This window comes from Hibiscus syriacus, unplaced genomic scaffold, assembly GCF_006381635.1.
Source record: "Hibiscus syriacus cultivar Baekdansim isolate YM2019G1 unplaced genomic scaffold, ASM638163v2 tig00110461_pilon, whole genome shotgun sequence".
Classification (NCBI taxonomy): Eukaryota; Viridiplantae; Streptophyta; class Magnoliopsida; order Malvales; family Malvaceae; genus Hibiscus; species Hibiscus syriacus.
The window spans coordinates 1-144,179 of record NW_024062746.1 but is presented as its reverse complement, the minus strand read 5'-3'; the positions used below and the strand labels follow the sequence as shown (position 1 = coordinate 144,179).

Here is a 144,179-nt window from a genome sequence, read left to right as displayed (position 1 = left end):
AATTGCGACTTCAATTCCATTTCAAGATGGACCCGACTTTGCAACGAAAGCCTCCAGTTTAACATTACCTTACAACGAGGGAGTAACTTCGACAAATCAGTCTTAACATCAGAGTTCAACTCCACGACAGGGGATGTTCGATATAGACAAAATTTGTGTCTTGTAATCTTTGCTCCATTTTCGTTATACGATAATGAGCAAAGAGGGGCAGCTGAAGACACCAAATTTTGTCCTTTGATATTATATAATATATTTACATTATAATTTATATTATATAATATGCTTTATTACATATGGTGCACACATTTACACATTTATTTGTTTATATTTGTGTCAGGGCCCAAATGCAAAAAAATGAAGCCCAACAATGGCCCAAATCCCACGTGACCCAAGTGACTCAGCTGCCCAACATTCTGTGCAGCTCGAACCAATATGGATTAGGGTTTATATAAACCCTAATCTCTTAATCTCTCAGCGTTATTCGAAGACCAGGGTTTCCAAAAACCCTAGTGCGCCGCCTCCTTTGCTCGAAGTGCCCTCGCGCAGCACGTTTCGCCCCACACAACCATCATTGGAAATCTCTGCTCTCACGTCAACAACCAAAGCAACCAACAAATGTTAGGATTCCAGTTTGAATAGGAGTCTTAAAATAGGGTTTTTTCAATTATAAACAACATGTAATCTCACACACAATGGGGGAATTTTCATATGATTACACTACGATTGATGTACACGAAATACCCAAAAATTTGAGAGAAATACATTCGATAATTACAAACTTTTTTTTTCAAGATACGAGCAGTGTTATTCGAAGCGTTATTTTTATTTTCGAAAGCAAAGTAAAGGTAAAAATCTGACCTTTTCGTCAGTTGATGCTTGCATGTGGGAGTGATCTTTGCTTGTTTGACGTTTTGGTTCGAATGCAACAAAAACTTTTCGAGATTTCTTTTTCAGATCTACTCTTCCCCGGGGATTTTTTGCAAAAGCGGTTTCGATATTTGAAGAGAGGGGAGGAAACTCTTTTAAAAAAATACAAAAAATTTACTATTACCGTCGATGACCGGCGACCGGCACTGATCAACGGCGACGGTGAGGCGGCGTTGCGGTGGTCGAATTCTGGGTTCATCAAGAACCCAGGCGACCGTTCATCCATTGATAAACATATGAGAGGGGGCGTTTTTTAGAGTGAAGAAGAGGAATGAAGTTTTTTTTTTAAAAAAAATTTGCTTATAAACTTGACCCAATAACCCGTTCAGGGTCCGCGTGTCGACCCGACCCAGGGGCCAGATCCGCGCGTTTTCAAACAAAACTAGGTTAATCCCAGTTTTAGTCCTCCGTTATTTCAATTCCATCATTTCACAAAAAAATTCGAGATTTCTTTTTCATATCTACGCTTCCCCGGGGATTTTTTACAAAAGCGGTTTCGATATTTGAAGAGAGGGGAGGAAACTCTTTTAAAAAAATACAAAATTTTTTACTTTTGCCGCAGATGACTGGCGACCGGCGCCGATCAATGGCGACGGCGAGGCAGCGTTGCGGTGGTCGAATTCTGGGTTCATCAAGAACCCAGGCGACCGTTCATCCATTGATGAACATATGAGAGGGAGCATTTTTTAGAGTGAAGAAGAGGATTGAAGTTTTTTTTAAAAAAAATTTGCTTATAAACTTGACCTAATAACTCGTTCAGGGTTTGCGTGTCGACCCAACCCAAGGGCCAGATTCGCGCGTTTTCAAACAAAACTAGGTTAATCCCAGTTTTAGTCCTCCGTTATTTCAATTCCATCATTTCACCCCCAAATTCGCAATATCAACTCTAATTTTCTTCCGAATTTGATTCCAATTTTGACTTTTCTTTTATATTAGTCCTTTTATTTATTTCATTCATTTCCTGTTATTACTCATATTATTATTATTATTATTATTATTATTATATGTTTTATGTATTTTCATTTGATTATTTGATTATTTTATATATATATATATATATTTTAAATATTTTTACTATAAGCGTATTGTTACTATATATATATATATTGTAATTTCCTTTTTCGGTTATTTTTTATCATTATATGTATATATATTATTTTAGTTATTTGCTTTATTAATTTATACATTTACTTTTTTATTAATTTTATATACATATATATTATTCATACTTTGTTATTATTATTTTGTTTATTTGTTTTATTTATATTTTTCCTTCTTTTTCTTTATTTTTCTTTATTATTTTTACTTACTATTTTATCTTTGTTTTCTTTATTTTATCATTTTACTTAATTTATTTTTTAATTTAATTTATTTATTTATTTCTTACTATTTTATCTAACATGACTTTTTGACCTTCTTAAGGGTACATTTTCAATCAATCAAAGGTAAGTTTTGGATTGTTGTTTTACCTTTTAATTTAAACTTTTAACTTTCTTAATTAAAGACAACTGGAAATTACGTAGTACCGAAAGGGCAGCTCAAGGCTGCTAACCCTTCCTTGACTGTAACTGACTCTCGAATCTGACATATCACTAGAAAGACGCAGATCAGGTAAGACGATGTCCAACCCACCCAAATTCATTTTAAAATGATCGGTGGCGACTCTAACCCAATTAATTTAAGTCGAAGTCCAATTCCGAGCTCAATCGAAAGGCGATTCCGACACTTGTCAACGAGAATTCATTGGTATAGATGGGTGTGTCAGCGAGAATTCATTGGTATAGATGGGTGCCTAATACGAACAAGCTGCCCCATAAAGGGCCGAAAAGCGATGGGAGTGACGGAGAGAAGATAAGAAAAAGGAAAGGAAGATGAGGTGAGTAAATGCATAGGGTGGCAGAACCTGAATTCCGGAACTTATATATCCATTTGCACATGCATGCATTGGGCGGCATGTATTCTGCAAAAATCTTTTCAGTTGACTCTTCCTGCCTTAATTTATATAGCTTCATTTCTAAGAAAAGGAAGGGTTTCTTCCACTTGCTGGACACCGTGATCCTTCCTCGAATTCATAACTTTGGATTATTCTTTTAGCATATTTATTTTCTTTCGATTGAGTTAAATTTCCGATGGAGAAATACACCTGGGGATGCAATCACATTTTGAAGAAAGGGGAAAAGTTGACAAAAGCGTATGATAGTTGAGAATGAGTTGGAATCCATGTGCATCCTTAGAAGGGAAGAAGAAACAAGAAAGCTCAACATTAAACACTGATTGTATCGTATTAAATCTGGGAATTTGTATATAATAACAAGGCAGGCTACGTGTTAATTTCCTTCACTTGCATGGAAATTAGTGCAAATGACTTTTGTGACTTTTATTAGAAGGTTCTTTTCCTGCGTACTCTGAATTGTATGATGGCATTTAAAATAAATAGTTGTTAATCGATTTATAAAAATTATCGGTGAAAAAATTATACAAATAAAAAAGTTTTTTTAATAATTTCTATCTAGAGGAAGAAATTTAGTTTTGTAAGGTGTGATTTTAAACACATTTTTATGTAATATATCTTTACCTTACATAGAAAAAAAAAGATGATAGTTCAATTAATAATCTAAAATTAATGCTGCTTTTAATATTAATTTTTATTCTAGTGATATTTTTTTTGAATAAATCTGAGATAAATACAAAGTAGTAAGATTCGTACCCTACATAAATAGTAAAAAAATGGTTGTCCCTTTTTCCCATATATATGGAATAAGGGAGAGGTAAGATAGTAGGCTACCCCCAAAAATCAGGTTGAGAGTAGTTTCCGTAAGAGATCTCCGAATTATGAAATGCCCTCCGTGAGACTCGATCCCACGACCTCAAGATTAAGAACCTTGTGCTCTACCAACTGAGCTGGATAGTCATTTCCTACATAAGTAGTACATATGTGATATTTAATTTTGAGATCTCAAAAAATAAAAGTAAATTCGTTGACCATTATGGTCATTTGGTTTGTGCCAATAACAAACCGTGAAAAATAGTAAAACTGGAAAGCGAGAACCGGTTCAAAGATTTTCACTTAGCCGTCCTCGTGTCATAGTTGGCGGTTTCTAGTGTACCCTATATAAATGGAATTAAACTCAAAGCGTTCCTTCAATTTTCTTCTGTCACTTTGAAAATCCATTTCAATCAGAATAATAATAATAAGAATATTTTTAAACATAATCTGAATTTATTTCATTAGGGATAGAGGTCTGAAACTCTGTTTTCAATCAAAAATAGAGAGGAGAAATTGGGAAAATGGCGACAGTGTCCCCATTGGCGAAATACAAGCTGGTATTCTTAGGCGATCAATCCGCAGGCAAAACCAGCATCATCACACGCTTCATGTACGATAAATTCGATACCACTTACCAGGTAAACTTTTCCATAATTCCTTTTAACATTTGACGTTGATTAATGTAGATTCAATGAACGTTTGAGTTTCGACTATTTCTCCAAGTCCTATATTTTCTTACGTCATTATGAATTTGATTTAGTTTCCGTATGTGGCTTATTGATCTCTCCGTTCAATATTGATTTCGAATCTTAATCATGATCTTGAGTCTTCACATCTTCTTTGCTTGTTTTGTTGATAATGAGCCTTACAAAATGCTTGATTCGTAATGTAGAAAAAAACTGTTCAATTTTCCATAAAATCCTAAAGCAGATCTCTTTTTTTTTCCTTCTTTAAATAATCAGTTTAGATTTCTTTTCTCTAAAATGACAATTTGTAGTTTAATGAACATCAACTTCACTTGTATCATATAGAGTGAAGAATGGAATTGAAGGGATGTTTATACGTGTATTTTCTTAAATAATTGCTATATAAATGCAGGCCACCATTGGAATTGATTTTTTATCAAAAACAATGTATCTTGAAGATCGAACGGTTCGTTTGCAGCTTTGGTAATATAGTTTCTTCCTTTATTACTTCTATATTCAACAATATAGATCTTGGATACCTATGTTCATCGTTTTCTTTGTTAGCCCTGGATCCATTGCTGTTGTATGTTCAATAAACAAGCAATCAAGCATATTTCTAGTGAAATTAAGGTTGATGACTTTTAGAAATCGAAACTAATTCATTCTGATGTGTACTTTATCCTCTTATAATAAACTATCAAAAGCCATCAATGCCGAAGTGTTGTTTTGCAATTGATTATAGCATGACATGCAAATTAATCTAATTTTCTTTGTTTGGATTTTTAACATACTCTTGAAATATTCAATTGTATTGAGTTTTTATCTTCAAATTTCACAGGGATACTGCTGGACAGGAGAGGTTTAGGAGTCTTATTCCAAGTTATATCAGAGATTCTTCTGTTGCAGTAATAGTCTATGATGTAGCCAGTGAGTATGAGTTTACCCGACCCTTTTTCTCCTTTTTGATTTCATCAGATAAAAAACTACCATGGAAAGCTTTTATGGTTTGGATTGAATGTTGTTAAGAGTTGAACTTTTTGTTTGTTTGTTTCGCATCGCATATACTCACATGAATAGATGATTATATTGGTGTATATGTTAACCACAGTTATCTGATTGCAGATAGGCAATCATTTCTTAATACTTCTAAGTGGGTTGAGGAGGTCCGTACGGAACGAGGCAGCGATGTTATTATTGTCCTTGTTGGTAACAAAACTGATCTAGTTGATAAAAGGTTAGTAATGATTTAGAAAATTGACTTTCTATATTGATTATTAATTTAGAAAGTTGGTAAAAGAACATATTTTTGAACTCTTAACTTACATCTCTTTTATTTTTTCCCTTACATTTTATTTTTAAAATAATTGTTTTTTATACATTAGAATGAAAAATAATATTTTATATTTTCTTCTCTTTTTTGCTATAAATTACATTTAAAATTTAATTTTCTTTTCTCCTATTTTCTTTTACTTGCATTTTTAATCAACCAAACACAATATGAATGTTATTTTCATTTATCGACTTTGGTGCTTAAACAGGCAGGTTTCTATAGAGGAAGGAGATAACAAAGCAAAGGATCTTGAAGTTATGTTTATAGAAACCAGTGCAAAAGCAGGATTCAATATCAAGGTAAGAATAGAAAAACAACATTGATTGCTAGACTGATGGTTATATTATAAAGTCAGTAAAACTAATTGAGAGAGAACACTGTTATTTAATTTTAGGATTGTAAACCGGAGTCTTAGTAAAAAAAAATCATATTGCTGTTCATTTATTTAAAAATGTGTGCTGATGTTAATTTATTTAAAAATATTTGTGTTTAGGTTAATTTGTTTAATGTTTATAAATATGTTCATAAATATTAAATGAATTAAGTATCACTTTTAGAAAAAAAAATATCAACCTTAGATAAATATAAACGAACTTGTTCATAAATAAATACAACCAAACACACCGTGTTATAAATCTTTCGTTAAACCTTACGTTTATTTACTGTCCTAATTAGTACTGATGTCCAAACTAATGATACATGTCCTGTTTTAGTTAGAAGTTGATGAACAATTAATCAAAAGTATGAGCGTCCTTGACCAAATATTTAGTCTCACGTAGAAACTCAGGCCGCGTTGATCACCTCGGCTACTCCCAATCAGACATCGACATCTTCCGTATACTCGCACCACTCCATTTTGGATACAAAATGTGTTTGACACGATGTTTTTAGGCAAGATGACTTTGTAGTAATCATATTTATTATTATAAATCTGAAATTGCAGCCTCTGTTCCGCAAGATCGCGGCTGCCTTACCGGGGATGGAAACTCTTTCTTCAACAAAACAAGAAGACATGGTTGATGTGAACTTGAAATCCACCGCCAATTCTTCCCAAACAGAGCAGCTAGGAGGTGGTTGTCCATGTTAAAGACGCATGTGTAGTGAAAAAGAAGCATTCAAGCATTGTTTTCTTTTTCAACCGCCAAATACAAGGTAAACAAAATTTTCCAGATCAAAATCCATTGTTTTGCTCTGCAAATTTAGTCCATTTTTATTAACTATTTCAGAAATCTAGTCTTTGATTTTGATAATAGTGTAGATTTTTTTTATATCTTTTAATTGTTATTTTCATCGTAGTCGGAACTTTTATTTCATAAAACTGTTTTGGATCATAGGAATCTAGTCTTTGATTTTGATCATAGTGTAGATTGTTTTTGATATCTTTTATTAACTATTTTTCCAGCATTTTATTTCTCTCAGAAAATTACTTTCTAGCCTTTTAGGATAGCCAGTTTCTCTGTTATTGAGATTTGATATTTTAGTTCTTTAATGCTCACGCTGATTCTTCAATTAAACTGTTTATATTCCATATGAAGATGAAAGTATTACTCTGAAAAATAACTCGCATTACCCAAATTTCGAATTGATTTTCATCGAACTCAAATTAAATAGCAATTAAGTTTATTTGGTACGAAATTTTATGCATTTAACTTAAAAAATCACAATTATTTGACCTAAAATTATTTCTTTGTTCCATTTAGTTTAAAATTATTTTTGATCATCATAGCATGGAAAAAATACTTTATTTCTAAATTGTACATATATTGAAATAATACCGCAAAAAAGGTAACTTGTTGTAACATTAAAATCAATTAATTGTTTGTTTTCCAAAATTAAAAATTAAAGGAATTGTTATTCAAGTTCAATCAAACCATCCAGGTCCTTTGTTGAACTTATTTTGTTCCTCCAGGGAAGTATCATCTAAAGAAGAATAGAACATTAACAAATAAATTGTAAACATGTTTACTTATTATTCGTTAATCAAAATAAATGATTTTAAATATGCTTTTAATTTCATTCATGAAGGTTTATGCTCGTGAATATACTCATTTTTTGTTTACATGATCGCCTAAAACATCATTAAAATTTACTTCAGATCAGGAGCATAACTCGTTTAATATTCGTGAAGCAGTTCATATACTTGTTTTGATTTCGATTCCCAAACATTGACAGTGATGAAAGATGCTGCATTGCTGAATCACAAGAGCATGAGTTTGAAGGAGATGAACACCAAGGCGCTACGCACGGTTGTACCCATCGATACTTTGTCTAACTCTCAGCGTCAGATAAATCAATATCAATGTCCCCACACTCGACCTGAATCGAAGAAGAAACAATAAGAGAAGAACAAAAAAAAAAGAATCATCCCTCTTATTTCCTATCCGTTTATTGCTCGATAGAGTTGAAAAATGAGAGAAATTATTTTGTTTTTACACATGAGAAGGAGAAATGATTATTCCACTCATTTCCTTTCTCCTCATTTTTCTTTACTACCATGCACATTCAAAACTTTTTCATTTTTCCACTCAAACAAGCAAAGTTGAAAGAGAATTCAAGTCTTTGACGATTGAGCTCGTCAGCCGACTCCTAACGTGTTCAGAATCTTCTAACAGATTAGAAAAGGAAAGAATGATATGAAAAAGAAAAAAAAAACAATAGTCTTGTAGAAAAAATAATAAAAATGTATACTTGCGGAAGTTATTAACATATGGGATAGAGTTAATGATATGTGCAACCTCCAAAGTAGACTAATGGACAAACAACTAACTCAGAATAGCTAAAGAAACTCTAAGATTTCCATGACTTGCACCAAAGCTTTCTATTTTCGCTAGCATTCTTTGTTATTAAATACTATTTAGTTGAAGTAAGCTTTACTACTTATTACTGAAATGTTGTCTTACTAAATGAAAAAAATATATAGTTTGAAAGTAAACTGTTGGTTTGCCAGGAATTGCAGAGCTTACAAGATTGAGAAAAGGAGAACTATTTTTCATGACTCTAAGATTTCCATGACTTGCACCAAAGCTTTCTATTTTCGCTAGCATTCTTTGTTATTAAATACTATTTAGTTGAAGTAAGCTTTACTACTTATTACTGAAATGTTGTCTTACTAAATGAAAAAAATATATAGTTTGAAAGTAAACTGTTGGTTTGCCAGGAATTGCAGAGCTTACAAGATTGAGAAAAGGAGAACTATTTTTCATGACTCTAAGATTTCCATGACTTGCACCAAAGCTTTCTATTTTCGCTAGCATTCTTTGTTATTAAATACTATTTAGTTGAAGTAAGCTTTACTACTTATTACTGAAATGTTGTCTCACTAAATGAAAAAAATATATAGTTTGAAAGTAAACTGTTGGTTTGCCAGGAATTGCAGAGCTTACAAGATTGAGAAAAGGAGAACTATTTTCCTCGAGTCAAATGACGCAGCTCGTTTATATCTCCTCCACCTGTTCATAGGTGCATCATGAACCCTCTCAGTCGATGATTTGTCTGTCAAAATAAAACTCGGTTTAAGTCGTATAACAAATTTCTGCATGGCCTGAGGTATAGCCTATGGAGTTAATAAGAAGCAAACGTGTAATATGCATAACCAAAAGGAATTAGATAGTTCCTAGATGTAATACATACAATACTGATATAGAACAGGTAGCAGATTATTGTGAAATGATTACAAAATTCACATAAAAAATCAAATTTACTGATTAGGAACAATAATTAAATAATTCAAATCTTTAATTGCTTCAATGCCCTTTGATGATCAAGTATCAATCAAGGACCTGTTCACTGGCTAATTGCAGTTCATTTATTCTAGATTTTCGGTTCACTGAAATTATACATGTCAAATGAAGTTCTTTTGTCAACTTAAATCTTCTCGAGGGTGAATGTTTAAGCCTGGAGCAGGAACCACAAGAAGATTAACACGTTTTTCAATACAACACTCATTCAATTTGTTAAAAGTGCAAGCTTAGTTACCAAACCACCACATAAATGTATGCACGAATCATTGTAAACCTTAAGCGCTTTATAACAGTTCGGATACTTGCAGAATATTCTATTTAGAAGAAGCTGCCAGACATGGCTTATTAAAAAGAATGCAGTCATGACTAAATCATGGATATTGTAAATAAATCCATAGCTTTGGGGGGAAATATGGAAAATATTGTTATATATAGGTAATAACATGCGCTTGCAGACATCTCGGTGTAAGTTACGTACAATTAAACCCATTAAAACTCAAAGCTGAGTTAAAACTCACCTACAGTTAAGCTTGCTTGTCTCTGCAATACCTTCTGCAAATGCTGTAATTCATTGAAATCTAACATTAAAGTCAAGAGTGAAGAAGAAACAATGTACCAGAATCTCAAGGAAGGATCAGCAACACTTTGATCATTAAAAAAACAAATTTGGTATGTCCGACACTGTATGTATGATCTACGTTTTACCGAATATGCCTGAATTATATAGAGAGCTGGATCAAACTTACTGTCACTATGCCTTCACTTTTTAAATTTCCAACAGTTTCATCACTGGATTTAAGTATGCCAGGAGTCTCTTTTTCGATGTTTACATCCAGAATGCAAGATGAACATCCATCTTCACCATCCACTTTCAAATCGATGCAGTTCTGGCAACTCAGCGGTGCGTCCAAACACATCTGGTTTTTCAATGAAAAAGGAACTTCTAGGAGGCTGAAAAAAGATAACTGTGGTGTACAATTTGGACTCCTGTTTCCTTCGTCAGGCAACAGAGAAATGCTATAGACATCCTGGCCCTGCATGAGGAATGGAAAATATATAGGCACATAGAAAAAATGTTGAGAAAAAACGGCTCAAGTGGTTTCCAAATTCTCATTTTAAAGTAATTTATTCATAGGAAAGATCATAAAAATTTGAACCAACTTTTAAACAAAGATAACTGGGATAACAAATATTGGTTAGAAAGCATAGAATCTAGACTACAAAAATAACAGCCAAAAGGGAAATTGTGAGACAAGAAAAAACCATTCAAACTTAAGCACAAAATCATAGGATACAACAGGAACTGAAGCACTTAAAACCTGGTCCATCATGAGTTCATCTCAATGGATTGGCATTTGTGTACTTCTTTATCCGATTTACTAAGAAAATACCCTTCTATTTCTATATTAATTATCAAAAGGTTAGATAGCGAAAACAGGTTTTAAGCTTGCTTTGGGAGATATAAATGTGCAACTAACATTTCTATCATGCTGGTGGGTTAGAGCAATTCTAGTACTATTAGATTACAACCTGAATTTGCATTAACAGCATTGCAAGCTGCTATAAGGAAGATACATGATTAAAGGAACTTACGTGTGAAGTGTTTAAGCTGCATTTTTCTCTTACTGGAAATGAAGTCTCCTCTATTAGAATAGGCAATACATCTGAAATTTCAAATAAAAGGAACTTATTAAACATGCTATTCAAAGTAAGGGCATTGATTAAACTTATGTTTCTTGAAGGACATTGATTAAACTTATGTTTCTTGGACTTGGGTGCTTGGATAAAGGTATGCCTCCTGCATGGGTATGTTCAACTTTTAAAAGCTTTTTCTTGTATTTAGAAGATCCTCGGAGGGCTCTATCCCCGTATCCATGTCCGGATATACATCGGACAAAAGTGTTTAATACAAATTTCTTCAAAAAAAAATGAAGAACTGGAGCAACATAAAACAATAATCTATCTAAGACGGATATCCTTACCAAAAGAACAATGTTGGTTTGTCCCATCAAATCCCGGCTTAATCAACTCAAAGCATGAAATGTCAACCGGCAAATCGGTGCTTCCATTCACCATCCCAGATAGGAATGGTTTTTCCTGCAATTAATCACGAGTTAAAACAAAGTATTGCAAAATAAACTTTGAAAGAGAACACGGATTATAGAACAAAGAAGGAACCATTTTCTTTTTCTCCTTTTTTCAGGTTCCGTTACTTACTAGTCACTAAAAGCAAAATTGAGAGTGAAGTCAAACGTGAGAGATATTATCTAGAAAAAAAATTCGAAGTCAACGCTGATTTTCTATCTACTTACAGATTCATATGGCTGACATTTTCAATTAAATCTAATGGAAAGGAAAATCAATTTTATTAATTTGTAGAAATAAAGAATTTATATTAAAAGATTTTTTTAATATTTTTGTGTGTGAAGAGAAGAAATCCACATAAAGAGAACCAGAAATAGGAAGTAAGCAATCCATACAAGAAAACAGAACTGAATGTATTCCTTACTCTACATTTTTTCAGCTACCTGACAGGAATTTTTTTATTTTTAGAAAAAAAATTGAAATAGCAACGGCATGTAGAGTTGATCATAAAAACCATGAAATTTCAGCTAATCATATTCTATAAAATGAAATGCAAATCCCTTATATTCCGAAGACAATTTGAAGTGTAAAATACAAAGTCCTTCGTTCCCCCCCCCCCTCACATTTTCTCAAGCGGCGAATCTAGTAAACACTCGTTGAAAAAAAGGAACTTGCTTGACACTAAATCCAAAATTAGAAGCTTTATTTCCAAAATCAGCTCGAATTTCATCACAGAAACAGAAAAGAATAAAATGCTACAAATTCAAAAGAAATGGAATTAAAAAAACCTCACCTCTTCGGTCGATTCAGCTGCCATTGCAGCAGCAGAAGATGAAAAGCAAAGAGGAGAGAAAATTAGTGTTGAGCAAATTTCAGAACATTTCAAAAAACACGTTTGATTTAAATTATAAGTTGCTCTGTATTCACAAAACTATAATTTTCACATGAAACTTTTAAAAGCGAAGAAAAAATATGAACGTTAAAAGTCTACATCGTATGAGAAGGGAGGCATAGATGCGCATTTGCCAGATAAAAGGCTTGTGATTACGACTTCGACGACAAATTCCCTCCCTACCTCTTTCCTTCTTATTTTGACGTAAATGCCCTTCTCTGTCCCCTGAACCTTTATATAAAAATAAAAAAAATTAGGAGACAGAAGGATGGGGTTGCACGTGACAGGGCAGGGAAGTGATGAAAATGAAAAATTGTATAACAAGTTGCAACAAAGAGACAAGCTTTAGGTGAAAAACAAAGAAAGGATGGCTGGATATTTGTCTACTCCGATTGGTGTTAAGCTCTGCACGTGAAGCTATAGAAGCCGAAGAAGACATGCAGGTTCGCTGTTATTTGATGCCACAGAGACAAAAGCTAATCATAAAGTGATTCACGGATCACATTTTACCAAATCAAACCACGGCCTGCTACCTTTCTTCAAATATTTCTTAGTTTGCTATGGTGGGAGACAAATTCAATTCTTTACCTAACCTATACTGCATTTTATTATTTAAAGAATTAAAATATAGCTTGCATTTTATTATTTTAAGGTGGGAGGCAAATTGTGCATGCATTTTTTTCTTTATATTATCCTATTTTTTCCTATCAATTATTTGAGCTCGCCTTTCTGATTTCATCATTATTTTTTCTTTCAATTATCATAATTTCTTAAAATTTTAATTTTATAAATAATAATAATTTTATGTTAATTTATAAGTATTATAATAATAGTAGTACCGATTAAACTCTTACTCTAACGCTAAAATTAAAATAAACAATGGAGCGGTGGGTTACTCTCGAAGTTGACATAGAATCGCATTTAATGACATGAAGCAAACATACTAAATCAACTGAGTTGAGAATTAACTTAAAATTATATTTTTATCAATCATTAATTAATATTGTATGATTGTTTATTTGTGTTTTTCTTCCAATTTCTTATAATTTTACCTCGATTAATCATGACGAATCTACATCGTATATTTAGTATTGATAAGTGAATCTCCTTGTAATAATTTTTTACATATACAATCTAAAACTCGAAACATGTTTAAACTAACGGTTGTTTATCTTTTAACTTTTAATTTAATATCTTTAATTTAATACTTTACATTTATTTAATTATAGTAGTTTAAGTTTTAATTATATTACTAGATCATTAATCATCACTAATTGGATGAAAAAATTATTTAATGTTTACATCATTTTGTATGATAGTAAAAAATAATAATTTTTATTCTAAATGATCATATTCCTTATCAAAATTAAGGGTTTTCTCAATTTTTAATTATTGTTATTCTCCGACATCTTTTAAGATCACCATAAATATTGATGGACCTATTTAATTGTTCTCTACCACTTTTCATTTTAAATTTTTTCAAAATCTCTTTATAACTAAAAAAAAATCCACCAGTTTTAGAAATTTACGAACTTTCTCGAATCTAAGGGGTTTGGAGTGTTTGTCCAAAAATTCTATCGATGAGAAATATTCTTTTGAGAAAATGAACACTATACCTCAAAATTAGCGTCATCAGATGATTGTAAAAAGATATTAGAATATTAGAACGTTGAACCTACAAATGAATTTTTATTACTTTTTTGAGTTTCATAAAAAATCAATTTGAAGAGAATAAAGAGGATTAAAATTTAAACATTTTATTATTGATTTTATTGTAAATGATGACGGATGATAAGCAATTGCTGACTGACAATAACAGTTAAAATAATTGACGATTGTCTACCTAAACTAAAATGATAGATAAATTAAAATGAAGCATATTAAAATTTAGTGACAAAATATAAACACATATTAAAGTATACGGAGAAGAAAACAATAATGTCATTATACCTTGAATGGTTTAACGACTTGACACTTACGTTGAAATTAAAATCACATCTTAATTCACTTAGTAGCAACTCCATCGAAATTCTAGAAACACAATTAGGTAGATTGTTGTGCCTCATGTCACAGACTTAATCTCTCAATAAGCCTCATGTGGCCTTAGCTCCTTTTCGCCCCTCGCGATAGCTAAGTTAGCCTCACTCAAACTCGTGCTAGTGTGGGAAAGGATTGGCAAGGAAACAAAGAAGAAAGGAAAAATTTTTGAAAGAAAGCTTACAACTCTTGGATGATTTACAAATGAGGATTCTACACCTATTTATAGCATCCCACCTCCTCAATGGACGGTGAAGATTGACTTGATCCTACGATAGGGAGAGATTCTCTAGAATTCTTCATAATTTCCTACCTAACATGGAAGACTCTAGAATGCTTCTAGAATATGTACAAGTCTTGAGTGTTCTAGAATAATCTACACTATTCTATCAACCTCATAGACCAAATGTGGCCCAACATAGCCAAAATAGCCCAAAGTGTGGGGAAAAAGCCCAAGTTTGTGACATCCTCCCCCACCTATTTCATCGTCGTCCCCGTCGCCTCGTACGCTTTGAGATGTTCTTCGAACTGCCACAAGTCTTCATCTAGTTCCCATGTTGCCTCGGACTCTGGTAGTCCTTTCCACTTGATTAAATACTCGGTACACGGCGGAACTCCTCTCTTGCGGACCGTCCTGCTTGTGAGCACCGTTTCAACCTCTTTGTCGTAAGACTTGGTTACTACGGGAGGTGCTCGATGTGAATACCCTCGGCTTGGGTCTTCCTTGTTGGCGTAATATGGCTTGAACATACTTACATGGAAGACCGGATGAATCTTAAGTGTACTTGGCAAGTCCAAGCGATAAGACACTTTACCCACCTTGGCAAGTACCTGGAACGGTCCCTCGTATCTCCGTATTAGTCCTTTGTGAACGCTTCAGAGAGCTTTGAATTGTTGTGGCAAAAGTTTCACAAGGACTAAGTCACCAACGGTGTACTCTCGATGTAGCATCTTTTTGTCCGCCCACTTCTTCATCTTCTTCCTCGCTTTCTCTAAACATGCGCGGGCAATGTCGACGTTCTCCTCCCATGACTTAGCCATCTTGGCGGCTCCGGGACTTTTACCCTCGTCAAGTGGCATTGTCAATGTGTGCGGTGTGAGCGGTTGTTGTCCGGTCGCAAGCTCGAACGGACTTCGGCCTGTGGCTTCACTCCGCTGCAGGTTATAAGAGAATTAGGCGACGTCTAGCAACTTTGCACAATCTCATTGGTTGGCACTCACAAAGTACCGCAAATAACACTCCAACAAAGCGTTCACCCGTTCAGTCTGCCCATCAGTTTGAGGGTGAAAGCTTGTGGAGAAATTTAACTCGGTGCCAAGGAGCTTGAATAATTTCGTCCATAGGCGTCTGGTGAATCGAGGGTCTCGATCGCTGATGATGCTCCTTGGTAAGCCCCAATGCTTCATGACGTTCTTGAAGAATGCTCGCGCGGCCTCCTCCGCAGTGCAATCCTTGGGGCATGGTATGAAAGTCCCATACTTGGAAAATCAGTCCACGACGACCATGATCGAACCGTATCCCTCGGACTTGGGTAATGCACTAATGAAATCCAAAGTGATCGAATCCCAAGGTCTTTGGGGAATTGGTAAAGGTTCGAGTAATCCTGTCGGCTGTCGGTTCTCCACTTTGTCTTATTGGCACACAAGACAAGTCTTCACGTAAAGCTCCACGTTATCCTTCATATGGGGCCAAAAGTATGTTGTCTCTAGCAATGCCATAGTGCGCTTTTGACCCGGATGACCAGCCCACTTGGTGTCGTGGCACTCTTTGATAAGATCTCGCCTTAAGTTGTCCCACTTTGGGACATATATTTGTCGTCCCTTGGTGTAGAGTAGATCGTCCTCTACCCAGAACCGTTGGGTTTTGCCATCGCTAGCCAGCTTTACTAATTCTCTCGTCATTGGATCTTGCTCAAGGCCCTTTCTTGATGCGCTCCAACACGGTTCCCTTGGCTAGAGGGATTGTGGCGAGCTCCGCCTTTCGACTTAAGGCATCGGCTACAATGTTGGCTTTGCCCGGCTTGTATTCCAATGTATAGTCGAACTCGGCTAGGAAGTCTTGCCACCTGACTTGTATTCCGATTCTAGCACCAATAGCTTAGCTGATATATACCGGTTGACTTTGAGCAGTAGAATTAATTCATTGCTAAAGGAGGACATCAAGGAATGGGACCAGATATTATAACTAAACTCAGAAGAAGATATTTTCCCAGGAAAAAAAAACAAAACAAAAAACAGCTGCTTCAGAATCTACTGAAAGAAAAGTTGCGTGTATGGCTCTCGCAGAAGGTGGAAAATGACCTATTAGGCTAGTATATTGGACCAGGGTGGCCAAGGTTTTATACATTTTGCAGGTATGATTGGGCCTTAAAACCCACTACAGTTGCTGGTGTGAGTGTCAATTTACGGTATGTAAATGGATGGACTGCACTTCATTGGGCAGCATCTTCTGGACTTGAAAGTAAATGTTAAATGTTCTTCATTTTTCTTTTTATTCAGGTTCATTGCATTTGCCGCTTTAGTTTACCAGCTTTTATAATTCTTGCTTTATATTAAGTCATCACATTCCTTTACAATCGTAGTTGTTGAACCCTAACTTTTAGTTTAGTTTAGTTTTTTTTTTTAATGAAAGGCTCATGCAAGAGGCCACCGGGTAAGGAAAAACTATAAGAAGGTAGTCTGGTCAGCAGGGATTGTGGAGAATGTGATGTTACGTTGATTCAAATCTGAAACACTCACCGAGGAGCCTACCATACCAGCACCCTTAAAGGAGGATGGCTATGATTTCCTGAAAATAAGGCAGGAAGCAAAACGAAGAAGGGTTACACAAGGCACTTGCCAGAGTAAGTCCATGGCCCAGAATCCTCAATATAGTAGGATGAAGACCGTCGTAACTGAGATCCAAGAGAAGGTAATTGAAATCTATGTTACCAACTTTCTTTTCCCCTTTTAAGTATTCATGTTCAACTCATATTGGTATAAGTATAGGATATAATCCTCTTAAGGATCCTCCACATATATGAAGATCTTTTCGGAAAAAAAGAAAAGAACTTGTATGTGTAGACACATTTTCAAATCCGATACTCATATTCAATAGCGAATAACATAGACTGAAGTGTTAGAGACGATTTATATTTTTCAAAGAAAACGAGTTAAAAACGTGCATGAAAATCATGTTTATTATTATGAGGAAGCCGAAGATGACTTGATTCTCTTTGCATCAACTTTGCCTTATTCTAAGAAATCGAGTCAAAAGCATGCATGGAAACCAAGTTTATTATTGTTATGATGATGATGACATTCTCTCTTTGCATTAACTTAGGCAGGTAGATTCTCAACTTTGCAGGAGAAGCAACAGATTTGGATGAAGACTTGATTGATCTCGAAAAACTATTAGACGATGATACTTATATGCACGCGGCAACCTTGAATGAACTGATCTTAATTCTCTTACAAATATTTTATTGCTAGAATTCATCTGTAACAGTCTAACCGATTCATCATCAAGTGATTTAACAGTTGTAAAGATTTTGACATATTTTGGCCCATTGCTATTTGCTACTACTTTGTTCTAGTTACTGTTCCACAAGCTAACTAATTTCACCCTTTGCGCTAGCAACATCTCCGATAGGAGGATCATGTTGTTTTTATAATGTTTGTTTCCAACTGCTCTGAAAAAAATGAAGAAAAAAAATGAAAAAAAAAAATTGATGACATAAATTACATTGAGAATTGAAAATCTATAAATCTAACTAAAAAGTTGGAAGCAATTCCAAAGGCATTGCTAATATCAAAACATTATCAACCATGACACATACAAGCTCTGATGTTCTCATCACAACATTTGTACACTGCTCTTTTCCCCCCTCTTATTGTGGAAAAACAGAAACAAAAGGGCATTGTGCTTCCACCATCCACTGTACATGAAGACAACCTAAGTATACATTATTTTCAAAACCCACATCATCTCACTGAGCTCTTCCACCGGTATTGGAAATCAAAGAAAAACGGTGGGAAAAATTATTAAGCATAGGCGGTTAGAGAAAACTGAAGTTTCGAGAGAATAGAATATATGTACTCATGGTAAAATCGAAACCCTCTTTTCTCAGTTGTTGTTTGCACCAAGGCTTTCATAAAATAAGATATACCCGTGATCTGTATTGCTTGAGTACTCCTGGGCTGACCCGAAAAATGTCTGAACTGCAGACTCGTCAATCATCTCCACATTTTCATCGTCAAAAAATAACCAGTGGTTATGGCTTTTCACCAGGCTAACGTAGTGCCCATGGTTAGGTCCACTTCCCACATGTACTACTACAGCGAATAGAGAATACTCTGAATCTGCGTCTTCTACAGTATTGCTCAGTTTCAGCTCAACTGGGAACACAACACAGTAGGAGAGCTTCTTGTACCGGCCAAGCTGCTCTATGTACTTGAACCGTTTCAAATGGATAACCAGGATGTGAGGAGGCTTCTTTATTTTCATTCTCTTCTGGGCCCCTTGCAAACTGCAAGTAAATTGACATCTGTAATAATTGCTATACGCATATTTTTCATTAAAATGACTAATATGCATCTTTGGAACCATTGGACTTTGCATCTATTAACTAACTACTTACGATAATGAAACAGTTAATTGCACCGTGCAAGTTTGATGTTCGAATCAGGGAAAATGTATGATCATGAGTTTAGTCTTCCGAACATCTCACTTAAATCCATGACCACAATTGACTTCTTTTACTAACAAAACCTCAATTTAACTTATTCGGTCTTGGCTGGCCAGTCTGCAAATCTCACACGCTATACTAATCAAGAGAAATATTGATCGTCATTGTAAACTACTTTTACAAACTGACTCCTAAAACTGTGAGAAGAAAACAGGCATTCAAAATAAGATACATCTACATGACATTAATAAATGGAAATTACCTGCAGCACTTGTCACAGAAAAACTTGTCTTCTGCATTCAATGTCTTGGTAGAACTAAAATTTTTCAAACAGCTAGTTATTGAGCTATTTTGTTCAATATCAAGGCTCAAATCCAAGAAAGCTTCGTCTCTCGCCATCACTGTCTCACATCGCAAGCATCTTGTCTCATTGGTAAGTATTCCCTGTCTCCAATTCCCCAATCAGATAATGACATTCTTTCTAAAATACATGAATGCAAAGACGAGGAAACCAACACACATACACAAAGAGGCTCTCAGATTGGAGGGAAATGGATGTGCTGATAGATAGTCAATAAATAAACTGAAAATGTAGAGCAGTCTTTGTCAACAAAGCATAGAATTCCTTTATAAAAATTGTCAACAAATCCATCATGAAGAAGATAAGAGGCAGTGACCATTTCATAGTTTGTAATTTGTGAATTATAAATGATATATCATAATTTTACATAAATCATATATAAAGTAAAAGGAAAGCAATAATGCAAGTGCAAATATTGATTGATGATGAGATTAGCTCGGATGTCAAGAAGCATTTCCATATAATGCTTATATTTAATTCACTTTCTCTGTCTAGTAGTGCTCTGATTAGATTATTATTTTTTACACATGTTCTTTCAAGACCTAATATATTGCTACAATTTAGGTCATTTCACTAACGTTTCAAGTTTCATAATATCTTAGTTATTTTAGATGTAACCTGAGAAAGAAAGTTTCAATTTTCATGTAAACTAAAAGAATTGATCAGAATAATATAATCAGCAAACTCACCTGAAAATTCTTGTGAACCCAGGTAACCAGAGGCTCTTTTTTAACACCATTTGCCTGAGGATTCTTTGACCCATTTGCAGTCTTTTCAGACGACGATGAAGTTTCTGCCTCATTTTTTGCAGCTTGAGCCTCTTTCTCCAGTATGTCAACAAGTTCATTTAGCAAAAAATTCAAGAACCCATGAGCATCCTACTCAAAAAAAAAAGGAGAGAGAAAAAAAAAAGACAAAATAGTTATTCTCTTTGGTGTATTAAGAATTGTTCATTAATGATGATAAAGAAAGAAAGTCAACTTTTTTGTGACATGTCGAGAAAAGGCTACAACATTAGACCAATCGGAAACCTTGAATCACATAGAAGATATCATCAACTTAGAGGTAGTTCTTCAGACAAATAAATAAAAAACATCCTACTACCTGGTGCATATAGCTGCGAAAAAGCTCATTTTGTTTCTTCAATCTCTGTACAAAACGCTTTGGAGCAACGACACCTGTCTTCTTCTTCTGTGAATTTATCTAAACATTAAGAGCAACCAGCAGTTGGTCCCATTACCAATCAAGTATAAGCCACATATGTTGCACAACTACAGGAGAGGGAGAGTTGGAGGAAAAATATACCATAGCAACTAATAACCTTTGTTAAAGACTGAAGACAATCCTCTTCCCCACTACAGCTAAAACTTAGGATTCTTAGGGGCCAAAGAGAAAACCTGAAATAAAAATTTTGCATGCATCTAAGCAATTGCCTAAAGGATAATACTTCCAATACTCAAGTATCAAACCAAACCATTTATAAGGAGTTTAAAAAAAGAAGCAGAGAAAAATCAAAGCAGTTACGAGAAAGGATAGTATGTGCAGAAAATAAATTGATTTATGTTAAAATAGATTTTAGAAAAAATGCATGCACATCAGTCCTTCTCATACAAAGCCGGGTCCTTGAGAAAATGTAATGAAGAACTTATAGTAATAAGCCATTTAATAGAAGTAATAATCTTTATTTCCGATCACATCTTGTTAAAAGTTTACATAAGGTCCATTTTTCATCAAATCAGTAAGATGATATACTGGGCTTCATACTTCTAACTAATTGCACATTGGCTCCTAGGATGTCTAATAATAAAACTAGGCATTGCAACTTAAGCACATTGTAACACCACTGGCTTACTATAAGACAAACTATCACTAGGAAGAAAAAGGAATATGCTCTAAAGAAATATGGGTTGCTCATCAAAGATAGAGTACAGCCCAAGAAAACTACAATTCTAGCCGAGTTATTACCAGTGTAAACAGATCTGCCAAGCAAGTCAGCAAGTTATCTTCAGCATCAGCACCATTTTTATGACTTGCATAATATTCTAGCAGCTGTTCACGAAATGGGACAAAAATAAAGTGCCTGAAAAAATTAGGAAGAAATGAGATATCAGGATTATCGAAGCTAAGAGGCTATTGTTGCTCAATATTTAAAAAAAACACTCGACTTTTAAACCCTTCCTAAATGACCATACATGGGATAATGATGTAAGTTGGAAAGCAATTAATAAAATAGATTAACAGCGTGTATATGGAGAAAAAGAAAAGCTCAAGGGTACTGAACAGTCCGCTAATGCATATATAGCACTTAACCAATACAGTTGTATACATTCAGAAATGACAGTTCAAGCTACTCAGATGTCGTGCAATCAAAGGCAGCCCAGCAATACCACTCGAAACTTTAAATGTAACAGTTTTCATACCATGCATAAAACTCATCTAACCAAATAAATTTCAAATATTTCACATTGCTCAACTTTATAAAAATCACCCAGCTTAAATGAACAAAGAAAGAAAATAACTATTAAATATAAGGTTGAACAATGAACTGTAAGTTACCTTATTAGTAATGATGAATTAGATGATCATTGATACTGTCCACAATCCATTCTAGACAACTATTTTCTCCTTTCCTAATATCAGTTGATATCTATCATGGTATCAACTATCAACTATCAACCATCTCAGTATGCATATCTAGAATACAAGCCTTCTAATGGCAATCTAAATTGTTAAAACCATGCCACAGCATGCAATTACCAGAAAATTCACTGCCATCGGTTCCCTTCAAAATTTTCCCAAATTTACTTCAGCAACCAAAAAGTACAAACCGTGAATATTTGCAACTAAAAAGAAATTGTTCGAAGCAAAAAATTCAAAATCAATCAAATTCAGAATATTATAATCAACTTAAAGGGGCAAAACATGATAAGTGGAATTAGATTCAAACTTGAATTGTTACTAAGAAGAAGAAAGGTATTAAAGAAAAATAAATGCAAAAAGCTGTTACAATAGCAAGTGTTGCCGAAGTTCTCAAGGCCAAAATATCGTTCGCCTTCAGGGAACTGATCACCCAATGCCTTCTCGAGTTTTGAACCCGCTGCGCCCATTTATAAAACTAAACTTTATCTACAACTCTAACTCAGATGTTCTCCCGATCGATTCAGCTCAGAGATTCTACCTCGCCATTCACGATTCCCTCTATCTCACCCTCTTCTTCCGTTTTGATTTGGATTAGTTTTAGGGTTTGTTTAGTTGAATTGTGTTCTCTTTTATTTGCGGTTTCCTATTTTCCGTTTGGGACAGTGAAAGTGAACCAAAGGAAAGGAAGTAAGGGTTCGTCTTTGTTTCGTTTTCCTTAGAGAAGGCTCTTGGGACGGACAGAACTAACGAAGGAAAATTTCGTATAGAATTGGTAAAATTATTATATCAGTCCCTTAATTGTATTTTAATTTTCATTAGAAATTAATAAATTGATGTATGTATATTACATAACATGAAAGGAGAATATGATTTAGATAGGTGGATTGTGACAATTAATCATATGAAATAAATAGAAGGGAGGGTAGGATATAGGCTTAGAAGGAGCAGAGATGTATATAGGACCTACCATGGAATGGTGATTAAAGATGTATTAGATTGTAAAGAACACTTTAAATTAATGATGTTTTGAGTTTGTTTCACATGTGATTGAATTTTTTTCAATTTCTCTACCTCGTTATATTATCATTTAAGGCATCAGATTATCACTTAAATTTAAATTGTATATTATTTATCTCCTTAAAGGTAGTTTTACTTATATTACGTTTTTAGGAGTTGAGTTCAGTGTTATTACAAGGATGATAATATTCTCATTGTCCTTGATAGCTGCTTGTTGCTTGCTAAACGAGAAAGAGAGAATGATGAGGGACACTAACAATTTATTATAAACAAAAATAGCAGTGATGTTAACGTGTTTAGGGTTGCTTATCGAGGGAGTCGATCGTGAGTTGGGTAGTGATCGACTCTTGCTCGTTAAAAATTTTTGCTGCTCGACTTGTTGCTCGTTAAAATTGTGCTCGACTCGTGCTTGTTAAAAAAAATTACTGCTCAACTCGACTCGATGCTTGTTAAGCTCGACTCGTTGCTCGTTAGACTCATTAAAAAAAATTACCTTATTTTTTTAACTAAAAATAAAATTTACTAATACTATATGAGGATATTAGGATTGAGTTTTTTTGCATTAAAATAATATTAATAGTTAATAACATTTTATTATTTATTAAAAAATAGATTAGTTAACTTATTGTTTTTATTGTTTATTAATAAATTAATAATTATTATTTAGATTTATTTTTTTGAATGAAATAATTTTGAAGTAATTACTAAAATATATTTTTAAAAATTAACGACCTGCTCGCGAACTTATCAAGTCGAGTTAGAATTTACTCGGCTCAGCTCGTTAAGGTCTTGAGTTAAGTTTGAGTTGAGCCAACTCGAGTCGAACATTTATCGAGTTTTGATCGAGTCGAGTTCGAGTTCAAACTGCTCAACTCGTTAAACACCCTTACGCGTTAATAATATCACATAAATATTTAAAAATAATTTAAAAATACCATATTAGTATCATTGTTAAATTTGAACGACATGTGATCAAAATTGAATCAAAACTTAATATTAAGTATGATTTTGGAAAAGGATAATAGTTGAGTGATCAAAACAAAAACTAAATATTAGGTGAATAACTAAATAAGTAGTTTACCCGTAATTTTTATTTAATTTAATTTTATAATAAATTATATATACTAAATAAAATAAAATTGAAGGAAAAAAATTAGAATACCAAATATTTTGGCAAAACTTTCGAGATAATGTTCTGAAATAAATTAATTCACGAGCTAATGTACTCCCAAGATTAATTGCTCAAATAGGATGAAATCCACAGTGTTGACCGTAGGTCGCCATATATTCCGGGCGACTTTGTAGGTCGCCATGCACTCCGGGCGACCTTGTAGGTCGCCATGCACTCCGGGCGACCTTGTAGGTCGCCATGCACTCCGGACGACTTACCCTTGCTCAAACAGAGAGAATGAACGTGTTGCATGGCATATACACGTCCCAACACATAGGTCGCCATACCCTCCGGGCGACCTACCCTCGCTCAGCTTCCCTCGTATTCTCTCACATAGCTCGCTCGATTGCCCTCGGATGCCCTCGCATAACTCGTTCGGATGGCCTCGGTCAGATGGCCTCGGATGCTCTCGGATGGCCTCGGTCGGATGGCCTCGGATGCCCAGCGTGTTGAGACGTGCATGGCACATACAATCTCTTGTAGCTCGCCGAAAAGACATGACGACCTAGTAGGTCGCCCGGAAGGCATGACGACCTATGGCCAACACTGTGAATTTCACCTTATTTAAGCAATTAATCTTGGGATTACTTTATCTCGTGAATTAATTTTTTCCTCAACTATATCTCAAAAGTTTTACCAAATATTTTAGTACTTAAATTCCATCGCTTCCTTGGTCTTAAGTGGCACTATTGCCGATTTAAATTTTGCTGCCAGAAAAGAAAAAAAAAATCAAGACCACAACCAAAAATCAAGCACCCCATGGAAGAAGAAGGGGCAGATCCAAATATCACAGCCAAAACCATAGGCACCGATGCCGGTTTACAGAAAAAACACCAAGTTATGCTCGACCGCCTCTCTAATCGCCACCAAACTCGTTTAGACAACTCACTAGCTCGCCGATCCGACTCAACCAACTCCTCTGAGTCCACCTCTTCTTTTCTCTCTCGCTTCTCCCATTCAAAGCAATCCATCGAGTCCCTACTCGCCGACTCCCGTCTCATTGCTCAATCCGAGCCATCTCGCCTCAAGTCTCATTTTACCGATATCTCCTCCTCCATCTCGGACCTCGAAAAACTCGTCGCCGAGAGCTCTTACTTCCTTCCTTCTTATGAAGTCCGCTCTTCTCTCAAAACCGTCTCCGATTTAAAGCAAAATCTCGATACTCTAAACTCCGAATTGACCCCAAAACGGAAATTCTCTTTCAAAAACAAAGCCACGGCTAAAAAGGAACACCCCAAAGAACCTGAACCCGTGAAACCCGACACCGTTTCGATATCCAATTTCAAAATCCCTGATTCCCCAGGGTTTAGAAATAAATCAAACGAAACCCTAGTGAAGAAATTCAAGGGAACGCAAGTTGGGGAATTTACGCTATCCGATCTGGATTCTTGCGAAGTAAGATTAACCGGCTGCTGCAATGCGGTTTTCATGAACAAATTGAAGAATTGCAAGGTTTATTTGGGTCCGGTAACTGGGTCGATTTTGATAGAGGATGTGGAAGGGTGTATTTTCGTATTGGCTTCGCATCAGATTAGGATTCATTTGGCGAAAAGGTGTGATTTTTATTTGAGAGTGAGGAGTAGGCCGATAATTGAGGACAGCAATGCTGTAAGATTCGCACCGTATTGTTTGGATTGTGAAGGGATCGAGATTGACTTGGAGAAGGCAGGGTTAAGTGAGGAGACGGGGAATTGGGAGAATGTGGATGATTTTAAGTGGCTGCGAGCTGTGCAGTCACCAAATTGGTGTGTTTTGCCCGAGACTGAGAGGGTTCGCAAGGTTCATGTTGCGGACTTTGAAAGCTGAATTGAAGGTAGTTAAAGATTGTTATCTATTTTGAATTATTAAAGCTTGTTATGTTTCTGTTTGAATTTATGTTTATCGCTCTTGTTTTAGAATGGAATTGGAAATGAAAGCGGCAAAGGAACATTTTTTTATCTTTTCTGTTGTTAATTACTAGCTTTTGTTTTATCTTTGATGAACTTAATAGCAAATGTTAGGAGAAAGTTACTCTATTCATGGCAGTCTTCTTGTTTCTTTACATGTGTGAATGCTCGAGTTTTAGTACTTGTATGATCAAACAATTCTGTATGGCATTTTGGAGGCCTGAAGAATCATTTATAGTTTATGTTTTTGCATTGAACCCTGATTAAAAAGCAATTATACGGGTTTATTGAACTTTAGCTGAATGGTTGGTTTGTTTGCCCCACTAGTTTTTCATAAATTTTGAACAATTTTCCTCACATTGTGCTATATAGATAGTGAAATTTGCCAATTTGAAGATATGAAGTAAATAATGGAGATTTGATGAGGCAATCATAAACATTATGATGGTGTTTGGGTGTGGTTGGATTGAGCTGAAAAATGTTGTCACTGCATTGGTTCTTTCTGTAGTTTGCTGGTGGAATTTTAAGCTTTGTTTTTGGAAAGGATTTCCAGTTTATTTAATAGGTTCCATTTTAAGTATCGGGCTTAGAATCTATCTCTTAGGCTTTACTTGCTTGAGTGGAAAAATGGGAGAATGGAATGAGGGAGGGGAAAAGTAGAAATAAAATAAATTGAGTCTGCTTGATAGGAAAGAAAACGAGAGAGATGGCCATTTTTCATCCTCACGTGCAAAAACAAATCACTCCATTTTAGAAGAAAAAGATAAGAGAAAATGGGAGAGAGATGTGAGTTATTTCAAAATAGGTATTTTCCAGAGCATAATTTTCTTTCCTCTCATTGTTCAACTCTACCAAGCAATGAATGGAAAGAAAATTTATTTTCTTTGAATTTTTCCATCCGTCCTATCAAGTACACCAGTGGAAAGAAAAAAAATATTTTTTCATCTTTCCACTTTTCTACCCCTTAAATTTTCCATCCTTCCGATTTTCTTTCCACTCTACCAACCAAAGCCTTAATCTTCGCCTGTGATTTCTATATTAATAAACAATGCATGGTTTGGTGTTAATGGTACTAGTAGTCACTGGTCACTGTAGGTCTAGGAAGTACCAGTAGTCACTCATTACAGGTCTAGGAAAGATCATATCATTGCTGGAGTTTTGGTGTTAATAAGAAATGTGATCTACAGAGCAGGTCTCTTGAGTTGTTCATGATAGACACTCCAAAGACAAAGGTAAGGAAAAAAGTAGTTTATGGTCGATATAGGTGTGTCTATGCTCTACTCATCTGTTGAAAGGGAAAAGAAAAATCTGCACATTTTATCCCCGTCTTCATTTTCTCTGTCTCATATCTATGCTCCTTTGCATTTCTGCCTCTAAAATTTCAGCTCAATTGCAAAGCTCATGTAATTGTGTTCTTTGTTTTTCTATATGATCCTTCACTTTGCCTCCGAGATTCTCAAAGCATTTCCAGGGCTTTGGCGCTTAGGCACAATGTGCTGCACTTTGCATCACAGCATTAGGCATGTGTTCACTTGATGAATGGTGATAACATACTATTGTTTATCAGATATGATATGTTATGCCAAAAATGAAAATGGTATTCCTCACTAAAGTACCCCGATTCATGTGCGAGTGTCGGAAATATTAATATCTATATCGTAGGTATGTTTGATATGATATGTTTGATATTTTTAAAGATGGTAGAACGAATCAAAGACATGTGGTAAAACTGAAGTTGTTGGGTAAGCATTTTAATGGTGCAGGTCGTGTAGATAGGAAAGTATGTTTTGCTTGGAATCTTGAATAGTTTGTTTTTTTTGTGATTAGCTTGACTGCAGGTTTTGGCTGTTTGTAGTTTTGTTGTCAGGTTTCCTGTCTTTGAAGTGCAATGCGTTATTCATCTATAAAAAAAATAATAATATAAAGAGTAAACTATTTGTATGGTAACTTAATTATTGTTTTTTATTTTAACTATCAATTTCAAAATTTTATCAATAAAATCACTTTAACTATTTAAATATGTCAATCAAGTCACCATCAGTTAATGTTTGACGAAAGGGGTGAAGTGAGTATGAAAATATAATATAATTACATATTTGTTTCTTAATTTTAATTTAATTAAATAAATTTAACATCTAATTAAATGATGACATATGTATATGATTGAAGAATATTTTCTTAATTAATTAATTAAATAAATAAATTTATGCTGACAGAGGAAATTAATTTGGGTTAAAATCAATTTGGAAATCCAAAGATGCAAACAAGGGGAAATTTGACATTTCCTAAATATATGTGACAAAATGTCTCATTCTAATTTGGCCTCTCACATTTATTTTATACTCTCAAGTCTCACCTCACTTGCCACCACCCGCTCTAATTATTTTATTCCCAAAATTCACCATCCGTCACCTTTTACGTTTTCCCCTCCCAGACTTTGTGACCACCAGACACACTATTCTATAAACCAAACCCACACTTTGGTTTTTACACAATTCTCTGATTAATAAAAATATATATATTTTTAATATATTAAACATTTAATTTGAACGTTTTAACCCTTTAATTCAGTGAAAAATTATAATTTAGTCTATCCTAAAATTTAATTATTGTATTTAAATTATTTAAAAAATAATATTTTAATTTTAACACTAAAGTTTTATAATTTTATCTTAATTTCTCTCATGCCAACTTACTTTCGCACTAAACTTTTTTTAGAAGTAATAATATGCCAAACATATATTAGTGTCGTGCATTAATCTTCCAATCCGAATAATAAATAATCAGGATTTGGTCCCAAAAATAGACAAAACCAAAGTAAAAGCTTAGAAATAACCAAACTCTGAAACCGGACATTTTTTTTGGTGATCAAAAGAAAAAGCTACAGTGGATTAAGCTTATGCTGTCAAAGTGCAGTCGGCAGCTTCCTGTTGGACTAATTCAGCTACTTCCCGTGGTGGAATGGAGAATACCTTATGAACCTCTCTTCTTCTTGCGGCAATCTTAGCTAGTTAATCTGCCACCTTATTTGCAGTCCGCTTATATGCCTCAAAATAATATTTCAATCTCGGTTAAACAACTCAATAACGCGGCCAAAAAGGGTAAAGATCGTGTCTCTCTTAGAGTTTTCCTTTAGCATTCGGACAACCTCTAAACTATCTACTTCCACTATGATTTGCCTTTCTCCTAGATTCCAAGCATGGGAAAGACCTTCATGGATACCCCATAACTCCGCTTCAACTATGGAACAAACTCCGATCACTTTAGAGAATCCAAACATCCAACCACCATTCGAGGATCGAATGGCACCCCCACATGACGCTAGTCCATTTTCTACGTTACGAGACCCATCCGTATTAACCTTACACCAATTATGAGGAGGCGGATGCCAAATATCAGACATAGTAGATGAACGATGAGAAAGCTGAATCTTTGACAAAGCCGAATCCATTGCACGGGTAGCCTCGAGGGTGAGGCGCCTACTCTTTTCTAGTACAGATTCATGCTCAAAATAATCCGGATCAAACAATCTTTTATTCCGATTCGTCCAGATCAACCAAATAATCGAGCCAAACAATAAGTCCCAATCACCCTCTTCATGTACATAATACCCCGGGGAAGCAATGTTAATTTGCATCCAATCTCTGAAATTTCTTGTTAAAAAATCCGCTAACTTCTCCGTTTTAATTAACGATGACCAAATAGCCATAGCCATATGACATTGACGAAAGAGATGATCCGATGTTTCGCCTGACTGACCTTAGATTCCACAGCTGTTGATTGTGGCCATATGTCATCTTACTTGTTCCGTATTAGTAAGTAGTCGATCATTCGCTAGTAACCATAAGAAAATTTTAATTCGTTGCAGTCCTCGATACTTTGATATCACCTCCCACACTTTATGTGAATCATCATTCAAAGATCCCCGCCTCAACTCGTAAGCTGATTTAACCGAGAATTATCTGTCAACATTCCATTTCCAACCCATAGTATCAGTTCGACAATTTTTCCGTGGGGGCATTGTTGCTGCCAGACGATGGATAATGTTATTCGGCAGTTTGTCAATGATGAGATCCCAACGCCACTGACCACTACTGTCGGCCATAGAAGAGACCGACTGCCTTGGGAGATTATCTCTATCTGCTAGATTAACAACACAATTCACCAAAGGTCCCACGTCACTAAGCCAATCACCCCTCCAAAAATCAACAGTACACCCATTACCAATATTCCAAACAAAGCATTGTCGTACCTTGTTCCAAACTTGAGATATACCCTTCCAAACTTGAGATATACCCTTCCAAACATGTGAACTTCTCGTGCGAATAATGGACTCGGGTATCAATTCCACCCACTTATATTTAGTGCGTAGCACTCTAGCCCACAATTGATCAGAATTAACCACCAATTTGTAAGCTAGTTTCATGAGAAAAGCCTCATTTTGAACGTTCAATTTCTTCATACCCATGCCACCCTTAACTGTTGGTTTGCAAATGTTCTCCCAATGAACGAGATGAACTCCACCTCTAGTCTCAGTATGTCCCTAAATAAAACCTCGAATTAGCCTTTCTATCTCGTCACATGTCCCTTTCGGAAGCTTCGTTGTTTGCATTGAGTAAGAAGGAATTGCCGATAACACTGTTTTTTCCAAGGTGATTCTTCCAGCCAAGGACAGAGTTTTAGCCTTCCACCCTGAGAGCTTATCACGAACTCTCGAAACAATATAACTGTACGAAGATTTCGTAATTCGAGAATGTAAAAGAGGGACTCCAAGATACTTACCCAAATTTTGAACTTCTTGAAAGCCAAAAGATGCACTAATAGAATTTTTCAAGCCCGAATCCACATTCGTTGAGTAATAAACAGTAGTTTTCTGGATATTGATTTTTTGTCTCGAAAAAATTACAGAATAGCTCCAATATTCCCCGTATTACATTACATTACTCAATAGAAGCCTCAGCAAAGAGAACCAAGTCATCTACGAAGAATAGATGGGAGAGAGCAGGCCCGTTACGACATAAACGAATAGGTTTCCACATTCCATTATTCATCGCTCCAGCTATCGCATGTGCTAACCTCTCCATGCACATAACAAATAAGTAAGGTGATAAAGGATCACCTTGACGAAGCCCTCTTGATGGGATGAAAGATACAGACATAGCACCGTTCCAAAACACTTGGGTCGATACTGAAGACACAAAGTGCATGATAAGCATCCTAAGATTATCCGGGATGTGAAGTTCTTTTAGTGTATCATCAATGAAAGGTCATTCAAGCCGATCATACATTGATAGTCATATAACCAATTTTTCCTTTCTTCAATCTCATAAAGTGGACTACGCAATAATAATATTATCAGTAATCGACCTATCAGGAACAAAGCTTGTTTGAGTTTCCGAGATCCAAAAACTCATTAATTGAAACCGGACATTTTTACTTCGTCTGTCGGTAAACTGGAGTTTCATTAGGGGGAAAACAACAAAAAAAAGGTTGGCGCTTTATTTGAAACCAATCAAATCCTTCGGTGTCGTCTTCCTCTTTGGTTCTAAAGTCTTTTTTCTCCTTTTCTTTCTGGAAAAAATAATGGCCAAGTGTTTCAGCTTTACTGCAACAAGGGACTGGTGTTTCCGCTACAGCTTTTCCAACGCCGGTCTCCGATCATCGACGACGGACCTCGGCGACGGCACCGTCATGCACGTTTGGGCCCCCAAAGCTCACATCAAATCCAAGCCCACGTTAGTCCTCATTCACGGCATAGGCGCCAACGCGATGTGGCAACGGAACGACTTCGTTTCACCCCTCATGTCCCGATTCAACGTCTACGTCCCGGACCTCCTCTTCTTCGGCGAATCCTACCCGACCCGAACGTTCCGAGCAGTTCCTGGCCCAGTGTGTCATGCTGGTTGAAGATACTATTTTTTATCCTATTATCATTATTAATATTATTATTATTATTATTTTTATTATTATTATTATTTTATTATTATTTTTACTATTATTATTAAATATATTAAATCCATATAAATTACAACCAATTACAATTAAACCGGCCCAGTTACAAACCAACTAAAATCGGTCCAAATCCAACCAAATAAATTTGGGTTTCCAGTTAGGGTTTCCTAACCCTAATTTGATCAGCCGCCTCAGCTCACAGCCGTTGGATCTGATAATCCAACGGTCCAGATGATGCCAGAGGAAACCCTAGGGTTTGATACCCTAGGGCCACGCGGCGCCGCTCTTCCACGCGGCTGCCGACAGCCCTCGCCGCCTCCGCCGCTGCCACATCCCAACCGAAGACTCCAGAAGATCATACCAGCCGTCCATGCAAGGCTACGGGGTGAGTCACCACTGGTAGTCCGGTGACTCACCGAAGCCCCCTCTTCGGACCGGTCCGAGACGAACACCGGTGGTGGCTATAAAAGCCACCACCCACCTGCGAAAAAAAAGAAGAAGAAACAGATATACACGAGACAGAGAGACAGAAAAAAAAAAGACGAGAAAGAGACATAAAAAAAAACAGAGAAAATCCAAACTATTACCAACGATCTCAGCAGCAAAACCAGAAAAAAAAAAGAAAAAGGAAGAGAAGACTTACCAAGGAAGCCTCGACCACGGATCTCGTCAGAACCAACAAAAACCGAAGGTATATTTGTAGATTTGCTCCGATTGGGAGCTTCTTAAGGAAAAAGAATACCGGAAACGTCCTTAAGACGTCCCGATCTATTTAATGGTGTCAAAATACAATTTTTCGGCCACCGGATACGGTGGCCGGCGGTGATAATCACGGCGGCACACGGTGGCCGACCGGTGACCGGCTTCCCTCCGGTGAGGGAAGCTAGAGAGAGGCGAGAGAGTTTTTAAACTCTCTCGGTTTAGAGAGAGAGAAGGAAATGAGGAATGAAATGGTTGGCCCTTCGGGCCAGCCGATTTGGACTCTTATAGTCCTTCCCGAACGACGTCGTTTCGGGAAGGACTATGCGCGTAATTATGAAATAGTTAAACCCCGTCCGCAGTCCTTCGTATTTGTAAATTTTACATTTTAGTCACTAAATTGAATTTATAATTTTTAATTTAGTCTTCGAATTTTAATTTTATTTATTTTAGTCCTTCATATTAAAATAATATATTTAGGATAAATTACAGATTTAATCCATTAATTTTAATAAATAATATTTTAATCCTTAGTTTATATTTTTAATTTATTGATTCTATATCCAAATTTTAGATAATTTTATTTTAGTCACCAAATAAAGAAATAACTATTTAATCCCTATAATTTAGATTAATTATGAATTAGATTTTTAATTTTATTTTTTTAGTTATTTTATATGTTTTCATTTATTTTATTGTTTTTAAATATATTGTTTTAGTAATATTTGTATTTTATTATATTATTAAATATTAAATATTTTATAAATATATATAAATAGTATTTTTTAAATATTTATTTTTAATATCAAGAAAAAAGGACAGTCTTAATACAACTGGATGTCCTATTCTGATATTTTAAAATTAAAAAGTAAACAATATTATTGAAATTAATATTTATCAATATCAAAGAAAAGAGCTGTCTTAAGGCACCTAGAAATTCTTTTCAGATATTTTTAAATAAATAAATATTTTTATATAATTTTGAAATAATAGGATTATAAATTAAATATTTTTGAATTTTTAAATTTTAATAATAGAGACAATTTATAATTAAAAAGTACCAATTTTGGGCGTTGTAGGGGTGCTAATCCTTCCCTAAACGTAACCGACCACGAATCCCTTTTTATTATTAAAAAGAACGAATTTTTGGTTATAAACGCAGATCAGTTCATTTTTTAATTGACGTTTTCTTAAAACTCTTTTAAAAAATATTTTTTAGGTATTCGACCTACCTGACCCAAAAGGCCGATGGCGACTCCCAAATTATTTTCAAAATTATTTATTAACATCAATTTCCCCGCCAAATTTTAATATTTCGTACCCGGACGAAAACCGGTTACGACAGCTTGGCGACTCCGCTGGGGACTTGGTCAAACTTTTAAAAAAAAAATCAATTATAAATTGTCTCTATTAATTAAAAAATTAAAATTTATATATTTAATTTTTAATTTTTTCTTTTCAAAATTTTTATATTTACTTATTATTTTTATAATATTTATATGTTTTATTTGCAATTATTTTATATCATTATTTATTTGTTTCTGTCAAAGGTTTGAACATTTCTCCTCACACACAACACTTGCATTGCATTACATAAAGCTCTATAATTGAGTTGTCCCTTTTAAGTGGGAGTGAAAGCGACGTCTTCGTGAGAATTTATTCTCCGTGTCAGACCTAGCAAGTAACTTCCGGGGTTCATATGCTCTCTGTCTTCGTGAGAATTTATTCTCCGTGTCAGGCATAGAGAAATGTATCCCCTCGAATTGAACTCGATCCACTTTAGTCTGTGATGGACTAGGATTGAGGGTTAGCAACCCAAGGGGGCACTAACAAAGACAATTCGGGTACCTTTATTCCTAGATCTGAAACCTTGCATATAAAAAACCTTAGAAACTCTTCCGATCAGAAGTCATGCCGAAATTTTGTCCAAAATAGGTGTACACACAGGAGAAATGAATTATGTCTTTCCTGTTAATTTATTTATTGTTTAAATTACATGTTTATTTAAATTATTTAAATTAGAAAAGCATGTTTAAAAAAAATAAATGTTATTATTGAATTTTTTATGTAAACTAATTTATTTTCTTTTTTGTGTGTTCTTATTTTTCTGTTTGCATTGCATCATACAGGATAAAAGACATTGATCCTTGTGTTAATTGTCTCATTGGAAAGCCTTCATCTATGGATAAAAAGTGTTCAAGTCAAGTAATTCTAAACTCAGAAGTAAGACAGTGGGCTGAGGATTTACAAAGACAAGAAGGAGACAGTTTGCAGGATGATTATGTATCTGACTTGGTCAGTTATGCTTCAGTTTCACTAAAAAGAAATGATATGCAAGATTTGCGAAGCATTTGGGAAAGTTGGGATTCAAACAAAAAATTGCAGTTTTATCAGACTTACGGAGACATCCCATATTTGCTCTATGTTGAAGTTGATGATGAATTACTCAGAGCCCTAGTTCAATTCTGGAATCCAGGGTACAATTGCTTCACTTTCAATAAGGAGACTTGGTCCCTACTATTGAAGAATATACAACTTTGTTACATCTTGAAGGTGCTTTGGAGAATCGAATATATTCAAAGTCAATTAAAACTCAACCCTTTCGAGTTAAATTGGCAAAGATTGCCGGGGTACGAGAAGAATGGGTAGCATCCCGTACAAACAAAAAGGCGAAAGCGAAGGCATAGCTTGGACCAACATCAGGAACTTATTCAGAGCCATCCAGATATTAAAGTACGATTCGATTATTTGCTCTGGGTATATATGGTATGGTCATCTTCCCAAAAGTATTGGGATATGTTGAAGCTGCAGTGGTAGACTTGTTTGAACAGCTACCGAATAAGATTAATCCTGTTTCTGCCATCCTAGCAGAGACCTTCAGATCGTTAAATGCTTGCAGAAGGTTAGGAGGTGGACGATTCTCAGGGTGTACCCAGTTGTTATATGTTTGGATCCGTCATTTCTGGAGGACGGAAAAGGTTTCATACCGACGCTTCAATACGGATTATTCACCATTAAAGGAATTTCTGGAGCAGGAATGGCCTAAAGAAATTAAGAAAGATATGTGGATTAATGCCTTTCGAAATCTGCAAAGCAATGACGTTGTTTGGCGAGCCCCGTGGCAAATACAAAGAGAATTCTTTTACAGGTGGTGATTACAATTGGATAATGCTGCTCGGATTATGGGGAGGAATTGGATATGCACCACTTCTGGTTATAAGACAGTATGAAGGTCGTCAATTTGTACCTGTCACTGCTGGACTACAGTCATCTGAGTTCGCATTCCACAGCAAAAATTATAAAAGAAATATCATGGAAGCCGTTACAGCTTGGAAAACAACTTTTTGTATCCGAGCTAAAGCAGCAAAAGAAATGCTAACTCCTGATTACGAAGATTGGAGATCTGTCAGAAAAAACGAAAATATTCCTCTACCAGATCAAAATGAGGATATTTCTATGGAAGATCGCATTAAGGTGGTTCCATCAGAGATTGAAATCTTGAGAGCTGAGTTTGAAGCAGAAAGAGAAGGCTGGTCGAAAGAATTAGAGCAAATGAGACAAGATAAAGCTATGTTGGGGGTGACATTGACTTTCATTCATCACAATGTGCAATGTTGAGAAGAGATAAAGAAAAAGGTGAAGATGAGTACAGAGCCTTACAGAAAAATTACCAGGAGTTATATAAATCCCGAAAAGCATCAGGACCCAGCCAATCGACGGTACAGATGACCAGAGAATTGAACATTGAGAAAAGACGAGTTGAAGATCTGAAAGAAAGAATAGCCGTATACTCAAAAGCCTGGAAAAAGGAAAGCAAAAAATGGAAGATTTCGAGGTTCGACAGAAGAGAGCGAATTATAAAACACAAGGCTGAACACCGTGAGATCATGAATGAAATGCAAAGAGAAAGGGATCGAGCCAAAGATTTAGAAGAGATGAAGAATGACATATTTGTTAAATTTGAAGGCGAGAAAAATAGCATGTTCAAGGATTTGAATCTGAAATGAACCAGTTGATTGCTGAGCTTGAAGTTAGAGGCCAAAAGATGGAAGAATCCAATGTTGAAAAAGAAAATGGGAGCTAGAAAGAAAAATTTCAACACCAGACTTGAGGTAGAGCAGGAAGTGGCTAGCAATTGGATGCAAAGATGCAGAAACAAAGATGTTCAAATCCAGAAGCTTAATCAAAGAACACAAGAAGCACGAACAAAACTTGAAGAAGATCTGGATCAGTCTAGAAACAAAAACTCAGAGTTTAATGCTTACATTTTGCAACTTGAAGAATCATTGTTTCAAGAAAGGTTCGTCTAGGACCTAATGATCTCAAGGAAAGTAATGAGGAAAATGCTGCATTGCGAAGACGCATTAGAGATCTTGAAAAAATTCTGCACAATTGTCAAGTCAGAATCACTGAATTGGAGCAAACTCTTGAAGGAACGAATGAGCAATGGCAAAAGTCAACTGAGTTCTATGTTGAAAGAAGTGAAGAAAGAAGTAATATGGTGTTCGAGGCCATGGTACAAATAAGCGAGGTTGCCAGATATGTTGGGGAATTAGCTGTTGAAGCCAAATAATTGAGCATCAAGTTGATCCAGTTTCTAAGTATGGAAAGAAGGTTGCATGGTTAATGAAAGAAGTTATAGAGCTTAATAGGAAAGCTATGCCTTATCTGTAGTTATGAACTATTATAAAGAAACTTTTGTATGCCGATGAAAGTTGTTCTATGACAGTTAACTTTTTGGGATCAATGTTTTTACATACATGCATTTTGCATACATTCATCATTCATTTCATAATTTTCGCTATGAATTATTTTATTTGTTAAGTTAAAAGTTCATTAATTAAATTTGAAAAATAATATTAAAAGATTTTTCATCGCAGTTACTCTGGCCAAAAGAGAAATACTACATCACTACGGTACTAGACAAGCTACTAAGAGAATTATGGACGATAAAATACAGCGTATTGAGGAACATCATAAAGAACAAGAGAAATGAGAATGAAGTTGGAAAAAATTGAAGCCAGTATTGCAAATTCACAAGACAGTATGATGAAGAAGATAGAGGACATGTTTAAAAGGCAGGCTATCAGTGGAAAAATGCAAGAAAATCTTGTATCTTTTGATCAAGATCCTATGTATCCTTTAGGTTTTCCACCAGAACCAATTTATCATTCTGGTGCACCTATACAATTAATGCTCGTACATCTGCATTACAAGAAGCAAACCACATGAAGATCAACAAGTGGATCCTGCATCTTCAAGCAAAATTCCGCTTATATCAGATGTGAAATAGGGGATCTTAATACTGATCATTTGATCCCAGATTTGAATGAGCTGAATGAGAAAAAAAAGCAATGAAGAACTGACCAGACAGATCAAGAAGCTTAGAAGAACGAATGAAATCTGTGGAAATAACTGAATCATTCTATGGATTTGATGCTAGTGAGTTGAGTTTGGTTCCAGACCTAATCCTCCCTATCAAGTTCAAAGCTCCCGAATTTGATAAATATAACGGTACTACATGCCCTTCATCCCACATTACTATGTTTTGTCGAAGAATGGCAGGATATGTGAAGGACGAAAAATTGTTAATTCATTGCTTCCAGGATAGTTTGACAGGACCGGCTTTAAATGGTATACTCAATTGACCAAAGCCAACATTAGATCCTGGAAAGATTTGGCTAAAGCATTTTTAGAGCAGTACCGCCATGTGACAGACATGGTCCCTGATAGATGGACTCTCCAGAATTTGGAGAAAAAGAATGAAACATTCAGACAGTATGCCCAGAGATGGCGTGACACTGCGGCCCAAGTTCAACCACCTTTGTCAGAAAAAGAGGCCACAGTGATGTTTGTTCATACATTGAAGGCTCCTTATTTAACCATTTAATGGGAAATGCAACAAGAAATTTTGCAGATTTGGTCATTTCTGGAGAATTAATTGAAATGTCTTGAAAAGTGGCAAGATTGAATCAAATGATGGGTCTAGTTCCAAAGACCTACGTACCGGAAAAAGGAGAATGAATCAACAATGCAAATTCTTACAGCAAGGATTCATCGAAAAGTGTTACAATAACCAGCCAAGGGTTAAGAAGAGGAAACAAACACGAATCGAGCAGAATCCAGAGGATCTCGAAAAGAAAAGAAAGGTTGTCTTTTACACCTTTACCAGTACCATATGCAGAGATCTATGATTCGCTGTTAAAAGCAGATGTTATAAGGCCCTATCCTTTGGTTCCCATGCAACCACCATTCCCTCCTTGGTATGATACAAAGGCACACTGTGTTTACCATGAAGGAATTACAGGACATTCTATTGAAAACTGTCTAGCATTCAAAAGGGTGGTTCAAATTTGATCAACACTGGGAAGTTGGAATTCAATACACCATCCGCATCAAGTCATCCATTGCCAAATCATGGAGATAAAACGTGAATGCAATTCAGGAAGAGAACAGAAAGAAAGCAAAGACTGACATTTCTGAAATTAAATCTCCGTTTGTTTGGATATTCCAACAGCTTTCTTTAGCCGGTATAATTCCACAACAATTCAGGCTAAAGCAGAATGAAGGCAAGAATTATTGTGAATATCATCAGGAGCAAGGTCATAAAATTCAATTATGTTCTGAGTTTAGGATTGGTGCAAAAATTGATGAACAACAGGAAATAGAATTCTTTGAAGAAGAGCCAGGAAGAAAGAAAATGAGGTTTGCTCATCAGAGGATTCTAAGCCGAGTCAAAGAATAAATGATCCTGTGATCATTAATGTGAAATCATCTACGTGATTCCTGCACCAATAAAGCCAAAAGTAGTTATTACCACTCCTCTACCATTTCCATACAAAGATACCCACAGGGTACCTTGGAATTATACTACCAATGTTTCAATGGTAGGAGGACCTGTTTCTTTAGAAAAAACAGAAGAAAAATACAGAAGTCTGAGTACTACATCGACGTCTGAAGCAGTGAGCGAGGTCGGTTTCTTTACAAGAAGTGGGAGATGTTACTCTCCCGAAACATCCAATACTTCAGAACAAGTGAAAGCAAAAGGAAAAGCCATGGCAATACCTCAGAAGGTATTTGAAGATGAATCCCTTCCAGCATTCAATGAGCCTGTGACAGAAAAACAAGCTCAAGAATTTTTGAAATTCTTAAAACATAGTGAGTATAGTGTGGTTGAACAACTACAAACAACAAGCGAGAATTTCTATTCTTGATCTCTTGATGAATTCAGAAGCATAGAAATGCTTTGATGAAATTCTCAATCAAACATTTATCCCCGAAGATATATCCCTCAATAAACTTGACAGAATTGTGGGACATATAGCCGCTGACAATTACATAACGTTCACAGATGATGAAATACCGGAAGGCGGAATGGGATCAGTAAGAGCTTTGAACATCACGACACACTGTCATGGTCATGTATTGCCAGGAGTATTGATTGACAATGGATCTGCTCTCAACTTGATGCCTCTAGTTACACTTCAAAGAATGCCTCTGGATCAATCACACATGAAGAGTTATCAGAATGTGGTACGAGCATTTGATGGTACTCAAAAAGAAGTGCTTGGGAAAATGGAAATACCGTTGTTAATTGGCCCAGTCGTGTACAATATGATTTTGTGGTAATGGACATCCACCCCACATATAATTGTCTCTTAGGGAGGCCATGGATTCACTCAGCAGGAGCCGTTCCTTCTTCATTACATCAGAAATTGAAATTTGTTGTTGATGGACAACTAATATGCGTCAATGCTGAAGAAGAAATCATTGCGTCTGTAACAAGCGATGTTCCATATATCGACACCAATGATGAGGCTCTTGAATGCTCTTTTCGAGCTCTTGAATTTGTAAATACAACCTTTGTTGCAGAAGGAAGGAAAATTCCATATCCCAGATTGTCTGATTGCACCAAGATGACAGTACAACAAACTTTAGGCATCGGAGCTAAAGCTGGGAGAGGTATAGGAAAGAATCTTCAAGGAATTTCAGTTCCTATCAGTATAAAGATGAAAAAGACCGTTTTGGGCTAGGGTTTAAGCCCAATCTTCAGCAAAGGAACAAAGAGATGAAAAGAAGATGTGAAGACAGAAAGGCAAATTGAAAGGGGGAGAAATCCTTTGGAAACACATGTCTTTCCCACAGTTGAAGACAACATTCAGATCAGGGGGAACAATTAATGTGGAACAGCAGCTTGTTGAAGCCTTTAAAGAAGAAAAGTTGACGAAAGATCAAGACATAGTTGAAGAAGCTATGAATGGATTATTTATCAACATGATCAGAATGACAAAGACTGGCAAGTACTTGGATAGAATTCGACCATGTCTTCCTGGAGAAACACTCACCAATTGGATCGCTGAAGATCTTCCTATAGTTTTTAATATTAATACAGAGTAATATTCAGAACTAATCTTTCATGTTTAGCTCAAAAATATGAAAACTTTTTGTTATCTTGTAAAGGAATTATGTTAAATATAAGGAATTTTCTTTAAAATTTTCATATGGCAATCATTCTTTACATTTTCTTACATTTTTACATTTATTTCATAAATTTACTATATTCTTTCGGAAATGTTCCGACTTAAATTTGCAGGTGTCACCGTGTTAATAGCATGTTTATTCCTAGATTTAATCCAGTGATAAATTTAGAGCACCTATATGTCTGGAAGAAATCAATGGTTGTGAAGATGAACTGGAATGTGATATCCTACTGAACTATTAAGATTGGTAGAAAAAAGACAAACAAATTCTACCCACAAGGAAAGGGTTGAGACTGTGAATTTGGGAACAGATAAAGACAGAAAAGAGGTGAAAATTGGTACTACTCTGACAATCCCGATAAACAAGAATTGATAAATCTCCTTCAAGAGTTCAAAGATATATTTGCCTGGTCCTATCAAGATATGCCTGGTTTGAGTACAGATATAGTGATACATAAGCTTCCAATCAATCCAGAATATAAACCAGTCCAACAAAAGCTCAGAAGAATGAGGCCAGAAATGTTGTTGCAAATCAAAGAAGAAGTGATGAAACAAATCAATGCAGGTTTCCTACAGGCATCTAAATACCCAGAATGGGTAGCTAACATTGTTCCCGTACCAAAGAAAATGGAAAAGTTCGAATGTGTGTGGATTACAGAGATCTCAACAAAGCTAGTCCGAAAGATAGTTTCCATTACCCCACATAGATACATTGGTGGACAATACTGCAGGGCATGCATGGTTTTCATTTATGGATGGCTTTTCAGGATATAATCAGATAAAAATGAATCCTGAAGACATGGAGAAAACAACATTTATAACTATGTGGGGCACATTCTGTTATAAAGTGATGCCATTTGGATTGAAAAATGCAGGGGCACATATCAAAGAGCCATGGTAACTTTGTTTCATGACATGATGCACAAAGAGATTGAAGTATATGTAGATGACATGATTGCCAAATCCAGAACGGAAGAAGAACATATTCAAAATCTGAGGAAGCTTTTCCAGAGATTGAGGAAGTATCAATTAAAGCTTAACCCCGCTAAATGCACTTTTGGGGTAACTTCTGGAAACTTTTGGGATTTGTGGTCAGCGAAAAAGGAATCGAGATTGATCCAGATAAAGTAAAAGCAATTCAAGATCTTCCACCACCCAACACAAAAAAAGGAAGTTCGAGGCTTTTTGGGGAGATTAAATTATATATCTCGGTTCATTTCTCAATTGACTGACAAATGTGATCCAGTGTTCAAATTACTTCGAAAGAACAATCCTGAAGTCTGGAATGAAGAATGTCAAGAAACTTTGGATATTATTAAGAAATACTTATCCAATGCCCCAATTTTAGTATCACCAATGCCTGATAGACCATTAATTCTCTACTTGACGGTTTTCGAAAATTCGATGGGATGTGTACTAGGACAGCATGATGAATCAGGAAGGAAAGAAAAAGCTATTTATTATATGAGCAAGAAATTTACTGATTGTGAAATTCGATATCCACCAATACAAAAATTATGTTGTGCCTTGGTGTGGGCTACTCGAAGACTCAGACAATATATGTTATACCATACTACTTGGTTGATATCCAAACTTGATCCTTTAAAGTTCTTAATGGAATCATCAGCTTTGACAGGCAGAATGGCTAGATGGCAGATGTTATTATCTGAGTTTGACATTATCTATGTCAACCAAAAAGCGATAAAAGGAAGTGTCATAGCTGATTTTCTGGCCAGTCGTGTATCAAATGATTATCAGCCTTTGAACTTCAATTTTCCTGATGAAGATTTGTTGTGCATATCCATGAATGAAGAAGTCAGAACAAATGATGAATTTGCAACTTGGAAGCTTTACTTTGACGGAGCATCTAATGCTTTGGGACGAGGAATCGGGGCAGTGTTAATTTCTCCTGAAAATGTTTATTACCCCTTTACAAGCAGACTAGAGTTCTTTTGCACCAATAACATGGCAGAATATGAAGCTGTGTCATGTGGTTGAAAGCAGCTATAGAAAGAAAAATCAAATTTCTCAAGATATATGGAGATTCATCGTTAGTGGTGTATCAATTGCGAGGAGAGTGGGAAACAAAAGATCCCAAATTGTTAGAATATCGAAATTTTACCACTCGAATTATTGAAAGAATTTGAGAGAGTTACCTTCAATTATCTCCCTCGAGAAGAAAATCAAATGGCAGATGCTTTGGCTACATTAGCTGCTATGTTTCAGGCAAATAAGAAGTTGATATGATGCCAATCAAAATGCAAGTATATGAAATTCCTGCACATTGTTATAGTGTGGAAGAAGAGGTAGATGGTAAACCATGGTATCATGATATCCTGCAATATATCAAAATCAAAGTTATCCACCAAATGCATCAGAAATGATAAAAGAACCTTGAGAAGAATGGCTGCTGGATATTTTCTTGATGGAGAGATTATGTATAGAAGAAGCAGTGATCAAATGCTGTTGAGATGTTTAAATACCAGTGAAGCTCGAAACGTCATTGAAGAAGTACACAGTGGAATATGTGGAACACATGCAAATGGTCTTTCTATGGCCAGAAAAATAATGAGATATGGATACTATTGGGCTACCATGTACACAGATTGCATTGATTATGCAAGGAAATGTCATAAATGCCAGATATATGCAGACAAGATTCATGTACCCCATCTCCTTTACATGTAATGACAGCGCCCTGGCCATTTTCTATGTGGGGAATAGATGTCATTGGGGAATCACACCAAAAGCATCGAATGGACATTGTTTCATCCTTGTGGCAATTGATTATTTTACCAAATGGGTGAAGCTGCTTCATATACCAATATTAAGAGGTCCACAGTCTGCAAGTTCATAAAGAAAGAAATATTTGCCGTATGGTTTACCAGAAAGGACATTACAGATAATGCTCTGAACCTGAACAACAAAATGATGACCGAACTTTGTGTACAGTTCAAGATCAAACATGCAAATTCAGTGGCATATCGTCCAAAGATGAATGGGGCAGTTGAAGCAGCAAATAAGAACATCAAGAGAATCATTACAAAGACTACTGAAACTTACAAAGATTGGCACGAGAAGTTACCTTTTGCTCTATATGCATACCGAACTACTGTTCGAACATCTACTGGGGCAACGCCTTTTTCTTTAGTCTACGGGATGGAAGCAGTCTTACCAATTGAAGTTGAGATTCCATCGCTCCGAATATTGAGAGAAACAAAATTGGATGAATCTGAATGGATCCAAGCTAGATTTGATCAATTGAACCTTATTGAAGAAAAGATTGAAAGCTATTTGCCATGGACAGATGTATCAAAAACGGATGATGAAGTCTCATGACAAAAAAATACATCCAAGAGAATTCCAAGAGGGTGATCTAGTATTAAAAAAGATCTTGCCTATACATAAAGATTTCCGTGGGAAATGGATCCTAATTGGGAAGGACCATACGTTGTGAAAAAGGCCTTTTCCGGGAGCGTTGATCTTGGCAGAAATGGATGGAAAAATTCTGAGAAATCCAATAAACTCGGATTCTGTCAAGAATATTATGCTTGAAGAAAAAAAAAAAAAAAAAAAAGGGGGTCAAGGTGAAAACCCGCAAAGGGCATCTTGTAACCAAAGGAAGGATTTGAGTTGAAAACCTGAAAAGGCGGCTCAAATGCAGGTTGATATTAGGCATCTGGCAATTGAACTCTCTTAAGATTTTGACAGTTTGGGAGAAACTTCACGTCTACAAGCATTTTGACACGTTTGAGATCTTCCAGACAAAAGCTTACATCATTACTCTAAATTGTGTCAACTTGATTAATTTAGAAATACTTATGCTTATAATTTGTTGAGACATTTGAATTTTTATTATTCTTATGCTTGCCATAACTTTGAATACAATTCTATCTATTTCAAGTTCAATTTATTTGAGATTCAATTTATTTTTGAAAATTCAATTTATTCTTTTCTATTGAATTAACATAATTTTGAAATAATTTAAAGATTTCTGAATATCACTTTATGTTAATATTTTTAAATACATGGAATACAAAGTAGTCAAATCATCACTAGCCTAGAGCCATGAACATCAAGATTGTTACAAGTGGTGCTACCGACAACGAGGTCGAATTCACCAAATCTACTCATCAATTGCTCCAACCGATCATCATTCAGTTCTTGCACATCTGTTTTCAAAGATATACTAAAACAGTAGAAGATGATCTTTGCAGTACTGATTCCAGCAAAAAACAAGACATTGATATCACTAGGAAACATGTTTATACAGATCCTTGTATATGGTTTTTAAGGAAACCTAGAAGCATTTCCACCTCATCAGGTTCAAGTGGAGTAACTTTATTCCTTCCAACCCATACTAGATTCCATTTTCAGCACTCATCAAGAACATACTTCTGGACACTCGAAGGTGGCTCATTGTCATAAGCTTCAAGAACCTTACAGATCCTTTCTGTTAATTTGGCACTTCCTGTACATGTTTATAAACAGTTCAACTTTGTTCTAGGATTCCAAGAAAGCCATCATTTCTTTGTCAATGGAAAAGCATCAGCACATGGATGAAGCATAATAAGAGAAACTTTGTTTTTAATTGGCAGAATTATATAGCCCTTTTCAGTGTAATAGCATGAAAATGCTTCAAATCTACAATTCTGGCTACATCGAATAATTACTGTGATATCCCAGTCAAAACATTAAATAGAACAAATGAATATGTTCATAGCATCTTCTGGAAGGTTATGAGTTATTGATCTGGGTTGGACATAATCAATCATTGAAGTGGGAAGATGAATGTGCTCAATAGCATCTTCTGGAAGTGTTCTTTGAGTTATCTGATCTGATTTGGACATAATCAATCATTGAATTTGGAAGAAGAATGTGTCATAGCATCTTCTGGAAGTGTTCTTTGAGTTATCTGATCTGATTTGGCAGAACCAATCATTGAATTTGGAAGATGAATTTGCCAATAACATCTTCTGGAAGTGTTCTTTGAGTTATCTGATCTGGTTGGACATAATCAATCATTGAAGTGGAAAAATGAATATGTTCATAGCATCTTCTGGAAGTGTTCTTTGAGTTATCTAATCTGGTTTGGTAGAAATTACAGAACCAATCATTGGAATTAAAAGATGAACTACATGATCGTCTTCATTAAGAAGTTTCTTTTCAAGATTCTTTTGCTAATTCATTTCTCAAAAATCATAGCTCAAGTTTCACCTTTTCTTATAATTGGGATCATTACATAATGACTTCCCATTTTTTACCAGAAGAAGTGCATCAGCAGCCTTAGTCATTTGAGAAGCACATATAAAATTTGTCAAATATAACAGTTTATTCTCTTCATCAGAATCAGAATTCAAGATTTCTTGGTATTAGAAGAACTATCGATATCTGTGAAATCATCTTGAAAGGTCACTTCATAATCAGATGAATTGTTATCAGAATCAACATGTTGCCTGAATGCAAGCTTTTCAAGAGCCTATACTATTGAGTTTTATTCTCAAGAGGTTTTGTGACATTATATCTATATTTGTATTTGTCAAAAATGATAGATTCTCTGATTTGAAGAAGAAAGATCTATTGTGTTTCTACAACTGAAGAAATACTCAGTTCACCAATCTGAAATCAAATAACTTAACATTCATGCATCATATTTTAGGTGTTTACAAAAATAGGTGCATTTTCATTCATTTTTATTCTTGTTGAATTTTTAACAGGAATTTCAAAGATTTTAGCAAAGATTCAAATCTATCATTTGAAAGATTAACATTGCAAGGTAGAGTTCATAATGAGAAGAACTCATCTGAAGAAGGAAGAAGAAGTCATAATGAGAAGAACTTGTTCAACTTTTTGTTAAATTCATCATTTGATGGATCAACATTACCAGAGAAAGTTCATAATGAGAAGAACTCATCTGAAGAAGGAAGAAGAAGTTCATAATGAGAAGAACTTGTTCAACTTTTTGTTTAAATCATCATTTGATGGATCAACATTACCAGAGAAAGTTCATAATGAGAAGAACTCATCTGAAGAAGGAAGAAGAAGTTCATAATGAGAAGAACTTGTTCAACTTTTTGTTTAAATTCATCATTTGATGGATCAACATTACCAGAGAAGGTTCATAATGAGAAGAACTCATCTGAAGAAGGAAGAAGAGGTTCATAATGAGAAGAACTTGTTCAACTTTTTGTTTAAATTCATCATTTGATGGATCAACATTACCAGAGAAGGTTCATAATGAGAAGAACTCATCTGAAGAAGGAAGAAGAGGTTCATAATGAGAAGAACTTGTTCAACTTTTTGTTTAAATTCATCATTTGATGGATCAACATTACCAGAGAAGGTTCATAATGAGAAGAACTCATCTGAAGAAGGAAGAAGAAGTTCATAATGAGAAGAACTTGTTCAACTTTTTGTTTAAATTCATCATTGATGGATCAACATTACCAGAGAAGGTTCATAATGAGAAGAACTCATCTGAAGAAGGAAGAAGAGGTTCATAATGAGAAGAACTTGTTCAACTTTTTGTTTAAATTCATCATTTGATGGATCAACATTACCAGAGAAGGTTCATAATGAGAAGAACTCATCTGAAGAAGGAAGAAGAGGTTCATAATGAGAAGAACTTGTTCAACTTTTGTTTAAATTCATCATTTGATGGATCAACATTACCAGAGAAGGTTCATAATGAGAAGAACTCATCTGAAGAAGGAAGAAGAGGTTCATAATGAGAAGAACTTGTTCAACTTTTTGTTTAAATTCATCATTTGATGGATCAACATTGCCAGAGAAAGTTCATGAATGAGAAGAACTCATCTGAAGAAGGAAGAAGAAGTTCATAATGAGAAGAATTTGTTCAACCTTTTACCTGAATCCATCATTTGATGGATCAGCTTTCCAGAGAAGTTCATAATGAGAAGAACTCATCTGAAGAAGGAAGAAGAAGTTCATAATGAGAAGAATTTGTTCAACCTTTTGCTTGAATTCATCATTTGATGGATCAACATTGCCAAGTAGAGTTCATAATGAGAAGAACTCGTCATCTGAAGAAGAAAGAAGAAGTTCATAATAAGAACTTGTTCAACTTTTTGCATAATTCTATCGCAGAAGGAGATAGATTAGCATCAGCCTTTTAGAAAAAGTTCATAATGAGAAGAACTCATCAAGAGCTTATTCAACCTTTTGAATGACTCTATCACAGAAGGAGGTCATCATCATCCCCAGCAGAAAGTTCATAATAAGAAGAACTTATCTGGAGAGAGAGAAGAATTTATTCAATATCTCCATCATGATCAAAGTAAAGTCAAAATGGATAAAAAATTTTATTATCTTTTCATCTTTGCCCTATTCTTGTTAACACAAGAATGAGCAAAGAGGGGCAGCTGAAGATATTAATTTTTTATCCATATTATTATTATTATTATTATTATTATATTATTATTATTATTATTATTATTATTATTATTATTAAATATATATTAAACATATATATATAAATAATAATTACAGACCAATTACAACTGGACTGGCCCAGTTACAAACAAACCAGAACCGGTCCAAATCCAACCAGAAACCCTAAATATTTGGGTTTCCAGTTAGGGTTTCCTAACCCTAATTTGATCAGCCGCCTCAGCTCACAGCCGTTGGATCTGATAAGATCCAACGGTCCAGATGATGCCAGAAGGAAACCCTAGGGTTTGATACCCTAGGACCACGCGGCGCCGCTCCAGCTTCCACGCGGCTGCCGACAGCCCTCGCCGCCTCCGCCGCTGCCACATCCCAACCGAAGACTCCAGAAGATCATATACCAGCCGTCCATGCAAGGCTACGGGGTGAGTCACCACTGGTAGTCCGGTGACTCACCGAAGCCCCCTCTTCGGACCGGTCCGAGACGAACACCGGTGGTGGCTATAAAAGCCACCACCCACCTGCGAAAAGAAAAAAAAAGAAGACAGAGATATACAACGAGACAGAGAGACAGAAAAAAAGAAAAAAAGACGAGAACGAGACATAGAAAAAAAACAGAGAAAATCCAAACTATTACCAACGATCTCAGCAGCAAGAAAACCAGAAAAAAAAAAAGGAAGAGGAGACTTACCGAGGAAGCCTCGACCACCGGATCTCGTCAGAACCAACAAAAACCGAAGGTATATTTGTAGATTTGCTCCGATTGGGAGCTTCTTAAGGAAAAAGAATACCGGAAACGTTCTTAAGACGTCCCGATCTATTTAATGGTGTCAAAATACAATTTTCCGGCCACCGGATACGGTGGCCGGCGGTGATAATCACGGCGGCACACAGTGGCCGACCGGTGACCGGCTTCCCTCCGGTGAGGGAAGCTAGAGAGAGGCGAGAGAGTTTTTAAACTCTCTCGGTTTAGAGAGAGAAAAGGAAATGAGGAATGAAATGGTTGGCCCTTCGGGCCAGTCGATTTGGACTCTTATAGTCCTTCCCGAACGACGTCGTTTCGGGAAGGACTATGTGCGTAATTATGAAATAGTTAAACCCCGTCCGCAGTCCTTCGTATTTGTAAATTTTACATTTTAGTCACTAAATTGAATTTATAATCTTTTTAATTTAGTCTTCGAATTTTAATTTTATTTATTTTAGTCCTTCATATTAAAATAATATATTTAGGATAAATTACAGATTTAATCCATTAATTTTAATAAATAATATTTTAATCCTTAGTTTATATTTTTAATTTATTTGATTCTAATATCCAAATTTTAGATAATTTTATTTTAGTCACCAAATAAAGAAATAACATATTTAATCCCTATAATTTAGATTAATTATGAATTAGATTTTTAATTTTATTTTTTAGTTATTTTATATGTTTTCATTTATTTTATTGTTTTTAAATATATTGTTTTAGTAATATTTGTATTTTTATTATATTATTAAATATTAAATATTTTTATAAATATATAATAAATAGTTTTTTTTTAAATATTTATTTTTAATATCGAAGAAAAAGGACAATCTTAATACAACTGGATGTCCTATTCTGATATTTTAAAATTAAAAAGTAAACAATATTATTAAAATTAATATTTATCAATATCAAAGAAAAGAGCTGTCTTAAGGCACCTAGAAGTTCTTTTCGGATATTTTTAAATAAATAAATATTTTTTATATAATTTTGAAATAATAGAATTATAAATTAAATATATTTTTGAATTTTTAAATTTTAATAATAGAGACAATTTATAATTAAAAAGTACCAATTTTGGGCGTTGTAGGGGTGCTAATCCTTCCCTAAACGTAACCGACCACGAATCCCTTTTTATTATTAAAAAGAACGAATTTTTGGTTATAAAACGCAGATCAGTTCATCTTTTAAATATTGTTTTCTTAAAAACTCTTTTAAAAGATATTTTTTAGGTATTCGACCTACCTGACCCAAAAGGCCGATGGCGACTCCCAAATTATTTTCAAAATTATTTATTAACATTAATTTCCCCGCCAAAAAGTAAAAATTCGTGCCCGGACGAAAACCGGTTACGACAGAAGATATTCCAACAGATTGTAATAATGCAAGTCTAGATTTTGACAGTACATTGTGTTCGGGTTATTGGCATTGATATTTGGTTTTATGTTACCTTTAAAAGTTCTATATTCGGCCATTTGGGACACCTCTACTTTGGGTCATAGCATAGAGCAGAATCTACCATGGTTCGGTTAAGCCCATTTTCATGCTTCGGCCATGTCTTTTAAGATTTCAGATGTCTTGCCTTGGACATGCATAAACTATGTTTCACGTGTATTCGTTTTTTTTTCTTCAAATTTTGTTCATAATTTGGAAGGATGGTTATCACATATGTTAGAACGTAGATATATGAAGCTAATTTCTGCACATTATTTGATGATGTAAAAGCTGATTCGTACTAAAAAAAACTCGAGACTTGTAAGAAGTTTCAACTTTCGAGCATCGAATGTGTTGAGCATGTCCTCATACCATTGAATCAACCACCTAATTCTTTTTCGATTTCATACCATTGAATCAACCACCTTGTTCTTTGTTGATTACTTCTAAAAGAATTTATTATTGCGAACAATAATGTAGACATATAAAAGTAGATTTTTATTGCAATAGATTTTCAGTTGTATGAGGATTAATTCTCAATTAATCTAGTGCTGGTTCAACGAATATTAAATGATAATTATTATTTTTAAATACTTGGTAGTGATATATAGCGGCATTTTTGGAACAAACGCCGCTAAAGGTCGAGATTTATAGCGGCATTTTTGGAACAAATGCCGTAAAAGGTCAGATCTATAGCGGCGATTTTGGAACAAATGCCGCAAAAGGTCGAGATTTATAGCGGCGTTTTTGAAACAAATGCCGCAAAAGGTCATATCTATAGCAGCATTTTTGGAACAAACGCCGCAAAAGGTCGGAATTTATAGCGGCGTTTTTCTATACAAACATCGCTAATTACCTTTCATTAGTTAATATTAATTGATTTTGCATATTTAATTTATGCTCTACAACACCTAAATTTAATATCATTTAGCTTTATCTAATTAACAACCATAAATTTTAATTAAGGCACAAACTTGAAATCCATAACAAGAAACTTGAAATCCATAATAATAAATCAAAGTTTAAATTACGTAAAATATAATGTAATTCAACATTGTTAACTAGAATAAACAATAATAACACCTAAGATGGGAAAGAACAATTTGTAGTCTATACCACACAAAAGACCTTTACAACCATCACTAGTAGTGAACTAGTGATAAAACTCAAAGTTCTCGTCATACAGAAAAGGGGAAAGAAGAAATGTGTTACATTTGGAGGTTGCCCTACTGTACTCCTCAAGCTTAATCTCTAATTCAGGCCTATCAACCCTGCCATGTCCTAGAACAGGAAGTTTGACAAAAGTTAGTTGAATCAAATTGTATAATTTACATAGTTAGTCGAAAGCCTAAAATTATCGGTCACAGAAAACCTAGGGACATTAAATAAACCATTCAAGTAGAAAATATGAGCACTTTGAAAGCAATGTTTAAAAGAAGGAGCGCATAATTCATGGAACTGTTATGAACCTAGAAAGGGTTGTACTTGTTCCTAATTAAGATAAACAACATATACAAAGGTTTGCTACCTTTGTTAATGGTGAATTTTCCACAAGAAGATAAAAGAAATCTTACAATTTTCTTGTTTTAATATAATATCAAATGAAAATTATGAATACAAGCTACTTACCAAAATTAACTATAATTAATTATGATTATGAAAGATTATGAAGTAAATAAAAGTCAATGCTCATCACTTGAAGCATCGATTTCCATCTAGATCTCGCTGAACCATTTTGTTATTGATGCACATATATTTATTAATAAGAGAGATGGACAGAATGTATACACTCTCTTTGCGTTGAAATGCATATTTCTTTATTTTAATGAACCAGTACACTATAAAATACCTGAACAATGGCTTCAATGCAAAAGCTTTAAGTGTGAAAGGAAAGTAAGCAACAACCCTGCAAGTCAACAAAGAAATATAAGTTGAAAGGAAAACGTTATGATATTTTTATTCACAACTAATCAGTTGAAAAATGTCTTGACATCAATGAACAATATATATTTCGTTTATTAGATTGGTACAATAGCAAATCAAATGCAATGCATAAAGTAAACAAAAAAATAGATGCTAATGGAAGCGTAAAGAAATTACAGGAGGATTTCAATGTGACTTACATCACAAGTGGACCCCAAGGTCCAAGATCCTTGTCAACCCATAACAGAAAATCCTTCAGAATCTGCAAAGAAAACTTGTTTTCATCAACATAGAGGGAAAAACCAACTGGCTAATTGCACTAACATGTAATATTTGGAAAGCTAGGGGGGGAACTGAAATCCTTAAGAATTCATGACCCTACTTAATCTTGTATTCCTCATAAATCTTGGCTTATATTTACCCCAACTTTGCCATTTGTTTTAGTTTCAGAAATGGTATACAATTAGCTTGTTTTACATTAGGTTCAAAAGTAGAGCCTTGGATGTAAATTAATCCTCAAAACCTACGAACAAAATCACAAATTTGCACTTATAACATCATGCCCTAAAAATCATGAATATGAAGTAATGTATACAAACAACCAAATGCAGTGAGCTATAAAACCCTTCAATTCTAGTAATATATGATATACATTATATTGCATCCTTTTTAAGTTTCTTTAAGTCAGATTTTCACTGGTACCATCAAAACCATTACAACGATTACATGAAAAGCATGCACATCATGCAACTCGTGAACTCCCATTGTCAAAAATCCCATCACTTTTGAAGTTCTCTAGAATGCCCCATTGGAACAGAATGCCAAGGGAATGCAAGTACAGTAGGGGAAGGGGATCATGCGGGGCCTACATCCCTAGCTAACAAGTTGTCAATCTATGGAAGGATGCATGTAAGAGAACTTAATGTTACCCAAAGAAAAAGAAACTTCCTGCATCCACTTGGAAATGTGGGAAAACCAATAATTCAGCAGTGCAAAATAATGTTTAAAGGAATTTTAAATGGTTTCATGGTTAAAAACATATACCAAACTATAAAATTAGATAAAAAGAAAAAAATTATATATATAATTAAAATTTAACTCACACTTCCTACTGTCTTCTGAACAACATCAACGTTGGAAAGCCCTTTTAGCTTCCAAAGTCTGCACTCTAAGCTTCAGATCACCTTGTTCCTGTAATATGCATCATTTTGCAACAGTTAACACAACACTATTTTAACCTTTCAAAATATATTATAGGAATCTCGAACCCTACCAATCTTTGGATGGTTTCAGCAACCTTCTCAACTCTATCTGCCTGCCCAAATAAGTTATAGAATGCACAGGGCTGTCTGTCCCATGTCTTTCTGAAGTCCTGAAATATTTATATAGGTTATCATGAAAATGGAACTTTATCATGAAAATACAATTAAATCTAGAATCTAAGATTAGAATATTACCTTCAAGGCAACTTCAACTCCAGCTTCACGGAATCTTAACAACTCCAGTGCATAGCTAGAAGCAATAAAGTGCAATATAATCAGATATACAGACAAAATAAATGACTAAACCATAATAAGGTAAGTAAAAATTATAAGGATCTTAAAGAGATAAAACCACACTCACGGTTTTGCAATCTCAATTATGTCAAACAGAGGATCAAGGCCCTTCCCTATGCCATCTAATACTGCATGTGAAATAATATGTTGTGCTTAAGTTCTTGTTCAATACAGCACAAATATAAATGAAGCCACCAGGTTAATGTATTACCTGAAATGATCTGACAACAAATGTGAATGTGGCAGGGAATCGAAAGGGTTGATCTGCTGCAATGGTTAATAAATCTTCCCATGTTCATGTAATGTAAAATTAATGAGAAGCAGTAACCTACTAAAGAAAAAATGAAAGGGTAAACAGCTGAATCTTAACTCAAAGGGATATATGGAAATCAATATCAGAAGAAAAATAGTTCAACCTTAAAAGATGAAGGTCTTTCTAAGGACTTTCAACTGAACCTCATATAAAGAAAGACAACTCAAGTTTTCAAGTGCTTTCAGTAGTGAACCACAAGTAATGTGTACATGAAAAACATTTTTCGTGTCAAGAGAGAAAAGGCCAGAGCTTGCAAGGGAGGCAACATTTTCATAAGACATAACACCGATTTTTTTTCTAAACTGATCTGCTAGTAACAAAGCTGACATTATCTTTTTCCTCTGATTGCTTATTTATGTATGTCCACGTATTATAAATGTCAAATAAATTGCAAAACAAATTAACCTATTAGATGCTTAGTGAGTCTTCCCCACTGAAGAATATGAAAAGGTCTCATTTCCTCTTTGTCGAGTTAATTGGCACATTAAATCCTTAATGATGTATTCAAGAGTGTAAAACCTTAGTTTACATTTATAAAGATAAAAAGCATAAATATATTACTGATTGCAGCCAGGCGTTCCTTTTTTTCTCTATCTTTTCCTCCTTTGTCAATGGAAATAGAAAACTACAACTTATGTATCTCTACTACAACTATTGGTCTTGATACCTAGAAAAGGTATTATAGGCTACAAGAAGTCTCCCAATTATGGGAATATACTAATAGGCTACACCATTTTTTTGCGGAACAATTTCTAATATCAGTAATTTAGGTTTATAGTTGTATCATAAACCTTTTCTTGCTTAGCAAAGAAAAATTATGCTAGGAGGAACTCACTAAGTTGATTTTGTAATCTGAGAAAATAATTATATCAAGCAGGTAACTGCCAATTACAACACATTTTAGTTCTAAAAGGAAATACTAGATATATGAAATGAAAAGCACACCATTCCTTTGAAACTACGGCATGAAATGATATATATGCTACAATTTTAAGTGCAAAACATAATAAGCAACCCATGCCACTTCACCTAGCATTTCCACAAATAAACTCGAATATCTTGAGCATCCAAGGTATTTGTATAAAGACAAAATCTTACTGGGTCAGCATGAAAAAACCCATGAGAAAATTTGTTCCAAGTAAGATTCAACAGCATATCTGCCCAACCTGCATCGCATATAAATGTAATAATTGTCAAGACAAGAAGGGTAACTTACCCGGATTAAAAAAACCCATAAAATCATCAAATAAATCAAATTATCAATCCAAAGGAGAAAACAAGAAGTACCCAGATCAGAAAACCAAAAGAAAAAGGCAAAATAAAGAATAGACAAGAGAAAAGAAATATACCCAGATCAAGAAAACGTGTAAAAAGTAAGAAAACGTGTAAAAAGCTAGAAAACCCAAACATTTTCAACGAGGAGGGTGAAACAAGCGAAAACGATAGCACAAGAAGGAGAAAGAGTGATTCTAAGAGAGGAGCCCCAGGTGAAAGCCATTGACAACCTGTGACGCCAAGGCCTACACGCTTCGTCGTTGCTGTTAATATCGAAGATTTCAGGTTTAAACGATGAACGAGCCCTCAGTCCTTCTATGGTTGCCAGATTTTGGGAAGTAAGAAGTAAATTGAAAGAGAAACGTGGGTATCTTTCTGATTGCGTTTATTGCAAATTTTCAATCGCTTATTGGCGTTTTTCCCACAGATAAACAATTGTTTCGCGTTGCTTAAAGTGAGATTGGCGAAAAGCATCATATGGGTTTGGGTAAACGGCGGGAATGAAAAAATAGGTTAAGGGGGAAAAATGAGAAAGGGTTAAATGCCAATAAAGTACTAGGTTTTAGCGGCGTTTGTCTAAAATTGTCACTAAAGTATGAGTATTTAGCGGCGTTTTTAAATAAAACGCCACTAAAGTATTAGGTTTTAGCGGCGTTTATTTAAAAACGCAACGATATATGTACCCTATTGCGTCGTTTATTTAAAAACGCCACTAAAGAACGATTCTATGACGGCGTTTGTAAACAAACGCCACTAAAGTACTTATCTTTAGCGCGTTTGTCGAATAAACGCCACTAAAGTATGAGTTTTAGCAGCGTTTTTGCATAAAACGCCTCTAAAGTACTAGGTTTTAGCGGCGTTTATCTAAAATGCCACAATATATGTACCCTATTGACTTTTGTTTAAAAACGCCACTAAAGAACGATTCTATGGCCGTTTGTTTAAAAACGCCACTAAAGTACTTATCTTTAGCGGCGTTTGTGAATAAACGCCACTAAAGTATGAGTTTTAGCGGCGTTTATTGAAAAACCCGTTAATGTTATCATTTAGTGGCATTTTGGATATAAACGCCGTTATATGTACAAATTTAGTGGCGTTTGCTTTGAAAACGCCGCGACAAACGCCGCTATATACTTGTTTTGCTGTAGTGTGTTTTAAGTTTGTGTTGTTTTTTATAGATCATATTAACTTTTTCTTATTTGATTTTTTTTAGCCGACGACGACATCGATTTTGATGTTAGTTGTCGACTGTCGGTTCTCTTTTCTCTTTATTTTTTTAATAAGAATAATTATGCCTTTGTGACACGTTTATCTCTTCCTTGGTGACACATTTATCCCTGCCTTTGTAGCACTTTTATCTCTACCTTTATGGTAAGTTTTTTATTTTTTCTCGGTTATTTGACCGTTCTTTTATTTATGTTTTCTCAGGGTTGGATTTGTAACACCCCAAATTCTAAGCTAGTAGTTTCAGGTTAACCTGAGGGGTAAGTGGACCCGTGGAAATTCAATTTTAAGTCATTGGGCTTAATTGGGTTTTAACTGGGTCCAATTAGCCATAAAAATGAGATTTATGTTTAGTAAAAAGATGAGAAGGACCAAAGCGTAAATTGCCCAATTTTAAAAAGATTGAGGCTTTATTTCTCTTCATCTTCATCTTTTCTTTATTTCTTCTTTCATTCCCATTTTCTTCTCTTCCTCCTCTCCAAGTTCCATAAGTTAAAGGTAAGTCCCTTGAGTCATTTCCTACTTCTTTTAAGCTTCAATTTCGTTCCTAATCCCTCCAATAACATCATTTTAGTGATTTAAAGCTTTAGGTTCTTTGGTTGCAAGAGAATTTGGGGGGGGGGTTATCCAAGACTTGGCATAAGGTATTTGCTAGCTAAATGAGCTCTATTTCGGGATTCGAACATCAAGGTAGTGTATTTCTAATCCTTTGAAGTATTAAGCTTTCATAAATTTCAAGAATTTGCTAAGATTTGATTATTTAAGTATTTTAGGGTTTATATTTGATATCATGATCAAATTATGTTTTATAGGTGAAAAAGACATTTTTATGCCACTTTAAAACCCTAGTAATCTTCCTAAAGCTTTGGCGCATGATTAAGAACCAACCAAATTATGACCTTTAGGATGATTTTTGGATATTTTCCTGAGCCCAAATAACTATTCCAGGGTTTAAGTATCGATATTGGGATGAACAATATCGATATTGGATGAATTAAGACAAAAATTAGGGATTTCAGGCTGGGAGTATTGATACTTCTATGAGAGTATCGATAATGCCCCTTTAATCTCGAGACTTAGAGTGTTGGTCTTGAGACTGGGCCAAATTTTTAGAAACAAAATACATTTTTGGTGCCGTTACTTATAGGGGTATCGATACTTAACCCTAGGGTATCGATACTGCAAGTAGAGTATCGATATTACTCACTTTGGATGGTCAATTTTAACCCGTTTAAGGCCCATAAGAGCTAAGGATGATCCGTAATAGCAGGACATAGTTCGTGAGGGACATAAATGACCAAACATACTTAGAAATACTCATAGGAGCGGGTTACAACATATGTAACAATATTAAGCATATTACATCAAAATACCTTCAGTCGAGGACATATACGGATTATTTAGGATGAGGACCCGTTGCAGAGGATGTACCGACAAGCAGTACAAGGAAAAAGTCATAATCAGTAATAGCAAAAAACATGAGCTTTGAAAACATCAGCGAACCCAAAAGGGGTGAGTCGTCCCTTTCAGTTCAAGAGGTATTGAAAGGAAGTTGGATAAGAGTGACTAGAGCATTGGTACTCAAAGTTGAACCCAAGTCAAGTATCGGGCTAGTAAATAGTACAGTCATTGATAAGCAAACTCAGTAATCGTTGTAGAATCACTAAACATGTAGATAATTCTCTTGAGGTAGAGTGTCTTGTACGCTCCTAAGTATCGAATAACCAGAATAAAGCCGCTTAATAACTAACAATAGTAACATGATAATAAACCCCAACATAACATTCTAGATAAGAGGACGTACAAGATAACATATAGTGAGGGGTTGACATCACTTTAATGTGTCCAATCATTCTAGGGTATATCATGTTACCTTAGTTACCCTAGTGAGGCATTGTCAGTGCGTGAGGCACTTTAGAAGCTAACTAGGGCATAAGGCCTGAACACTCGCGAGGAGTGGGTTAGTGGTGTCTGTAACGTCCTAAATTTGGTCTTGGTAGTTAGAGTCGATTTTGGGTTAATTTTCGAATTTCCAATAAAAATGAATAAATATTTCTAAAATTCATACTTTTTTTTAAAAAAATATTTTGGAAATGTTTTAAGTGATATTATATGATAAATTTTAATTATGGAAGTTTAATTAAATGATTTGGTGATTGAATTGAAAGAATTGAAAATTATAATTTCGGTGATCATTTTGTAAATTTTCACAATGTTATGAAGCAATTACACCAAGGATTCCATCTAGATTCATTTTGATCTAAATTACATTTGCTTGTTTTTATTCACGTGCTTTTCATTAACTTCTCATTTTACATTTTAGTAACTTCCTCTATTTTCTCTCGTTTTTTCTCCCAAACAAACTAATCAATTCTTTCTCTTTTTCTTCTTGATTTCTAAATTCATTCATCTCAATCTTGATTTTAATTCTCAAGTTTCTCTTCTCCTCTTGTTTTTAAAGCTTGATCATAATGGAGTTCCATTGATGATCTCAATTTAAATCCTTTTTCCAGCAAGGTAATGGTCTTTTCCTTGGTTTCCTTTTAAGCTTCAAGGGCAAGTGACTAAGTGTTAATGATTATAGGCATAATGCAAACAAATACCCCTAATATTTGACAATATATGTAATTTTGCCCCTATTGTTTTTTTGGAACATTTGACCCCTCAACGTTTCATTTTGGGTAAAAAAACCATCGTTGGATGAAAACCGTTAGTCAACTGACAGTCAACACCTGAAGCTGATTCGCAAGAACATGTGGAGGAAGATGATGACATGGCATGTCCATATCATAGTAGATGATGATGTGGTAGATCCACGTAAACTAAATACTGACGTGGCATGTCCACGTGTGATGCCACGTCAATACTTTTTTTTATTAAATTAATAGTAACCAATCAGATGTTGCCACGTGACACATGGGATTTTTTTATTATTAAATTAAGAAAGGAGGGATTAAACCTCCACAAAATTTAGCAACTCGTGAGATTTAAACTTGGGTCTATGGGTTGAAAGGTTTGATGCCTAACTACCACGACAAGTCATTTGGTTATTATTGAATGGCTAATAACATCATTTAAAGTATATTGCTGCCACCAAAACCACCACTAACACAAGCACTTTTTTTTAATTATAGTTAGATTTAAATTGTTAGAATTATTTGAGTCAATTTAAATCCATATTTAAAATTTTAATTAATTTTAAATTTATAAACTTTAAAAAATAAAAAATAAAATGATTTAATCTCTAATTTTAAGTTTATTTTTATTAATTTTAAATCACATACTCTCTAATTACAAATATATTTGTTTTATAATTTAATCTCTTAATTTTATTTGTTTTAGTCTTATGACTGAAAGATTAAATCGTTTTATTTTTTTATAAACTTAACACAATAACTTTTTTTTAATTTTAGTTAAATTTAAATTGTTAGAATTATTTGAGTCAATTTAAATTCATATTTAAAATTTTAGTTAATTTTAAATTTATAAACTTTAAATAAAAAAGTGCTTGTGTTAGTGGTGGTTTTGATGACTACAATATATAATTTAAATTCATATTTGACTCAAATAATTCTAACAATTTAAATTTAACTAGATTTAAAAAAAAAGTGCTTGTGTTAGTGGTGGTTTTGATGGCTACAATATACCTTAAATAATGTTATTAGCCTAATATTAACAACCAAGTGATTTGGCTTGGTTGTTAGGCGTTAAGCCTCTCATCCATTAGACCCAAGTTCAAATCCCATGGGTTGCAAAATTTTGTGGAGGTTTAATCTCTCCTTTCTTAATTTAATAAAAAATCTCATGTGCCACGTGGCAACATCTAATTGGTTGTTATTAATTTAGTAAAAAATAATTATTTATTATTAATTATTTTTTAAATGCTGAGATGGCATCACACGTGGACATGCCACGTCAGCATTTAGTCTACGTGGATCTGCCACATCATCATCTATTATGATATGGACATGCCACGTCAGCATCTCCCTTCACATGTTCTTGTTGAGTCGGCTTCAGGCGTTGACCGTCAGTTGACTAACGGTTTTCATCCAACGAGGGTTCTTTTCAATGTTATTAAAACGGACCGGACCGGCCGGTTCGACCGGTTGAACCGTGAACGGTGGCCTGTCCGGTCTGGTTAACTCCCAAAACTGGATTAGCACAGAACCGGTAAAGAACCGGAAGAACTGGCTGAAAACCGGGAAAACCGGGTGAACTGGCTGAAAATAGGCAAAACCAGTTTGAACCGCTGGTTCACTCTTTTTCTTTAAAAAAAATTAAACCAAACGACGTCATTTGTTCAACGAGCCGAGTCAAATTCGAGTATTGCTGAGCTCGACTCGAACTCAAAAACTTCAAAAGTAAGCTCAACTCGACTCAAAAACTCACGAGCTAAAAATTATCAACTCGAAATATAATATTAAAACTTGAAATCGAAAAGGCTCGAACTCAAAAAAAAAATTAGAAGTTCGATTGAAGCCTAAAATTTGAGCTCAATTGAAGCCTAAAATTTGAGCTCAATTGAAGCGAAAGAATAGTTGCTTTGTGCTCACCAAAAGGCTCCATGATTTTGAATGTCAAATTACCTCTATTATTTATAGAAGTAAGTTGAGATGCTCTTCTATGTTTCTTAGCCATGTGGGATTGTTTTGTTCTCATATTTTTACTCTTTAAACTTTTGGGATACTCTTATATGTTTCTTAGCCATGTGGGATAGTTTTTTAAAAACAATTAAACCAAATGACATCATTTGTTATAATTTTTTTAAGCCCCAATTTTATTTTTTGATTATAGTTATATATTTATTATTTAATATGTTTTACCTTAAATATTATGTTGTAGTTAATTTGAATCATTTGTTTCACTTGATTTATGGTTTTTCATTTATACATGTTATGACTTATGATATTTTTATACCTTTTAATATTGTAAACTTAAAAAAAGTGTTATATATTTAATATTGCTTTGAATATTATGTAAAATTAAAAAAATATTATTTTATATAAAATCCGGTTCAACCGCGGTTGAACCCGGTTGAACTAGTGAACCAGTACCTTCACCGGTTCAATGTCCGGTCCGGTTTTGAAAACATTGGTTCTTTTTGACCCAAAATGAAATGTGGGGGTCAAATGTTCCAAAACAACAACAGGGGCAAAATTGCATATATTGTCAAACGTTATGGGTGTTTTTTTGCATTATGTCATGATTTATATTGTTTTGTTGATTTAATTGAAAGGATTTCTAAGATTTCAATTGATTTTCAAAGCTAATTAATGTACTGATTTATTTAATTTGTTTTGAGGTTTTCTTAATGAAATTGAGTTGTTTTTGGAGTGATTATAATCGTATTAAATCAGTTTTTTGATTGCAAATGATTTGGACATTGATTTCTTGAAAACGATGTTGATTTTCGGTATTTTTGGGAATCCGATAATTTAGGTTTGTAGATGTTAATTTGTATGGTTATAGCTGATTTAGATGTTAATTCTAGTTGTTGTTTATTAGCTTTTTAGTGTGGAGATTCATGCATTTCGGTTTGGAGCTTCTAGAGTGACGTTTCGGTAAGGTTTTAGGTGTTTTCGATGTTTTCACTCTGTTTTAGAAACAGAGGATTCTACTTTTTTATATTAGATTTTGATGTGTTAATTTGCTTTGCAAGACTCTTATTGTATTTTTTTATGAAACTTGGTGCTTTGAGTTTGGTGAACGTTGAGGTAGTGTTTGGAAGCGTTTTCGGTTTCCGGACAGCAAGGTGAGTTGCTCTCATTCTTAGGAAATGAACATGATTCAAGGTTGAGGTTTGTGTAGTGTTGCATTTGTAATTCTGATATATTGTGTTATTTGGTCAAGTATGATGATGGAATATAAATTATGTTGATTTACATATGATGCCACTAGTGTCAGAAATGAGAATGTGAATTATGAATGTAATGTGATGCAAATGATACATAGGATTTTGGAAACGGTTTATGAAATTCTATATATATATTCTGAATGTGAATTAGATGAGCTGAACTTTCTCACTGTCCAAATATATAGGTTGATCATGAAAACTAAATCTGTAAGTGTGTTTCAAAATATATTTGAATCAATATGTGAAAACTATGCATCATTGACAACCACTCTTGGTGAATTGGATTAATTGGATATTATTTTAATAGGACCTTTGGATATGAAGACATGCCTGAAGGAGTACTCTATGTGTTTTGTATTAGTGTGTGATTCGAGATTATACGGGATTCAGATGGTACATTGAGTTTTGCTCTGAGAAGATACGGGGTAAGGTTGGGCATTGAGTTTGCTCCGTAATTCATGGTTTTGGATCTGTGTGACTCCGTAAGAAAAATGGGAGTCATATGGAGTTCGCTTATCCAATGAGTGAGTTATGTTTCGAACAAAAGTCGTTGATCTTAAAATAGAAAATTGTGTGGGATTGTGTGATTTACGAAGGAAGATAATTGTGCATGTGTGCATGTGGTTGCTTTTGAGCTATATGGTCATTGATGTTTGTTTAATCTGGAAATCAAGTGATTTGGAAAACATTAGATGGTCATTCAAGTATGAGATATTGGATTATATGTGTAGAGTAAATAACAAGTTACATATGAACATATAGGATTGATCTTTATCTTGGTTATGTGCATTGCTTTGAATGTTAGTTGTTCATTGGGATTTATCTCACACTCGTTGTTAACATATTTTTTAGAGGATTAGAGTCGAGTTTGGAGGTAAGGAGCTTCGCATCGGTGTGATCAAGCAAGGTTAAGGCATAAAGCAATATATATGTGGTTTCTAGAAACTTTTTGTGGCAATTTGGGGAAGTTTGAGACTTATACCTATTATTCACTTTGTTGGACTTATAATGCTGGATTTTGGTTTGTAATAATTGGATTTATGTTTGGGATTTGATGTTGGTTTGATTCATTGAATTTGGATTTATAAGTATGAACTTGTTGCTTGAAGCATGAGATTACTCAAATATTGTTTTAGTCCTTAAATAAGTATTTAGAGTGTTTAGTTAAGTGTAACTTGGTAAACTAAAAGTGTTAGACTTTTAGGTTGCATGAAACAACCTTAAATGCAAATAATAAGTATGTGACTTGTTCTTGAATGAACTTTTATGCAATTGATGACTTTTGGTGTCAAACCCTTGATTAATGTGTTGACTTGTGTTATAAAGCATGTTATATCTTTGTTTTAACATGTATGAAGTGGTTGAATAGTGTTCAAGCATGTTCCTAGTCCATGATTACTTTTATGTGGGTGATTAGTTGACCAAATATGCATGTTCTTGATAAATCTGTAGTTTTTCAAAAAAGGATCGATCATTTTTCAAAAGGATCGATCCCCCGTGAAAAAGGACCGATCCCTTCGTTGTTCTGCTAGATGGAAAAAGGTGAAATTGCATTCATTAAAGGCTTGAAGTATTCTTAAATTCTAAATTGACCCCTAAATGATTATGTGAGTTCAATTTAACCTAGAAATTGATTTGTTTAATTACTTAAACTATTAATTTAGAAATTTAATGAGATTTGAGTGATCATGTAACACCCCAACCCGTACCCGACCCGAATACGAGTCTGAGATGTCACATTGACTTTTCAAACTTTGACTCTTGACAAAATTCAAAGAAAATTTAAAGCTTTCATAAAATCAAAGCAGTTTAATTACATAAATTGACCATCAAAACCAAAATCGATCAGAGCATAGTTAACTCAATCAATTAGTACATGCCAACTGTATTCAAAATAACCAAACACATTTAAATCATCTATTTTCTGATCTAAAATTTTGTAAGGGAGATGCTGACCTGTCTTGCTCTTCTTCTCTTCTCGCTTCTGTAACCTACGTGTGAAACAATCACACGCTAAGTCTATGACTTAGTGAGGTATAAACAAACTGACTATAGCATATCATAACTAATTCCTATTATGCACATTTCATGTAATCATGATAACCCATAAAATGCATCCAAACATATATATATATATATATATATATATATATATTGCTTCACAAAAAAATACCCATATCATCATATAATTCAGGTAACATATTTCCTAACCCAAAACATATAAAGCATATGTAGTAAATTTCTCATTATCTCTTTAATAGTCTCATTTTCTTCTTTATCTTTTAGTCATATGTTCTTGTACCTATTCTTCTTAACTAAGCTATATACACATCACCATCATTTCACCTATATCATTTCACCATAAAGATTATAAACAAGGCACATAATATCATACAAGGTTCTTTTATATGATCTTCTTTATTAGCTCATGTAAACATGTGAGAACTATATATATGTGAGTCTATAGAGGTTGTGCACTAATGCTGTCACCATAACTCATATAAATACACCGGAGTGCCACGTAGAATTGCACAGAAGTGCCGCGTAGAAATGCACCGTAGTGCCATATAAGATTGTCCCTAAAGACCACGTAGAAAATTTCCTTAAGAATCATATACATATGCCAAGGATCAAGTATGTGTCTTAAAAGACCTCACACATGTTCCAAAGAATACGTATATGTCCCGAAGGACCGCGTAGACCCTCTACTCTTGGCATGCCAACTATACATATAGTTCTCATCTACATAACATGGGCTTTCACCATTCCCATAATTTATATTGTATAGACATATAATTTTCATACCTTTATCACATAAACATATCATGTTCCATCTTTGTATCACATAACTTATATAACCTTTTCCTGCATATTCATGTCACTTAATGCATATAATATGAATTCATGTCATGTATCATAATATGAAATGCGATCATGTATCAAAATATTGAATCTAGACTTATCACAAGTCTATAACTGAATATAATACTATATTCATGCTATGCATATGCACTCACCTATATGTCCTTGCTTTTTCCTCGATTATTTCTTGGGGCTAAAAGAAAAGTCATTTTTATCTTTTAATGAAGGTATGCATCGATGCACCACACCATGCATCGATGCATAAATCCTATTCGATGTTTATATTTAAGGGGGTGCATCGATGCACTCCTTATGCATCGATGCACTGATGGCATTCGATGTTTGTATTTTTAAAAGAGTGCATCGATGCACTTCATGTGCATCGATACACCTTGAACAATTTCTGGGATTTATCCTTGATGCATCGGTACACATTGAATGTGCATCGATGCACATAGCCCAGAACTGTCATTTTAGCACGAAAATCATCAATTCTTCCCTTAATTCTTCTATTTTAAGCCCCTATTATGTCATTAAACTCTACTACCATTACTTAAACCAACTTATATCCATATAAATCATCTTTAACCTCAAAATCCTATCTTCTTTTATAAAATTCAAGAATCATACTCAATTTCTAACATGTTCTAAATCGAATTCTGACACTTCATATCCTTTAATTAGCTTGATAACAAGTCAAATCCCACTTCTAATTCTTATTATGAACTCTAATCCAAGATTTTACTTTTCTACTTCCTTTCTTTAATCCTTCCTAACCCCATCATCTTATGGTTTTAAGATAACCTAAGCTTTCCTTAAGCTTAGTTATAATCTAATGATCAATAAGCAACCTTAAATTCATCAAGAATTTGATTAACAAGAAAACTCACCTTTAGCTTGGTCTCACGGGGAAGAAGAAGAATGAAGAAGAAGAGAAATCTGGAAACTTTGGTTCTCTCCAATAGCTTCCACGTGGAAATAAATATCACCAACTAAGATTTATTTATTTTCCTTGTTAAAAGACTTATTTACCCCTTTAATTCCTCATTCTTTGCTAATGGATCCTACACCAAACATATCAATCAATTCTTTAGACTTTTCAATTTATCCAATTAGATTACTGAATTTTTAAATCTCACAATTTAACCACTAACACGATGTGGAGGATGTTACAAATCTCCATCCCTCAAGAAAATTCGTCGTCGAATTTTCATTGCACGAACAGATGAGGATATTGAAGTCGCATATCTTCTTCACGTTCGCACGTGGATTTTTCTACCTTGTGATTCCTCCAAAGAACTTTGACCAATGAAACCGATTTATTTCTCAATTGTTTAACTTCGTGAGCCAAAATTTGTATTGGTTCCCTTCACTAATATATTATTCTCATATTACTCTATAGTCTAATCTTATTTAATTCATCACCTTTCTCATGTAGTCATATAAATCTATTATATTGATTCTTATAATTGATCACGTATACTATGTAACATATATGGTCACCTATCACATAACCTATTTCACATTCCCATGCAATCATATAGATCATTCATATTAATTCTTATAATTTATCACAATACATATATTCACACAAATCATTTAATACATACCATAATATATATATCACATATACCCAAATCAAACATATGCATATGATCATAAATTCATGCATTCTAATATAGGAAATAGACTCGTTGCAAGTCTTATTTTCATTAAATATCATAGACTAGCTTGTATACACTCACATTGGCCTCACTAAGTTCCAATCCCCTTTTATGATTTTCTTTCTTCCGATCGAATCTTAACTTGATGGTCATCCCGTAACTTGTTCGTGCTCGATATCTACATGTTTATACATTGATATATACTCCAGTAATCATAGTTACATTATCACTTAAATTATTCATATTTATATAATTCATGGTCATATAACTTCTATCACCAAGTCACTTATCTCTTATTCTCATATGTTCATATTTATCATATAACACATAAGATTTATTGCATATTTATATCGCATTCCTACATCACTAATTCATAATATAATTTATATCGTATCATCTATCTTATTCTTTATTTCTTAGTATGCACTTACATTACATAACCTATATTATACTTATAAACATATATATATATATATATATATATATATATATATATATATATATAATACTTAATTTATTTACACGTGGATCATTATCATACCTAAATCATATAACACCCAATTCTAAATCATATAACACCTAATTCTTCCTCATAAAATTATACTATATATTCATATAATCTCATATTATCCTATAAGTAAATACTTATCTTATGGTTTGGTATCATCATTTATACTCAATTCCCTTTCATTTGAAGAAGAATGAAGAAGAAGAGAAATCTGGAAACTTTGGTTCTCTCTAATAGCTTCCACGTGGAAATAAATATCACCAACTAAGATTTATTTATTTCCTTGTTAAAAAGACTTATTTACCCCTTTAATTCCTCATTCTTTGCTAATGGATCCTACACCAAACATATCAATCAATTCTTTAGACTTTTCAATTTATCCAATTAGATTACTGAATTTTTAAATCTCACAATTTAACCACTAACCCGGTGTGGAGGATGTTACAAATCACTTCTTCGACACACTTAATTACATAATGGAACCCTAAATTGTATGTTACTGATTGGTACATAAGTTTTGCATATTTATGTTTAGGTCCCTAATCTTGTATAATCAATTAAGTGATTGTCTGATGTCCGATTGGTATGAAATTTTACGTGATGCTTCCTTATGATGTTGTTTAGTATATGGTAACCTTAATTGGGTGATTTAACTTGTTGATTTATTATATGATGTGAAATGACCGAAATACCCCTAAATGTTTAAATATAATATTTGCATGTTTAATTGAGATTCAATTTCATGTTAGTTATATTGAACGTTGCATGTGATGTAATTTGTTTGCTTCCATGAAATGTGCGTAATGTGGAACCTGATCCGTCCAACACGATTGTAACCTAATGTATGCTAAAGTATCCGGCTCGGACTCTTGGACCGAGTATGGGGTGTTACAGTGCCAGTGTTATATGGACTTTGGGCCTTAGATATGCATGTATAGTTGCATCTGTCCAGTACCCCGGTTATCAGAAAAACTTGCTTTAATTCTGTGTGATACCAAGCTAACGCTTCAGTTGAGTGGGAATATCCAATGCTATGTGATATCGGGATTCTTTCTCAATGGTCTACCTGATGCTATGTGATACCAGGAGATCATCCAGCAGCTTAAAAAGGACCTTACTGATATTATGTGATACGTGTACCCCTCTCAGTAAGCTAGTATCTAATGTTGTGTGAAACCAGATACTAGCATAACAGAGCCAGTGCTACATTCAGATAATGCATAACAGAGTTAATGTCGCATTTAGATAATGTGTAGCAGTTACAGTCTTTAGGGTTAGAGACCCTTTGAGGTGTACTTATGGTGAAGCCCTTAGAAAATGATTAAGGGAAGTGTGAGACCCTTATTTCAACGATAGGACAGCCAAGCCTTAAGTAGGTAACACTTGATCTAGATCATGCATGTACCTACTACTTAGTATCATGTCTTCAGCATGCTTGCGTTTATGAAATTCTTATGCTGCTCTAGATTAGCGATTATACTATTGGGCTTTGTAAGCTCAGTCTTTATATGTTTTTCGTTGGCATGTCAGTAGCTTGAGCAGTTCGTGGAGCACCATCGCAGTAGGACTTCCAGCATCTCCTTTAGAGTATTGTATTATAGCTTTAGTGGGTATGTGTATTCATAGAACCTTACTCATGTATTCAATTTATTAAACTCAGAGTTTGTATTGGTTTGGTTTTAAATTATGTGTCACAGAGCTCCTGCTTTATAAAATGTTTTTGTAACAATTATTTATGTTTTAATTATGATACCATTCAATATGTTTGAAAAGAAAATAAACAAATTTTGAAAATCAAGGGTTGACTCGGTAACCCAGAATGGCACTTTAGGCCCAATCGGGTTTAGGGTGTTATAAGATTTAACGACACCATGACTGATCTAGATGATGTTTATCTGAAATCTTATTGATTTTCCATGCTATGAACCTTCGGATTAAATTTGGATGCACGATTTTGCATTCGTGGATAATTACTCACATGCTTGGTTTTGATTTGCGATTCTCGGTGGTCTTTCAATAGTTTAATTCTTTTTTGTGGTTCGTTTGTCGATGCAATCAAATTTGTTCATACATACTTTTGTTCGAGTCTTTTGGTTAGGTTTTAAATCTTTTCCATGTATGATTCTTATATAATATAAAGTTGCTAGTTTCAATATGACTAAATTGCCATTATGGGTTAATTAACCCTAGTTTATGACATCATTGTGATTAGGGTTAGGTTTTTTTTCTTTCATAAAGAATAATAATTTTGCTTGCCTTAGAGCAACATCCAAATCTAAACATGAAAGATTGGGATTGATTGATCTTTTGTCCATTGCTTCTATTTGGTAGGGTATCCAATTTTATGAGCAAATTATTTGAGTTTTGCTTGTCACAAAAGAAATGAAAATTTCAAAATAGTATATCAATTTCTATTATATTTTTTGAATTTCCAAAGTCAAAAAAAATTGACTCTAATCTTTTCTTTTGTTATTTTTCTTTAAAAAAATTAAGATTTTTCAACATAAAATTAAAACCATATTTTAAGCATCAAAACTCTCAATAGATGAGTTTGATAAAAAAAAATTATATGTTGAACTTATTTAATTAGGTACTGTTGTTTATTTTAATTATTATTTTTTATATAAATGTAGTAGTTCCATTAAAAAAACTTATCACATATTTATTACCAATATATTGATACTTGAATTTAATAATAGAAAATTATTTATAATATTTAGTTTATTTTAATGTCATTTTTGTTTGATATAAGAGTTTTATTTATTTAAATTTTAATATTTTTTATTTAAGTTAAGGTTTAAATTAAGATTTAACATTAGAATAAACATAATTATATAAATTAATTTTATACCCTTTTAATATGCAATAATTTCTCATAATAATATGTATATTTTTAAATAAGGGAATGGAATAATTTCTTTGGGATTGCACTTGAAACCTAATATAAACCAAAAATAAAATAATATTTTTTATCAATATAACATAATTTTAATTGATATATATATATAATAAAAAAGTAAATAAAACAAAAAAAATCTAAGAATATTCCATTAATGTTCATTAATAACGTGATAAATTACCAAAAATAATTAATTAAATTCTAACTTCATTTCTTTACAATTTGACAGCACTCGCCAACAAGGACAGAAGAGTCATTCCAGTCCCCATTTTCCTCTTAATCCATTTTTTTTAATTTCCATATCCTTTTTCTCTTCCATCTTTCTATGCATTCAAAGAGTCATCCATGGCAGCCTATAATATTTCCACTATATTTTCTCTCTTCATTCTCCTTCTCCCTCTCTCATTCTCATACTCCAAATCAACAATCCATGATCTCCTCGTTTCAAGAGGCTTACCAGCAGGCCTACTCCCAAAGGAAGTGAGATCCTATACGCTTTCAGATAATGGAACCCTACAGGTTTTCTTGGACGGACCGTGCTTGACCAAGTACGAGAACAGGGTGTTTTTCGACAGCGTCGTGACGGCTAACCTCACCTACGGCAGCCTCATCGGTGTGGTAGGATTAACACAGGAAGAGCTCTTCCTTTGGTTGCCTGTCAAAGACATCATTGTGGATGACCCTGGTTCCGGTCTCATCTTGTTCGACATTGGTGTTGCTCATAAACAACTCTCTTTGTCCCTCTTTGAAGAACCTCCTTCCTGTAAACCTAGAGGTAAACCTAGGGTTTCTGTTGTTATATCGTTTGCAAATACAAATAGCTTTTGGTTTTCAATTACCTAAATATATCAGTTCCTCTTTTATTTTAACTATATAATGTTAAATGTAGGGATTATTGATTTCAATCAACAATTTATCAACAAAAGAAAACTGAATTTAAAATTTATTTGTTTGAATTTAGTTTAACTAATAATGGGAATGTGGTTGCAGGGATGTTGAAGAATCAAGTGAGAAAGGAGAAAGAGTTGGAGGCTGTGAAATGAAAACAAATAATTCAATCCAAGTTGTCTCAAACTTTTTCCCTTTTAATTTTTGTTTAATATATAAAATAACTAATTAGGGTTTTTTTTCTCTATTTTTTTTAATTAATTACTGGTATCTGATCTATTGACTGACTAATCTAAATCGGATACTGTAGAAGAGATGACGACCCTCCCAACCCAGTTTTCTCGATTCATAAATATCGAATTCGAATCATTGACCTTGCTTAAAAGACCTAATGCCTCATCTCACTACACCAACTAGTAGTTAAATATAAGCATTATGTTTGAGAGTTGTAAAAATGTGTTTCTTCTTGGAATCTGGCTTCCTAATGAAATTAGAGGGTCTAATCTTTTTCTCTTTCAATATGTTTTCATTTTCATTAGTTTTTATCCAACCCAAAGATATTATAATAAAAGTTTACTTAAATTATTAATGAAATCATTATTTTAATCTTTGCTTAATGAAAGTACTTTATTTTACGCGGGAAAAGTGTGTTACCAATAAAATGGTCCCACACACAAGATGTAGGATACATGAAGCATTTATTTATTTATTTATTTGCCTTTAGTTTTCTGGCATTATCACAGTCTTTGCACTTTTAGCACAAATTTTCAGTTCCAAAGTTACAAATTAGTTGTGTGTAAAGGTTTCGTGCAAATCAAGCAATGTTACAACAAGAATCTGTAGACCTAGAAAACTAGCTCTATATATTCCCCTTTTTCATGTACTCGTGCACAAATTCGTGCGAATATTTGACAAAACCTAGCTCTAGATCACACTGCAAGACCAATACAGAAGGCATGACCATAACTAATTTATAGTACTTAATAAACCAAAAAAAAAAACTCAATGGAACTGTTCCGATTAAACAGAGGTTAGATTAGAATAGTATTTATATGGCTAGAAACCTCCATTTTCTAGAAAAGGGGTTTGGCATGATCAAGCATTATACCTCTTCTGCTAATGACTTGAAGAGATGGAAGGGACTTGAAGATTTAAATTTCTGAACCATGTCGTAAAAGAGTGTCAGAACAGGATTGAACATCAATATCTTTCTGTAAATGTAGTTGCAAGGCAAATGTCATTCACCTTGTCGGAAAATTCATCATCAAATCGTATCCATTAGACACTGTTGCCAAAAGTCATTCCTTCAGCTGCATAGTTACAGGGAAAATAGCATCCCAAATCAAGAATGAAGAATTCAGTCTGTCAAGCCCAACAATCCTAATGCTCAAATATGCCAGGGATGAAACGACAAGAAACAGAAGAAAGCTTTACACTATAATAGTAACATACTCCAGAATGGAAATAGCTAATGATGACTAGATAACCTAAAACTATGTTCTTGCTTTGCTAATTGATCTAAAGAAACCATAAATTGAATGATGATTTAGGCACCTACATATTTGTGGAAACCAAATTTCCTATTTATTCTATTAACCGTGTAGTTATACATGGGACACTTCTTAACCATAAGTTTCAGTTATTGCTTTACTTAACTATCAATTTTGCATAAAATTTAATCGAGTTATTTGTAGAGAAACAACTTTCTATAACATTTTCTAAAGACAAGAACTACAAGGCACGTTGCAATAGTAAACCTTCTCTAAGCTTTTTGATTATCACATTGGCATCGGCATTGTGCCGATGAAGGTGCCTCCAGGACGAAGTAAAGATGATACATTTGTCAGTACCCGACGTGCACGTGCTTCTGTAGACCAGGAATAATGCATGGCAAACTGCAAAATCCAAGAGTTTCTTGTAACAGCCACGATTATGGTTTCAACTAAGGTAACAAATTGTTAAATAGCTTCAGAATATCTCGATAAACTTTTGTGGTAACTTAATCATATGGAAGCAGAATAGATGTAACAGTAGATTTTGCAAATTCCAACTATTGAAAAGAACATAAACGGCACATCAGTCACCTGGAAACTGCAGATACCAAAAGGACCATCATTTGCCAAAACTCTATCGAGGCGCACCTGAAAATCATCAACTCATAAAAATTAGAAAAATATCTTGCAATGCCTGCTAAACCATGTACATCCTTGGTTAATAAGTTGGTGCCAAGGTCCAATTAACCAAAAGACATTTTTTCACTGGTAAGATATAAAAAGGTTATCAACAATCTCATTACCTCAAAACAATCACCACACATGAGAAGGGCAGGAAAAGTGAACTTTTTGCGACGTTGATGATGGTCTGCATCACCATTACATCGTGTACGACAATCTTCAATCTGTGTGCATAAATGGAGAATGCAAAATCAATATTGCAATTGGTGACACAAGCATATACCACAGAAAGGATTACTTTTTCCTGCAGCTGTTTTCTACTTTCTAATTTCCTTTGGGGTTTGGATGAGCATGGGAATGAAATGTGTTTGGATAGACAACTTGACTGCAGGCTATTAAAGGCCTTAGAGGCGCACAATTTATCCGTGTTTTAAGTTAGAGAATATCTACACACCCATGCACTACTGCACAAGACTCATGTTTCAAAAGGTTGTATTTTGATAGTTATTTCAAGAAGTCAATGGTAGAACAAACCGTTCAACAAATCCAAGGATTAATTCACATGTGTCTACTTGAAAACAAATTCAACGTGTTGCTGCTGCAAATGCAACTGCTTAAAGAAATTAATAGCTTCGAATAATCATGGTATGTACTCAAAGAGGCCTAGACAACAGATAGATTGCCCACGACTTAACTGAGCTGCTAATCTGATAAACATGTAAAGAAAAATAAGAAAACGAAAGCTGAGAATTTTAGCACTTTACCGAGCCTTCAGCTATATCAATGCCAACATAATAGTCAACTTTTGCTTTATCCCACCCTAAAACACATAAAAACAAACCATAACACAACGTCTAAAATACATTGAATTTGGAAAGAAAAATAAGGGTCCAAAATACCTTGCCGCAAGCAAGATCAAGAACAGCATCACCCCTGCGAGCATAAGGCTGAATCAAGACACTTTTACTCTGTCCAACCGAGAACAAAATAAACGGAAAAATGACTCAGCAAATATATTATAAGTTTAGAATGCAGCTCATGTGATTCGACAACATACCCAATTATTCATCTTCTTTAAGTGAATGATCGGACTCGCTTCTCGTTCTTCCAAAGTTGGATTTGTTCATGAACTATAAGGATCAGTTACTTTCCTAGCAAAAATCTTTGTGCTCTCATCCTCCAAAAATTGTGCACCACGTACCCCAAACAGATTCAGCTTCTTAATAGAATTTTATATTGAATTCTAAATATTTAGTTTACCCTTATTATTATTATAACCTGCGGATACAAACATAAAGGCAACCTAATATAAAAATTATATTAAATAATTAATCAAAAATGCTATGATCATCATTACACATTCAATGCATCAAAAACTCTTCATTAATTTAATTGAAGTCTTTGTTGCACTCCTTTAGTAAGAATAAAATATTTGTTTTGTTTTGTGATCCCTATAAACTAATTCAACATGGGCTTAATTTATTTATTTATTTTCTTTTTGATACATAAAAGTTTAGGTTGACTCTCCAAGTCCAAGTCCAAGTCCAAGTTCAGGGTATACCTAAGACTCAATTACGATTTACATAGAAATTTACAGATTATCCATCAAAAGTAACGATGATAGGATTTGAACTAGGGCTTACAACATGGGCTTAATTTATTAATCACGTGAATTAAGTGTTTTAGTTATTAAAATCTAAACATCCCTCATAAAAATCTTCACCTACCAAATATATAATAAAAATCAAAATAATATTTGGTAAATTTTAAAGTAAATATCAAAAGATTAAGTACTAGATTTTTTTTATTTAAAATTTGATTATTTGATATATAAACTTCTTGGCATTTCCCCATAGTAAACACCAAACCACTGCCAATGCTTTTGTTCATATAAGTCCAAACCTGTCCCTTTTTTAACTATTCTTTTCCCCCCTTTTTCTGGACAAATAAAACCTTTTGATGAGATTTAAATAATTATTAGAAAGAGTTTTTTATCATTAATCAGGGTTTTAAAAAATATTATGCGATCGTGATTTTGTCCACAATATAGTGGTTTTGTCGCCGTCCGAGTTACCCGCTACATCCACAATAGCGTCCAATAGCGCCCGTGACGGCCGTAATAGAGCTTGCGACGGTCACAATCACTATAAATCTAAAATGACCGAAAACACGACCGTGACCGTGATTTAAATCTCTGCCATTAATTTTAAAAATTAATATTTTTAAAATTAATATTTAGATATCCATTTCAATGAATAAACAGTATGTGGTTATTAATATTTAAACTCAACTCCGTTTCTTTTTCAATTAATTGGGTGCCTGTAAGTTACACCCTGCTTCTTCTCTTTGTTTCCTCCACTTATTTCCACATACACAGTTCTTTTGTCATGAGATTTTTCATGGACTGTGTGTCGTGTTGGCGTCCGACGATGCGTGAAGTGGCGATGACCGAGGAGGCGGTGTCGATGGCGGCGACACCCACGAGGGGGGAGGAGGAGGAGGAGGAGACAAAGTCCTTGATGCCTGCCGATAAGGCAGCAGCGTCGAGGACAAAGATGAATAGGGAGAGGGTAGGATCTATGAATCCACAGTGGAAGCCCTCGTTGTGTTCGATAACGGAGGATAGCGTCGTGGCGGAGAACGGAGAGAAAACACTGTTGAAAATTCCGACGAGAACGCCGACGGTGGTGAACAGGAAGAACTCACCGGGGTCACTTTCTAACGTTCGTGCACGAACCTATAGCAACGACACCGGGTAATTTCATTTTACTTTTTTTTTTTTTATAATTTTAGTAATTATAAACATTTTATTTTCTAAAAAAATGTGGTAAAGAATAGTAAAAGTAACTCATTTGCTTGTATAGTTGATATGTCAACGTAGGGGAGATGTTTTGAGTGAGAAATTGACTTTTTTTCTTTTATTTTAATAAATGGTGATAGAGAAAGTAAAAATTAAATAAAGATTAAGTTTAAAATTCATTTTATTACTTAAAACAAATTAAATGATATTTCGATCCCCGAAGTTATATTTTATTATCATTTTGACACCTGAAACTAAGTAAATTATAGTCGTAAGTTGAACTAAAGAGTTGTTGATGAAAAATTGCAGGCGAAAATCAGTGCCAGTGTTCCTTCCCACGTTTTCCCCGACACCTTTCATGTTTTGAAAATCTTTCAAAGTGTACAGAATTCGAATATGTGTAACTCTCGTTATTAATATGCAAAGCAATTTGTTAAGTCCTGTTTGGCATTAGGGATGATAATGGGTCGGATTTGGATTGGATTCAGCTGGACCCAGAATCGTACCCATTTTCACATATTAGATCCAGATCTGCCTTGGATTCACGAGTCTAGAAAATTGGGGACCATATCCATATCCAAAGGATCTCACGGATCTGGGTCCAAACAGATCTAAAACGGGTATGTTAAATAAACGATCATTTGATCTATTTTTTAACGTAATAAAATTGATATTGACTAATTTCACAATATATCTCCAATGGAAGAAAGATTATTTTCAATACAGCTAATAACATAATAAAAAACGATAAACTAAAATCTAAAAAAAACTCAACACGATTACACAAATGTCTTTTAAATAACACAAACATTAAAAAATGTAGATTAAGAAACATTCTATTTTTACAAGTCGAGTACCGCACTTCTACCCCTAAGAGTGTTACTCTTCATCACTACTTAAATCATCAACATCCTATAAAATCAAAAGTAGACTTTTCTATAAATGGGTAAACGGGTCTAGACTCGGTATCTTAGTGTCAGATCAAGACTCAAATTCGTACTTTAATAAGAGGATCCAGATCCGCCGAATCCAAAATTTTAAGACCGAAATCCTATAAAACAAATCTGGATCTACAAATTTAGGTCGGGTTTAGGATCCATTGCTATCCTTAGTTGGCATATTTAATCTTTTCATTTCTATCATTTTTCTTTAATTTTTCCCACTAAATTAAGCAAACTCTTAACATGAGCAAGAAAAAGAGCACATGTGAGTTAAACAAAGTTAAAAAAATTGTTTTTAAGAATAAAATTTAAGAACTCTATTAAAAAAAGTATACAATTTAGTAATTACATTGTAACTGAAATATTTAGCTTTATATTGATAGAAACAACTACTTTTATCAAAAATAGAAAATATTCAAATTATAATAAAAATTTACAATCACAACCGTAAACTAAACACATAATAAATATATTTTCTTAAACACAAGAAAACTAGTTATTTTATATCACGAGGACCATACAAAGAAAATGTTAAAAAATCTAATCAAATAAACTCGGATAAAATGTAGGTACGAATAGATCTTACTACATCGGTAAACGAACCACAAAAAGGAATGAAACTATTGAAAGACTACAGACAAATTGCAAATCAGAATGGAGTAACGTGAAAAAATATTATCCACGCAAATCCCCTAACAAAATCTAATCTGAGAGTCCAAGGTAGGGAAGATTTGTAGAATAACAAAAAAACACAATCTTGATCAATCTGATGATATCAAATCCAAACTTAAAGATAATAATAAATCAAAATAAAGGTCAAACGATCGAAAATGTGTCATAAAGACATAGAAAATATGTCATAAAGGCATAAGAATACATACTATAAATATAGAATTATTAAAAATAAAAGAGAGAGAAAATTAAAGATAATATTTAATAAAGCAAAGGAAAACAAAATGAATACTGACAGTCAACGATCAGCATCAAGGTTGATACCGTAGAAGAAAAAAGACTAATGACAGTTAAAAAAAGATAAAAAGAAAAAATCTTTAAAAATAGACACACACACATATATATATATATATATATATATATATATATATATATATATATATATATATATAGTTTTATTAAATATTATTTTAGCCAACTAAATGATATTATGAAATTAAAATGATCATATTATATAAAATTAAAATATAATTATTATCAAACTAGGGTGACATCAAGGCCAAATGGACTCGTTGAGATAACACGAAGGAAATTCATATGCTTGTCAAGTGTCAACGTATAAGTGATCAAATTAGTATTGGTAAATAATATACATGATAAAATCGTAATAATATAAAGTTAAGTGGCCAAAATCAAAAGAAAATGGAATAAAAATAATTATAGTTTACCCAAAAATATAATTACTAAATCATATTAAAAGGGCGAAAACTAGAACAAATTTTCTCAAATTTGGTTGTTTGATTTATTTTTCTTTTTCGGTTGCTCTCCCGGTTCTAAGGTTTTATTTTGACTAATTCGAGTCGACTCGCGTCGTACAACTGACTTTGGTGGGTGAGTCTCCTAACAGAGATTTTCTACATACACAAAGATTCGAACTCGATACATTATTTAAACGATATCAAAATACTTACCATTTGAACCAAACTCTTTAATAATTCACTAAAATATGAACTTGGTCCGAACATAATTAATTTAAATCAAGTCCTTTTCATATTCTTTGTCCTCACAATTTCAAATCGCCAGTCACTATTATTTGGAAGAATTACTCTAATAGAACAAAAACACTCTCTTTAATTATATATAAAAATAATTTTTTTCAATTAGCCGCCTTTGTTTGTACATAAATATACTTCAACCGACAAATTTTATTGACTATTATGGATGATATTTTCGCACTTATCTCTCGCATTTCCACGTTGTTTATCAATTGTTATCCACAATTTTGTATTTTTATATATAAATATGAATCGAGAGGGCGGTCAAGGAATTGTTTTTTAAAAAATTTAAATTACGATATATTTTAATATTTTTATTGATAATTTATTTTCGTTTATAAAATTTTAATAGTTCGATTTTCTTTAAAATTTTAAAAATTTATCTCTTAACATAAATCATACACTTATCTCTGTTTATATATACTTATGCCATAAAAAATATAAAATTAATTTCAGACAGTTAAATATACCACATCATATGATTAAATGTGAAATTAGACCAGATATTATGAAAAAAAGAATACCTTAACTTGTTACGACGGAGCAAAAACTTGTTCTTATTTTGATTTTTTTAATCTTAAAATTAATTTTCATCTCATATAAACTCCGAATTATTAAATTCTTTTTTTTAATTTTATATCTTTAAATAGTTTTTTATTGATTTGAAGTAATTATAAAATTATATTTATTTTATAGATTTTCAACTATTTAACAAGAAAATCATAAACATTTTTATATACGACGTCCTATCTAAACCTATAATAATTATTATTTTAATTATTTATCTCACTTGATTCGTATACATGTCTTTCAATACTTATTTAAAGCACATGCGGATTTTTCATCTCATTTTGAGAAGTTGAGTAGAACTGCAGGGATGGATCTAGGTTCATCCTGGGCGAGGATGGATGAGCGCGGTCGCCCTTAAAAATATAAAATTATTATATAATTTAAATTTTTTATATTTTTTCTTAGAGTTAAAATTAAAATAAATATAAAAAATAACAAAGATCTAATCATATCAAATTATTAAGAATAAAATATTGAATTTACGGAAATGTACCTGAATTAATTGATAGGTTAAAATATTTGAATCATTTTTTTATTGTGATCTTCCAAGAAGATATGTTTGTTCTTACCGTAATAACTATCTGAAGGGGATAAGAATAATACAAGTTAACATGTTTCTTGGGAGACCACTACCTCTTTATATAAATTGAATATTAAATCAATCTTTTAAGTATTTATAATTCTGTCTCTCATCAATTTATAAATAAACTTATGGTATATACATTTTAATATAATATAATTGGTCACTTAATTTTGTGTTTTACTTTATAATAACATTGTACATTATATATATATACCCACAAATATGTTTTCGGCTCCTTAAAATTTTATAAGTTCAAGTATGTTCCCTCTAATATAAGATTTTGCGGTCATCTCTCCATGCGTAGAATATTTAACTGACCCTATTCTCATATATAATGGGATAGGGGAGGTAGGGTAATAGGCTGCCCCAACGTCAGGTTGAGAGCAGCTTCCGTGGAAGACCTCCGTTATGAATTGCCCTCAATGAGACTCAATCCTACGACTACAAGGTTAAGAACCTTGTACTCTACCAACTGAGATACGACTGCTCTAGCATTATTTATATATGAGTATTAATTATCATTTTGCGCTTGATTCAAATTCTGCAACAGGGAAAGATCAAATTATTCATTATCTTTTTTCCATCAAACCTTTGTTCAACTTAGGACTTTGATTTCTCTTACATCAACGATCTTAAACCACATATTAAAGTACTTTGGCCTCCAATTCTGGTTATGCTTCTGCCAGTTACTCGCTCTTTCTCCATTTCTGTTGCAGAGAAAAATCCCCTTTTGTCATCTTTAAATGTCCCGATGTTGAAATGAAGCTGCCATACGACGAAATTTGACAAAAGGTGTTTCAAATTTCAAGTTTCAAGCAAGTTCCCCCTCTTCCAATCCTGTCATTGTGTCATACAACGGCTTGTTTAGTGTCTCCGGCAAGTAATATGCAAGCATTCCTCCAATCAATCCACACACCCCGAACACCATGAATGGAAAACCGCCGCCCAAAACCACCACAAACGGTGCCAATATAGCTCCCATTTGTGCTGCCTGGGTTGCACATCCGAGTGCCACGTTTCTCACCACCGTAGGGAAGAGCTCGGCCGTGTAGATGAACAACAAATTGTATGTACCCGCCATGCCGAATATCCCGAGTATACCACAACACACTCTTGTTACTTTCCATATTCCTACACCCCCCATCATGCTCCCCATGAAGCAGAACATTGCACTAAACCATTGTGTTCCGATCGCCAATGGCTTCCTTCCGAATCTGTCGAGTAGAACCGCTGTTATGGCGAATGCTGGCATTTCGGCAACGGCATTGACGAGGACGGTGAGGTAAAGGTTCGTCCCGAGGTTGACGACGTTTAAGCTAAGGCCGTAGTACACAACAGAGCATGTGAAATTGATTCCCACTGCTAGGAAGAGTCGAATGCGAGTGACCGGTGACCGGATCACGTCTATAACGGAACCACTGATTGCTTCTTTTTCTACTGCTGCTGATTTCCAACTCTGATTCCCACTTGAAGCATCATTAGCTTCATCATCCAGGGCAAGGTGACCCCATCAGGGAGGTGATGTCCATTGGACTTGGCTATGGTACGCATGATTTTCATTGCTTCGTTCGTTCTCCCGCGAACGAGATACCACCGAGGGGACTCGGAGATGAAGGGAATCACCAGGACAAGGAACAAGATAGATGGAACAGAGGATGCAACATAAAGAGCACGCCATGTAGGGAAAACGTAAGCTATGCCGGAGAGTAATGCGATTCCTCCCGAAAAGAGATAGAACGTCGACATTCCAGCAATGCCGCGTCTCGATGGACCGACGGGTTCGGTGGCAAGGACAAAGGCACATAGGCCAACGCCTCCGGTGCTGAATCCCGTTAAGAACCGGAGCAGGAGATACGTAACGTAGTCCGGGGCTAACGATGTAAGGCAACCAAATAGCATTTAAGATGCAAACTGCTGTTAAGGAACCTTTTCTTCCCAGTTTGGAGTCTGATAGATGACCAAATACACCAGCACCTGAAAACGGTCGATCAAAAATCGAACTTCAGCCATGGATTTAATCACCAGAAGCTACACAACAGATAATTTTCCGGCATATTCATTGCGTATCAGTAAACGACAACAAAAAACAAATTAAACAAAGAAACAAAGATCAATTGGGTCCGTTTGTCACTTGATAGCAAAAGACGAAGAAAACACAAAAAGTAACCGGATATTCTTTCCTTAAGATAAGAAGCACCCTTCTTAGAGACGTGGTTGATTTCATTTCGCACCTACTCATTTGATTCGATTCCAATTATTTAGTAACTGAGTTGATCCAACTCCAAGACAGCTGCTTTGTCCATTTTTGTATTAAATTAAGCTAGGTTGTGACCAATACTCAATCATACGTTTTAAATATACCAGTTTCCTCTATCCTACATGTGGGTCAGATTTGCAAGTCTTACGACTTGATTGGAGAAGATTGAAGTGGCAAATAAAAAATATGGTCCATTAAAAAGACAATTGATTCTTTGCCTGCTATATGCTTATATAATAATATCAAATGCATTAATTAAGTTATCACCGCCGCTTGCTTAAATACATTTCTCGTCTCTTCTGATATGCCATGAACTTCGTTTGAATGTCTACTGAAACTTGGGTTAAATTAATGATGTAACTTAAATATATTTGCAGGGCTTGATTCGTTTAGCATATTCTGTGTGTTTTTGCTACTTTTTTTCCCTGGGAATTTGAGGTCCACATACGCATTAACTGCAACCATGCGCTGTTCCCAGGACAGCAAAGTTTTCCCTTTCAAGTTTAACAAATTAAGGTAAATTCAATACCATTCAATGAAAAACGTTGTCGAAAAACGACAGCAAGATAAGGATGAAAGAACTCACCAATCATGCAGCCGCCAAAAAACAAGGCCTGGACAAGCCCGACCTTATACTTCTCCCCACAGACCAGCCCCCACTGAGCCACCGTTGAGCTTCCCGAGCCGCCTTCCCATTCCCACGAACCTGGTTCCAGCCCACAAACACTGGCCACCTTCTCGTTACACCCCGACTCCGAACCTCCCACGCACGCCAGCCAGGTTCCCGGTCGGCAAATATCATCACCATGGTATGGAAAGCTTCCAAGGCCCACGCCAGGCTCGTTAACACGAAATGTTTCCGTTGCCAGTGCCCGAACTCGCCGCAGTAGGCCTGCAACATATCGTCTATGCAAAGCTTCTTGGGTTCGGATCCGAGCCCGGATTCCTCTTTGGATGGAACCAGAAGAGGTGAAGCTAACGATGAACCGTGGCTGCTGGGATCTGATTCTCTCGGCCGGTTAGCCATAACTGGACTAGGGTCTGCTCTCTAGTTTTGGTTTACTTTTGACGATGCTTTTGTTTTAACGTAGTCTACATATATAGGGTAGGCCGTAATATGATTTGTGTAGGCAGAGATGGTGTGTGACGTGCTGCGGCTGACACGTGGAGAGTTATCTATTCATTGATTCGGTGGGTGCGGCACATGAAAATGGAAGTACTGGTCATTTGGAGGGTTGGGATTAGAGCTAAAGTTCTCTCGAAGGAGATGAATTAAGGGAATGTTGATTTTATATTAATATAATTTTACAAGTCCAATTTTTTAAAAATTTTGTAAATTTATCCCATTCCAACTATATTTATTCCTACTTTGAGGTGATGCAAGTTGAATTTATTTTATTTAACTTGAAATTCAATTGAACTGAAAATATATAAAGCTAGTTGGAGGAAATATTATTGGTGGTGATGATGTGATAAAATTGACATTTGAGGTTCAAAGTAGAAAGTCCTTTTCATATCTCTAGAGATGGTGATAGTTGTCGGGTTTCATTTGAGCTTCTAAAACAGTTTTGCTGTATTTTGAAACAAAAGATTTTTCCAACTACAATCCGTTAACATGTTTTCGAATTAGATTTCATTTTATATAGAATGTGATGTAAATTTTAATTTTATGTAATTATATAAAAAAATAATTTAGTTTTTATAGATTTTTTTTGTCCTTTCTGTTTTTAAAGTTTTGTCATGACTAACCCGGGTCGTACATCAGACTCTGAAAGGTGAGTTATTCAAGTGAGAATTTTCTGTATACACGATGAGTCGAACTCGACACTTGACTTTGATAAATGAGTCTATCGGTAAAGATTTTTTGGTATTTGAGATACAAAGATATATTGATGTGTGATATCATAAGTTTAATTTGTTTATTTTAGGGTTTACTATTCAATTTTATTGGATCATATGAATTATTTGTTATTGCATTTTATGGATGGTTTTAGGGCAAAACAATTTTTTGAATTAATCATTGATATTCAATCTATTAACTGACTAATCCAGATTGAGTTTTGCATAGGCTCATTATGAGGGCGACCCTCCCAATCCAATTTGCTTCATACGCAAACGCCAAGATTCGAACACCTTACTTTGGTTAAAAAAATCTACTACCTCATCCTATTAGACTAATTGGTTGTTGGTAGGGTGAGACATTTTTTTATTTGAGTTTGATGAATAGTATAACACTTGTTATTCAGGTGAACATTATACAATAACGAGATTCAGAATGTAGTGTGACTTATCTGAAAATGTTTGGGGTAATTACGTATTTAATATCTAAACCATCAATTTTGATCCATTTTAATATTTAAACTTTTAATTTTTTTAAAAAAAACTATAATTAACGTTTAGTTCTTTTAATATCTCAATGTTAAAAGCTTAAAGGTGATTTGCATATGACACCTTTTTATGGGTAAATTACATCATTCATCACTCAACTATCTTCTCACTCCTATTTTGGTCATTAAAGCTTAATTTTTTTTAATTTAATTATGTAACTTTCAAATTACTCTTAATTTAATCACTCTAATTTCAATTTTTTAATTTTTAATTATATATTAGTAAAATAATAATACTAATAAATGCCATGCCTCAAAAATTATTAATAAAATAAATTAGAGAGATTAAAATAGGAGTAATTTGAAAGTTGAGTAGTTAAATTGAAAAGTTTTAAACTTTAATACCAAAATAGGAGTGAGAAGATAGTTGAATGATGAATTATGAATGATGTAATTTACCCATAAAAATACAACGTGATTAATATTTTAACAACAAAACACTAAAATGAAATAAAAACTAAATGTTAGGTATGCTTTAAAAAATTTAAAATTTAGACATTGAAACTGGCCAAAACTAATAGTTCAGATACTAAACACGTAACCTATCCAAATTTTTACTTACGAGGTTATTCATTTCATAGGAAAAGGAGTAAACTTAAGGTGTTAGACTTTTTTTTTCATATAAAAAAGGTTGACCTAAGGGGGAATTTAGTTTTGTTTTGTACATGAAATTGCTTTTTTTCTTCAATTTTAATTTTCTAATTTTTCATTTCTCTCATTTTTAATGGGTTAATAGAAATCTTTAAATGACAGAATCGATAATTTATTGTCTGAAATTTTAATACAAGTAATCTTGTGTGTGTTTTTTTTTTAATAATTTCGAATATTTTAGTTTGACCTGTAAAATTTTCACAGTGGGACAAGCTCGATGAGCAAGGAAGTGATCCCACCTTTAGCAGCTTTGCCAACATGCGTATATCCATCTCCTTCTCTGTAAAGCACATCCATAACCCTTGCGAGGTTCAGATTTCTATTCAGAACTGCCACTGGCATTTCCCTTGGTTTAAGGAACTCTTCATTAACGTCCTTCCAAGAACTCTCTATATGCCTGTTGAATTTGTCGTACGCCTCTTGTGCTGTCACGCCATACTGTTCCATGTAACACTCGATGGCCGAGCAATCGTCTTCTCTCCTGTGCTTGAACTTGTGTTCCGCGATGTCATCCATGAACCTGCAGGTTATTGTGGAAGCTTTGATGATCTTAGGGTCGGTGGCCGCCCATGTGAAGGTCTGTGGGGTTATAACATCTCCCATCCCCACGAAAGCCGTAATGGCAAGCATGGCGTAGCCTGAGGTTGGCAATGCATTGTCCCTGAACTCCTCGAATGTCGGTTTGTAGTTTTCATGTGTTCATTTGGCTTCAAGAAGGTAAGCTTGAGCAAGTCGTATCAACTGCATAACCATCAAAATCAAACAATTATGCGCTTCCTATGTATATATCAAAACTAAATCGGGTGTTAATCATTGGACAATCATCGACATACCGCCTTTCTAGCATATTCGACACGGTATTGTCTCCCTTGTTCTGCCATCAGCTGCTCCATTTCTTCGTAAACATCTAACAGTGCCTTGTAGCTTATCTTCATGAAATCTGGGAGCTGATCCATGCATCTAATATCCCACCTGATACCAAATTACAAGGCTAAATGTCTAGTATTCAATCATTGATCCTATATACACTTGAAAATGAATGTTGATTTCACAAATCAAGAAATCTAACCTCTCAATGGCATCAGTATAGGGAATGAGCTCATCATAGGTGGCATATGAATCATATGTATCATCCACAATAGATGCCATGGCTATTACTTTTGTCAACATCTTTCTACCAAGAGAGTACTGAGGCTCAAAGTAAACTCCCATTATCCAGAAGTAGCCTTCAATCACTCGATCTCTTGCAAATGGTAGCTTTCTGGTAAAGTCCAAATCCTTCCACCATCTATAGAATGCATACACATTAGCACATATAATCTTCATTTAGTAGAATAGAGTTTTGGATTTTTTTTAATTTCCAAAACACTTTCCTACAAATTGAAATCTATCTTTGCAAACTCCAGCAATGAGAACCTGCAACAAATTGAAATCTATCTTTGCAAACTCCAGCAATGACTTATTATGTGATTCGATATCCTGGTACACAGAAATGTACTGCCGAGCCTCAACCCTTGGCAGGCCTCTTCGGATCGACTGCTTTAAGGCATGATCAACCTGTTCCGACAATGGATAGTCTAAAGTTGGTGCTGCAAGAGTTAGGTGAGTGGTGGTGAAAGAAATTGCCTCATCCAATACATCTTCCCCATGGATCCGCATATAGGAAGCTTCGTAAAGTTACAACAATCCTCGTACATCAGTAGTCAAGGATGACTTCAAATTTCCTTGCTCACCCCTGAACTTGTTGAATGTCTCTGCTCAAATTAACAGTACCCGACGTCATTATCAAATACATTCTTGGTATGTGCATATACATCTGTATTAACAGTAGCATGTCATTATCAAACTTTAGACTATCCATTGTCGGAACAGGTTGATCATGCCTTAAAGCAGTCGATCCGAAGAGGCTTGCCGAGGGTCGAGGCTCGGCAATACATTCTGTGTACCAGAATATCGAATCACATAATAAGGCATTGCTGGAGTTTGCCAAGATAGATTTCAATTTGTTGCAGCTTCTGCACAGGAAAGAGCTAAGTGAGATTTGTAGGTAAGTGTTTTAGAATTTTAAAAAATCCAAAACTCTATTCTACTAAATGAAGATTATATGTGTTAATGGGTATTCATTCTATAGATGGTGGAAGGATTTGGACTTTACCAGAAAGCTACCATTTGCAAGAGATAGAATGGTTGAAGGTCACTTCTGGATAATGGGAGTGTACTTTGAGCCCCTGTACTCTCTTGGTAGAAAGATGTTGACAAAAGTAATAGCCATTGCATCTATTGTGGATGATACATATAATTCATATGGCACCTATGATGAGCTCATTCCCTATATTGATGCCATTGAGAGGTTAGATTTCTTGATTTGTGAAATCAACATCCATTTTCAAGTGTATATATGATCAATGATTGAATATTAGACATTTAGCCTTGTAATTTGGTATCAAGTGGGATATTAAATGCATGGATCGGCTCCCAGATTTCATGAAGATAAGCTATAAGGCACTGTTAGATGTTTACGAAGAAATGGAGCAACTGCTGGAAGAGCAAGGGAGACAATACCGTGTCGAATATGCTAGAAAGGTGGTACGTAGATGATTATCCAATGATCAACACCCGATTTAGTTTTGATATATACATAGAAAGTGCTTAATTTTTTGATTTTGATGGTTATGCAGATGATACGAGTTGCTCAAGCTTACCTTCTTGAAGCCAAATGGACACATGAAAACTACAAACCCACATTTGAGGAGTTCAGGGACAATGCATTGCCAACCTCAGGCTATGCCATGCTTGCCATTACGGCTTTCGTGGGGATGGGAGATGTTATAACCCCACAGACCTTCACATGGGTGGCCATCGACCCTAAGATCATCAAAGCTTCCACAATAATCTCAAGCTTCCACAATAATCTGCAGGTTCATGGATGACATCGCGGAACACAAGTTCAAGCACAGGAGAGAAGACGATTGCTCGGCCATCGAGTGTTACATGGAACAGTATGGCGTGACAGCACAGGAAGCGTACGATGAATTCAACAGGCATATCGAGAGTTCTTGGAAGGACGTTAACGAAGAGTTCCTGAAGCCAAGGGAAATGCCAGTGGCTGTTCTGAACCTTGCAAGGGTTATGGATGTGCTTTACAGAGAAGGAGATGGATATACGCATGTTGGGCAAAGCTGCTAAAGGTGGGATCACTTCTCTGCTCATCGAACCTGTCCCACTGAAACTATTTACCCCTTGGAGCAGCAAGACTACACACTAACGAATCACACGAAGCCCCAAAGAGAAGAGAAAAGACGGCAAAAGAAACAAGCATAAGCCAACAGTGAGCATGATAAAAATCAGCAGCATCCGACTTAATTTTCCAATCTTCAGTACCATAGACCACCACATCAACATTATAACGATCAAACGACGAAAAACATTGCTCAAAAGATTATATTGGATTTATTTTCCGAGTTTGAGTTCACGTTGAAAGAAAAAAAAATACAAGGATAATATTAATTCTTTTTTAAAAGTACAGGTACATATGATGCTTTTCGCCAAAGAAAAATGGACAAAAAAAAAACAGTTGCGATTTGCCTAATGGTGTATGCGAAAATGTCACCCTCTAGGATTTATATGGATGTTATTCAACATATCTCAACATCTATAACCTATAAACAGAATGAACTGATTATTCAGTGTTTCTACTTTTGTATGATGAATCTGAGCTTCTGTCACAGTGCCAAGCAGAAGCTGATATAAGGTTCCTATCTTTCCACCCCAACAACATAGCACCATCCTTCTCGGCAAGTGTATAATGCTTAGAGTAACACTTCAGCAGGCTTCGTATCACCGTATTGACGTACGAGCTCAAAGGGTATTGCCGAAATCCGGCCATTGTTAGCCTGGACTTCCACTTACCGAAGAGCTCGTGGCGTTCGACCCTCTCTTTTCCCTCGCAGGCGACGACATTCACGATATCACCGGCCAGGCAATGTTGCTCCACGTTGACTCGTTCCTTCCTGTCCCTTGGTAGTGTCTCGTCTAAGGACTCGAATATTGCCAAGTAGTAATCCAGAGTCTCGATGAATCTGGGGAGGAAAGGGGCTGTGTTTGTGTTTGATTCTTGCTCTACCAATGTGGTGACCTTGGCAGAAAGCGACTTCACCATTCGCAGAAGCCCATCCCTAGGATTGTTCACATCAACGCTCTCGTCAGGGGTGTGATGGAGCTGCAGAGGGAAGTTGACGGCCAGCGCCTCCCCGGGCCTGACATCAAGCATGTCCCTTGTGATATCTTCTGCAAAAACTGGCATTCCTTGAAACTCGACCGGAATATTGAACTTCTCAGATAGTGCTTGCAAAAATCTCTCAACAGCTTCCAATCCACCACCACGAGCATATTTTGAGAGAGGATCATCAATTCCTGTAATCCGGACATGAGGAGCTCCACCTGATCTGGCTGCAAGTGCCTGCAAGAGAGTCACCCATTGTGTTCCCTGAGCTATCTGGAAATCAATAATGTGAATGCGATCTTCGGTCCGGCATGCTTCAGCAATGGCCCCATTGGCTGCCATGTAACCAAACTTTAAGTACGGGCAGATTTCATACAGGATTTGCATGTAGGAGAGCAAGTCCTTGCCTTCAGGCTCTCTGCAACGAAGGGCACGATATATGCTAGACCCTGATGCTTCCTTCCTTGCCACCAAACCTTCCACCATGTAAGCTCCAAGACGCTGGATCGGTTCCCCACTGATTGACACAGCATCCCTCGCCTTCGCAATCAGCTTATCAAATTCGGCCATTTTGTTTTCAGAGAGAACCTTAGCACAAGCAATCAGCAACTGCTTCAGATTGCCAGATGGAATACCCTGCAGAAACAAACCCTCTACTGATTTCTGACGTTTCTCAACATGAGCAACTTCAGTTGACTGCCTATGGTCAGAGACAAAGGATGCCTGAGGCTGAAGCACCAAAGATCCTTGTCTTTCCCGACTCCACGCCTTGGATCGCTGGCCAGTCGTCCGTGGTCTACTACTTTCTCCACGGAAAACACTATGGATGGTTATCTCTTCATCCTCATCGGGCGCCATAAGTACGGTCTCCAATTCCTGCAAAGTGTATCTTACTTTGTGGCCAGAATTTGCATCTTGTGCATAAGAAGTTCCACCGGAACTGGATAGTAAGCTCTCACCCTTGCAGTCCAGAGAGGGACTCAAACTACGGAAATAAGTGTTGGATTCAAGTGAAGAGTTGCAAGAAGGGCTAAGTCCAGAGAGATTTTCTGTAGAGCCATGCTGCACCTGGCTGTCACTCAATGTGGTGTTGGTATCACAATCAAAGGAGTCGAAAAGGGCGAGTTCGGCCAGTTCCCGATGTTGGGTTTCGAAGAACTAACAGCCTGTTAGGTTTTGAAGGAAAAGTTGAACAAGAGGTCGAATATGAAAGGCCGGTATCAGTCGCACCATATCTGAAAAGCCGACGTGAGTCCATAATATGAGTTTGGCATCAGCTTTCAACCAACTTTGTCACACAATAACTATGAGAAACTTCAACGCTATATTAGAAGCTATGCCTTCAAGAAAACAAACTTGACCTGCAAAAACAATGCAAAGAACGGTTGACTTTTCAGAGTTCTGCATAATCTAAATTGAAAGGCAAAAGCCATGTTCATACGTAAATTTTGCCATACCATTCATACATAAATTTTGCCATACCAACTTACCAAGAACCTAAATACTTGTTACACAATAAAAGTAGTTTGATTGACGTTCAACTTATTGGAACATTCCAGTATCAAAGAAAAAATACACAGTTGGCGAACCAAAACGAACCTACAAATTGGAACAGACTCACTTGCAGTGATAAAAAAGTTGAAGGTTAAAGCAACTATTTTTTTCAATATATGTTATAAATTGGTATCCAAAACAAGAGAGCTAACCCAGAAAGAGAAAATAGTCTTATTATCTTTTCAAATGAAGAACTAAAAAACAAATTTGTCCCATAAAAAGGTTCTTCAATCCACATGGTAAGCACTCAACGTCAGCTGCTTTTTTCATTTCCCACGGAATTAACACAAACCAAAATGAAAACCCATAAACAAATATTAAGAATCTAATCCAAATAATGGAGAACGTCAACAAAAACAAAAACAAAAAAAAATCAATTTTAATACAGAATTTGCAAAGTTTACCTTGAAATTCTTGTTTCTGAGGAATCAGAAATCAAAACCCAAAGCTCCAAAATTAATAAAATAATCAAATAAATAAATAAAATTCTTATTCTTTCAGTAAAACTTGGACCTTTTTTGGTTTTAATTTTTTTCAAAGTTTAAAAAATGAGAAACAACGAAGCAGGCGAGTGAGTCGTCTATTCGTACGAAAATGTTAGGAAACAACAATAATATCTCAATATCTCGTCAACCTCACGTTTTCAGAAACCCGAGATATTAAATAATTATATTAAATTAAGTAATCTGAAAATTACATAATACTTTGTATCTTATGTTGATAAGACGTGAGATAATTCTATATGTACAGTTTGAAATATTTTTTAACAAAATATTAAGGATTACTGTTTAAAATAAATAATTAATAGGAATTTTTAATATAATATTACCTTAGATTCCGTCGTACAATAAAAAATGTATTATATATAAAAATATATCAATAAAAGAATTTTAACTAACAATTGCAATCGAAGTGGTATATGTTTATTTTAAATTTGATCTTTAAATAATAAATTTTATTTATATTATAAAAAATATATAAGCATTTTCTTATCAAATGAATTTTAATAAATATTTTCTTATCACTATTACAATATGTACAAAGAAAAAGTCATTTTCCTTAAATTATTATTTATTACAGTCATTGATTAAAAACATAACAAAGACATGAAAAACATGTATAGTAAAGCAAAACAAGGACTCACTATGTTTTTGTTTGGTTTAATTCAATAACTCATTATATGAAATATAATATTTTTTTTAATATTTTGAGGTAATTATAAGAAAGTAGTTGTTTGTTATCGACAATAAATTTATGTCATGGGGCCTAGTTATTCAAACTTAAAACTTAGAAAAATATTTTTTGTTCAATTCAATTTTATATCATGTTCATTGATTTAATATAAAAGGTTGGAGTTAAATACAATTTTTCGGGAAATGCTCACGTGCGACAGTCTTAATATACGGCTAAAAAAATGCGTCACCGATTTTGTTATTATTTTAAATAATGAAACCGATAAAAAATGACTGAAAATATTATTATTTCTACATGTTATAATTACCGATATAGGTAAACGAACCTGGTAAAAAAATAATGTTTTCGGTAAAGCGCTACCTAAAACATTATTTTTATCAGATTTTTTCTACTGCGTTTACCTATATCGGTAATTAGAACCGGTAGAAATAATAATATTTTTCACAGATTTTATTATTTAAATAATAATAAAATCGATAGCGTCTTTTCTTAACCGTATCTTAAGGCTGTCGCACCGTAGAACTACCCTCAACTTTTTAGTTTTTTTTTCTTTGTAAAAGTATTTTTGATTGGCAGTTGGTTATCATAACTTTCTAATTTTCAGGCAACGATGGTGGTTTATCACGGTCATATTCTTTTTTTCTTTAATTATAGGTCTATTTGTTTCACGTAAAATAAATTTTGTAAATTTTTTTATCATTTTCTAGTAATTGGTTGGAGGAAAATTGGCTGGTAAACGTAAAATATTTTTTTAATCAACAGAATTTCCTTTATATTTTCTAGAAAATGACTTACAGTCTGATTTTTCGTAAGTCATTTTCTGAACTTTTCATTTTAAAGAATAAATACTCAAAATAATTTTATTTTATGTATTTAATAGTAATGTTATATTTTAATATCATTTTAATAAAAATATTAATTATTAAAATATTTAAAATATATTTATTAATATTGTAATAATATATTTATAATATTATAATAATATGCTCAATTATATTATAATAATATAAGATATTATATTATTATTTTAATAATATATAAAAAATTATTAATAATGAATAATATTATTTATATATTTAATATTAATATAATAATCTAATAATATTTTAATAAAGATGTTTAAATATAATATTCTTACTTTAATAAATAGTTAATATAATTTATAATATTTTTATTTCAATAGAATGTACTAATTTTAATATCTTATTTATAAAATTATAAAAAATATGTTTTAATAATAATGAATAAATTATTCTAATATTTTAAAAACAATAATATTAAACTTTTATAATAAATAATATTATTTATTGTATTTAATATTGATAATAAATAATTTCTAAAAAAACTCATCAACTAGTGGAAAATGATTTACAAAACATCTTCTAAACACCGTAAAACATTTTCCAGAAAATATAATTCATTTTTCGAAAAATATTTTCAATGAAACAAACTAACCCTAATTATTATCTAATTTTACTAGTTTTGAATTATATTTTAACATATTTATAATAATGTTTTCTCTTTACTCTTTCTCTGGTAAAGCGTATCATGGGTACTGGTGTTGTTGGACTTTCGGTGTAATTTTTTTTATTGTTCTTCTTCTAGGCTTGTGATTCTATATGATTTTGTGATTGGTTGCTTTCTCGATATCTAAATTCTTCGTTCGTTTGTATATGACGTTCAGTTGGTTACCCAATATCTGTGTCGAATGGGATTACACAATCGATTATTGTTATATTTTACTTATAATAGTCATGAATATATTTATTCAATATATATTAGACAAGATGTTATTGATGATGCTTTCGACAAATGAATATTTCATAGTCCTACATTTTAAAAGAAAAAAGACATACTCAACATATTTGTAATTTAAAAGGAAAAATCATTCATTAAGCATACACGATTTCTTTACATTTTTAAAACACTTTTTTTCTATTTTTTACAAATATGATTTTTCTCTTGGAAATTATCATTGACTTTTGAAATACTTGCTCATGATATTCGTGATACTTTCGTAATTGTCAACAAAATGAGTGATTGTTGTCCTTTGAATAATAGGGTTTTTTATAGAAAAATCCTTTGAATAATAGTAGTCAACTATAAGAGGTACGTAGCCAAGAAGCATAATATTATATATAGAGAGAGATTTAGATTCAATTACAACATAAAATTAAAAAGTTTTACATTTTTCTAAGATCGTTAGACGAGAAAAAATTAAATATTGAAATTAACAATATAAAATGTGAAGATATTAAAAAAATAAATAAAGAGAAAATCTCAGTCTTTGATTCTCATCATCCAATGATTTAAAATGATGTAAAACTAAAAGTTTTACTTTAGGTATAAGTTGATCATAATCTATATATTATTTTAACTGAAATATTCATCTAATTTGTGACCAAGGAGCAATCATAATATAGGTATAACATCTATAACTATGGCGAACTCAATTGTTGGTAAATAAACAATCATAAACCCGCATTGGGTTTGCTCATAATTCTTGGTGTTAGCTATATGTTGTTGTTTTTGTTCGATAAGGGTGGATACAATATCTTCTATTTTCAAATTAAAAAGTTTTAGGGTAAATTTGAAATGACTTATTTGATGTTTTAATATTAGTTTAAGGGTTAAACTAAATATTAATCTCTTTATTAGCGTTGCCACATCATCAATTTAACGGAGGTAATGATGGAGTGATCATTTTGTTACAAAACGAAAACTTCAGTGATCAGTTTGTTACTTTTGAAACTTCAATGAGAAAAACAAAAATTTACTCAAACAATAATGACCAATGATGTAATTTGCCCTAATTTAAAAAGTTCCAATTTGTGGCAAAATAAGGGAATCTTTCTTTTTGCCACATCAGCAACATATAGTGGACTGTTTTATATATTAAGAGCATGAATTTTTTAAATTACGTGAGATAATTATAAGGTAATATTTATTTATTTATTAATTTTAGTATGTTAATATATTTATATATTTTTTATCTTATTAATATAGTTGTTTGAACTCGAAAATTGTTTTATAATTTTACTCTAAAAGTTGAAAGATTGCAGTCGAATATTTAAATTTACATTTTCGTGAACAATATAGTATTTTTAATTTATGTATAAGGTCCGTATTATTATCTTAATATACATGCAAATTAGCAACCAACACCAAGCCTGCGTTTACTCATTTAGGGTTTTCTCAAGCCCAATTACAAACCCATATTTTTCTCTCTTTACATTATTGGATAATGTTGTTTTCTAGGTTTAGTCTTACTTAATGATCACATCACTCGAGTCGGGTCAGATTTATATTCAACTCAAAATTATTTTGAAAATTGAAGTCATTCACCTTAGTCTTTTTAATATTTTAAGTTAAGATCCACATCTGATCTGACCTAAATATGTGTATATAATTTTTTAAGTAAAATAAAAATCTAATTAAAAAATAAAATAGGAAAATATGTTATTACAATTATCCTTAAATATATACATAATGATTATAATATCATGTTGGGTCGGGTATGGTTAATTTTTTATCCTAAACCCTAATCCAATCCAACCACACCCTAAAAGATGTGATCTGGTCCAAATTCAAATTTTCGAAATAAAAATTGATCCAATCAAATTGAATTAGATCAAAACCACTGAATCTGAGTAAAATAGCTATCTTTAGTCTTATCTATATGATTTAATTCATTTCAAATGAACATCATACTAAACTATTCTTATTATAACCAAAAAAAATGCTTATCTTCTTAATTGATATGTCACAAAATTTCTATTAAATTTAGTAGACATTTGATATTAATCTAGAATTTAATTACTAAACGACTTTTACCCTCTAACAAAACAAAAATCTACACATTTAACTCAATTTATATATGATCCTTATTTAAAAAGGATCATAATTGGGATCTTATCTTCCAAATGAAAAATGCTTAAGTCTTTGTTTTGAAAGATGTAGGGCACATGCACCCACATGTGTAAAACTCACATGCTCCCCTTGGACCCAACTTTGCTTCACTCTCATGCGACCAAAATTACATGCCCCAAAAATAAGCAATGGAGGAAAATGGTAGGGTTATCTCTAGGGCCGTTCATTCGGTTAAAACCGAACCAAACCGAATTAACCATAACTGAATTAACCAAACTTTTTTTTCTTTAACCGTTAACCGAACTAAATTTTTTTTCGAAAATATTAATCGAATCGAATAAATTTCGGTTAATTTTCGAATTAACCGATTTTTTTATTAAATTGTCTAATTTATATAAAAATTAAATGTTTTTTTAATTCAAAAAAAAGTTTATAATTAATTTAAATAATATATAATTATAAAATAAAATTTTAAGATACATTTTTTAATTAATTAATATTGATTTAGGTTTAAAAGTTATTGGATCTTAAATTATTAATTGGGTTTTAAATAGTTTGGGCTTAGCCCATATGTTATATATAATATATTTAATATTTTTCAATTAAAAAAACAGTTTACAATTAATTTAAATAATATATAATTATAAAATAAAAATTTTATATAAATTTTTAATTAATTAATATTGATTTAGGTTTAAAAGTTATTGGATCTTAAATTATTAATTGGGTTTTAAATGGTTTGGGCTGAGCACATATGTTTATATAATATATTTAAAATTTAAAATTTAATTTCGGTTAATTCGGTTAATTAATCGAATTCAAACCGAATTAACCGTTAACCGAATTCTAAAAATTTTCTTAACCGTTAACCGACCGAACTAATTCGGTAATCAAACCAAATTAACTGAACTAATTCGGTTCGGTCGGTTAACCGAATTAGTTCGGTTATTTGAACACCCCTAGTTATCTCTGCCTCCAAGGTAATGTGAGAACAATCAATTGAGGACACATAAAGAATGGAATGGAATTGAATATGTGCCTCACCTCATGCTAAGAGAGTGATAGACTTTATTGGGTCATCCACTCCTAGGACTCTCTTTTTTTTTCTAAAAAAAAGAGAGAAAATTCATTAAAGAAATTATGATTTTCCTATGGTTTTTGTCATTAAAGTTTTAAAAATATATAAAATAGTCATTAAACTTATTGAAATATTATAAAATAATTTTAAATTTTATCAAATAAGTATAAAATAGTCAACGAAACTTATCAGTTTGTTACAAAATGGTCATCGTTTTATAACATATATTGGTCATTTATAATTATTTGATAAATTTAATAATTATTTTATAACTTTAAAAACTCAGTGTCTACAAATTTATTCTAATATTATTTAATGATCATTTATGTATTTTATAAAACAACTTATTTTTAAAGTTTAAACCCTAGTGTCAAAGCTGATTTATGTTATACCATCAAATCCAAATCCAATGTGAAAACAAAGAAAAAAATAAATGAAAAAGCAAGTAATTTGTAAAGCAAAGAGTAGGCAATGTTAAAAAAGGATTGTGTTTTAAGAACTTTTCCAGTTGTTGGAGGAGACAAATGCCGGATTTGCCTTAAAAAAAAAAGGCAGCTTTTGAAGATTGAGGGCTCATTTGACCGTTTGTTTCTAATAATCAAATGTGCTTTCTCTCTATTGGAGGAGTTGGTAAGATTGAAGGACATAATCCAAAGATTTCCTTCTTTTAATATATTTTCCTTAATATTTAAAATACGTTGCCCATCGTACGAACCAATTGACATATGTGATAAAGAAATTATTTTCATTCCTCGTGGACCCAAATTCGAGCACCGAGAATGTTAGAGGTGGTGTGAACATTCAATGTCAAGAGGTTGAGAGTTATCTTTAAACACATATTGTTTTGTGCTTATCACAGATTAATAAAAAAAACTTAACCCATCATATGCTGGCGAAATTTATCTATTGAAATTTTATGAATTAATATTCGATTCCTATCGTGTTTAAATATTATATTAAATGCGCATTCAGTCATCCGATTATTTTTATAGTTTTGTTTTAGCCATCGAACTATTTTTTCAAATGATACTTAGAATTACGTTTTAAATTCTATTTTGGTTACTCGTCGTTAAAATAAACAGAACAGTTAATGTGGGTTTTTTTCTTTTTATATTAATATGACATTATCTTATGATGACACATAAATATCAACGTTACTTTTTTTTACGATGGGTGATCAATTGATAAATTACATAAAATTTAAGCACTAACAATTATTATACCATGTGTTAATATATAACGACAAGGTGAATAATTTATACCGTTAAAAAAAATAAGATGTTTGTTACCATAACCGTAATTATCTTTGGGTGTATTTTTCCTATTTAAAAGCATCTTTTTCATTTGATAAAAAGTTAAAATCTCTACCATATTACTTAAATAAATAATAATTGATTATTTCATATATTTTAATTATGCTGTAAAAAATTTGGTAGGAATTTTATTTTCAACCGCAATGGAATTCAATGGTTTAGATTTTGAAAGTGGTTTAGTTGAAAAACAATAAGTTTATAAGACCTTATTATCTTTGAATTTAAACCAAGAGAATGTCATAATTTTTTTATTGTTTACTATAATTGAAGTTTTTTTTTAATTAATCACTGGTATCCTATCTATTGACCGATTAATTTAAATAGGGTACTGCAGAGGCGAAGACAATCCTCCCAATTCAGTTTGCTCTATTCGCAAACGTCAGGATTCGAACCCCTGACCTTGCTTAAGGAATCTAGTGCCTCATCTCACTAGACCAACTTCAAATTAAAAAAATTAATTTTAATAATAATTATTTGAATGTATGTATTTGTATTTATAAAAATAGATATGTTTCTTCATATATTTATGGATTTTAATCTCCCCATTCAGATTAGGTGCGTTAGGTTGACAATTACCCACTGCCTCCTATATATACGAAGAAGTCTCTTAAAAATCAACAACTTCTTTTTGTTTATAATGTAAGTGATAATCTCAGTTTAGTTAAACTAATTTCATCAAATATTGCACGAACCAACTTATTTCATTGATTAAAAGAATTATTGTTGTTTCTTAGGTCACGGGTTCGAGCACCAGCGACTGTAACAGGGTGATTAAGCATTCATTATCAAATGGTTGAGAGTATTTAGAACAGATGCTATTTTATAACCACCTTAGCTTAATCCAAAAAAAAATCATCAAATATTTTCAAAGGTTAAGTGAAACTAAATAAAATAAGACACCAGATACCCTAATAGTTGATAAATGTTATTGACCTAATGCCCGTTTGTCAGTAGTCACGTATGGCTATATATCATTTTTTAGTAAAATGTTGTTTGCCGATGTAATCAGAATTGTATAGCGAAGAAACTTGTCAGATTGTTTGGTTTACTCGGAGTTTTTACGAAAGCTATTGGTTTTGATGTTGGAGTTTAATCAGAATTGGTCCAACTCCATGAGGAGGAAATCAGTCATAATCTAAGCCTTAATTGGAATATTGAGATTATTAATTATCCTTCCTAGCACGAGTTTAGCTCATAACAAAATAGATTCTTCTCATCTTAATTTTAATTTAATTTTACTGTTAATTGTTATCAGACAATTATAAGAAAAGGTAAGATAATTTTAAATCAAAATTTAAAATTTAAAACCTATTCAATAAAATTATTTTAAGCAATAAGGTTTAAATAAACGTAATTTCTTAAATATAATTACACGTATCAAATATGCGTTTTTATTAAAACAAAACACAAATGATCAAATTTACTAGATTAAAATTCAATAATGTTGTATATAATTATAAATAAAAAAGTATTTAAACGATTAAGTCTTGATCTAATTAGGGTAAATTCGTATTTAGTATCTAAACTATCAATTGTGAACATGATACTAAAATGAGAAAAAAAACTAAAGTTTTTAACGGTAAAATACTAAAATGAAATAAAAAGTAAACATTAAGTATGTGTTTGAAGAAATTGAAATTTTAGATACTAAAACGGATTAAAATTGATAGTTTTGTACTAAAAGCATAATTTACCCATCTAATTAATATAACATTTCTCTTACAGAGCAGTCGCGCGTTTAATATACAAACGGCGGGTCACGTATAGGAAACATTTCTATGTAAACATACTGACCGATTTTATTTAGTTTTTCTTTTCAAAAACATCCATCCTTCTCAGTTCTCAAGTTTTAGATTCGTTCTCTCTTTAAGATCCCACTCAAAGAATTTTCCATCTCATCATTTTCCACACTTACTGTTTTCTCTTTTCCTTCTCCTTGCTCCAAAGAGATCATGTAACTGAAGCAATGTATTTTAAATGAGGTACCCTTCAAACTTAGTTTCATTTAATTTGTTCTGGCCTGGTTGTCATGTATTCATGGGTTGAAAGTTCTATTTTCTGGTTTTATTTTCTCCTTCCTTTCTTGCTTTTTACTCTGTTTGTTTGGTGAGAAAGCTTAGGAAGAGAACTTGGGAACTGAAAGTAAAAGAAACTCAAATAGGTTATACTTAAAAGCTCTTTGCTTTCCTTAAACCTTTTTGGAGTTCATAAACTCTTTTTTCTTAGTAACCATATAGATCAGTCTATGATATTCTTGTTTTTAAATCTATTATCAGCAGAAAATTTTAGTTTTTGATTCATATTAATTAATAGGTTTCTGTCCAATGCTAATCAGATCAAGTATATTTTTTAAATCACAAGCTTTGGGAAAATTATTGGTTTCCTTTTTTACTGAATTTTGTTTCTGGGGATATTTCCAATTTGTTTCTTCTATGGTCATGTGAATTGGAGCAGTTTTGGTATAACACCATTCAGAAAGTTATGTTTGTCCCGTTTATCAGTTTTGACATTTATTCCATTTCCTGTGAAAAATGTCATGAAACTTCTAAACTTTACCTTCTAGTTTTCGTTAAATTAACATTATTTGACTCTGAATTGCATTGCAGATTTTAAATTTTACTCTTCTTATTATCAATGTCTTGATAGTTTAGAATTGGCTTGATTTGACCCCAGAATTGTCTTTGCAGTTGTTTCAATGGACTGGAGGCTTGAATAGCAAATAGCGAAAGGAGTAGATATGAGGAGAGTCATCTGGTTTGATCATTGGGGATTTCTATAGGAGTGGTGATCGGTGTGCTTTTAGCTATTTTTGCACTCATTTGTATCAGGTATCATAGAAAGAGATCCCAGATAGGAAACAGCAGTTCCAGGAGAGCTGCAACTATCCCTATCAGGGCTAATGGGGCTGATTCGTGTACTATGTTATCCGATTCAACTATCGGTCCTGATTCACCTGTGAATCTGGAAGAAATGGAAAGTCGGTGTGGCTCAACGGGCTTAGAAAAAGCAATGTTGTCTCTATGTCTGGAATACCCGAGTATTCGTACAAGTATGTCTCTTTGAAAGTTATTGTACTTATGAATCATATAGTTAATTTTGAGAGAATTCATTTTTAACAGATACTTTGGTTAGTTTTTTGTGAATTATGAGTCAACAAGATGTTAGTAATTGGTTTGTTTTGTTATCGGTGTGATATGATAAACGAGTGAATTGCTATTGGAGATATTTTTTTGGTCCACTCGTAAATCAACTTACTTAGTTTACCATGTCTGGTATTTGTGTCCTACCATAGATAAGAATTTTCAAGGTATCCTGTTTTGGAATATGTGAAGTTGTTTGTTTTCAGTAAAAGTGAGCATTCTTTATGAGAAATTAACTGGATTTCTCGCAGTTCAATATTTTTAATATCAGGCAACTAATACCTCCAAAACCGAGCTAATGGCCTGGATGTAAGAATGCGCTTGAGCCCTTACACTTTTCATTCTTGATATAGAAAACTAGTAGTGTAGTTGGGTGGTTTGAGGCATGAATGTGTTATCCTTACTTTGTTCTTTGCTAATTAGTTCAAGGTGTTACTCGTACAGGGATTTGCAGAAAGCAACTTATAATTTTACAACACTAATAGGACAAGGAGCCTTTGGTCCAGTTTATAAAGCTAAGATGTCAACTGGTGAGATTGTCGCGGTGAAAGTGCTTGCTACTGATTCCAAGCAAGGGGAAAGAGTTCCAGACTGAGGTGGGGACGGTCTATAGTTCCAGACTGAACTTATTGTTTGCCTTTTAAATGGCTTTGCTGATTGTATTTCTCCATGTGTTTTTTGTTGTTCTTTCCTGCACTCTCTGCTTGTTTCAGGTTATGTTGTTGGGAAGACTGCATCACAGAAACCTTGTAAATTTGGTCGGATTTTGTGCGGAAAAGGGTCAGCATATTCTTGTCTATGTGTACATGAGTAAAGGCAGCTTGGCCTCTCATTTGTACTGTAAGTACTCTGTCAACTCTCTCGGTAGAAAGATTAGTATAATTTGAATGGCCTAAGCTGAAATATTGTACTATTATGTCAGTGCTAAAAAACTCGATTAATGAGCTGGCTGACCTTGCTGGCAGTACTTAAATATAAGACCATAGTTAAGGCAGTACTTAATAGAGGTTGGATTACATCACTTACGCTCCCGTGTAGCTCACAAGGCCCGACATGGACAACCTACAAGTGGTGGTCAATCTCACATGGGGTTAGGAAGGAACATAAAATACACTTTGCTTTACTAAGGAATCTAACAGAAAATCAACAAGTAATAGGTGGTGTGTCCAAACTCGAATATAGGACCATGGGAAATCAAGTACTTCAATATGTGGGATAACATCACATAAACTTTACATACTTGAATTGTGCTAATGAACTGGTATGGTGAAACTAAGTCTATGAGTATGCATTTAGCTTTGATTATAAAGCTTCGAGAAGTTAGGGTTTAGGCGGAACTTTATAGTTGCCTGTTCATTTAAAATTTGGTTCGTATACACTAGCTTCTATTGAAAACTGAATTTCATTTTGTGCAGGTGAAAACGATGAACCTCTGAGCTGGAATTTTAGGGTCCATATAGCTTTAGATGTAGCGAGGGGCTTGGAATATCTTCATGATGGGTAATACTTCTTCTTACTTGGACTATAAATGAACCTATCTGCGTTTGCAGGCATGTATTAACAGATTCTTGAGAATTCATTTTGTGTTTCGGAAAACATTCAAAACTCTTCTTGTTTCTTTTCCAGGCAGCTCCTTCTGTAATACACCGGGACATTAAGTCTTCCAATATTCTGTTGGATCAGTCCATGAGAGCCAGGGTATGTTCCTGCAGATTGTTGGTTATATCTCGCGTTAAGTTGGATAAACCTTTTAAAAGATTGGTACGGTTAAGTATATTATCGAATATAACCGCCTTAAGCAGGTAGCTGATTTTGGGCTTTCAAGAGAAGAGATGGTCGACAACACGCTGCTAACGTACGAGGAACGTTCGGATATCTTGATCCCGAGTATATATCTACGAGGACCTTTACTAAGAAAAGTGATGTTTACAGCTATGGTATTGCTGTTTGAACTCATTGCTGGCAGAAATCCATTACAGGGTCTCATGGAATATGTTGAGCTAGTAAGATCTCTCTTTCACACTCTCGTAAAAGTTTAAGCTTATATATCCATGTTGTTGTGAATCACTGTGATATAACAAACAGGCAGCTATGAGTACTGAAGGGAAAGACGGGTGGGAAGAAATCATGGATACGCGATTGACGGGAAATTCGACCTGCAAGAGCTCACGAAATAGCAGCTCTTGCATATAAATGCGTGAACAGCGTTCCCAAAAACGACCTTCCATGAGGGACATCGTGCAAGTGCTAACCCGAATCCTTAAAACAGACACGGGAAGAAACATCAGAAGTCCCAATCTGCAACTGCGGACGAGGTCTCGGTCGACTTAGAGCAAGGGGAAACTAAGAATCAAACAACCGAACACCAGAGAGACGAGTCCATGGACAGCAAAGGTGACACCTTTGAAATGTAACCCAGTGGCTCTTCCGTTTGTTTACACGTTTCTTGGATTTGGTCTTTTTGTTTTGTGTGGTATAATGTTCAGATGTGGAGGAGGGTATGCTTGTAGCCTTGTAGTGTTTGAATTATCTTTTGAGTGAGTCTTTAGGGGTAAAAGGACTGCTTATAATTTGTTGTAACATTGTTAGATTTTGCTCCTTCATTAGTTGATCTGTTTTTTGTATATTACTAGTACTTTAGAAACACAACTTCAGCGTTTAGACACTCTTATACCACCCTTTTTCTTTTGATTTAAAATTAATGATATTGATCAAACAGGTTCTTAATATCACATCAAATTCAGTCATTTGGGTAATTTAATCTTGAATTTGATAAATATGAGCCTTAATACTAAATAAGTGCGCAAACTATACCACTTTTCACGAATAGGTGTCTAAAGTAATTCTTAAATCATTCTGGTGCCTAACGTTATTGTTTTAGGTGCTCAGGCCCAACGGCGTTAATTTCTTCCTTTAAGTGATACATGTCACAATCTGATATTTTGAAATTTACTTTTTCTAGAAAATAAAATATTATTAATTTATAAAAAAAATTAATTTCTCTTAAATTATATATATAAAAAATAAAATCCTTAAAATCTCCGAATCATAATCTAACCCACCCACCGTCTTTTCGGCCACAAACACCACCGCTGATGTAGTCTTGTCATCCTCCTAGTCATACGCCGTCGTAGTTGCTGACGATTGGCCGTCGAATCGTATGAGATCACTATTTCATCATAGGGTTTGCGGGGTATAAACGTCGATTCATTGTCATCGACTGTTGATCGATCACGATTTCATAGGGGTTTTGCTGTGGGTAGGAGAGATCGATGGAGCTTTGTCGACAGCAAAGGACAACGGTTCGACTTGAGTTTAGGGGTTGAAATGAATATTTTCAAAGTTTTGAGATTATTTCAAATGTTCGTTTTTATATATATATATATATATATATATATATATTATATATATAATTTTATTTTTTAAATTTTAAATAAAACTTTTAAAATTATCATATTGTGACACTTGTCACTTAACAGAGGGAATTAACACAATTGACAGCTCGGGCACCTAAAGTGGTAACGTTTGTAACGTTAGACACCGAGATGAGTCAAAACTACTTTAGGCACCTATTCATGAAGTAGTATAGTTTGAGCATTTATTTTGGTATTAGCCTAAGTATAACTATTGGTACTTAATTATAATATTTATGTGAAATGCAGTACCTATTTTTAGTGTATTTAGATATCTAACTGCATCCTTAATAAAGTAGATATCTAGTTGCATCATTAAGAAAAAAGTAAAGTATATAATGCATCAAAAAGAACAAATTAGGTACCAAAAGTTAATTTACCCTTTAAATGATGAAATTTATTGAATTCCATTATGAAGCCCAAAGTTCATTTTGGACCAATGTCCATCTATCCTCGTATCCACAATTTCCACACCCCATATTATCGTCATCACCTCCTCTCTCCCCTCTTCATGTAAGTTCCCTTCTTCCTCTCCCTCTCCCTCTCAATTCCATCGATTACTTTGCTCTATTTTACTCGTTTTCAGTTCTTTGAGTATATATGGAAATGGGTGTTTCATAAATTTTAATCTTTTGTATCTAGGGTAAATAGTGATTAAGTGTTCATGTGCTATACATTGTGCTTTGTAAGGTTGATGAATGTTCTTCAGTTTAGAGATGTCATTTTGATTTGTTAGGTCGTCATATGTTATCTCTATGCTTGAAATTTTTATAGTCAAAAAGGTCGGTATTCAGGGATGGACCGACGAGGCTGGTGAGGCCGCCGCCATGTAAATTCTAATTGTCCTATAATTAGGCATTTTCTTATATTTTATATTGGTAACTTGTTTCCGGCTCCTAAAATTTTATAAGTTTGTCCACAGGCAAGAAATCGGTCTGTACTTGACGAGCTCCATAGCTTGTAACTTTGATTTCTTGCTGGCTTTTATGTGCAATCATTGCTCGTCCAGCTCATTTGGTAGAGCGTAAGGCTCAACCCTTATTGCCGAAGTTCTCCCACGGAAGCTGGGGCAGCCTACTATCCTACCTCCTCTTACCTCATTACACATGGGAATAGGATTAGCTAATTTATTTATTTTTAATACAACAGATGAAAGAAGAGAAATGAAATGAGTGTGCTTTGTTTAATTTACAGTTGGTACATATGGTAACACTGGATTCTCTTTGCATTCATGGGAATACGTTTGAAATTTCGAGCTCTTTGGCCCTAACATTGTTCTTAAACTAGATTTCGACTCTGCGTTTTGACCGTAATGAGAGATCTGGAAATTCCTATGGAAAATAATTCACTGTTTTTATTCCATGCAGATCAAGCCAATAGAGAATCCTTGTCTCATTGTAGTCAAGGTCGGTACTCCGCTTCCCTTTTACTTTTGTGCAATTCTTTTCGTATTTTAACCGTAATATCCATGCAAAGAGGAAAAAGCACGATTCATAGGAACACTTGCTGTTGGCTGTTGCCCTTTGATTATGTACCGTAGAGTTTTTGTGGCAATAACACATCCGAATTTAGACTGTTCATGGTGGAATTTTCAGAGGGAAGATGTTCGGTCTTTCATCGATAGAAAAAAGGGATATACTTTCATATTAATTTAGATTTCCTAATCCAAATTACGTGTCTGTTCATGCTAGTAAATGCATTGTTAGTTTAACCAGATGAGCTCTACGTAGATACGTTTCGGCCTTGTAATTATGGGGATTATTTTGAATTCTGCATGGTCTTTGAAAAGAGTATTATTGTGGGACTCCTGTTTTGTTATGTATAACATGTTTAGTTTTCCATGGTATTACTATCCCTTGTTTTTTCCCCTTGCATCTCACAGCTTAAACGATGGGAACGGAAGGAATGTAAACCGAACAGCCTTCCGGTTTTGCATAAAATGCATGTTAAGGTCGGAGATACGATTAAAGTGATTTCAGGCCGTGATAAGGGCAAGATTGGAGAGATAAGCAAGATCTTCAAGCATAACAGCACCATTGTAGTGAAAGATATAAACCTCAAGACTAAGCATATGAAGAGCAGAGAAGAGGGTCAACCGGGACAGATAATCAAGGTCATTTATACTAATTCTGGTTTTTTAATACTACGGTTGTAGTTACTAGAAACCGCAAATATTTTAACTGCGGTCATCCTTTTCTTCCCTCCCTATATGTATCTGATGCTTGTATTGCATGGTGTTCCAGATCGAAGCACCGATCCACAGCTCAAATGTGATGCTGTATTCAAAAGAGAAAGAAGTGACCAGCCGGGTGGGTCATAAAGTGTTGGATGACGGGAAAAAAGTCCGGTACCTCGTAAAGACCGGAGAAATCATCGACAGTGACGAAAACTGGAAGAAACTGAAGGAAGCTGCCGAAGAGAAAACTGAAGTAGCTGCTGCTGCTCCTGCAGCTGATTCCCCTTGAGCCTAGCCTAGCCTATAATGTCATAATTTTGAAAATATTGTGGCTCCCGGAAATCTAGATGCTTTTATCTGTAGGCTTTACATGTTTATGCTTCAATTACTTTGAAATATATTGGAAGATTGCCAATTCATTTTTTATAACAGCAAATATTTCTGTTGATCATTGATATGTACAAGTATTTGCTGCGTTTTATACTGTTTTTAATATTATGTCGATATCTAATTGATACTTGAGTTTGACCTTAGGTAGTTAATTCAAATTTTAATTCTATTAAATGTTTGGTGTGTTGTATCCAATCAATGAATATCACACGTCTTCGAAGAAGTCTGCTTATTTGGTTAGCTCACCACGCATTTATCACATCGTTAAGCGTCCCGTTTAACAGAGACAAGGAGTTTTATGAAGGTTACTGGATGTTTTGATGTTGGAAGGTTTCATTCTTGTCGTATCTTTGGGCTTAATATTTCAATTCTATGTAAGAATTTTTTGTGACTATTGTTTCTAATTTTCTCTTTAGATATGTTGTGATTTTGATTTCTATATTTTTATTAATGAAATTCAGTTGACATTATTAAAAAAATAGTAGAATATATTGAATCATTTCAGTAGTAAAAAAAGGCTTTAACATACAAAAGGTGTCAAACATATGCCTTTGGTTTTAGTTTAGTGCCTAACGTTTACTTCGTTCCAGTTTGGTGTCTAACGTTTCATTCCGTAACTCAAATTGGGTCAGGCAGTGAAAGACAATTAATTTTGGCCGTTAAGTGACATGTATCACAACATGGTAATTTAAGAAATTTTATTTAAAACTAAAAAATTAAAATTATATATATATAATTTAAAAAGAAAACACAAATTTTGAAATAAAACTTTGAAAACCTTCATTTCAACCCTTAAACTCACGCCGACCGTCGTCTTTTGCTATCGATGATGCTCCACCCGACCTCCATTCCCCTTGATGACCAAAACCCTCACGAAACAGTGAAAATTCACATGCATTTATTTTTTTCGAGTCAAGAAAATAACTATTTCGAATAATTTTCCCACAAACATTTAAATAAAAAATATTTAAAATTTTGCAGCAATCAAGAAATATTTAAATAGATAATGACAAAACGATGCTTCGTTATTTTCTATAAAGGTTCTATGATTATGACAATTTCATATAATTAATGCATGGTGAGTTGTTAGATTAACTCTTAATTATTATTTTAATAGTAAGTCGAATAAATATTTATTAATGACTTATACGGTTTGAATGGGGGAGGCCTTAGCTTTTGATTAGAGGAGAGTATTAAGAAGATGGAGGGTGAATTTAGTGCTCCGGCGGAGGAGAAGACGGCAGTGGCGCCATCTCCGACGTATTGTGTCACCGGATCCACGGGTTACATCGGTTCATGGTTGGTGAAGCTTCGTCTTGAAAGATGTTATAAGGTTCATGCCACAGTGAGAAATCCAGGTTTCATCTCATTCTTTTAATATTATTTACATGCAATTCTGTTTGTTAAGAATTAGATAGAAGTTGTGTCACCGGATCCACGGGTTACATCGGTTCATGGTTGGTGAGCTTCGTCTTGAAAGATGTATAAGGTTCATGCCACAGTGAGAAATCCAGGTTTCATCTCATTTCTTTTAATATTATTTACATGCAATTCAAGTGTTTGTTAAGAATTAGATAGAAGGTTATGAATATTAAGACTGGATTAAGTTATTTAGAAAAAACATTAGAGTTAAAAAAGAGAAAATATAGACATGCATGCATATATAGAAAACATTACGGTGCAGTCGAGTCGGATCGAATTCAAGGTACGAGAAGCTCGAGTCAATTCGGAATTCGAGGCTCGAATTTTGAATCGTGCTCGATCAAGTTTGTTTAAATCTCAACTTGATTCGAGGGGAAAAAACGAGTATTAGGACACTTGATTGCTCTTGAGCTTGTTTGATTAGCTTGATTAAGATTGTTTATCTGGTGAAAAATAAGTTTGGTTCCAAATCCATGTGCCATCTTGAGTCATATCCAGCTTGCCGTAAGGAACGATGAAGAGCTGAGAAAACTACTCGGTGATGTGACCATGCCAACGGTGGTGAATGCCCCACATCCATAACCTTCTCCTCCCCAAAGCCGGTACCTCCTACGCACCGGTGGTGACGACGATTAGATTAAATTCAAACGATATCCTCTCTCTGTTCAGTCTTGATCCCATTTCCCAGATTGAACCTAATATGATTTTAGTTTCGTTTGCTGCTCTGTTAGTAATTTATGTGATTTGAAGTCTTGTTTTCAATGAAAACTGAGCTTGTTGACAGTGTCGTAGAACCCGATAGGTAGTTTAGGCGTTTAGTTTAAAATGTGAATAATTAATCGTGATCTTCTTATTACATATGCTTAATGGAATAGGCTTTGACCCATTTTTCTTGAATCATATCATTGATTTTGCTTTTTGTTTCTTGAATCATATTATTCCAAGGACTTGACAGATAACAAAAGTTGTTGCTTATGCTGTAATTTTAGTAGTAACATTGTTATCTCTTAGCTCTCGTAGAGATTCTGGAGCTAAGCTCGACTGAAATCGCTTGTGCTATTGTTTCTGCAGATGCATGTATTGAGCATATTCTGGAAGCTGCCAACTCAGCAAAATCAGCAAAATTGGTTATCCAGCTCAGCAAGATTAGTTACTAGACTTAACAAATTTAACAAACTCAGCTGAGCTGCTACTGCTAATTCTGTTACTATATAAATACAGTGTAGTGTATTATGAACGATGAATGAAAAAAAAGTTTTTGATTTACTTCTTCAATCTATTCTTTCAATATGGTATCTTTCGCCATTGGTCTTGGAGGCTTCTTCCCTTCGTTGCTTCTCTGGTAGTCGCTGCAAAGTTTTTTTTTCCTTCTTCCTTCACTGGTGTTTCATCCATGGCTGCTGACGATGGTGTGCATAGCCTTGATCTGGAAGAGTCATCGAGGCACAGTCGATTGTTCACTAACAAGAAAGTCAACATTGTGCTCAATGAAATGAATTACCTGTTGTGGAAACAACAAGTTCTTTTAACAGTAAGAAGCCATCGCCTGGAACGGTTACTCGCTGGAGAACTTAAACCTCCGCCGGCGCAAGTTCAGTCCGATGATGGCACACTGAAAGTCAATGAAGAGTATGAGATTTTTGTAGCACATGACAGTGCCTTAGCCTCATGGCTGTTGTCAACAATCAGTGATCACATTTTGCCTTAGTTTGTCGGCGCAGAAACAGCCGCGGATGTGTGGTCAACGGTTCTCAAGTTTTTTGCCAACCGATCCACAACGACGGTGATGAGCCTTCACTGCAAATTAAGGACGATTAAAAAAGGTGACGAGAGTATGCGATCGTATCTTACACAGATCAAAGAGGTTTGTGATGCACTAGCTGCGTGTGGTAGTGTAGTTTCAGATTTGGAACAAATAACCACTATTTTAAATGGCTTACCGTTTGATTATCAGCTGTTTATGGCGGTTATAACAGCGAGTAAAGAAGCTTTCTCTCTTGATGGAGTAAAGTCTGTGCTAGTTGATGCAGAAGCACAACTTAAGAGTTTCCAGCTTCAATCTCAAGTTTCCATGAGTGCAAATGTTGCTCGTATGCAGAACAACAATAAAGTCATGGTCAGTACAACCGACCTTATAGTTCGAGTGGCAGATCTGGTGCACGATCAGACGCTCGTGGTCGAGGACGTACTAGGCTTCAATGCCAACTATGTGGCAAGATAGGTCACTCAGTGGACAGATGTTGGCATCGCTTTGATCAGAATTTTCCAGGAGTGCTAGCTCAAAAAGACGAATCTACTGCTATAGATGTTAACTCGTGTGAGGTAACTAATTCATATAGTAACAATGTGCATCCTCAGGTTCATGTGGTCTCTCCAACATCAGACATATGGATTGTAGACTCGGGAGCCACGCATCATGTCACCCCCGAGGCTTCCAAAGTAATCGATGACTCGGACTACACTGGTCCAGGTAAGCTGGTCGTGGGTAATGGTCAAGCCTTAAACATTAGTAAAACTGGAACTGTGGTTCTCAATGCTAAGAATCGAGCTTTGTTTCTTCATAACTTACTGCATGTTCCATCAGTTACTAAAAACTTACTTTCTGTCTCAAAGTTTGCAAGAGACAAAGGTGTCTACTTTGAGTTTCATGCAAAAGAGTATCGAAGCCTGGTGGGATCACTCTTGTATGCGTGTCATACAAGGCCGGATATTGAATTTAGTGTAAACAAGTTAGCTCAATTCATGCATGCACCCCGGGAATAACACTTTGCAGCAGCGAAACGGGTTCTACGGTATCTCTGAGGAACTCTTGATTATGGTCTGGTGTTCTCTCCGAGTAAAGAGCTGGTTCAGCTTATAGCTTTTTCAGATGCTGATTGGGGAGGTAGTATAGATGACCGACGCTTAATATCTGGGTGCTGTGTGTATTTAGGTGGGAATCTTGTTATGTGGAGTTCAAGAAAACAAAAAACTGTATCAAGATCCACCACTGAAGCAGAGTATCGAAGCTTAGCTGACGTTACATCGGATGTAACTTGGTTGGATGCGTTGTTAGCAGATATGGGTATTCGAGTACAAGCCTCGCCTGTTATTTGGTGCGATAACTCAAGTGCAATTGCAATGAGTGAAAATCCTGTGTATCATTCAAAAACCAAACACGTTGAACTTGATGTTCATTTCGTTAGGGAAAAGGTTGCAGCTGGGAAGTTGAAGGTCAATTATGTGCCCACTGAGCACCAGGTAGCTGATGGACTAACCAAGGCTCTGGCAAAAGACAGGTTTATTGAGTTTCGGCAAAGGCTGGGAGTTTTGTCATTTGAAAGCTTGGAACAACAGGTAGGATGTTGAAGAATTGAAGCAGCAGGGGGATGTTGAGCATATTCTGGAAGCTGCCAACTCAGCAAAATCAGCAAAATTGGTTATCCAGCTCAGCAAGATAGTTACTAGAGTTAACAAATTTAAAACTCAGTTGAGCTGCTACTGTTAATTCTGTTACTATATAAATACAGTGTAGTGTATTATGAACGATGATGAAAAAAAGTTTTTGATTTACTTCTTCAATCTATTCTTTCAATATGTAAAGTCCCCAAACTATTATTTTTATTACGTTTTGACGGTTTAATTATTTTTTTTAAATTATATGTTATGTTTTAGTTTCATTTTAGTTACCCATTATTTTTCCCTCATTGGTGATCAAAATGAAACTGAAATTAAATATTAGGTATGATTTAAAAAATGATCAAAATATAATAAAAGTTATAGTTAAGGGTTTAAAAGTGTAGTTTACCCTATATTGTAATGGGTCTTTTAGACCTAAATCAAGCCCACAAAACAAGGCTTCAACTATGACTGTGCTCCACAAATCTCCTACATGAGCAGATCCATAATTTAACGGCCCCAATGTCCTTGGGAAAAACAAAAATAAAACTAAGGGTAAACTATGCATTTAATATTTAAACTTTCAATATTTTTAAAACTATACGTAATGTTTTATTTTCATTTTGTTTTAGTATTTTGTTGATAAAAACTTAATGTGTTTAGTACCTAAATATTTAATTTTTCAACAAACTTAATGTTAAATTTTGAATGGGGGTACTAAAATGAAACAAAAGCTAAAATTTTTAACGATGGGTACTAAAATGAAACAAAATCTAAATTTTAGATATGATTTTAAAAAAATTAAAAGTTTAGGCGTTAAAACGAACTAAATAGTTTATATACTAATTTTACCAAAAGCTAAGGAAAGTTTTATGATTTTAAAGTAATATTATAAATTTAGGTGTTAAAACGAACTAAAACCGATACCAAAATTAATCGGGTCACCCTTTTCATTTTAACCATCATTTTAAATTTTTATCGATCGGGTCACCCGAGAGCTTAGGGAAAGTTTCATGAAATGTTGGGTTTTAAATGAACCCTAAATCTAGTCACATCCCTGATATCAAAAGCAGCAGAATTTGACATTTTATGATATGTATGCTATAGCTGACATGGCACCATCCAAATTTAATTCCAGTGATGGGATCTAGCAATTGGGTTGTTTTCAAGGTCTTATTCTTTATACCTTAAACAAAACAACAAAAATCTTCTTCCTTTCCTTTTTGCTGCAGGCCCCTCATCTTTTTTTTAATCCGAAATTGGTAGTTTAAGAACTTTGATTAACTTACTAAACAGATTTATTATTATATATATGGTAAACTATGCTTTTCATCCCTTAACTTTGATTATTCTTGTTTCCTCACTCAATTTTAAAGATTATTTATTTTCACTCCAACTTTTCATCCCAAACTTTCAACCGCCCCGCTCGACAAACTAAAAAACAATAATCACTCGTACAACAAGAAAAAAACGAAAATAACCAAAATCGAAAAAATAAAAATTAAAAAACTAAAAAAAAATCCCCTTCAACTTTGGTGGATCTATGATGATCGAAGTTTCTATTTCAAGATCCCAATGGTGGAGAGACCCTTCCTGAGGCATGGAGTAGCATATTTATGTTCGGTCTCTATCTAATGGAAAAGGATGAAGATCAACAAATAAGAAATCAAAGTGTTTAATGGTATATTAGTGGAGTTTGGGGTGTTTTCTAATTAAACATATACTAGATTGATGTTCACGAGGGAGAAAATAGTTTGATAGAAAATTTAGGGATCAACAGTTATCGTCGATGACAGTGGTTGGTTGTGATGAGATGATTGAAATCTGGATTGGTTTAGAAGTAGAGATAAAGAGAAGAAGATGAAAAGAAAAAAGAAACTTCTATAACGATCCAAAATGACATTGTTTTGGGTTTAAATTTAACGTTTTACATGAACTTGAAACAACACTATTTTGGTGTAAATTGTTATGTCACCACATCATTTGTGATTTAACGGTGAAGTGACTAAAAAAATTTAATCTTCAAAATTGAGCCATCAAATTGAAAATTTTTGAGTGACCGAAATAGGAATAAGGTCTAAGTTGAGTGATGAGAAGCTTAATTTATCCATATAATCATTCAAGCTAAATATTTTGAACCGGCCACTTATTTAAGTAAACTAATTATATGAATCATCTGCCATGTGCTTAAAAGTGCAATCCCACACACATTGGCCAAATATGACATCCAAAACTAATTAAGTAATTAATTAATTAATTAATTAATTAATATACATTATTTGTGAGACATTATTGATTAAGCAAAAGTACTAAAGGACAAGAACCTACAAGAACCTTACATGCAAGACAAAGAGGAAAATGCTCTGTTAGAAACACAGAGCATAGATCACATCAATGCTTGTCTTTAGTACAACAACTAAACCGTAGAATTAAATTTAAAAAAAATTAATTTTTAATTTCTTAATGTACCAAACTATACATTATTTGGCAATTGTGTATTAATTTCTTCACACCTAACGTTTTAATTTATTTTAATATATGATTTTCCACCATGCATTTAATCAAGAATATTGCAAGAAAAAAAAATGAAAAAAGAAGGGTTTTTCCGAGCTTAATAATCCCTTGCATCATCTTCAAGTTAAAGCAGGAAACATTAGAGGACAGTTCTTTTGCTTTGCAAAGAGGCAATTCCATACCATAAAGTCAAAATTCCACCTAAATGTAATATTAACCCATCAACTTTGCTCACATGCAAAACCCTAACTTTGTTTCATGTTCATTCATAGTTAAGGCCCTCGCACACGTTTGTATTCGTATTAACACGTATTTTCAACATGCAAAACGTAAATATTTTTATTCGATTTAATCCGTGATTTATCCTAAAACCGTCGACAGTTGTGCATGACTTCCATGGTTTTCTTTTTCTAGACATATGATATCTTTGAAAAAATTGTATTTATTCGAGAACGACTTCATCAAGTATTATAGATTTTGATATATATACATAAATATTTGGCTTTATTCTCGATTATCCGATCAAATTCAATCGAAAAATAAACCAATAATTCTATAGAAAATAGTAAAAAAAAGGGCGAGACATGAACATCAAACAAGATTATAAAAGAAAGACAAGTCAATTTTGTTTTCTTTCTATTAGGTGAAGAAAATCCATGGATGTTGGGGCCATAGATTAAAGCTGAAAAGTGACCAAAAATAGCACAAATCCATGAAAGATCTATGTATGTGTATCTTTCAATGGAAGGTGGGTTGATGGAAACCGACATGGGTAAACGAGAAGCCTCTCTTTGGAAGACAAATGAAGAAGATGAAGAATTATTCTTTGTACCTAATGGTTAAAGGGATATGCCAACCATCCTTTTTTTTAACACATCTCCAAAGTCGAAATCCTAATAATTTTATGCTTGTATTTAGGGATGAATTAAGATTTTATGTAAGGGTAGATTTCAAATTTGGTAATTGAACTTTACGTTTTCTCTTATTTCATTCACTGTACTTTAGATCTTTTTAATTTCCTCAATGAACTTAATGTATTGGGTTTTTTGGTCACTCAACCGTTTCTTCACCAACGACGTTAATGAGCTTTTATATAGATACAAAATGATCGTTTTGCTGAGAATTTTGTTCTTTAAAACGACGTCATTTTAATGCCGTTGACTATTTAACGACAGAGTGACAAAAAAACCTAATGTATTAAATTAAGGGGAAAAAATTAAAAGCTTTTAAAATACGATGAATAAAATAGGAGAAAAAAAAATTCAATTACCACTTTGTACGAGCCGAGTCGAGCTCGAGTATTGCTGAGCTCGACTCGACTCGAAAACTCTGAATGGAGCTCGACTCGAACACGAAATCCTGAACTGAAGCTCGTGAGCAGCTCGAAAAGGCTCTCTGATGAAAAAAAATTCTTAAACTTAACTCGATTGAAGCTTCAAATTCAAACTCGAATATGAACCTTAAATGCATAAAATCTTACTATATTTTAAAAAAAATCAATACATAAATATTAATATTAATAATAATTTTTTTTTAAAAATAAATTATTAATATATTATATTTACGAGCTGCTTACGATCTTTTCGAGTTGAATTTTGAGTAGCTCGTTTCAGCTCGTTAAAAAATCGAGTCAAGTTCATTCAATCTGAGTATTTATCAAATCATAATCGAATCAATCTCGAGTAACTCGTGATCTATCTGTCTCATTTACAGCCATACCTTCAAAAATTCCGCGAGATCCCCACTTATAAAAAAAATCAACTCCCAACGGCAATAAAAGTCCAAAACCAATTTTTTAAAAACAAAAACCACTTTTTCACCCAAAAAATATATAATCTAATCATCATCATATTATTTCTTGTAAATTCAACGGCTGTGATTCACTATCGGTAGCTTTGAATGCAATTCATGGCCCCACTCTACTAGACACAAAAATTTACTATCACCCAACATCTCACAGCTTCGACTTCTCTCTCTTTTCTACTTGAAAAAAATGGGTTCAAAGAACCAGAACAAACCCCCATTTCAACATAACACAACTACTTCCACTACCACCCAGAGCCCTTTTAAAGTAAGTTCATTTCTTTTCCCATTTTTGAAGTATTTTTACGTATTTGAATTATTGAAAGTTGTTTTCTTTTCTCAACTTAGTTATTTTGATGAAGATTCAATCTTCAAGTTCTTCTTGTTAATGGGTATGTTTTGGTTTTCAATTTGGATTCGAAATTTTGTTTTACCCCAAAATTAATTCGAAACGAGAGTTTTTTTTTTCTTGTTAAAGATTCAATCTTCATGATTTTCTTGTTTCTAGGTATGTTTGTTTTTCATTATGGGGTTCTGGGGTTTATTATTATTTTAAAATCCTTTTACGTTTTTTTATTTTATTTTCTGGATAGGACTATATCTACATGGTTTATTTGTTAGTAAACACATTTTGCTTGTCATTGGGGTTTAGATTGGCTTTTTGTTCCAATTTTGCAGCTCAATTATTTCCTGCTATTTTTGGGTACTTTCCTTTCCTGGATGTAAAGTTCCAATTTATATGTTATTCTCAATAGTGGGTTTATTTTTTTTTTTATTGGATTTTCAGAAGAAATACATCGCTGATGCTGTGAGTGAAGATAAGGGACAAAGGCTAGGATTTGAAAAAATGGTTGGCACTGCAAATAATGGTCGGCTTCGGCTAGCTTTCTCACTTGTAAATGGATCCCAAGATCTTGACCCCAATAGTGCGCCTCCGAGTAATGCGGGTTCGGAATGCGGTGGCATCGAGTTCACTAGAGAGGATGTGGAAGCACTAGTGAATGAGAAAATGAAGTACAGGAACAAATTTAACTATAAGGTGAGTGTGCCTTTTTGTTGTATTTTTTGGTAGTTTAGTTGGAATTAGCTTTGATTTTCGCTTATTTTGGCCGATTATCCAGGAGAGATGTGAGAATATGATGGACTATATAAAGAGGCTTAGGCTTTGCATCAAATGGTTCCAAGAACTTGAGGGAGAATATACATTTGAGCAAGAGAAATTGAGGAGTGCTTTGGAATTGACCGAGAGAAGATGCTCTGAAATGGGTATGTTTGATTCCATCGCTTTGATCTACATGATTTATAGTCATATTGGTTAGTTCTCTTCTGATGTAACATAAAATGTTTTCTTGTAGAGGTGTCTCTAAACAACAAGGAGGAAGAACTTAATTTGATTATTTTGGAACTTCGAAAAAGCTTGGCTTCCTTACAAGATAAGCTCACAAAAGAAGAATCGGAGAAGAAGGTAAGAGTGGTTTTAGCCATAGAATTTTTGTATCTATTGTTTTTTTGGGTTTGGAAATGGGAAAGTGATTAGTTCTTCTGAATGTGACAAATCAGGCTGCAGTGGATTCACTTACAAAAGAAAAAGAAGCTCGAACTAGTATTGAAAGATTGCAAGCTTCTCTGTCGGAAGAGCTCGAGAAAGTTCAAGGCGAACTTGACGGAGCCAATAAAAGGGTAAATATAAGAATCAAAGAACCTCAGTTTTTCTTTTTGCTGCATTTTCATTAAGTTTACTTTTGTTAACTCTTTGGATTCTTGAACGATGCAGATAGTATCGGTCAATGATATGTACAAGCTACTACAAGAGTACAACTCGAGTTTACAGTTATACAACAGTAAACTCCAGACCGACCTTGATACCGCTCATGAAACCATTAAGCGTGGAGAGAAAGAGAGATTAGCCATAGTGGAGAATCTTCACACCTTAAGGGGTCAACATAAATCATTACAAGATCAACTCCTTTCATCTATAGTGAGTTTCCATGCATGGGAGAGCCATCTCTTTTGTTACATATTTAGAAGTAAAATACGGGTTAAAAGATGTTAAAGTATCGACATAATGATTGCTGTTGCATTTTCTTCTTCTTTCTTCGGGTTAGGCTTCCCAAGAAGAAGTTATGAAGCAGAAAGATTCTTTGCTGAATGAAGTTGCTTGTCTTAGAATGGAGCTATACCAGACCAAAGAATCTGGTGAACACTATCAACAGCAAGTGCAAAGTCTAACCGCTGAAGTATCGAAATACAAAGAATTGGCTACCAGCTCGAGCGAATTAGAGGTTACTTTTTGCTTCTTCGCTTTCCCACTAGACATGAATACATTCTGATATGTTTGTATCATTCACAGGAAAAATGCTTGTCACAAGGTAATCAAATACAAATTTTGCACGACCAACTAGCTGTTGCAGAGAGGAAACTACAGGTTATTTCATCTATTTTTGAGAGAACTATTTATAACATTATAGTCATTTAATTCCTATTGTAATCTTGGTTCTTCCCCAATTTTAGATGTCTGATATGTCCGCATTTGAGACAAGGAATGAATTCGAAGCACAAAAGAAACTCATAAAGGAGTTGCAAATTCGCTTGGAAGATGCAGAATTTAAGCTTATAGAAGGGGAGAAGCTGCGTAAGAAGTTGCATAATACAATATTGGTAATGGTCTAAACTATATACTTATGTTAACAATACCACAAATACTTTTCCTAACAGGCCCGTTTTTCGGTTGTAGGAATTGAAAGGGAACATCCGTGTATTTTGTAGAGTGCGTCCTCAATTATCCGATGACATTTCAAGTAATCAGGGGAAGGTTTTCTCTTACCCCACATCAATGGAATATTTGGGACGTGGCATCGACATGACACAGAATGGTAGTGAGCCGATATATTTAAATTATGAAACCCTATTAGAGAATCCCATTTGATTGCATTACCTATAATTTTGTTTCGACCATTGAAAGCTCATTTGATGTTTGTCTGTTTATCAGGGCAGAAGCATTCTTTCACATTTGATAAAGTATTTATGCCCGATACGTCACAAGAGGAAGTTTTCGTTGAAATATCGCAACTAGTCCAAAGTGCTCTTGATGGTTACAAGGTTATATTCTTTTTATATGTAAATATTGTAAGACTTTCCGAGATACAATAATGTAATTAGTAGTAGCATCGTAAATGCTTAACCGTGCAACTGTTTTATCTTTCGAAAGGTTTGCATTTTCGCCTATGGGCAAACAGGTTCGGGTAAAACCTATACCATGATGGGCAAACCAGGCCAACCAGATGAGAAGGGATTGATACCACGTTCACTTGAACAAATATTTCAAACGAAGCAAGCTCTTCAACCTCAAGGCTGGAGATACGAAATGCAGGTCTCGATGTTAGAAATCTACAATGAAACCATTCGTGATCTGTTATCACCAATCCGGGATTTATCACGAATTGAAAACGGTACCACTGGAAAGCAATATACAATTAAACATGATGCAAATGGAAACACACTAGTTTCAGATCTTACTATTGTGGATGTTCAAAGTAGCAGAGAGGTCGTGTATCTTCTAGACCGAGCTGCTCATAGCAGGTATACATTTTAGAGTTTGCTTTCTATTGAAAATTTCGGATGAGAAATATGGACAGTGCTACAAACAAGAATCATACACGTGGAAACGAATGATATAACTTTTTTTTTTTAATTTCGGATGAGAAATATTAGAGAAGCTGAAGTGAGAAATATGGACTGACAAGTTTGTGCTTTTCTCATTCAGAGCTGTTGGGAAAACTCAAATGAACGAACAGTCGTCAAGAAGTCATTTTGTTTTCACCATGCAAATAACCGGTGTTAATGAGGTACGAGTGCTGATTTTGTTATAATCCGTAAAAATATAAAGCTGCTTCGATATCAATAATTTGTTCCACTGGCTGAGACAACATATTTTAGTCTTTAACGATATTCCTCTTGTCCACCAGAGCACCGAACAACAAGTTCAAGGCGTCTTGAACCTAATCGATCTTGCTGGAAGCGAGCGTATTTCCAAGAGTGGCTCAACAGGGGACCGGTTAAAAGAGACTCAAGTATTTTTAACAACGCTTATTATCGTATATTGCTCCAAGACTAATTAATTAGAGTCTCGATTTTAACTTTTTCTTCTCGATTTTATTCAGGCAATTAACAAGAGTCTATCATCTCTAGCTGATGTTATATTTGCATTGGCAAAGAAGGAGGATCACGTACCATTCAGGAACTCGAAGCTCACTTATCTTCTTCAGGTAAATCTATACACGTGCATGCAGTCTTTTATCCGACATTCTTTCTTAATCCCATGGTTTAACCACAGCCGTGCCTGGGCGGAGACTCGAAGACTCTGATGTTTGTAAATATATCTCCGGAGCCCTCCTCGGCAGGCGAGTCCCTCTGCTCGTTGCGTTTCGCAGCGAGGGTTAATGCATGCGAGATAGGGACTCCACGACGACAACTCAACATGAGGACTTTGGATTCTCGCTTGAGCTATGGCTGATCTTTGTTTTTTGCTTTTGCTTTACCTGAACCTATATTTTACTAGTAGCAGATTGGAAAAACAATGGACAGTGATTCTAACATGAAAGCGAGGTATACTCTGTATAGTTGGTAATTGCACCTGTATTACTTGATTTCTTCAACATTTCCATTAACGGAGTTAAATACAATATTAAATCACATCATTTACTCTACTTTTTTTTAATCTTTTTTTATGCTGAATTTTTCTCTCCTGGATTCAAACTAAAATCTAACACCATCACCATCACCCCAGAGCATATTTTTAGTAGCATATGTTCCACGAGTCTGTAAATAAAGATATCTACTAGTTGGCATCTATGGATCTGGACCACTCACTACCTTATACACCATGTGGATTTTGTGCCATTGGTGTGAAAACAAAGGGTGGGAAATAGTTTAAAAGAAAGGCTATGGGGAATCCATAGAGTTAATTACTCCATCTTAGGGCATCATTAACTTGAACAAGAATGTGAAAACATGATTAATGGTGATAGCACATTTTCTTAATCAATGGTGTAGACTAGCTAGAACAAAAAAAATAGCCTAACCCTCCCCTTTTGACTTGTGTGTCAAGGTAATCAATAGTGACTCATCACGTTATATTTTGTTTTATGTTAGCGGTGATGATACTTATCATTCGTTGTTGATAATGATGTTTATTTATATATTTTATCTTCTCGAATTGTTTGATTGAATTCTTTTATAATCATATTTTCATTATGTGGTGGTTAAATTAATGTTCTTTAATGATTTTTTTTTAAATAATCAATTATTACAATCTTAGTTTTTATAAATATTTTTTAAATTGTAATTTTATTATATTTTCTTCCTACATATTCAACAAATTCAACTCTATTGATCAATAGGTCCTCAAGTTGTTAACCAGGTTTACATAAAAGCTGTGCACAGATTTAATAAATGACCACGCTAAGCAGGATTACATATTTAAAATCTTATTTAATAAATACTTTTTTACATACATGCACATATATATATATATATATATTTAATCCGAGTCCGAATCGATATATATTCGATATAAGTACGTGTGACATTTAAGTTTGTAGATATTTTTGGAAAATTATCACCCTATTTATATTGGAATATGGTTTCGGATGTTGAATAGGGGGCAGCATCCAAGATGGAAATCACAGCAATGCCAACATATTTGTTGATGAATCAAGGCACTCATGTCAACAAGCTTGTTGGTGGCAATCATGATGAGATTAAGAAAACGATTGCCGATTTCGTTCTCCACTTTCGCTCTTCTCAAATTTCTACATAAAAGTTCGATCAAATTATTATTATTTTTGATATAATGGTTCAGAGTTTGATCTCTTAGCTATATCCCATCCTCCTAAATTTGTAACGATAAAGAACACAGTTCTTGTCTTTCTTTCCTTTTTGAGGCTTAATCCTTTGAATTTCTTATGTTGTGGATTTGGCTTGTAATTTAATAGTTGAAGTTTGAAGATTGTGTTTTGATTTTGATTACGTTTGAGGAATAGAAGCATGTTAAAGGAAAGTTGCTAACGAACTCTGAGAGGCTTCGCCGCACTCTCACCAGCAAAGCTGCTTGCCCCATCTGTGGCCACGCTAATGAGTCGATCGTTCACTCCCTCCGTGACTGCCTCCAAGCTCGGAACATCTGGCACCTTGCTTTTCCGGGTTTGATCTCTCCAGATTTTTTCAATGTGAATGTTGATGAATGGATCCTTCATAATATCAAAAGTGATTCATTTTGCAATGTCACGAACACCAACTGGAATACTTCCTTTGCTTCCCTCTGCTGGCAAATCTGGAAAGCTAGGAATGATGTTACTTTTGCTAACCTTCATCCAGCTCCTCATGTTGTTACTCAACGTAGCTTCATTTCGGCTCAACATTTCGCTGCTTCGCGTAACATACCTTCTCCACAAACCCAAGTTATCTGCCCCGATGCTGCTGTCAAATAGTCCCCGCCACCCTCGAATTGGATCGCTTTGAATACCGATGGTTCAGTCGGCTTGTCTTCAGGAAGAAATACCATTGGGGGTATTTTTCGTGATTACTCAGGTGCCTGGATTCACGGCTTCTATCGCTCAATCGGTATAACGACTCCTCTCCAAGCCGAGTTATGGGCTATTCATGATGGACTCCACCTTGCTTGGCAACTTGGATTCGAGTTTGTGCAAGTCCAATCTGATTGTGCTCGTGCTGTTCCGCTGCTAACGGATTCCGATTCTCATCAAAGTCATTTGCTTCTCGTTAGGGCCATCACTATGCTTAAAAATCGTGCTTGGGCCATCGATTTCATTTGGATCCCTCGAGAAGCTAATCATCCTGCTGATACTTTGTCAAAGAATGCTCCTCCAGATTGCCTTGAGTTGTTCTGCTTCAAAGATTCACCAACCTCCTTCTGCAGCCTCTTTCACGTAGACATTGTTGGACCGCCGTATTGTAAATCTAGACTTATCTAGTAGCTTAGTTATTTTCCACTACAATTATGTAAATTTGTTTGTTTCTTCTTCTGCAACTTGAGAGTTCTTTTTTCTTGTTTAAACAATTTTTTAATATTAACAATTGCTTTCATCATTTTGATGTCATAAGCATATCATCCAGGGTGGGATTTTACCAACCCTATATTAAATTTATGGCTAAATTGTACAAATGGTCTTTGAACCTTTGGGGAACTTATATCTTGATCATTGGACTTTTAAAACTTACAATACACTCACTAAATTTTTATTTCGCTTTCATTATTGTTATTGTTGTTGTTGTTAAATATTGTTAAGAAAAATTGACTTGATATGATAAAGTCCTCTTCTTTCCTAGAAAAATCTTAAATTTCCCATGCTTGAAAATGACTGTCGACACTCCTATTTTTTTTGTCAGTTTTATGTCATTCGACAGTTTCTCCAATCAAGAAAATCACCAAGCCACTTTTTCTTCTTGTTCTTCTCTTTCTTTCCTTCAACTCAAACTCGTCATAAAAACTTTGCAATCTCCTCAAATCACAATCAAATCTAAAAGATAATTTTTTTATATGTCAATGTCAATCGTTAGATCAGCTTAAAACAAAAGTATGTTAATCTTTTGGTCAAACTAAGCCTTCTTACCATTAGGATTGACCGATGACTGTTTCGTTCATCTAAATTTCATCAAGATTGAGATGGTTAGTTTTCCTTTTCTTTTTTCTTTTACTTATTTGCTTGCTTTTGTTGTTGTTTATTGTTTGATACTATTGATGATTGTGGTTGTGGATGATGGTCAAATGGGATAAGTGATGGTAGCTCGGGTTTTGATTGGTTTGATCAAGAATCATGGCTGGGTTGTTGAGACTTGGATTAAATGGTGGGGATGAATGGTTCAACGACTCTGGGAAGATGATGAAGCTCTTGAGTAAGATGCATGAGTATCATGTTCAATGAAAACAACTATTAGAAGAATATCGAACGGTGATAACGTAGATCGAAAGGAAACCGACGACTATCAATTTGGAAGAAGACTATATGATCTTTTTTTTTCTAAGAAAAAGAATTTAATGCATACAATTTTTTTAACAATTGTGGCTATAATGAAGGTAAATTAAAACTTCAATAAACACATTACAAATTTTGAAAGTTCGATGATCAAAATTTAAATACCCTAAAAAGTTAAAGATGCACTATATTTAATTATGATTCTATGACTTAATTGTCCTTTTAATTCATTTTACTTTAAATTTGTGTGTAAAGCAATATAATAGTACAAGACACATGAACTTCACATTTGCCCGACCATAATTTATTAACAGTGTCACTAAAAGTAACCCACAACTATTTATTTCCTCACTCCTGCTAAAGTATACCATTTCTAGCCGTAATTCCTCGCAGCAAAACCCAAAAAAGATTTAAGGGCAAACTACACATATAGTACCTAAATTATCAATTTTGGTCTATTTTAATACCTAAACTTTCAATTTTTCAAAACCATACCTAACGTTTAGTTTTCATTTTAGTAGCCCGTCATTAAAAACTTAATGCATTTTGTACATAAACTATCACTTTTGGTATGTTTTAATACCTAAACTTTCGATTTTTCTTCAAAACATTAAATTTTGATCAGGGGATAATAAAATGAAACAAAAACTGAAGTTTTTAATGGCAGACAACTAAAATGAAACAAAAACTAAACTTTAGATATGATCTTGAAGAAATTGAAAGTTTAGATACTAAAACTAATAATTTAAGTACTAAATATGTAACTTACCTAAAATTTAAATGAAAGCCACCCACATCACATTTTTAGTAGCATATGTTCCACGAGTCCATAAAAAAAGATATCTACTAGTTGGCATCCATGGATATGTACCCGTCACTACCTTATACCCCATGTGGATCGTGTGCCATTGGTGTGAAAACAAACAAAGGGTGGAAAAATAGTTTAAAAGGAGTTAATTACTCCATCTTTGAGCATCATTAACTTAAACGAGAATGAGAGAACATGATTATTGGTGGCAACACAGTTTTTTAATCAATGATGTAGACTTGCTAAAACAAAAAACTAGCCTAACCCTCCCCTCTTGACTTGTGTGCCAAGGTAACTATTAACGGTGATAATATTTATCGTTCATTGTTGATAATGATGTTTGTTTATATATATTTTTATTCTTCATGTTGTTTGATTGAATTCTTGTATCATCGTATTGTCATTATTCGGTTGTTAATTAATGTTCTTTGATGACCTTAATAGTAGTGAACTTATTCTAATATACATGATAAAATCCCTCTATAAATTTGGAAACATATTGCTGTTCCCAGTTGAGAGGAGGAGGAGAAAGAATGGACATGAACAGGAAAACTAAGACGCCGGCATCAAGAGTTGTCAGAATAGATTCAGAACAATCCTGGGATTTCTTCATCACTCAGGCTAACGGTCAAGGCTGCCCTGTAAGCATCTTCTTTCCCTCTCAATTACATGAGTCCAAGTATGGATGGACATCTCCCCAAACTTTTAAATTTTCATATATTTTAGATACGGAAATCTCATGAATCATCTTGCAGCACACTGCACATATACGTATTATCTTTTTCAGTTGATCTGGTGTGTTGTTTTGTAATTGCAGATAATGGTACATTTTACAGCAGCTTGGTGCGTGCCCTCAGTGGCCATGAGCCCTTTGTTTGAACAACTGGCCTTCACCTACCAAGATGTTTTGTTTCTTTCCGTCGATGTGGACGATGTCCAGGTTTTTTTTTCCTTCTTCTTCTTCTATGTAGCTTCTCTCATGTTCTTATGCAACCCTAAAAGGAAGTTTATATTGGAATACGGTTTCGGATGTTGAACAGGAGGCAGCATCCAAGATGGAAATCACAGCAATGCCAACATTTTTGTTGATGAATCAAGGCACTCATGTCAACAAGCTTGTTGGTGCCAATCATGATGCGATCAAGAAAATGATTGCTGATTTCGTTCTTCACTTCCGTTCTTCTAAACTTCCTACATAGTTTATTATCATTATTATTTCTGATAAAAAAAATCAGTTCTTGTCTTCCTTGCTTTTGTGAGGTTTAATCCTTTGAGTTTCTTTATGTTGTGGATTTGGTTTTGTTTGGCTTGTAATTTAATAGTTGAAGTTTGAAGATTATTGTGTTTTGATTTTGATTATGTTTGAGGAATAAAAGCATGTAAATTTTGTTTGTTTCTTCTTGTGCAACTTTAGAGTTCTTATTTTTCCCTTGTTTAAACAATTTTTTAAGATTAATAATTGCTTTCAAATCATTTTGATGTCATAAGCATATCATATTAGAGTATTTTGAAAAGACATAATGCAATAAAATAATCCTAAATTTTATACTACGGTCAAATTTGTTCGTATTATTTTTTTGAAATATTTGACCACAAGAGTCGTGGCTATGTTGTTGGAAGCCCTGTGCAAATTCTTGTAAAGGGGCTCTTAGATCTCGAACTTATTTTTCTGAAATAATAAATGACTAATTTCATTAACTTAAAAAACTTATAGATATACTCTATTCTGGGCCCCGATGTAAATTTGAACTTGTTTTTCCCAAAAATAATTTTGCTTGTTAACGAGATTCGAACTTAGGATCAACAAAGTCATGTGTCCCAATGATCTAATCACTGCTCTATACCTATTTTTATACTTTTTAATGACAACAATTGACAGATATATTCTATTTTAGGCTCCTATTTTTTGATGTCATGCACCGTCTCGTATTTAGTGCATGCTCAGCCACGCCCCTGTTGTCCACTCAACTTTAGTTTTTGGTTAAAAATCTATGTTGGATGAAAAATATTAATTAATTGACCGTCAGCATTTGATGCTGATGAAGTATACACATTGAGGAAAAAGTTGATGTGACTAGTGGTTGTGCTTGATGACGAGGCATTATTACGTAAATGTTTTTAAAACAAAAATTTTAAAATTTATTAATAATATTTAATTATTTGTTACTCTTTATTGATGCTTTTTTAATGAAACTATTAAAAGGAAAATTGGGAGATTCGAACTTAAGTCCAGGGTGTGAAATAGAAATTCTTTTGCGATCAACCCAAACTGCTAACTTGTTTAGATAATGAAACAAATATTATTTAATAAATACTTAAGTTTGAATTTCAAATTTAAGAATCGTTTGTTTCATACTCCCATTCACGTCAGATTTTTTAAAAATAAAAATATTATTATTAATATTATTATTTAATTATTTATTTCCTAAAATGCTTTCTCCATTTATCCCTCACATCTCCATTTATCTCTATCATGTTGGACCACCGTTGATCACCGAAGTCGTCGGTGTTGTCGTACTGAAGATCATCGCTTCAATCGTCTCGATCTCCTTATCACAGATATGGCCTTCGATCTTCGGGATTCTAAACATGGGGTCGTAGATCTACAAAAAGACCATTCAACACGTAATCGTTTAGGTACCAGACTTGGGCGTTGTGGGGGTGTTCATCCTTACCTACACGTAATCGACACTCGAACTTTTAAAAAGAAAATTTTGGTAAAATGCAAACCATTTTTAATCTTTTAATGATTTTTCTAAACTCATTAAAATAATTTTAAGGTTTCCAAGCTACTTAATTTAAAGGTTGATGACGAATTCAAAATCAAATTATTTTCAAAATTATATTTCATCACTTTTTTCGAATTAATTAATTTTTAAAATCTAACTAATGACGTTATGACACCCTAAAAAGTTAAAGACGTACTATATTTAATTATGATTCTATGACTTAATTGTCGTTTTAATTCATTTTACTTGAAATTTGTGTGTAAAGCAATCTAATAGTACAAGATACATGAACTTTCACGTTTGCCCAGGCATAATTTATTAACAGTGTCACTAAAAGTAACCCACAACTATTTATTTGCTCACTCCTACTATATTGACACGTGGCATTGCAAGCAGCCGCGTTTACACATACTCTTGGCCCTTATCATATCATTTGTACAATAAACATGAAATTCATGTTTCCCAAAAACTCAATCATTCTTATTTAGAGAATTTACTGAGTTATCCGAGTAGTAAAAAATATATATATTTTTTAATTTTGGTTTGAATAATTATGTTAATAAAGAATGTGTATACTTATTTAGAGAATTTACTGAGTTATCCGAGTAGTAAAAAAATATTTTTTTTAAAATTTTGGTTTGAATAATTATATTGTGTTACTAATGATTAAAAAATATTTTTAATTAATATTATTTTATAATTATCTTATACAATTAAAAGTATAGCATACTTACATATTTTAAATTCATATTTTTTTTTTCATTTCATTTCAATCAATTTTTTTTGTTTAACATTTCAATCAATTTTTATACATACATGTCAATGAATCAAATGATTATATATGAGTAAATTATATAATTTTTCATTAAACTTTATTTTCTCTCCTATTTTATTTATTATACTTTTATTTTTTTTTTAGTTTGCTCACTAGACTGTCTAAGTGTTCATATTTTGATTATTTGAATTAGTTTAATATTATTTTTATATGACGTGACATTTTTATTATTAAAATATAAAAACAAATTAAAATAAATAATAAAATACTATTTTTATTATTAAAATTAAAAAGATTTAGAAAAATAATTGCTTATCGTCAACCACAGTCGACCTTTACAACCGATAATCGAATGTCCTGAAACTTGTTGATCTCAATTGAAATATTTTGATTTCTTCATTTTCGATATGATATTCGTGGATTTTAGAGCATGTTCCTACAAAATGAAGGTCGGATTCAGACATAGGGATTGAGGTGAAGCGAAACATGAAATTTGGGATCGAATGATCACCATCTACAATAATCGACGACGGCTGACGTTTCTATTTTATCATTTTTGATTGGATTAGGAGCATGCTGAGACAAAACAGAGGTCAAATTCGATCTCAAGGGATCGAAACGAAATAAATGATGAAATTCGGACCGGATATCCATCATCTATTATTGTCGACGGTGGCATATAATGTCGACGAACAGTGGACGATCACCTTTTATTTTTATTTTATTTTTTAAATTATTTTTATATTAAATAATAATAAAAATAGCATGTCACATTAAAAATAACAATACAATAATTCATAATGACCAAAGCATGAGCAATATGGAATTTCAACGAGTAAATTAGAAAAATTAAAAGTACAATGAGTGAAATAAGAGATATCAGAGTTCATCGAAAAATAGTATATTTTACTCACTATATATTACTAAAAATAAATATAGTTTTAATTTTTTTATATAATATGGCATTACTCAGTTCATTAATATAATTTATTTGTGACAACCAAATAATTGAGTGATCTATTTGTATACTTTTAAATTATATGACTTATATAATCTTATAATAATTGAATGATTTGTGGGGGTAATTTATCCAAAATTAAATCTAAAAGCATATGATTGAACCCCCTTGTAATAATTCTTTTTCTTCCCAAGCAGCTCCCGCCCTTCTTCAAAGCCGGAAAAATATAACCGAACACTTCAATCTTTCCGGCGGAAATCGAAGTCGGCGGAGAATGGTGTCCCCGGAAAACTCCAATTATTGGTCACACTTCGATTATACAACCTTGATCGACGATATCCCTGTCCCTGACGGACCTTATCCCGGTTTTTCTTGGTCTACGCAGCCAATCGACGCCCCTTCTAACGTTGTCAGGTCCCCCTCTTAGAAAATACCTGCTTTTTATCGCTCTTTTTCTTCCTTTTAGAATTTTCAATTAGGGTTTTGATAAATGTTTATTTGACTTTTTTGGCTTTGTCAGATTCCTTTAATTCTCTGGGGGATTTACTTTTGGTTTAATATGATTAAGTTTCATGGATGTTTTCATAAAGTTTCGATTTTGCATCTGTTTTTCATGGAAAAGGTTATGAAATGCTTGTGTGTGTATAAATTATGTAAAATGGTTGGGTCTTTATCTGAAGTTTATGAACAGATTTATTTTATTTTTAGGGGATATTATTGTAAGATTATTGTTTTAAAAAGGTTGCTAATAATTTATTTTTCTGAAAATTTAGTGCTGAGAATTGATAAAATTCACCTATTCTTCATCCTAGTCAACGGTTAAGATCTACGAACTTGCACAAGGAGGCATTATGTTCAATCCACCTGTTATGTCTTGCATTTGGTTAAGACTATGGTGTTTGTTTGTATGTCATGTAACTTGCAAATTTAGTTCTTGAGTGCTCATATGTTAAGGGAGATGTGGTTTTATTAGAATACATGCCATTCATGCTCTGCAATCTACTACTTGCTTGTTTGGAAAGCATTTTGTGTTTTAATCCTGAAATACAATTTTCATGAACCGGGTTTGTGGTTAAAGTTATCAGAGGATTCTTTAAATCGAAGCAGTGTTATTATTGGAATTTGGAACATAGTGCTTGAGGAAGCATGTTTTATGGACATCTTTTAACGTATTTTGGAAACAAAATTTGTTGCAAACTGAGTCAGTGATGACTGAGGATGCTGTAGGCTTGTTCATTTGCATCGTATTACCATGCAATAACACTGTTGACTTGCCTTGTCGTCTTTACTTAGTATGGGGTTTTATGCTGTGCTTCTTGAGTCTTTCAGATATTTGTGGAATTAGAAATTCTGATCTATTGGGAGGGTAGGAGCATGTCTTGATTAACTTTTTGGAAAAGGTTAGCAGGAGTCCTTATTCAGGTCCTTGGTCAATGGTTATCATTCTGATCTGCAACTGTATTTGGTGCTTTATCCATTAGACCTTGAATTTTTGAATGAAAGAGAAACCTTGCTTCTGAAATGGCTTATTTTGTAAGCATTCTGAAATGGCTTATTTTGTAAGCAGATGTCTCCATCAAGATCTTTATGTGCGTTGGGATTTTAGTTTCGGCATAGTTAATTATGTCTATTCCAGTGTAGATCTTCCAATTCTTTGTTGTTTTCATTTAACCTTGGCAGTTGTGTTATGATTTAATATTATTGGCAAGTGAGATCCTATACTTTTTCTTTTTGGAGGGGGGGGGGGGGTGTTCTAACATTGTCTTGTACCTTTTCACTTGGTTATTTTGTTGGTTTTCTTTTCCTGGCTCATTTTCTTTATCATCCATTTTGATCTGTTCCTAGTGTGGGAATCGATGGCTCATTTGGAGATTCAGATGGTCTAAAGGAATCTGGTTCAAAGAAGAGGTAATACTGTCTTTCATGCACTGTATGGTAAATAAAGTAGATTAAAAACATATACCACCCGTTCCACTTTCCCACTTGTACCCTGATATGTTTATTTAGAAAACTGTTTAGAACTTGGTCCAATAGGTGGACACTTCTGTGTTGTGGGGGTTGTGGGGCTTAGAATATTTTTATTGAAGGAATAATATAGAACTATTCAAACTTTTAAGCCACGAGATATTGAATGGACAAAAAGAATAATATCTAGGGACATTTACTTTTGAGAAGCTGAAAGCATTTTCATTTGTCTGGCGTTTAATTGATGCAAAACATATAGTTGCTCAAGTATGCTGCAATTCATGTCCTACAATAAGATGATTTAGATGGAGCATCATCTATTCTTCTTGAATGTTCCTTTTTCATTATTATTGACATGACTGACTCTGAATCTTCAAGTGTTTCAATTACAAAACAAAACAGACGAAAGTGTTATATCAGAGGAATCTTGTTTCTTACTCCTTTTCTATTGCAGGGTTAGATCCGAATCATGCAATGCATCAAGCTCCAAAGCATGCAGGGAGAAGTTGCGTAGAGATAGGTTAAATGACAAGTACTTGCATCTCTTTTCTCTTCTCTTGGTTTCTCTTTTGTTTGCTTTCTATCTCTTCCAAGCATGAATTGTTCAACATTGTGTAAATAACAGGTTTATGGAGCTGGGTTCTATTCTGGAACCTGAAAGGCCTCCCAAAACTGATAAGTCTGCTATTTTGATTGATGCTGTCCGAATGGTGACCCAGTTACGAGGTGAAACCCAGAAATTGAAGGATTCAAAATCAAGTCTCCAGGAAAGGATTAAAGAGCTGAAGGTGAGACTGGTTTAAGGGTCTATTTTTGGGTGAATAGCCAAAATCCTTAGCATGCAATTTGCTATTTGGAACTACTGCCGTCTAAAAAATAATAAAACATAAAAATATTAAACTGCATTTCTTCTTTTTAGGCTGAAAAGAATGAGCTTCGTGACGAAAAGCAGAGGCTGAAGGCAGAGAAGGAAAAGTTGGAGCAGCAACTCAAAGCAATGAACGCACAACCTAACTTCATTCCGCCTGCACCACCGGCCATCCCTTATGCATTCACTGCCGCCCCAGGTCAAGCTCCTGGGAACAAGTTGGTTCCTTTCATTGGTTATCCTGGAGTTGCAATGTGGCAATTCATGCCGCCTGCAGCAGTCGATACCTCACAGGACCACGTGCTCCGTCCTCCGGTTGCCTAAGCTGGCAACCAACAATTGTTAGGGTTTGTATTTGACACAAACAAGGGTATTAGTCATGTCATTGTTTTGGGCTGTTTTAGTTTCACTCAAGTTTCTCTAACTGGCTTTGTTGGGTGACTGTCTGTAATTGTACTCTTATGATTTAGTGCTGGTAATTCCATGTAAATTTCTAACAAGTTCATCTGGCAACCTTTGTTTTTCATTCTGTTCTAGGTTAAGGTTAGGTACCCGTCTCTACAAAATAACTTGTTTTGTGGTCAATTTTCATAATTAATTTTATACTGCTTCTGTTAACCGTATGAATACCAAATTTAATTGCATTTAATTATTTTGGTTTACAAAACCTCATTAGTATTTATTAATAACAATATTTTAATAAAGGAAATCAAGATAAATGAGGAATAGACAAAACATAAGGTTGTTACTATTTACATGATAAAACTTAGAAATGGGAAGTAATTAATTTTCCACTTTCTTGTATTGCTGCAAAAAAATTATTAGTTTGGGGTGATTATAAGGTAGTATATGTTCGAAAGATTTTTAACCATTTGATAAAACTTCAAAGCAGACATGCACTCGAACCCGATATTTCTAGAGATAACAATTATTCCTTTAACTATTGAGGTCGCTTAGTTCATGTGAGAGAAGATGGGGTTTTGAGTGGGAACAATGTGCAGTTTTTGTTGAAGAAGATGGTGAATTGAAGCCGGTTTCAAGGTTCCAATTGCGACCGTCGAGGATGTCGAGAATGTGTTGTATAACTTGATGGCTATCAATTCACCTATTACCAAATCTGCCAAGGTCTTGAGAGATTTGGTCTCGAATGTTACTGGAAAGAAGCAAGTTTACTTCAAATTTTCCAAGCTTATCTGCTGAACATTTCCAATGCTGATAGTGATATATAAATATAATATTGTCAAAAGGACATATCAAGTAGTTGAAGTTGCCTTGTAGCTCAAAAAGGCAGCAATCTATTGTTATGCTAGTTGGTGTTTGATGGCTGAATCCTTTAACTTGATGTTTATATGTCACCAACCAGTACCTCATGGCCTATACCGACTAACCATGAATATTTGAACCCGAAACCGTTACTTACATCGGTATATTAGCAAGCTTTCAACCTGGGGTTCTTCATTAAGTATCAAGAATCAGAGATTTTGCATCTTTTATGGAAAGAAAAAAGAGAAATCATCATAAGGGAAGAACAGTCGAGGAAAAAAAACCCAGAAGGCCTTGAATTTGCAAAGAACTCTCTCCACTTATAGGTTCCTCGTATACAAACATTGTACATATGTTTAATCATCATTGCGGTCACTCACTGTCCTCCCAAAAAGTCCTTGTTAAGAAGCCCTAATATGACATCCCTTGATGAATTTATCCGAGAAATCAATGTACTTAGCCCACAACGGTCGGAGCTGAGGGAAGGCTATCGAGCCAAGGCTTCGCTCTGCCGTTGAAATGGATGACCCCGGCCGTTTTGGCATCGGATAAAGTCGTGTTATCTTGGTATCCCAATCCCAACATGTGCCAAAATGGATCAATCACATGAACATGCCCATAGAATGCAATTAAACCAGGGGGTAATGTTCCCAGTTGCCACAAACTGAGGTCTGATTTGAAGTTCTGCAGAAAAAAAATTGATTTAATCAGCATGGTAATCGAAGTATGTATGCATATATGTCTATGTGTGTATATGTTACCTCTTCAAGCCAGTGATAGTATGTAAGGCTAATATTTGTCTTCCTCCAAGCCTCAAGATCGAAAATGTTCATGCCATATGCCCATGCACATTCGTTTGGATCGAAATTCTGCATGATCAAAGGGTGGGAGAAGTTGAGATAGCTCTTGAACCGCTTCGACATTACAAATGAATCTTCACCCGTACATGTCTCCACTGCACCGTTAACTTTTCCGATCATATCGATGTCCCATAGAGGTGAAAGATCGTTTGAATCACAATGTCGTCGTCTAGGAAGACTACCTTGTTAAGGCTCGGAAACAACTGCGAAATCGAGAAAAGTCATTACTGTTTGGACTATTTCTTCCCTTTCCATCTACTTAAACTAACAAAATATAGTCTTATGTATTACCTCGGGTAAATGTATCCGAATGTGATTCATCAAGGAGTTGTACTTCGGACTCAATGCTTGTAGTTTCGCGGCGATAACTTGAGGCTTCTCAGTATTATTTGCTATGATGACGGATGATCCCCCTCGGAACTGTGACCTTACTCTCTGATCTTTTTCCATTGCTTCCAAAACAGGTATCTTCCCTTTCGAAAGCCAATCGAATTGATGTAAAGCCTTAACCTCGATTATTGCAGGGTCTAAAGGATGCAATGAAAACCAGGCCTGCATAGGGGAGTAAGTTTTCCTATCGGTTATTATGTGCAGCACGAATTTTTCGGGGTGTAACGCATTTTTAACAAGCGATGTCGCCACAACCGAGGCTGCAAGCACATTATCTGAGGCAAGGACAAAGTGGAAGTAAGAGTTATCGACAAGGGCCGGGACGAGTTCCGCTGAAGGGAGTTGGATGCGAGCGGCTGCATTGTTCGAGTGTTCGTTGGCTAGCTTTAGTGCTAAGCAATGAAGCTCTTTTGGAATGCTGCTCGATGCTACGTGACGGTACAAATATTCTTGGATTTTGGCTGTTCTGGTTCTTTGTTCAAGCAGAATTATCTGGAAAAAAAAACCAATGTTTTAGCTCCAATGATCTCTTATATGGGGAAAAAAACAGAACAAATGAAGTTAATACCATTTCTCTGAGCTTTAAAGCAAAGGTTTTTGCATCTATATGCTTTGTTTCATTTCAGACATAAACTCTTGTAATGTCTGAGGAACATCAGTCTTTCCCTGTACTTCATCTTTGCTTACAGGTTCATCTAGGATTTGGTACATCACCTCTGGGACCTATTTCAATTAAAAAACAACACTTAATTCATATTCTTAATTATTACCTAATATTTGAAAAAAAAAAAATGAAATAATTTGTTAAATAGTAGAATGAGTTTAGGAATTTACATTTGATTCAATCTTTCTTCCCAAGATCCTTGGTCCTAGTCTCTTTCCCAAGCAGCCTACCATAAATCCAAAAATAAAAATAAAAAAACCAGTAATTAATTGTGATTATTGGGAAATGAGCATGCATGATATATATATATATATATATATATATATATATATATATATATATATATATATATATATATGCATGTATGTAACTTTGTTTATTATCAACTAAGATTCCCTCTGAATCTCCCATTGATTTTTCTCTCTGACTATGGATATTCATCAAATCTTAATGACATATCCTATATGATTTTTTCCAGTGCATCTTATATCTGCAATATAGGAACTTGATTACATTTTCCATGAACACCAATGTTGCAGAAAACAATACCTATATGCATACATAGAGTTTGAATAAGAGAAAAGGTTACCAATGGGAACGTTGGAATGATCGCCATCAATGCTATCAATGGTGGACAAAACAAAGACGAACCGGAGAAGGAAGGTGAAGAAGAGAAGTGAATAGAAAAGCATCCGATAAGAAACCCTCCTGGTACCCACTTCACCTTGATGAATTCTCTTACACCTTTCCCAGGAAGCACCGTTACATGTCTCAAACTGGGTGAGATATAGAGCTGCATCTTTACTCTCTTGGTTTGTCTTATGAACCTCTAACAGTTCATTTGGGAAATGATATGAAGATGAAGAAGATGAAAAGGCCAAGAAAAATGGTGCAAAAAAAGGGAAGGAATTTGAATTGTAGTTGTCAGTCACCTAACCTTGCTTAGCATAGAGGCTATACATATATACATACATACATATATATATATATATATGGGGAAGAAGGGGGTGTTGTTAAAGAGAAAAGGACATGGGACTTTGTTCTTGTTGAGTTTTGGAGGTTTTGTTTTGAAGTAGGGAAGTTGAGAGATCATCAGAAATGGAAACTTCATAAGAAAATAAAAATCTTTGTTTGGCGTTACTTAGCTTTGCCTCCACATGAAGCTTTATGTTATTTACATCCATAAATAAATCAAATTTAATAACAAAAATGAGATGAGATTGGAGCTTGACAACACATTACGGAATGGAAAATGACAGTCTCTTGCACCTGGAGTGGGTATTGAAGCAAAGGGACTTCGGTTGTTGGTATGAAAACTCAGCAACAACTACATTTTTTTTTTGCACATTTTCATTGGCCAAAATGTTCACTTTTTTGGTTTTTTTTCCTATTAATCACGATTTGAGTGCATTATATTTGGTTTAAATTTATATTTATGAAGTGGTTTCGGTAGATTCATTTGTTAGAGATTCTTTTTTTTTTTTTAAAGTTAAACAACAATTTATTTTTTATTTTTATATAAAGGTACCTTGCAAAACAATCATAAGAATCATGATATATTGACCATATTATATCAGATATATTTAGTTTGATGCTATAAAGTAATGCTATTATTTACATTAAATATCACAGCTAAATATTGGTCTCTTATTTACAAAGTTTAACATATGAGAAACCTCACAACATAATATCCACAGGTTCAGCTTTGCCTCTGTTTACATATTTCCAGCCCCATAGTATCAGAAGAATATATGCACCCTGGAATTGGGAGAGATGTCGAATTCAATTCACGATAATAATAGGAAGAATCAATGCTTAGCCGAAGGAATTGCTGCTTCGTCTTGAACGACTTAATAAAGGGTTCAGATTACCTCTAACCATAATCTTCATTAGCTTCATCTTCGAAATGATTCTCCATCTCTTGAGGCTTTCGCTGTTATTATTTACAAACTTGAGTTGAGCTTTCCATTCTTAAGCTCTCTCTATTATAATTTCGAGATGCTATGACTGTTATTTACAAAAGCCTTCGGTTCCTATGGAGGCATATTAGGACCATTCAAACTGGTTCCTTCGCTGCTAGTGTGGAGTTCAGAGAGTGGAGCACCATTTTCAGTCACGGTGTCAAGAGAGCCAGAGCAGGTTCTATGTGAAAGCCTGCCATTTTCAGGCGGCCCGGACCTTTGATGCAGCAGGTGTCCATTGCTATTGCTATATACAGTTCGAATCCTGTAACCAGAGGATGAGAGTTGATGATGGATATAAATGTCAAACATAAGCCTGTTGTAATAGAAGCCATTTGATAATGGGAGAAAAATGAGGGCTCAAATCCAAGAGCATAATACACCACATTTAAATTGACAAAACTACATTACTTAGATGTAAAATGTATTCTTTCAGAATGATACTATGAACCAAAATTAGAAGTATCTGAACTTTTTTGTGGTACAAGGAATAAAAGAATTGACAGACATCCTGGGAAACATTACACAATCATTTATGGATAGCATTCAGCATACCTTGCTTGCTGGAACTTAGGAGTTTGAACGTAGTCAAAAACCGGAACCAAGTTTTTCGACCGTGCTTCAATCATGTGGTTGGAAAGTTTTCAATTTCTATTTCCCCGCCAAAAGCATTTTCTTCGGCCATTTTGATGCTATCCATCACCATTGATTGAAAGTACATCTGAAAGAAAATGAACAAGAAGATAAATATCATTAAAAAAACATGGTATTTCATATGCAGTTTTTGGACTAAGCTAGCCAGCAGCCCGGCACCTTTACAAATAGGCATATCTCCGCAAACAAACATCAAAGAAATTCTTAATCAAGAGTAATACCTGTGGTTTTCCCCACAGTGACACCCGAGTCTCATGCATCTGCAGTTCAGCTTCTGAAATATACAAATTATGTTTTTCCTGAGAGTTTGTATTTGCTTTGTTGACAGTACAGGAGGGGTTAGGGTATGTACTTTCCATCTTTTGCTTCTTCAGGATATACTTTATTGTTATCTAATGTTCCATTCTCACCATATATATCAACATTATCATCCCGCTCCCTTCGTGTGTGTTTCTGACATATATTCCACTTCTGGATTGCCTCGACTACTAACCTTACATCAGAATCTGTAGTTGACTCATATGTTGTGTTCAATCCAGTAACAACAGGTGTCGAATCAAGCTCAGCTGATGGTCGTAAAGCATATTGTATCATACATCCGGAAGGAGAGAAAACCAAAAGGTGGTATTTTCCCTTTAAAGAGCTGCTCTCAGAAAGCAAAAAATTATTGCCTTTGCAGTTATGGAAAGAGCAAGCAATGGCCCCTGAAAGGGAACCCATCCTGCCAGTCGCAGCAGCCGCAGCACCACTTACAGTACCTCTCCAACCATTACTCCCGTTTCTTATTCTGCTAACAACAGAAAGTGTAACAGGGGGTCCAGATGCACAAAGACTTGAATTTGGCAGCCGTGGAACTTGTGGCTTAGTCATAACACCCAAACTGCCATTTTTATGGGCAAAATCAGCATCACCAGACTGAAGACATACAGATCCTCCCATTGGATTGATAGCAAATAGATGGATTGTCCCTCTTGAAGAACTAATCATGATCCTGTTGCTATCATCACTGAAACTAATATCCTGTATTACCTGAAATCTCAAAGAACAGCAAAAGTCAAGGAAAAAACTCTGATTGCCAACAACAGATAAGAATTATACTTGGCATTGTCTTACAGCATTTGTAATACCACGCTGCAGCCGGTACAGATGAGTGTATGATGTTTGTGTATCACAAGCAGATGAGTTTCCAGGTCCAGGCATAATCTTGAATACATTGATATTATGACCCTGAACAGAAGCTGTCACAAAAGCGTCCCACTAGGATCAAAGCATAATGCTGTAATAGGATTCTGTGCGCCCTAAACTGAGTGATTACAACTTTACTGACAATATCTCTGACAATTACCTAATAAGCCCAGAGAAAAATATAGTGATAAGTAAAAAAAATGGTTTTGCAAGTAACCTTTTGGCAGATATAATTGGCACATAAGTAAGCACAACCTAAAACTCGTTCACGCTTAATTAAAGGATCTGCAAGCCGGAGACTAAACATATACAGTACATATATAAAATATTGAACAGAAAAGTTCCAACAAGAATGTCACACAGGATTAGCAACTTGCAGATGTAAATTAAAAAGAACTGAAGGGGCGGGGAAAAATATTAGTTTCAGTTGCAAGAGTTCAAACATGGGGAGACATATATGTACCATTCCGATGTTATCGACATCCACTAAATGGCCATTAACAGTTCCGTTGCCTTTCCATCCAGGACTTCCAGATTGCAGATAATTGTATGAATCAGGAAGGTATCTCGACAATTCCTATATCCCATGTCTCCCAAGGTTACAATGCCAGCAGCAAGTTGCTTGCTTGATTCTTTTGCATAGTGTGCAACAAGGCTCCCATTTGAAGAAAAACCCGGGAAACTTGCAGAAGGTGTAAGATGTTGTGGACTGACACGTCCACAATCAGAGCCTACAACCGGACTTCCACTATAAGCGAGCCACCTAGGACCAACCGCTACAGGTCCGTAACCTATACCCCCAGAACCAGGGCAGCCTGAGACTATCGGATTCGTAAGAATGGATATTCTCTCTCTAGTTTTGTGACATCAAAACAATGTATCTGTAAGATATAAAAATACGTTCTCAAACTGTGGCTAATCGTAACGGCCCCAAAAATGTATACATAAAGTGACATACCTGAGCTGCTTGAGCTACAGCAACAATTCGAGAACTGCACCTTACAGAATAAACAGCTGATCTGAACTTTAGCATATGTACATACGATTGAGATCTCAAGGAATAAAACAGGACAACGGTAGGCACAACAGTACCATTCCAGCATCATGGTTGGGTGTGCTTCCATTACATCTACCCTGTATGTCATTGTCCCTGGAGAGGGACCATCGGCACAAACTACCAAAAGGGGACGGCTGTCTGCAAACTTGTCATCCAATCTCTTTGCTGCCTCCAGTTTCGGTAGCATTTGCATAAATGACACAGGATCTTCGCGCTTCGAAACCAAGTCGCGGACATTATCTGCTTCTTCAACATCCCAAACCTGGAAACCAGACCGATAACCAAGAAGAAGAACTTGTCGAATGACATCTCCCTCGCCTTCTAACTTTCAAACCCAGCCCAATTAACCTTTACACCATAAAAAATAACAAGGGTAATGTAATATGAGTCGTATTGTCTTCTCCATCTTAAAAAAAAAAACAAACAAATTGATATTACTTAAGAATCCAATTCTATAACAACACTCAGCGTACCTATTTAGCCATTCAACTCTGCAACAGATTCTGCACGGTAATTATTTGGGAAAAAAAGTCTCTTCTTTTATTTCTTACCTGATCATACTCAGAATCATCTTCCCTATCAACAATCGATGATGCCACGGTAACTGCCGACCGTGCCACGGTGGAAGCACCGGAAGAAAACGATCCTTAAGTAGCTGGAAATGGCTCGGAACGAACTCCGAGCGGACCTAGAACGACACTTCCAACTTGAGTTTTGGATTGCCCGTGTCCATCTCCACTATTCCTCATAACCCTCAACACCCAATTAAGGAAACCCAAAATCAAAACTATCCACAAATTTCTCCTTTTAATAACCCCAATTCTATAATTAAAAAAAGGGAATGAGAAACTTAGAAGAAATTGAAAACCCAGAAAGAAACAACATTTTAATTGAAGAAAAAAAATCAGGTTACAGATATTCCATTTGAAAAAACAAATAAAATAAAACCAACTTTTTTTTATAGAAAAGTTAAGAAAACTAAACAGAATAGAGACAGATTCTGAATCCAAGCAGGACAAAAACAAACCGCTTTGATCGTTGTTTCTCTGCAAAAAAAACAATTTTTATACTCTAAAAAATTGTACAAATTTGAATTCTCGGATATGAGAGGTCCTGACCGGAACAAAACGAGAATAATTTAAAAATTTTCACAAAAATAAAAGAATTTTTTTCAGTTTTGAAACCGAATTTTTTCAAACAAAAAATTGGGAAATTAAGAACATGGGGAAAAGTAAAATTTTAGAGTGGTTTTTGAAAAAAGAATGGGGAAATCATCCAATGAAAGACTGGAATATGAGAGAGTTTTGAGAGAGAGAACAAGAGGTTGGATGCTTAAGAGATGAAGCTGTCTTTCTTTCTTCTTCTTTTTTCTTCTTCTATGCTTTGCTTTCGCTTTCGAATTATATAAACTTTGAATAATGAGTTGGTATTCTGACGTTGAATTTTATATATATTTTTTGTATAATTACCTCTACTATAGATTGACTAATCCAACTCAGATATTACATAGACAATGTCGATATTTTCAACTTAATTTATTTCATTCGTAATTGTTAAGATTTGAGACTCTGATTTTATTTAAGGAATTTAGTGTCTCATCCCACTAAATCAACGATTGTTGATACATGTAATTTTATATTTGATAAACGGTTTTAATTAATATTTAATAAACATTTTAAAATATTATCATTGCATTTAATCATTTTGATAAACTATTTACTGGTAAATAAATTTATTTATTAAAATTTTAAAAACATCTCATTCATACCTATTATAAAATTCTTATCAGATTAATATATAAATTAATTAAGTCCATCTAAGAAATATTAAACCATTATTCACTCAATTAGATATACGACGGGTTATTCCGAATAGTTCAAACAAAATCTTAGAACCGGAAGAATAAATTTTACTAATTATATAGTAATTAATGACGTTATATAATTGTTTTTATAAAGTAGTTAAAATTACAACTTTAATTTTTATAAAAAAGTTACAACTTTAAATTTAAATTCAACATATAGTACGAATTCGATTATCATAAATATCAGGAATATAAACATTTAATATCAAAATAATTAATAATTATCTTGAAACAAATATTATCTTATAATTACTCATATTATAAAAAAAATTAACATATATGACTTCACTTATATTTTTTTCGTTGAACAAATTTTAAAAATTTGTTTTTATATCAATATATCTATTAACTTACGTCATAAAGGAAGTTTAGCATTATTATTTATAATATTTTTTCGTACTTATATTTTAGATTAACAACAACATTTTAATGTTTTTAAAATTAAATAAACGTTCTTTTATTTTAATATTTTCCCCCTTTCTTTTTCGTAAAATTTGAAAATTTAGAAAAGTAAAATTCTTTGATGGCTCGAAGCACTTTTGCAAGTACGTGGAAGAATTTACTCGCTTAGTAACCGTCCATCTATGGTACACGTGCTGCGTAAGGAAAGAAAGCGTAGGGGTTTGATGGGAAACGCGAGTCGATGAACAAAAGTGTCTTACACGGATGAAACTAGTTCCTAATTACGGAATTGGTTTTTCCGAATTCTCGTGTTTGTTTCACGTAATTCGTTTT

The 144,179-nt window shown here is 34.1% G+C and overlaps 11 protein-coding genes, 2 long non-coding RNA genes and 7 pseudogenes across 14 annotated transcripts; 11 read left to right on the top strand and 9 right to left on the bottom strand.

The window, feature by feature from the left end:
• The first annotated feature begins 4,092 nt into the window (after positions 1 to 4,092).
• Positions 4,093 to 6,812, top strand: LOC120126703 (ras-related protein RABH1e-like). Of its 2 annotated transcripts, none has more exons than XM_039144813.1 (6): positions 4,093 to 4,332; positions 4,793 to 4,863; positions 5,219 to 5,307; positions 5,503 to 5,614; positions 5,919 to 6,009; positions 6,669 to 6,812. In XM_039144813.1, exons 1-6 carry the CDS (start codon positions 4,216 to 4,218, stop codon positions 6,795 to 6,797), a joined length of 609 nt encoding a protein of 202 aa, XP_039000744.1. In that variant the 5' UTR covers positions 4,093 to 4,215; the 3' UTR covers positions 6,798 to 6,812. The 2 variants fall into 2 exon arrangements, with proteins under 2 accessions (XP_039000744.1, XP_039000743.1); XM_039144812.1 differs by having other exon boundaries at positions 6,654 to 6,812.
• Positions 6,813 to 7,726: 914 nt separating this feature from the next.
• LOC120126702 lies at positions 7,727 to 12,591 on the bottom strand. The gene is made up of 7 exons (XM_039144811.1): positions 12,329 to 12,591; positions 11,433 to 11,547; positions 11,044 to 11,114; positions 10,197 to 10,484; positions 9,969 to 10,011; positions 9,094 to 9,202; positions 7,727 to 8,026 (listed from the first exon to the last, which is right to left on the bottom strand). Exons 1-7 carry the CDS (start codon positions 12,350 to 12,352, stop codon positions 7,948 to 7,950), a joined length of 729 nt encoding a protein of 242 aa, XP_039000742.1. The 5' UTR covers positions 12,353 to 12,591; the 3' UTR covers positions 7,727 to 7,947.
• A 5,626-nt stretch (positions 12,592 to 18,217) lies between these two features.
• LOC120126705 (ubiquitin carboxyl-terminal hydrolase 3-like) lies at positions 18,218 to 22,812 on the bottom strand. Its single transcript, XM_039144814.1, has 6 exons — positions 22,470 to 22,812; positions 21,458 to 21,561; positions 20,597 to 20,695; positions 20,182 to 20,370; positions 19,394 to 19,575; positions 18,218 to 18,972 (listed from the first exon to the last, which is right to left on the bottom strand). Exons 1-6 carry the CDS (start codon positions 22,597 to 22,599, stop codon positions 18,570 to 18,572), a joined length of 1,107 nt encoding a protein of 368 aa, XP_039000745.1. The 5' UTR covers positions 22,600 to 22,812; the 3' UTR covers positions 18,218 to 18,569.
• A 2,223-nt stretch (positions 22,813 to 25,035) lies between these two features.
• Positions 25,036 to 26,262, top strand: LOC120126672 (tubulin-folding cofactor C-like). Its single transcript, XM_039144796.1, has one exon. It carries the CDS (start codon positions 25,080 to 25,082, stop codon positions 26,124 to 26,126), a length of 1,047 nt encoding a protein of 348 aa, XP_039000727.1. The 5' UTR covers positions 25,036 to 25,079; the 3' UTR covers positions 26,127 to 26,262.
• Positions 26,263 to 53,981: 27,719 nt separating this feature from the next.
• Positions 53,982 to 54,532, bottom strand: LOC120126696. Its single transcript, XR_005516480.1, has 4 exons — positions 54,473 to 54,532; positions 54,307 to 54,361; positions 54,123 to 54,221; positions 53,982 to 54,040 (listed from the first exon to the last, which is right to left on the bottom strand). It is a non-coding gene; the product is annotated as an uncharacterized LOC120126696 (long non-coding RNA).
• Positions 54,533 to 71,329: 16,797 nt separating this feature from the next.
• On the top strand, positions 71,330 to 72,048 carry LOC120126700. Its single transcript, XM_039144809.1, has 2 exons — positions 71,330 to 71,779; positions 71,995 to 72,048. Exons 1-2 carry the CDS (start codon positions 71,350 to 71,352, stop codon positions 72,045 to 72,047), a joined length of 483 nt encoding a protein of 160 aa, XP_039000740.1. The 5' UTR covers positions 71,330 to 71,349; the 3' UTR covers position 72,048.
• A 689-nt stretch (positions 72,049 to 72,737) lies between these two features.
• Positions 72,738 to 75,920, bottom strand: LOC120126647 (annotated as a pseudogene).
• A 471-nt stretch (positions 75,921 to 76,391) lies between these two features.
• On the top strand, positions 76,392 to 77,253 carry LOC120126701. The gene is made up of 2 exons (XM_039144810.1): positions 76,392 to 76,821; positions 77,176 to 77,253. Exons 1-2 carry the CDS (start codon positions 76,454 to 76,456, stop codon positions 77,231 to 77,233), a joined length of 426 nt encoding a protein of 141 aa, XP_039000741.1. The 5' UTR covers positions 76,392 to 76,453; the 3' UTR covers positions 77,234 to 77,253.
• Positions 77,254 to 79,793: 2,540 nt separating this feature from the next.
• Positions 79,794 to 87,821, bottom strand: LOC120126646 (annotated as a pseudogene).
• On the bottom strand, positions 81,423 to 84,025 carry LOC120126699 (organic cation/carnitine transporter 4-like). The gene is given in 5 exon segments (XM_039144808.1): positions 81,423 to 82,187; positions 82,190 to 82,581; positions 82,583 to 82,661; positions 83,531 to 83,716; positions 83,719 to 84,025. Coding segments are annotated over 5 exon segments (1,599 nt in total). The 5' UTR covers positions 83,972 to 84,025; the 3' UTR covers positions 81,423 to 81,498.
• Positions 87,822 to 87,830: 9 nt separating the features above from the next.
• LOC120126645 lies at positions 87,831 to 89,247 on the top strand (annotated as a pseudogene).
• A 399-nt stretch (positions 89,248 to 89,646) lies between these two features.
• Positions 89,647 to 92,309, bottom strand: LOC120126741 (annotated as a pseudogene).
• An 8,707-nt stretch (positions 92,310 to 101,016) lies between these two features.
• LOC120126674 lies at positions 101,017 to 101,935 on the top strand. The gene is made up of 2 exons (XR_005516476.1): positions 101,017 to 101,195; positions 101,901 to 101,935. It is a non-coding gene; the product is annotated as an uncharacterized LOC120126674 (long non-coding RNA).
• Positions 101,936 to 101,954: 19 nt separating this feature from the next.
• LOC120126673 lies at positions 101,955 to 105,017 on the top strand (annotated as a pseudogene).
• Positions 105,018 to 106,156: 1,139 nt separating this feature from the next.
• LOC120126644 (50S ribosomal protein L24, chloroplastic-like) lies at positions 106,157 to 108,270 on the top strand. The gene is made up of 4 exons (XM_039144781.1): positions 106,157 to 106,279; positions 107,134 to 107,172; positions 107,649 to 107,879; positions 108,010 to 108,270. The coding sequence occupies exons 1-4, from the start codon at positions 106,157 to 106,159 to the stop codon at positions 108,229 to 108,231; spliced, it is 615 nt and encodes a 204-aa protein (XP_039000712.1). The 3' UTR covers positions 108,232 to 108,270.
• Positions 108,271 to 117,611: 9,341 nt separating this feature from the next.
• Positions 117,612 to 122,080, top strand: LOC120126642 (kinesin-like protein KIN-14N). Its single transcript, XM_039144778.1, has 16 exons — positions 117,612 to 117,717; positions 118,237 to 118,488; positions 118,571 to 118,715; positions 118,805 to 118,914; positions 119,010 to 119,129; positions 119,224 to 119,427; positions 119,555 to 119,731; positions 119,800 to 119,874; positions 119,961 to 120,107; positions 120,184 to 120,322; positions 120,439 to 120,548; positions 120,658 to 121,028; positions 121,213 to 121,294; positions 121,415 to 121,519; positions 121,610 to 121,714; positions 121,783 to 122,080. The coding sequence occupies exons 1-16, from the start codon at positions 117,640 to 117,642 to the stop codon at positions 121,960 to 121,962; spliced, it is 2,400 nt and encodes a 799-aa protein (XP_039000709.1). The 5' UTR covers positions 117,612 to 117,639; the 3' UTR covers positions 121,963 to 122,080.
• Positions 122,081 to 126,749: 4,669 nt separating this feature from the next.
• On the top strand, positions 126,750 to 127,450 carry LOC120126643 (thioredoxin-like protein CXXS1). Its single transcript, XM_039144780.1, has 3 exons — positions 126,750 to 126,892; positions 127,069 to 127,191; positions 127,292 to 127,450. Exons 1-3 carry the CDS (start codon positions 126,785 to 126,787, stop codon positions 127,448 to 127,450), a joined length of 390 nt encoding a protein of 129 aa, XP_039000711.1. The 5' UTR covers positions 126,750 to 126,784.
• Positions 127,451 to 130,879: 3,429 nt separating this feature from the next.
• Positions 130,880 to 134,059, top strand: LOC120126671 (transcription factor ILR3-like). The gene is made up of 5 exons (XM_039144795.1): positions 130,880 to 131,127; positions 132,559 to 132,621; positions 133,133 to 133,210; positions 133,304 to 133,466; positions 133,598 to 134,059. Exons 1-5 carry the CDS (start codon positions 130,988 to 130,990, stop codon positions 133,868 to 133,870), a joined length of 717 nt encoding a protein of 238 aa, XP_039000726.1. The 5' UTR covers positions 130,880 to 130,987; the 3' UTR covers positions 133,871 to 134,059.
• An 818-nt stretch (positions 134,060 to 134,877) lies between these two features.
• Positions 134,878 to 136,988, bottom strand: LOC120126691 (annotated as a pseudogene).
• A 1,497-nt stretch (positions 136,989 to 138,485) lies between these two features.
• Positions 138,486 to 142,318, bottom strand: LOC120126698 (annotated as a pseudogene).
• Positions 142,319 to 144,179: the final 1,861 nt, after the last annotated feature.

Coding starts and splice junctions, on each gene's coding strand:
- LOC120126703 (XM_039144812.1), top strand. CDS start 4,216: ATGGCGACAGTGTCCCCATTGGCGAAATACAAGCTGGTATTCTTAGGC. Junction 5,308..5,502: donor AATAGTCTATGATGTAGCCA/GTGAGTATGAGT, acceptor ATCTGATTGCAG/ATAGGCAATCATTTCTTAAT. Junction 5,615..5,918: donor ACTGATCTAGTTGATAAAAG/GTTAGTAATGAT, acceptor GTGCTTAAACAG/GCAGGTTTCTATAGAGGAAG.
- LOC120126702 (XM_039144811.1), bottom strand. CDS start 12,352: ATGGCAGCTGAATCGACCGAAGAG. Junction 11,548..12,328: donor CAGCTGAATCGACCGAAGAG/GTGAGGTTTTTT, acceptor GATTAATTGCAG/GAAAAACCATTCCTATCTGG. Junction 10,485..11,043: donor GCAGCTTAAACACTTCACAC/GTAAGTTCCTTT, acceptor TTCCTCATGCAG/GGCCAGGATGTCTATAGCAT.
- LOC120126705 (XM_039144814.1), bottom strand. CDS start 22,599: ATGGGCGCAGCGGGTTCAAAACTCGAGAAGGCATTGGGTGATCAGTTC. Junction 20,371..20,596: donor TTCGCAGCTATATGCACCAG/GTAGTAGGATGT, acceptor TTTTTTGAGTAG/GATGCTCATGGGTTCTTGAA. Junction 19,576..20,181: donor GGGTTCACAAGAATTTTCAG/GTGAGTTTGCTG, acceptor AATTGGAGACAG/GGAATACTTACCAATGAGAC.
- LOC120126672 (XM_039144796.1), top strand. CDS start 25,080: ATGGAAGAAGAAGGGGCAGATCCAAATATCACAGCCAAAACCATAGGC.
- LOC120126700 (XM_039144809.1), top strand. CDS start 71,350: ATGGCAGCCTATAATATTTCCACTATATTTTCTCTCTTCATTCTCCTT. Junction 71,780..71,994: donor TCCTTCCTGTAAACCTAGAG/GTAAACCTAGGG, acceptor ATGTGGTTGCAG/GGATGTTGAAGAATCAAGTG.
- LOC120126701 (XM_039144810.1), top strand. CDS start 76,454: ATGAGATTTTTCATGGACTGTGTGTCGTGTTGGCGTCCGACGATGCGT. Junction 76,822..77,175: donor ACCTATAGCAACGACACCGG/GTAATTTCATTT, acceptor GAAAAATTGCAG/GCGAAAATCAGTGCCAGTGT.
- LOC120126644 (XM_039144781.1), top strand. CDS start 106,157: ATGAAATTTATTGAATTCCATTATGAAGCCCAAAGTTCATTTTGGACC. Junction 106,280..107,133: donor CTCCTCTCTCCCCTCTTCAT/GTAAGTTCCCTT, acceptor TATTCCATGCAG/ATCAAGCCAATAGAGAATCC. Junction 107,880..108,009: donor AACCGGGACAGATAATCAAG/GTCATTTATACT, acceptor ATGGTGTTCCAG/ATCGAAGCACCGATCCACAG.
- LOC120126642 (XM_039144778.1), top strand. CDS start 117,640: ATGGGTTCAAAGAACCAGAACAAACCCCCATTTCAACATAACACAACT. Junction 120,323..120,438: donor CATCGACATGACACAGAATG/GTAGTGAGCCGA, acceptor TCTGTTTATCAG/GGCAGAAGCATTCTTTCACA. Junction 121,029..121,212: donor GACCGAGCTGCTCATAGCAG/GTATACATTTTA, acceptor TTTCTCATTCAG/AGCTGTTGGGAAAACTCAAA.
- LOC120126643 (XM_039144780.1), top strand. CDS start 126,785: ATGGACATGAACAGGAAAACTAAGACGCCGGCATCAAGAGTTGTCAGA. Junction 126,893..127,068: donor CTAACGGTCAAGGCTGCCCT/GTAAGCATCTTC, acceptor TTGTAATTGCAG/ATAATGGTACATTTTACAGC. Junction 127,192..127,291: donor TCGATGTGGACGATGTCCAG/GTTTTTTTTTCC, acceptor GATGTTGAACAG/GAGGCAGCATCCAAGATGGA.
- LOC120126671 (XM_039144795.1), top strand. CDS start 130,988: ATGGTGTCCCCGGAAAACTCCAATTATTGGTCACACTTCGATTATACA. Junction 131,128..132,558: donor GCCCCTTCTAACGTTGTCAG/GTCCCCCTCTTA, acceptor ATCTGTTCCTAG/TGTGGGAATCGATGGCTCAT. Junction 132,622..133,132: donor GAATCTGGTTCAAAGAAGAG/GTAATACTGTCT, acceptor TTTCTATTGCAG/GGTTAGATCCGAATCATGCA.